The sequence below is a fragment of the Lutzomyia longipalpis genome, chromosome 3, assembly GCF_024334085.1.
Source record: "Lutzomyia longipalpis isolate SR_M1_2022 chromosome 3, ASM2433408v1".
Lineage (NCBI taxonomy): Eukaryota > Metazoa > Arthropoda > Insecta > Diptera > Psychodidae > Lutzomyia > Lutzomyia longipalpis.
In genome coordinates, this window is record NC_074709.1 from 11,129,776 (window position 1) to 11,252,058 (window position 122,283).

The 122,283-nt window shown below is 38.0% G+C and overlaps 12 protein-coding genes and 1 long non-coding RNA gene across 23 annotated transcripts; 3 read left to right on the forward strand and 10 right to left on the reverse strand.

Annotated features, from left to right (window-relative positions):
• Positions 1 to 5,408: 5,408 nt before the first annotated feature.
• Positions 5,409 to 24,181, forward strand: LOC129792088 (echinoderm microtubule-associated protein-like CG42247). 2 transcript variants are annotated; one of them, XM_055830824.1, is made up of 13 exons: positions 5,409 to 5,549; positions 7,257 to 8,024; positions 17,504 to 17,704; positions 18,601 to 18,961; positions 19,039 to 19,177; positions 20,056 to 20,377; positions 20,441 to 20,536; positions 21,257 to 21,394; positions 21,470 to 21,730; positions 21,802 to 22,619; positions 23,094 to 23,247; positions 23,323 to 23,499; positions 23,568 to 24,181. In XM_055830824.1, exons 2-11 carry the CDS (start codon positions 7,392 to 7,394, stop codon positions 23,245 to 23,247), a joined length of 3,123 nt encoding a protein of 1,040 aa, XP_055686799.1. In that variant the 5' UTR covers positions 5,409 to 5,549; positions 7,257 to 7,391; the 3' UTR covers positions 23,323 to 23,499; positions 23,568 to 24,181. The 2 variants fall into 2 exon arrangements, with proteins under 2 accessions (XP_055686799.1, XP_055686800.1); XM_055830825.1 differs by having other exon boundaries at positions 23,578 to 24,181.
• A 1,162-nt stretch (positions 24,182 to 25,343) lies between these two features.
• Positions 25,344 to 34,377, reverse strand: LOC129792085 (uncharacterized). 4 transcript variants are annotated; one of them, XM_055830814.1, is made up of 9 exons: positions 34,194 to 34,377; positions 33,687 to 33,800; positions 30,630 to 31,444; positions 30,228 to 30,554; positions 29,580 to 30,155; positions 29,298 to 29,517; positions 26,946 to 27,800; positions 26,198 to 26,884; positions 25,344 to 25,849 (listed from the first exon to the last, which is right to left on the reverse strand). In XM_055830814.1, the coding sequence occupies exons 2-9, from the start codon at positions 33,724 to 33,726 to the stop codon at positions 25,587 to 25,589; spliced, it is 3,783 nt and encodes a 1,260-aa protein (XP_055686789.1). In that variant the 5' UTR covers positions 33,727 to 33,800; positions 34,194 to 34,377; the 3' UTR covers positions 25,344 to 25,586. The 4 variants fall into 4 exon arrangements, with proteins under 4 accessions (XP_055686789.1, XP_055686791.1, XP_055686790.1 ...); XM_055830816.1 differs by having other exon boundaries at positions 26,946 to 27,794; positions 34,194 to 34,342; XM_055830815.1 differs by having other exon boundaries at positions 26,946 to 27,797; positions 34,194 to 34,342.
• Positions 34,378 to 35,030: 653 nt separating this feature from the next.
• LOC129792130 (proteasome subunit beta type-4) lies at positions 35,031 to 36,241 on the reverse strand. Its single transcript, XM_055830912.1, has 3 exons — positions 35,972 to 36,241; positions 35,621 to 35,827; positions 35,031 to 35,557 (listed from the first exon to the last, which is right to left on the reverse strand). Exons 1-3 carry the CDS (start codon positions 36,124 to 36,126, stop codon positions 35,110 to 35,112), a joined length of 810 nt encoding a protein of 269 aa, XP_055686887.1. The 5' UTR covers positions 36,127 to 36,241; the 3' UTR covers positions 35,031 to 35,109.
• A 183-nt stretch (positions 36,242 to 36,424) lies between these two features.
• LOC129792116 (retinoid-inducible serine carboxypeptidase-like) lies at positions 36,425 to 37,784 on the reverse strand. The gene has a single exon (XM_055830894.1). The coding sequence runs from the start codon at positions 37,748 to 37,750 to the stop codon at positions 36,470 to 36,472; it is 1,281 nt and encodes a 426-aa protein (XP_055686869.1). The 5' UTR covers positions 37,751 to 37,784; the 3' UTR covers positions 36,425 to 36,469.
• An 89-nt stretch (positions 37,785 to 37,873) lies between these two features.
• LOC129792113 (retinoid-inducible serine carboxypeptidase-like) lies at positions 37,874 to 40,010 on the reverse strand. Its single transcript, XM_055830891.1, has 3 exons — positions 39,914 to 40,010; positions 38,479 to 39,273; positions 37,874 to 38,414 (listed from the first exon to the last, which is right to left on the reverse strand). Exons 1-3 carry the CDS (start codon positions 39,960 to 39,962, stop codon positions 37,927 to 37,929), a joined length of 1,332 nt encoding a protein of 443 aa, XP_055686866.1. The 5' UTR covers positions 39,963 to 40,010; the 3' UTR covers positions 37,874 to 37,926.
• A 142-nt stretch (positions 40,011 to 40,152) lies between these two features.
• LOC129794336 (dynein axonemal heavy chain 7) lies at positions 40,153 to 52,580 on the reverse strand. Its single transcript, XM_055835137.1, has 6 exons — positions 52,428 to 52,580; positions 47,688 to 52,364; positions 47,310 to 47,621; positions 42,139 to 47,242; positions 40,555 to 41,900; positions 40,153 to 40,440 (listed from the first exon to the last, which is right to left on the reverse strand). The coding sequence occupies exons 1-6, from the start codon at positions 52,578 to 52,580 to the stop codon at positions 40,246 to 40,248; spliced, it is 11,787 nt and encodes a 3,928-aa protein (XP_055691112.1). The 3' UTR covers positions 40,153 to 40,245.
• Positions 52,581 to 52,673: 93 nt separating this feature from the next.
• Positions 52,674 to 56,583, reverse strand: LOC129792096 (DDB1- and CUL4-associated factor 8). The gene is made up of 5 exons (XM_055830843.1): positions 56,364 to 56,583; positions 55,000 to 56,208; positions 54,613 to 54,930; positions 53,293 to 53,530; positions 52,674 to 53,215 (listed from the first exon to the last, which is right to left on the reverse strand). The coding sequence occupies exons 1-5, from the start codon at positions 56,483 to 56,485 to the stop codon at positions 52,955 to 52,957; spliced, it is 2,148 nt and encodes a 715-aa protein (XP_055686818.1). The 5' UTR covers positions 56,486 to 56,583; the 3' UTR covers positions 52,674 to 52,954.
• A 647-nt stretch (positions 56,584 to 57,230) lies between these two features.
• On the forward strand, positions 57,231 to 63,067 carry LOC129792107 (probable chitinase 2). The gene is made up of 5 exons (XM_055830883.1): positions 57,231 to 58,093; positions 58,970 to 59,005; positions 59,074 to 59,202; positions 61,793 to 62,292; positions 62,359 to 63,067. The coding sequence occupies exons 1-5, from the start codon at positions 57,970 to 57,972 to the stop codon at positions 63,031 to 63,033; spliced, it is 1,464 nt and encodes a 487-aa protein (XP_055686858.1). The 5' UTR covers positions 57,231 to 57,969; the 3' UTR covers positions 63,034 to 63,067.
• Positions 60,421 to 60,890, reverse strand: LOC129792152 (uncharacterized). The gene is made up of 4 exons (XR_008750781.1): positions 60,822 to 60,890; positions 60,695 to 60,762; positions 60,566 to 60,632; positions 60,421 to 60,508 (listed from the first exon to the last, which is right to left on the reverse strand). It is a non-coding gene; the product is annotated as an uncharacterized LOC129792152 (long non-coding RNA).
• Positions 63,068 to 64,889: 1,822 nt separating the features above from the next.
• Positions 64,890 to 104,912, reverse strand: LOC129792087 (uncharacterized). 5 transcript variants are annotated; one of them, XM_055830818.1, is made up of 8 exons: positions 104,452 to 104,912; positions 90,753 to 91,268; positions 88,339 to 88,592; positions 79,549 to 79,715; positions 69,159 to 69,221; positions 68,907 to 69,090; positions 67,703 to 68,824; positions 64,890 to 67,414 (listed from the first exon to the last, which is right to left on the reverse strand). In XM_055830818.1, exons 2-8 carry the CDS (start codon positions 91,169 to 91,171, stop codon positions 66,411 to 66,413), a joined length of 3,213 nt encoding a protein of 1,070 aa, XP_055686793.1. In that variant the 5' UTR covers positions 91,172 to 91,268; positions 104,452 to 104,912; the 3' UTR covers positions 64,890 to 66,410. The 5 variants fall into 5 exon arrangements, with proteins under 5 accessions (XP_055686793.1, XP_055686794.1, XP_055686797.1 ...); XM_055830819.1 differs by lacking the exon at positions 104,452 to 104,912 and adding an exon at positions 96,963 to 98,265; XM_055830822.1 differs by lacking the exons at positions 88,339 to 88,592; positions 90,753 to 91,268; positions 104,452 to 104,912 and adding exons at positions 81,167 to 81,434; positions 82,716 to 82,969.
• A 1,776-nt stretch (positions 104,913 to 106,688) lies between these two features.
• Positions 106,689 to 108,981, reverse strand: LOC129792103 (uncharacterized). Its single transcript, XM_055830875.1, has 3 exons — positions 108,311 to 108,981; positions 107,057 to 108,012; positions 106,689 to 106,954 (listed from the first exon to the last, which is right to left on the reverse strand). Exons 1-3 carry the CDS (start codon positions 108,724 to 108,726, stop codon positions 106,737 to 106,739), a joined length of 1,590 nt encoding a protein of 529 aa, XP_055686850.1. The 5' UTR covers positions 108,727 to 108,981; the 3' UTR covers positions 106,689 to 106,736.
• Positions 108,982 to 110,051: 1,070 nt separating this feature from the next.
• On the reverse strand, positions 110,052 to 111,755 carry LOC129792142 (lipopolysaccharide-induced tumor necrosis factor-alpha factor homolog). 2 transcript variants are annotated; one of them, XM_055830928.1, is made up of 4 exons: positions 111,620 to 111,755; positions 110,555 to 110,743; positions 110,351 to 110,489; positions 110,052 to 110,281 (listed from the first exon to the last, which is right to left on the reverse strand). In XM_055830928.1, exons 2-4 carry the CDS (start codon positions 110,739 to 110,741, stop codon positions 110,179 to 110,181), a joined length of 429 nt encoding a protein of 142 aa, XP_055686903.1. In that variant the 5' UTR covers positions 110,742 to 110,743; positions 111,620 to 111,755; the 3' UTR covers positions 110,052 to 110,178. The 2 variants fall into 2 exon arrangements, with proteins under 2 accessions (XP_055686903.1, XP_055686904.1); XM_055830929.1 differs by having other exon boundaries at positions 111,624 to 111,753.
• A 1,005-nt stretch (positions 111,756 to 112,760) lies between these two features.
• LOC129792140 (lipopolysaccharide-induced tumor necrosis factor-alpha factor homolog) lies at positions 112,761 to 114,622 on the forward strand. Of its 2 annotated transcripts, none has more exons than XM_055830925.1 (4): positions 112,761 to 113,229; positions 113,946 to 114,045; positions 114,124 to 114,159; positions 114,246 to 114,622. In XM_055830925.1, exons 1-4 carry the CDS (start codon positions 113,013 to 113,015, stop codon positions 114,346 to 114,348), a joined length of 456 nt encoding a protein of 151 aa, XP_055686900.1. In that variant the 5' UTR covers positions 112,761 to 113,012; the 3' UTR covers positions 114,349 to 114,622. The 2 variants fall into 2 exon arrangements, with proteins under 2 accessions (XP_055686900.1, XP_055686899.1); XM_055830924.1 differs by having other exon boundaries at positions 112,880 to 113,229; positions 113,943 to 114,045.
• Positions 114,623 to 122,283: the final 7,661 nt, after the last annotated feature.

Here is a 122,283-nt window from a genome sequence, read left to right on the forward strand (position 1 = left end):
GTCAAAAAGAATTTCTTTTTAAGTCCCTTTAAAACCTGATGAAAGTCTTTTAGAAATCGAATGTTTAAAAGAAAATCATGCAGCTTGTAGTTTTTTAAAACTTTTTTTTTTTTAAAATTTTCTTTACCTTTTAAAAAATTTAATCCTTTTTGAATGTGAATGGGTTAACTTTTAGTACATTTTTGCTCTTTCTTTTTACTTTTGATATTGAGTAGCAAAGTAGAGATTGCCACTCAAGTCTTATTTGAATAAGAAAAACATCTTGAGTATACTTTCCATTTTTATTTTCTCAAAAACATTTCCATATAAATATATGCAGAAGAATAAACAAAAAAAAAAACAATAAGTAAAAGAATTTCCTGCACATTTTTCTCCATTTGCCAACTTTAACTGAATTTCCCATTTGAAGGTAATACAATTAAAAATTCTGTGCCACGATAGCCAATCATGTGTTGCGATTTATTGAAGGAATTTCCTTTCTTTCAACCACCTCTGAAGGTAAAAAAGAAATCATCAGATTCCTTTTTGCTAAACAAAGTATATAAAAAAGGAAAAAAAAACCACGTGGCTGATGGAGAGATTTGCAGAGCGCGGTTTACCTCGAAGGTGTCGCCGTACTAAGGAAACGAATAAAGGGCGGAAATCATAAAAATATGTTTCATTACGAACATGAAAAGAGTCCATTTGAGACGCCCCACTGGATGGTGTGGGATGGAAAATTCGCAGTACCTCTCATTTCCACCAACTAAACACCGAATTTTCCTTCTTTTCTCATTTTATTGGGAATTTATTGAAATTTCCTTTGTGATTTTTTTTATTTTTGTTGTTTTCTTACTTCAATTCTTAGCTTCTCTCGGTGGGTATGTGTGGTGGGAGGCCTTGCTCTAAAAATCACCCCCTTTTGGGGCTATTTATATTTATTCATACGCGTCGCGAGTGTCCCAAATAGGGGCGCCACAAATTTGTTAATTTCTCACCAAAACGTGCGCGAAAGGTGAAGGGAGAAAAAATTTTGAGGACCAACTTTGGGCATAAATATTCCTTCCACGCGGTATTCCACCCTTCGCGTCTTTGTTTTGGCTTCAGCCAGACGCCAGTCGAAGATTTGCATTTGATTGTGGGGGCTTTATACGATTGAGGGCGAAGGGGACGGAACTACATGAGGGTGGTCAGCACGCAATGACTTCTTGACCAAGTTGTGGATTTTTTTAGGGTGATTTAGCTGTGTTTCTTTCAGTTTTCTCTCTCTTTTCCTTAAAGTGGGAAAAAGTGGGTGAAAACTTGAAGATTTTTAGAAGAAAAAAAATTGTTTAAGATTTCATTTTATTTCAAGGCAGCAACAAAGAAAAGAACAAAGATTTTGTGAGATTATTTTTTTTTTTTACTAATTTTTGTTATTAAGTTGTATACTTCACGCAGAAATCATTGTTTCTCACAGTTTTAAAAGATCTATAAATGAATATTGGTACCATAAAGGAAACTAATTATAATCCTGGTCGAAGGACTGATCGACCTTATATTTCCTTCTACCATTTTAAGGTTCCGCTGAGGGACTTTGAAATTTTTGGCCGTTGTGGAACGTTTGTTCCACATTTTAAAATTAATTTATTAATTAAATTTTTAATTTCGAAGACTGAATTTTTAATGGTTTAGCACCCTGTATCCCCGCCAAAATAAAAATAAAATAAAATCATAATTTTATCTTAACATATAATAATCTGTTTAACAAAAAGAAATTCCGGATAAATGAAAGGAGTTCCTTCGTTTCTCTATGGGATATCCTTGCCCAGAAAGGATCATCCCATTTTCCACTACAGATGAACTGCGAATTGACTGAGAAAATTCTGCTAAAATTTTTTCCAAAAAAAAATTGAGAAATAACGTCATTTTTTAAGGATTTTAAAGGAAAATTAACCTCCAATTGTGGAAAATTACAAAATCCTGCAAATCTTTGCTGGGGCATCCTTTGCAACATAAAATGCATCCCATGAACCAGACGAGACATTCCTGGAACACTGCTAAATAACGGAAATTGAGTGTAACGGATAGAATTTTTTTCATTTTTTAGTGTAACGGATAGAATTTTTTTTTCATTTTTCAGCGTAATTCTGTGGAAAATTGCAAAATCCTACAAATCTCTGCTGGGGCATCCTTTGCAACATAAAATGCATCCCATGAACCGGACTAGACATTCCTGGAACACTGCTAAATAACGGAAATTGAGTGTAACGGATAGAATTTTTTTCATTTTTTAGTGTAACGGATAGAATTTTTTTTTCATTTTTCAGCGTAATTCTGTGGAAAATTGCAAAATCCTACAAATCTCTGCTGGGGCATCCTTTGCAACATAAAATGCATCCCATGAACCAGACGAGACATTCCTGGAACACTGCTAAATAACGGAAATTGAGTGTAACGGATAGAAATTTTTTATTTTTTAGTGTAACGGATAGAATTTTTTTTTCATTTTTCAGCGTAATTCTGTGGAAAATTGCAAAATCCTGCAAATCTTTGCTGGGGCATCCTTTGCAACATAAAATGCATCCCATGAACCGGACTAGACATTCCTGGAACACTGCTAAATAACGGAAATTGAGTGTAACGGATAGAATTTTTTTCATTTTTTAGTGTAACGGATAGAATTTTTTTTTCATTTTTCAGCGTAATTCTGTGGAAAATTGCAAAATCCTACAAATCTCTGCTGGGGCATCCTTTGCAACATAAAATGCATCCCATGAACCAGACGAGACATTCCTGGAACACTGCTAAATAACGGAAATTGAGTGTAACGGATAGAAATTTTTTATTTTTTAGTGTAACGGATAGAATTTTTTTTTCATTTTTTTCAGCGTAATTCTGTGGAAAATTGCAAAATCCTGCAAATCTTTGCTGGGGCATCCTTTGCAACATAAAATGCATCCCATGAACCAGACGAGACATTCCTGGAACACTGCTAATTAACGGAAATTGAGTGTAACGGATAGAAATTTTTTATTTTTTAGTGTAACGGATAGAATTTTTTTTTCATTTTTCAGCGTAATTCTGTGGAAAATTGCAAAATCCTACAAATCTCTGCTGGGGCATCCTTTGCCACATAAAATGCATCCCATGAACCAGACTAGACATTCCTGGAACACTGCTAAATAACGGAAATTGAGTGTAACGGATAGAAATTTTTTATTTTTTAGTGTAACGGATAGAATTTTTTTTTCATTTTTCAGCGTAATTCTGTGGAAAATTGCAAAATCCCACAAATCTCTGCTGGGGCATCCTTTGCCACATAAAATGCATCCCATGAACCAGACGAGACATTCCTGAAACACTGCTAATTAACGGAAATTGAGTGTAACGGATAGAAATTTTTTATTTTTTAGTGTAACGGATAGAATTTTTTTTTCATTTTTCAGCGTAATTCTGTGGAAAATTGCAAAATCCTGCAAATCTCTGCTGGGGCATCCTTTGCAACATAAAATGCATCCCATGAACCAGACTAGACATTCCTGGAACCCTGTTAAATATCTAAATTCCTAAGATTTTGCATAATACTGATTGCTTCCTCGAGTGAAGAGTTTTCCCATAGAGAAACGAATAAACATCTTTCCTCACAATCTCTGTAGTACGAAAACTTCTCAAGCCCTTGAGTTATTTATTACATTTGATTTCACTACAAAGTTGAGTAATTTAAATAAATTTATTTAATTTAAACTTATTATCCATTAAATATTGCCATAAATCACCCTGTTTAATGCTTTAAGCTCAAAATTGCCCTTATTTTACCGCTCAGGTGAATCAGCTAAAATAATTTAGAGAAAATCCCCACAGGAAAATAAATAAATAAAGGGCAAAATGTGCAGGAAGTTCCGCATTGGAGGAAGCCAAAAGAAGGCACAATGAGGAAAAGCAGCAGCCAAATTGATAAAATGATTTATGAGGGCGTCGTCGTGGAAAATCCACTGAATTTTCCCATGACGAAAGGGATCATTAGGCGGTTGTCGATTTGTTGATTTTCACCGCGCGGATGGGTGTTCGCAATTGGAGCCGGAAGACGCGCGGCTTTTTTTTTTTCGTGAAGCTTGTGGGGGACCACAATTGCAAAAAACATGGAAATCATCAATTTGGGACACCGGGAGGCGGAGTCGCGACCGCCATTGGACGACACAGTGCGCAGGAAAGCAAACACAAGTGCCGGGGGGAGATGTACTATAGCGGGTGGGCCATACAACCACCCACGTTACGGGGTGAAAATCCTTTCTGTGGGTGGGGGGAGGTGTGCGTTTTGTGACAAATCACCCGGCTTTCCCGGAGAACTTATTTTTCCCTGCACACTGCATAGCCTCCGTGTCATTTGCACATGAAACGTGCAGAGCTGAAGAAACCAGCAAAGACCTCCTGTCCAGGTGTTGTGTATTTGAAGCTTTTCCGCGCGAAAACTTTCAGTGAGCTTTTTTTTGTACATAGCATCAAGTCTGAAAAATTCACATGGTGAGTGCAAAGTAATTTTGTGTGAAAGTTTTGTTGCATTTTGCTGCAAGGTGCGTGAAGTGCTTCAGGTGAGAAAATAAATGAAAGAAAGCAGCATTGAGGTAGAAAAAAGGTTCTCGCGGTAAAATTTAATACACAATTATGCAAATAATAAATATTCAAATGGCTTTTTCTGTATTATTTTGTCCCTCAATCGAAAGGCCATTCAATGTGCGCAGCGGTATAGACTTATTCGCCCCCTTGAGATTGTTCAGGTGAGATTAGGTGGGCAAAAATTATTTTAATAGAAATATTACAAGAATGGGGGGGGGGAAAAGCTTCGCGGCACAAGTCAATAAATTTCAGTGAATTTTGTCCCATGTGTGGCGCACAATCTCAGGGTGGTGGGATTGTTATTTTTTTCTTCACCCAAGTCGTGAGCATTTAATAAAAATGCCGAACAAAGAGGGAGTTGGGGCGGCACGACTTGGCTAATTACGCGAGGAGGCTCGTGGAGGGAGCGCGCAGCAATAAAAAAAAATTGAACAAGGGAAGGTGGCAGGAAAAAAAGTCAAAGTGGAGCGTTGACCACCACCGAGAGAGAGTCCACCAAAGCAAAAAGGAAGGAAAAAGAAGTCGTCGACAGGGCGTATTTAAATGTAACACGAGAGGTGCAAGAAGTTTAGTTGGTTTCAAGTTCGCCACCGAGGAAGAAGAATCTCTCTCTGCGGTAAATGTCCCCAGGAATGTGCAAGTCCTTGGATTAAGACAGTCATCCCTCTCCCCGCAACATATCCCTCATTATTGCAATCAATAGTGCATGACATTGCAAAGTGTGTAGCAAAAAATAATTGTGTGGAAAATCTTCCATTTTTTTTTTCAAAAGTGCTTTTCTTGATATAAAAAAAAAGTTTTTCTTGAGTGAGAAAAAATAACGCAAAAGTTTTCCCAACAAAAGAGCTTTTTGTGCTTCCAATAAAAAAGGCCATCGCGAGTGAAATCGTAAAAAAACGGGCTGTTATTCCAAATCCACGACGAGACATAAAAAAGAGAAAAGAAAGTAAAAGAAAAACAACCAAGAGGCAAATGTAAGGAAAAATTCCCTCAAAGACGCAATAATTTCTCATATAAAACGACCCATAAGTAAAGTGGAACAGTGCAACGACCATGCCACATCATTTGCATACCATTTTCCTATATTTATATGTATATACATAATAGGGTGGTCACCCACCTTTCTTTGTTTCCCCATATCGCATACACCCCCACCCCCGAATACTTCGTGATGATGACCTATTTTTTGCAGCAGAAAATTTTAATTCCCACGGGGAATTCCCACCTCAGAGAAATTATATAATTTTAATAATTTCAAGTGGAAAAAGTACAACGCAGAAGGATTTTCATTTCATTTGTGTTTTTCTTTATAATTTCCTCCAAAAGGAGCTTGACGAGAAAATTAGTGACTAGTCTTTTATAGAAGTTATATATTGCAATTAACAGCACGAAAGGTGTGCAATTGATATCAAGTGCAAATTGGTGGATTAAATCCTTTTTAAAACTTTGGATGGTTTTGTAATTGAAAATTTCAAAATTATATGGTGATTTAGTGAATTGAATTTTTGGAAAAACTATTTTCAAAGGATTTTTTTTAATAATTCATATTGATCGTAAATTCGTTGAATTCCATAAAAGATAGAGCAGAAAAGACAAAATGTGGAATTTAGTTATAAATAAGGGGCAACAAAGTAACCGAATACAAAACAGTTTAAAAAAATTATTGATATAATTCAAAGCGCATAAAAAGAAGTCAAATTACTTAAAAAATATTAATCTTAAAATTATCACTTTGCGGGGGATAAAAATCGCATAAAACTCTTTATTTATACAAAACATCGAATATATTCGCTTAGAGCAAGAGTTTAGAGTAGTAGGAAATTTGTAAAAAACAAATCTTTAGAATTGATTCTCTCACATATATTCTTTTTTCCTTTTTATAACTTGTTTTTTTTTAAGAAAACAAAAGATTTATTGAACTTATTGCTCCAGAAAATATTCCGAAAATTTTTCAAAAAGCTCTGTTAAATTAATTTTTTTAAAGATAAAAATAAATAAAAATTCCTGTTCTAAATTTTAATATACAGTCGTACCCCGCATAATCAAGTCGAGGTTATACTCTTCTCACCCATTAATTTTAATGCGTAAGAAGAGTATAACCTCGACTTGATTATGCGGGGTATGACTGTATTAATAAAGATACATTTAATGCCTTATATTCGGGAACTTACAAGCCCCTCTGTAAAATCATTATGAACTCATTTTATTATTTTATAACATCAGAATATAATATTTTTCTTTCTAATTAAATTTTCATTAAATATCGTATAATTTTGAATTTATATTTTGAGCTTTATTTCAAGCTTTTTTGTTTGAATTTTAGTTCAATGCAAGTCATATGTGCAAGTAATGTAATCAATATATAATTTTTATTGCTTCAATAAACCTAATTCTAATATCAATTAGACGATTTTATTGTAATTTTATTGCCTCTTAAACTATGAAATTTCCCACAAAATATGTTTCAAATCCATTTTTCCTTTATGGAAGCGTTCATTCAAGCGTACAGACTTTCACGACCTCCTATTTATGCAAAGTTCTCTTTACGACCATCCTGAGTGAAGTGGCTACACCAACTACCCGGCGTCCCCTTTTCGGCAAAAAGAAATAATAATACTTTCGTCCTGTGAGAGCTTTTCTTTCGGACTTTTCTTTTAGTGCGCATTTTCCTTTTTTCACAGAGCGAGAGCATCGTGAGCGCCCCTGCCCAGGTGGATGCTCCAAGTGAAGTGGAACCTAGAGGAGGCGAAAGGTGCCAGAGGACGTCCGCGGAATTGCGCAGTGGGGACGTAAACGTGAATCAGGTGCGCGGCACCATGTCGAATGAGGATGCCCTCGATGACGGAGCACGTGCCAGTGGTGTGTCGAGCCTTGGCATGAACGGAGCCCACAATCCGCCAGTGCCACAGCCAGCCAGCATAAACAACAACGCCTCCGGCGCCGTGGACATAAATGGGTCAAAAGCCATCGACGTGAGTGACGACGAAGAGTTTATCGGTGGTGGTGACAGTGCAATTGCCACCAGTGCCCCAGCTACGAGCTACTGGGGTTCCCGCGCCATCTCCAGCCGTGCCGCATCACCAGCCATGGATAATATGAGTGAAGTGTCCAGTCAGCTACCGGGAGCACCACTTCCACGCTCCAAATCCCGCACTGATTTCGGCGGCGGTGGTAGTAGCAGCAGTCGCTATGCCAATGCATCCTTCTGGAAGGCCCGTAGGGTCTTGTTCTATCGCAATGGGGATCCCTTCTTCCCCGGTGTTGAGTATCGCTTCAAGCCGGGTCGCGATGTGGCCACCATGGAGGCACTCCTGGACAAAATCTCCCCACGATTGGATTTGCCACGCGGCGCCAGGTTCGTCTTCTCCATGGATGGGGATCGGAAGTATTCTCTGGAGGAACTTGAAGATGGTGCCTCGTACGTGGTGTCCAGCTTCAAGACATTCAAGGTAGGTGCGAAGCCCCTCGGCCGAAATGAGCGCCAATTAACCCCGTTTTGGACGCATGCGTCCAAACAAACCCCCAAGTCCACCCACTTTTGTTTACTTGCCCCAAAGCAAATTTTCTTCAGAGGGACAAATATTTGATTTTGCAATCAATACAACTCGATTTTGCACCTCACGGAAGTTATATATGCATGTATGTTAGTACCTTAAACAAGGTAAATGAGGTGCATGGATCTAAAATCCATCTAGGGGGCTATGGTTTCAAAGATTTCGAACTGTTTTTTTTTTGTTGCTTTTTACTCATTTAAAAAGAATTTAAGGTAGAATTTACTTTAGTTTCAGTACAAGCTTAAAAAATCTTTGAAAAAAATTAACTCATTAAATTCTTTTCTGTTTTAGGATGTCTCAGTATTCAAAATTGCGCTAAAACTTGGCTTAAACTTGATTGGAAATGAAGATAAATCTTTAAGGATGCTCCTTATAAGGATCAATTAATTCAGAAACTAATAAAAAAAAGCTTTTTGTATTGAATCTTTGGTTCTAGAGAGCTTTAGAAATTAAATAGAATTCTAATGAACTTTTAAGCTTAGAAAAACCAGAAGAAATTGAAGTAAAGGGCCTTATTCAGCGACCAAGAAACCCTTGAAATTCGCTTGAAATCTTGAAATTTCAGTACAAAATTCAAAGATTTCAAGGGTTTCTTGGCCCAGAATAAAGCCCAATATTTGATCAGTTTTAATAAAACCAGGGAAGAGTTTGATCAGAGGTCAAAATATTGTATTTTCCAACGAGATAGAACCATGCGAGTTGAACGAGTTGATAACTTTGCGGTCTTTACTTTCATTTAATTAAGTAATTAATTTCAAAGAAAATTAATGATTTTTCCTCCGAGATTTATCTATAAATGTCTTTTCTAATCTCAAAGCTTTATTGATTAAATTCTTTTCGATTCTCAAGCTAAAATATTTAGTTAATTATAACAAAAATATTTATCTTTGCTTCTCTTTAAGATTTTGTTCAGTTTCCGTGAAAATCCTTCTAAAAAGTCACGACAGTTCCCTTTAACTTTACATGAAATCCTTGTGAAATGGAATACTTTAAATGAGTTTCCAAGAAGATTGATTATATTGCTTTCATAAGCTCACTAATGCACTTCCTAATCCACTCAGTCTTCCTGCGAAAAGGGTGTGTGGACAGAAATCCGGCCCATTACCCTACTCTGATGGGGTCCAGAGAAATAAGCAAAAGAAGCTTTTATTTGTAGAAAAAAAAAGGGAAATTTGGGGTAAATGATGGGAAATTGAAGTGCAAGAATGTGGGTTAAGGCTTGCGCTCCAGTTCTTCTGCCTTCCGCGCGGTGAAAGTGTTGATTGCGGGAAGAATCTAATGGCGCATTAATTCCCTCCCATCTATCGAGGGCAAATATGATTGCTCACGGAGGGATATGCAGAAAAATGGGTGAAGCCGGAAAGGTGCATTTAGGTAATACATATAGCAGAGAAAAGATGGTCATTTTGTGCAAATGGGCACGGCAAGAATGGGGTGGCCGGATACTGATAAATTGACCTAGAACGTGACGTCAATTGGCGTGCAAATTTCTTATTTATTCGACAAAAAAAATGGAGCTTTCTTTATAAAAAAAAACATATAAAGAGGTTTGTTCGGACGGTTCGGTCATTGTGAGAAGGGGTTGCGGGGAACGTCCTCTCTAATTGCACACAGCAAACATTAATTAAGACAGAAAAGAACTGCAGTGAATGGGATTTCTTCCGTGCCGGGGGTTAAAGGGGCAAAGAAAAAAATATATAGGAGGTATTGCGAGCATATTTCTCAAGGAAGTCACAAAAATGTTTTATTCTCTCCGCGTTTTAACTTTTTTTTCTTCGCTCTTTTTAAATCCTTCAGCACGTCAATACAAGTCAAATGGGGTGGAAAATTGTGTGTAATTTTTTCGAACCCTCCCACCCTGTTTTAGTTTTCTTAATTCATGGAATTTGGGGGATGATTTAAAAAAGAAAAGAAAAGGGTAAAACACCGAGAATTTAGGTGGAAAAACAGCAAGAAGTGCTGTCTTGGGGTGTTTCTCGCCCACCCCATGCTTGGAAAATCTTTTCCCATTGATTTTCACACGCGATTCTTTGACCAGTGGCCAAGTTTTCTTCGCACAAGCTAACCCCTCGGCAGTTTGGCCTCAAATCGCGCCACAAAACCTTTTTCTCACCCAAAACATTTCTACAAGTTTTTGTGTCGCAATTCAGCACCCCTCCCCTTCGCATTGCAACCCCCCACAACGCCCAAAATATCGACATGAAAATTCCATCTTGAAGGCACATTAATATATAGAGAAAAATTTCGATTGCATGATAAAACTCAAACGCGAAGAAAGCTACTCCTAATTCATTTTTAATTCATCTCATTTGCCTTATCGCTAAAAAGCCACTTTAAAAGTTATTATTTCCCCAAACCTCAAACACATGCCCACCACACCTTTTTCACCCCCGCAATCCATCAGAGAGCTTTATCGAAACTTCCCAGGGAATATTGCAATAAATCCCTAAATTAATTACATCCCATTTTTACCTTAAATTAATACCAAAGCATTAAAAATTCAATGACCTCTCCACCCCCAAGGGTAGCTTTTGCCATCCAATTTGTCAAGATCCTAAACTGATTTGATTGTTTACGATGAAAGTCAAGAAACTTACGCGGGGTAAATGGCTTGAAATTGGTTTTGTTGGAGGGTAGACGTAATCAATTTTCACCGTAAATTACTTAACTTTAATGGCAAAAAAGTCTCTGGTTAAAAATGTATGTTGAGAGTTTCAGTTAAAAAATTAAAAATTTTAGTTTAATTTTATAAGATTTTTGGATTATTTTTCTGTTATGAAAGAAATGCAAGAAGCATAAAATTTAAATTAAAGGAAATTCACTCAATATTTGGTCAAATATTTTGTGAAATATGATTGAAAATTCAGTAAAATAATTGAGGAAATTTATTAAAAACTTGTTCAATTTTCAGGAGTTTCATTCAATTCGATATTTAATAAAACTTTAGAGGGAAAATTGAATGAATATTGGAATAAAATAAGATGTTTTCTTAGAATTTAATTTTTTCTTTGGAAGTTTGTGCTTCTTCCACGTCATAGGTCTTGGCTAAGACTTTTTCAGATTTCTTAATAATTAGGAAACTTCTAACTTAAACATCAAGCATAAAATAAATACTTCAATAAAGAATTAAATTAAATCAAAATCCCAATTTATTACAAAGCTTAAAGCTCTGGCAAAATCAAATCAAATAATGAAATCAATGCCCATCAATCTTGACTACAATGAGCTTTACCACAATTTGGGGGTTCTTTTTCAAAGTCACCGAGAGAGCATTGAACTCTCTCAATGCCTCCAATTATCCCCCTAAAATTTCCATTGACTTGAGGAGAAAACAATCACCCCTCCAAATCTCTGCGTTCTGCAGTTACTCAAAGAAGAAATAAAAATGAAATTTCTGCACGATAGTTTCGGTCACACCGAAAAGTGATTGTGTCATATTTTTTGGGGGGTTGCCTCTTTGATTTATGACTCCAATGTTGGGGTTTGAGACGAAACCTTGGAAGTTCCCGCAATCTTGATGGTGTGGACAATGGAGAAAAAAGGTCGTTTGACCTGTGAAAATGCCTCTTAAAGTGTCTGCGACGCTTTTTCCACACACACAACACAAAAAAATTTATTTAATCACATAATAAGGGGGTAAATATTTTTTCTGCCATCCTGTTGTACCTCCTTGTAAATGAAATAGACGGCAAAAAATCTTTGCAAAGCGATAAGGTGTTGGTGGTCAATTAAGTGATATACTCTTACGTTATGTTTTTTTTTTTTGTGTGTGTAGTTGGCGGAAAATATGGGTTCGGTGTTGGGAAAAAAGGGGTCACATGAGGGATGAAAATTGCTCCCATTTTTTTTTACCTTTCTAGGGCATATTAAACGGCCAACAAACAGTCGGAGAAAGATTGTTTTATGGTCAAATTAAGAAATCGTGATACTTTTACGAGGACTCGCGCTCTCCTTGCTTGATAATAAATTTCTCGTTCATGCTCTTAAACATTTTTTTTCGTTCATATTACGTCTCAAGGAGAAATATTTCCAACAATCGAAATTCAAGCCACTGTGCCAGAAAAAATTTCTTGGCTGTATTTTTTTTGATTTTGATTAGATTAGGTGTTAGAATAAGTTAGCAATAAAGCAAAATATACCTAAAAGTTGTTTAATTTGACTTTGTGAACAAGAAAATTTACAAATTTTTATTTTATTTTTTATTCCGGGAGCTTTTTTCGAGTCCGGGAGCTATATTAAGGAGAATTTTGAATGAATTTAAGTATTTAATTTAGTTCCTAAGTGAAATCTTTTTTTTAACTAATGGAATATACAAAATAGTTAGTCAGATTTCTTTCTAGAATCATCCCTTCAAGGGAAAAATATTCTTTTTCAAAAAAATCTCACCAGAGCGAATAAAAAATCTCATTTTCTTCCATTTTTTTTAAGATAAATCTTTGCAGGGTTTTTTAGGCGAATTCTTATTCTTTAATCTTTATTTTATCCTTTACGATATTACGTATGCCTAGAATTTTTTTTTGTTCAAATGGCTTTTAAAAACGAATAAACTTCTTTAATGTAAAAAACATGCAAAAATAATGGATTAAGACGCTGCGTGTGCCTTTGAAAATCTCACCGGCACAGTGGCCTAATGGAGGAAATTCTCATTTCTCCATCAAGACTACACTCTTGCGGGATTGGTCAGGGAAAGAATGTCTGAGACTCATTGCGTGAGATTTATTTTTTGTGTGAGTCGTCACGTTGAATTCTTGTAGTTTTTTCCCGTATTTGGAAAATTTTTTGGCACTAATACACGTGTGTGCCCCACTCAAGATCTCTCATGTTGTATGTGGAATTGAGGGCGAACGTTAAGGGTGAAAGGAGGAAAAGAAAAGAAAAAAAAATATATAATATTAAAACACCTCACAAATGTGTATAATTTGGCCAACAAATTAATTTCTGTGTCAGTCAGAAGGGAAAGATTGAACTGTGAACAGTGCTCTGTGTGTGAATGGGTTAAGGAAAAAGGGGTTAAAAGTTTTCATAGTATAAAAGAGAAGGGGGCAAAGATAGGCGCATATTTTATACTCCCCCATCTACACACACAAGTGGCCCTAAAAGTTAATGAAATTAATCACTTTTTTGAGAAAACGCCGTACAAATTGCGGAGTCATTCGCATAAATTAAAGTCAATTGCAGAAAGGAAAAAAAACGAAAAGTCGTTAAACGTGCGAATTGCTGTTTCTCAGTTTACAAATTCATAAAATAATATTACAAACTCTTGTCCTTCGGCACAGTGTGTTTTGTGGGTGCAATTTTGCCATGGGGCGCACTTGAATTTTATATTGCTTATTTGGTGTGGTGCTGCACCGCGCAAGGAGTCAAATAGGGGTGTGTTCCTTGTTGCTGCTCACTGAGTGCACAACCCCTCTGTACATGGGTTGCGACACGCATTAAATTAAAGCTCACGCGGTGTGCAATTGAATTGCAGCCAATTTATTGCGCTAACATTGTTAAAGTGAGACGTGCACTGAGTACACGTGAAAATTTTCCACAAGCAATTTTCTCCTAAAACAGGGAGGAAATTTTTCCATCAAGTTGAAGAAATTTTTCCAGTGAGATGTGAGTGAAATTTCTTTTTTATTTAATGAATATTTCATGAGAAATTTATCGCAATATTTAACCTTTTGCACCTCGAATGTGATTTTTTATCGTGATTTGTTTTATCTTTTTCGCATCAATCGAAGAAAAATCTTTTGTGGTATTTTAGAGTGTAAATTCTTAAAGGCATTTTTGTATATTTTATTAGGAATTTTTTTTTGGTGTATTTTGAGTTTCTTGGCAAATGTTCAAAATATTTTTCTACCTTGAGTATACACCTATCTTTATTGAAATTTATACTTTGTGTTTTCCCGATTTTATTAAAATTATTCAAGTGCAAAGTTCAAGTGAAAAGTTTAAAAATTAATAGTAAAATAATAATTTTGAAAATTAAGAAACAAAAAATTCATATCAATGGGCCTTATTCAGCTACCAAGAAACCCTTGAAATTCGCTTGAAATCTTGAAATTTCAGTACAAAATTCAAAGATTTCAAGGGATTCTTGGTCGCTGAATAAGGCCCAATATCATTGTCTTTTAATGGAGAATAAGCATATGCGAATAAAGCATAAGCATATAATAAGCGTGTAAGAAGCTTTCCAGTTAGCCTAACAAAATAATACTTAATTAGGGACAAAAATGGAAAGCTGTCCTAATTAAACTATTAGGTGCTACTAAACATTAATCCTATCAAATTTATCATTTTATTCACTAAATCTCGGCCTTAACAACATATCGATCTTTGTAAGTTTTCGAGCTTCTTTTTATATTATTTCGTATCTTTCGGAAAAGAGATGCAAAATGAAGTACCTAATTTTTTGATTTTATTGTTCCTAACGTCTAACACGTACCGTTTTGTAATTAGAAAATTTTATGAATTTTAGGCATCGTTACACTCAGAAAAAAAGAGTTAAAAAGTGCATAAAGTTAGGTTAGTTTTGCGAGTGTGTCTGTTTGTATGAAGCTTATGCTTCCTATAAAAATTCCAAGCAAAACTATTTTGAAAGTTTTCTTAAAAATGATTATTTTTTCAATAATATTTAGGTTATATCTTAATTCGTATGTCTTTAAAGGGTTAACAAATTTTATTATTTGACGATTTTTTTGTACCTTAACATCTCTATTGATTTTTTCCTCCTAAAGTTCATTTATTTTTGAAAAAAAAATTGTAGCAAAACCATCCCCATAAGTTTTTAATAATTTATATTTTTAAATTTTAATTTATTTGTTGAAAATGTTAACCTTTGAAATTTCAACACCTGTGGTGTATTTTCCAAGAAAAAAATGAGAACTTCTTAAATTTCCATGAGGATTATTTTATACATAAATTACAAGGCAATTTTCATGTTGCTACCAATCTCTATGTTACAATTTTTTCACCTAATTAAGAGTTTCTGATGTTTCCAGCACGCAAAAAACACACCATTTCCGTTCTGTATATGGAAATCAGTCATTCACGTTTGGTGGTAGCTAGAAAAAAGAGTCCTTTCCTCTGCAAAATGGCTAACATCGTGGAAAAATTTCACTGATAAGCTTATATGGGTGGGGGGGAGGGATCATATCAAATATTGCCGTCAATTAAGGAATGCGGGTGAAATTGAGATGCAAACGGGTGTGTGAAGGTAAAAAAGTCGATGCACGTGAAAATGAAATATAAAATTCTCACGTGATTTGCATAAGAAAGGATTTTTTTATTCTTCTTCTTTACTCAAGCGCGCCAATTGAGTCGTCAACGCGGGGTGGGTGATTCCTAGCAAGGCTGTCGAGGTTATTCAGTAAGACGTGCATTTGGTCATTTTATGTTGCTCTCCCAGGAAGGGTGGTCGCGTTCAAAAGACGTCGTACCCCCGAAGAGGACTTTTCACGCGACAATCTCACCACGAAGAGAGGAATATCCTTGAGAAGTTTAATCTCTCTTCGCCACATGGGGAGATTGGTTCGAGTGAAAGGAGTTCTCTCATATCGCACTTTCTCTTTCCCACCAACACTTTCCCTGCGCATTTTCGCATAATATTTTCCACATGGTCGGGGGGGTGGGGTTGGTTGAAACAGCAGGTGGATGAATTGCCTGGGAAGGTATTACCATACAAATTTACATGGTGTCGTTGGTGAAACCGCAAAAGAAATCCGAGGAGCGACGACGCGAAAAGTGGGCGAAAACACCAATTGCCACGACGCGGAGGGTGGGTTTTTTCTTCCACCTTTGCTATCACATTTACCCATACAGGGGGGGGGAGACGTCCACCCCATACCGCGGGTTGATGTGTAAATAAGATAGTGGCGAGCGTGGTTGGATGGGCTCCCCAATGAAGGGGAGGAATTTGAATTTTCCACTCAGTGTCCGCTTCGCAGTTTCACCTGAGCCACAACACAAGTCACAACCGCTCCTCCATTGACTGTGTCAACGTCTTGGCGTGCCATTTTAGCCCATTTTTCCCCACACAATCCTTCCGCAGTGTACCAGTGCGCCATTTTTTTCCAACAATTTTTGCAGAGATTTTCAAAATTCAAAAACTGCCTTTTTCTGCGAATTTCGTGATCATCTCTGTGACTTCTTGTTGTACCACCACCCCGTGGAATTGAGTGTGCAAATTTTTCAATAATTGTGATTAAAAAAAATACAATTTGATACAAACTATAAAAAAGTATTTTCTCATAACAAATTATTAGAACACATAATTTCTTAAGAGTTTTGTGGTAATTTTATGTGTGGTTAGTTGTGTAAAAAATGTACGACAGTGACAACGAAGTTACTTTTGTGGTGCTGACATCACCAATTAATTCTCAGGTTCATCTAAAAGCTTCTCATTCCATCCTTTCAAACTACCCTCTATAAAGTTTTGCTCACTATATAAAGTTTGTTGAGGAGAAAGCTTTAGTTTTCATTGAGCTTTTACGAGTTTTTTTTAAAGCTTCAAACTCTTTAATGAGTATAATTTAAAGATTTTTTTTGTGTTTAATAAACATTAAAAATTATTTTATTTAGCCTTTAAATGTTAAAAGAGGAAAGAAACTTTAATGATTTAGTTGCCTAATAAGACTTTTCTTGAATAAATGAATTAATTAGTGAATAAAAAATACGTTAATTGAGCAATAATTTGTAGAAAACAATCATTAATTTTTTTCAATATCGAATTTTTTTTTAAAAAGTGTTTTCCTTTCAATTCTGTTTTATAACCGTTGAAATAAATTACATATGTATAGAGTTATGGAAATTGAGATGGAGATGCCGGGTTAAAGTTTAGCTTTCCTTCTTACTAATTTTTTGTGAATATGTGTATTGCAAATTCAGCACAAAACTAAGGGGAAAATCATATAAAAAAGTTCTATGACAGTTCTATTTATGAAAGAGATTAAAAGCTTTTATTTAACAGAAAAAAAACAATAATTTTAGAGTTTCTTCAAACATTTTATTTCTTCTGAAAAATAAAATATCGAACATTGGCTGTGTAAAGCACGAAAAAAGTCCTTTTTAATCATTCTAATCTCTCACTAACGAAAGACCTCATAGAAAGATTACGAGTTTAATTTCTTTCTAAGAGAGTTTTCAATGAGTTCGAGCACCTCGCCATAACTTGTGCCCTTGTACTTTGTTTTCGATTTTAAGACCACGTAAAAGCCTCCCCGTATACAGAAGATTCCAATCTCAACCGGAAGCACTTCCATTGATTTTTATTTCTTCTCCCCTCACATAACGTCTTAAGTCACTTTTTGTTCCTCCAACTTTTCATATACATACTATATATGGGTATGACTGTGTTTGCGTAACAGTGAGTCCTTTCTTTTCCGGTGCAGCCAGCAAGCTACGGCAAGAAGAACGGCATGTGGTACGCATCGCCCAGCAATCAGGGCTGGGGTGCTGCAGCAAAAGCCGAACGGAGAAAATCCTCAATTATTGAGGCTGATGTGAGTCCATCGGGAGCTGCAGGAGCTGGTCTGAAAGCCAGTGCAGGTCGTGTGATTCGCATCATTAACAATCTCGATCACACAGTCCAGGTAAGTGAGGACTGTGAGGCGCAGAGTGGGGTGAAGGAGGTTCTGAATGAGGGGGAATTGGGCGTGCAGAAGAGAGAAATCATATCTCGGACGCTATTATGTTAATAACATTATAAATTACCCTTTGCCGGCCTTGAAGTGGTCAGATAGGCGGGTTGTGGGACACGGCGGGGTATGTGGCCGAAATGTGCCTCTTCAGGGGGAGGGTGGCAGGAGGGATGAATTTCACTCCAAAAAATCGATCGCGCGCACGCTAAACATGTGGAAAGTTTTCTTATGCTAATTTCTCCTCAGTGGCGTTTCCGGTGCTTTAATACGCCACCCTCCGTGGGCAAAACAAACCAACCCCTTCCCGTATAGTTGGTATGCTAGTGAGGGGTGCCTCAATGGGACAGTGTGTCTACCAAATGGTCTCAATGGGAGAAAAGAGGAAGAGATTCTTGAAAAGCTTGAAAGTCTTTCCCTTTGAATGAATTAACGGACACTTTTCAATTTATTTGATTTTTTTATTGTAAAGATTTCATCTTTCTCCATTTTGAATTTATTGAAAAATTTATTTAAATTTAATTTCTAAAATCCTCTCAAGAGTTTGAAAATATTTCTTTAATTTTTTTCATCCAAAAAAAATCATTCCTGTCCTAAAAAAAATTAAGTAATAATTTACAAAAATTAGGGACAAAGCATAGAATTGCATAAAATGCACCCACATGTAAAACATACAAATGTACATGTAGGGTAATTAATTTAACACATAATTTATCACCGTACATTCTTCCTCACGTGAGACAGACGATGAAATCCCCGTGCGGAAGAAACAAGCATGGAATTTCCCATTTGAGTCCCCCCTCAAGCAGCCCCCTTAATAGGGTAGAGCCACTCACGGAATGTCTTTTCAGTGTCGCGTGCTCCTCAATCTTCGCACGTCGCAGCCATTTGAGGAGGTGGTTGAGGATCTGGGGCAGGTTCTCAAGATGACTGGGGCAAAGAAGATGTACACGGGTAGTGGGCAGGAGGTGCGATCGTTCTCGCAGCTGCGAAATGAATTTGCCGACATGGATACATTCTATTTGTCCCCCGGTGGGAATCCAGGGACAACACCAGCATCGCCCGAACGAAGATCACGTTCCCGGGCGGGTATGGTGGCGCCCGTTGTGGCAGATGAGCCACCAAAGGGGACAATTCGTCAACGGGCACGGAGCAAAAGCCGCCCCAGGGTCCTCTATGCGCCCGAGAATGAGATTGTCCGCTCCAATCAAGGTGAGGTGGTTAGAAGAGAAAAATCGATGGCATGGCGTGTGAATGAGATTCCTTTTTATTGCTTTTTTTGTTGTTAGAGTACACAATCGTCGATGCTCTCAAAGAGGAACCAACGAAAGTGGTCATAAAGGGACTGAGAAGGACCTTCTATCCACCAATTCATCACCCATCGATCGACAACAGCCCACCGGATAAGAAGCTTCAGATCCACTGGGTGTATCCTTTTCAAAGAATTTCTTTTTATTCAATTTTCTATCTGTTTTCAGGCGTTATTAAGATTAGAAGAAAGTCCGTTAATTCAAACTTAGTTAATCGATTGACAGAACCAATATTTGACAGAAGTTGCTTGACATATGCAATTTTTAAATTTCAAATTTATCAACACAGGATGACCTGAAAAAAATCAACTTCCCCAAAGAAAAAAAAATCAATTTTCTCGTCACTTTTGCAAATCCGCCCCATTTGTTTGTGAGTAAATAATAATTTTAATTGCACAACGCGGAAAATTTATGCAAAACTTATGCCGGATTAATAGCCCCTTTTCGTGCCTCAGGGACAAAACGCTGTGTGTGAATGAAAGTGTGTGTTCTCCTTTTATTTTTTTTCTTGCGCGCAATGAGTCTACTGGTCAGATTTTCCAGCCGCGTCGATTTAACGGCCGCCTCCCCACACCCCCCGCGTGGCCACAAATTTTTCCCAATACAGGTTTTTAGGACTCTTTTACACTTTTTCTTCATCTACACCACTTTGCTTTCTCCGTGCTAATGGGAAGCGGAAGTTGCGGAGCTTTGGGGCGCGGGGTGGTTGTAAAAAGGAAAAGAAAATTGAGAGAAAAAAATCCTACTCATGCTTTTCGGCAGTCAAAATTCATTCACAAGTTGTTTCACTCGCTTGGCGAATATTTTCTCTTTTATTTGCCTTAATTGCAAAATTTTTCTCATTCCGGAAGAGAAACTTAAGGGAAGATTGAGCGTCTGATGGAGTAGAGATTAATTTTCAAAGAAATTTAGGCTAATGGCGTAAAATGATTTTTGGGCTTCTTATTTTTTTATATTAATTTTCCTTGACAAAATTCTTGTTGAAAAATAAAACAGTCACGGGTACAGAGGAATAGATGCTCGTAGGAATTTGTGGGTACTCCCATCAGGGGAGCTGCTGTACTACGTAGCTGCTGTTGCTGTACTCCTTGATAGAGAAGAGGAAGCCCAGCGTCACTACACAGGCCACACAGAGGATATAATGTGCATGGATATTCATCCATCGCGTGAACTCGTGGCTTCAGGGCAGAGAGGTGGGCGTGATAGAAAATCCCAGGCACATGTGCGTATCTGGAGCACTGAATCCCTACAGACGCTCTATGTTTTCGGGATGGGGGAACTCGATCGTGGCGTTACATCTGTGGCTTTCTCACAACTGGTATGATCTGTGGTCATTCTCTTTTTTTTGGATTATTTTGCTAAAGAGTTTTCTTTTATCCAGAATGGAGGAAGCTACGTCCTTGCTGTGGATGCTGGTCGGGAGAGTATTTTGTCTGTATGGCAGTGGCAATGGGGTCATTTATTAGGAAAAGTTGCGGTAAGTTTTTGTTAATGTTTATTTGGGAATAAAGGAAATAAAGGTTTGGTAATGAAGGATTCGACTTAATTGAGAAAAGTTAAAGAAGAAGTTGAAAAAATTTTAAGATTAAGTTAGGAGAACTTCTCCTCAGAAGTCCATTTAAAGCAGGTTTAGTTTTACAAGCTAAACACTAGACTTTTTATAAAACATTTTGATACAACAGTTTATGCAGACTTATTACCAAGTTTTATCGAAACAAACATTGAAGCGAGCTTAGTACTTCTACCATACTTACTGAAGATAGCCGCAATCAATGAAATTGTTGAAGCAAGCTTGCTGCTCCAACAATTCCAGGATCAATTCTTACTACAAAGATCCTCAGACAATGAAACAGTGGAAACAAGTTTATTGCTCCAACAATTCCAGGATCAATTCTTACTGCAAAGATCCTCAAACAATGAAACAGTTGAAGCAAGCTTCCTGCTTCAACAATTCCAGGATCAATTCTTATTTCAAAGATCCTCAGATAATGAAACAGTTGAAGGAAGCTTATGGCTCCAACAATTCTAAATGAAAAACGGTTTCCAGACTATTTTGGGACGAAACAGGCTTAAAAACTACAAATGTAAGCTTCTGTGGAGGCAAACAAGCAAATCTGATACTTGTTCTCTGTTCCCTGATGTTCAGGACAGCTTTCGTAGACTTAAATTAATTGCAATCAATGAACAATCCTTGCAGACTCTTCAAGAAGGCCTATCTGGAGCATGCTTCCATCCTTTAGATGATAATTTAATCATCACACATGGCCGAGGACACTTGGCGTTCTGGCATAGACGCAAGGATGGATTCTTCGAAAGAACAGACATCATCAAGAATGTTAGTTTAATTAACTTTCTTTTTATCTTTCTATGTCTAACTTGTCTAACTCTATTTTCCTTTGCAACCTGATAGCCTTCACGTACGCACATTACAAGTATACAGTTCGAACCAGATGGTGATGTTGTTACAGCAGATAGCGATGGCTTCATCACCATCTATAGCGTTGATGCGGATGGAGCTTATTTTGTTAGGATGGAATTTGAAGCACATACCAAAGGCATCAGCTGCTTGGTAATGCTATCCGAGGGAACTCTTCTATCTGGCGGTGAGAAGGATCGTAAGATCATTGCATGGGATTCACTGCAAAACTACAAGAGGATCACAGAAACTAAGGTTGGGTTTAAAGTCTTTTTATTTGTTAAGAAGATTGTTTGAGTTTTCTTCGTTGTCTTGTTTTCCGGTAGCTTCAAGAATCCGCTGGAGGTGTTCGAACGATTTATCCACAGCGCCCAGGACGCAATGATGGAAACATCTACGTTGGAACAACACGAAATAATATCCTCGAAGGTTCCCTTCAGCGTCGTTTCAATCAAGTTGTCTTTGGGCATGGCAGACAATTGTGGGGCCTAGCAGCACATCCGGATGATGATATTTTCGCCACAGCAGGACATGATAAGAACATCTGCTTGTGGCGCAAACAGAAGCTCCTGTGGACCTCACAAGTAGCCTACGAATGCATCTCCCTTGCCTTCCATCCATTTGGTTCGGCTCTTGCAGCTGGTAGCAGTGAAGGGCATCTTCTTATAATGAATTCCGACAATGGAGCCTCAATGCTGACTCTCCGTGTCTGCGGTTCACCACTAAATTGCATTGGGTATAACCTTGCGGGTGATATGATTGCCATTGGATCGCAAAATGGTAGTATCTACCTATTCCGCGTGTCACGCGATGGATATTCCTACAAGAAGGTCAACAAGATCCGCGGAGCTCAGCCACTGACGCACCTTGATTGGAGTATTGATGGGGTTTACCTGCAAACCGTTACAACGGACTTTGATTTACTCTTCTGGGACGTTAAATCCCTGTCACCGGAGAAGAGTCCAATGGCCATGAAGGATGTCAAGTGGGCTACATTTAATTGCACTGTGGGCTACGTTGTGGCAGGTGTATGGAATAATCGTTACTACTCCTCCAATTCTACCATCATTTCAACAGGAAGTCGTGCCACAGGGCAGGATATGTTGATTTCCGGAGATGCAGACGGGTACCTCAGGCTGTTTAGGTAAGGCTTGGCTTAAATCTAACTCCATTTTGTCCTTTAAATTGGTTTTAAGGGCTGCTTTTGGGTTTGAAATGAAAAGAATTAAAAATCTGAGCAGATTATCCTAAATTCCTGCGCAAAATTAGATCAATATGGACTCCAGGGAATGAATTATCTAAGAGTGAAAAACTCCCGTGACAAACTCCTGAACGGGAGTTTATCACAAATGCATTATTTTTCTTAGAAGATCATGCTCACGTGAAGTGTTCCTCACTTTTTCCCTGCTAAAAGCCTTCGGGAGTTTATCACGGGAGTTTTTCACCCTCAGAGAATTCATGTCAGGTCTTAGGGCAAGTTCTTAGACCTCATTATTATCTCCAGATGTCTTCTGATCTTAATACAAAGGTTCCGAATAGACTAATTTTTCATTTTTATAAGTTTTAACGGACAAATCAACAGAAAATGATTAAAAAAATATGATTTTTCCACCTTCAGATATCCCTGCATTACCCCTAAGGCAGAGTACTCGGAAGCTAAGGTCTACTCTGGAACACTGGCTTGTGCTCGCTTCCTCTGTGGCGATCGTATGGTGGTAACTGTTGGTGGGACTGACGCATCCCTCATTATATGGGATCTTATTGAAGAATAAGTAAGTACCAAGCAAACATTCGTTTGTTCAGCCCCAAAAACCTTTAAAATCTTATCCTGGCAATTTTTTTTGCAGCCTCTGTGGCCCCCGGCGTGGTTCCACACCGCTGCCTCGGATCACTCACCATCACCACCATATAAGAATTTAGAGCACCGTCGAAGCACCGTTTCCTCCACCTTTGAGAGTGACACCTCGTGCCTCAATGGCTTCACCGGCGTCACCCCATCTTCACGTGGCGCCATACCGCGATGGGTAAGATCGCAAAATACGAAAAAGCCACCGGCAAACCTCGCAAATCCATAAACATACATGAAATGAAGTCCTTTGCAGGCGCACGATGATTCACCGGATGAACAAACTGTGGCTGCTGGCGGCAATCCGGACTCAGAGGAGGACGGAGTTGAATATGCCGTCATGCTTCCGGATGCCTTTGCCGTTCTCGATGTTACATAGCGTCGGCTGTTGCCTCATGGCGCCGCGCACGCCCTCCCCCCGACACACTAATCCACAAAATGGACAGCATCACCCAAGGGAACAACATTCAGGGAACACACGGGGATCCACTAAAGGAAATTTCTAAGGTCAGGGCTTATTTTGTAATTTGGAAGGATTTTCTTCGTGAGGAGAGAATCTCTTTGTTAATGAAATTTGTGAGAAAATTCACAAAAAGGTCCTTAAATTGAAAGAAAGAAAAAAATGTATGGCCTTAGATTTTCCTTCTTCAGATCTCTATCTGGCCCCAAAACCTCCACAAAAAAGTTAGCCTAATACCATCAGGCTATATAGTACAGAACCACAAACATTTCCAACAACAACCAAACCATATATAGGAAAGAAATAGCAAATGGAAGAGCAAAGAAAATTCAAAGAGTTTTCTTTGAGGATTTTTCTTTGAAAAAAAAAAGCTATTTTCCTACACATAGAACCTCAAAAACCAAGAAGAAAAGAATCTCAAAAGGCGCAAGAGAGAAAACCTAATTAAGGAGACATAAATCTGCCACTGATGGGTACATTTTGCACGTCATCACTCAGAAAGCAAAAAAATTGCAAAAAAAGAGAATTCTTGGAAGAAGAAAAATTATTAATATTTATAAAAGTTAATTCTATTTATTCAAATTTATTCATTGTTATCCAATAGTTATTATTAAAGTGTTTATATAATGAAAAGAACGCGCGCGTGGTGTTGGTAAAGTCGTGAATACCTTGTAGGGATTTAAAAAAATCTGTTTTGATATTTTTCTCGTCGACAGAAGAAATCATTAAACCACCCCCTCCACCCATTCAATAGCATAAAAAGTAAAAAAATAAATAAATAAAAATAGGTAAATTAATAAGCCGAGTGGATGTTTCTTTGGGGATTTTCTCGTGAAAAAATAAATAAATCTTAGACTTAAAAATGATTTTTAGATTGATTTGGATTTTTTTTGGAATTAATTTGAAGGGAATATTTAACAAAATAAAATAAATAAAATATTTAACTGATAAATAATTGAAAAATTCTTTCCTTCAGTTCCTATTAATTTCAATTTTTCTTAATAAAATTTCAAAGAATTTCAAAAGAGAAAATCTCTTCAGAAAATCCCCTAAAAGAAAACTTTGCTAAATCCCCTAAAATAAAGTCAAAAGCCCCGAAAATATTTCCTTAATTTCCCCCTCTGTTTTGTCTCCGATGAAACTCAAGAAAACAGTGCGCTGGTCGCGACTTTCTCCTAAAGAAAAGAATTTCTTATTTCTCTGTTGATTTTTTTTAAATAGGTACTTAAATATTAAGAAAAAAAGAATATTGAGGAAAAAATATAGAAAATGTTAGTTTATAGAAATATTTTAAAAAGAAATTTAAAAATCGTTTTTGTGCAGAATTCTCCATTAAAAAATAAATGAAATCTATATGAAAAAAAAGAGAAGAAATATTCCAGTTAAATAGTAAAATCACTTTAAAAAGAAAACTGCCAATAGTTTTAGAAACGTGTAACGATCCTAAATAACTTTTCCCCAAAAAAATGAACAGAGAAAAAAAGGAAGAATAACCATAAAACATGAGAAAAATTCCTATAAATAGAAGAGAAGATGTTAGAGTTAGATGAAAACAAAAAGTGTGTGTCTTTCGTACTTTTTATTGTCGAAAAGGTAATTTTATTTATTGAAAAAAAAAAGAAACCAGAAAGAGAAACTTATAAAAAAAAATCTTAGATGTATTTAAAAAATAAATTTGTGCAAGAAATTCACCTCTCTAAGCATAATCGATGAAAAAAAAACTCATTAGAGAAAGAAATAAAAGTATTTTCTTGGAATAATATGGCTCTCTAGGCTGTGCTGTCTCGCTCTAGGCGCTCTCTAGTCTAGAGTGTAAACTGTTCGACGGAATTTCCAGCAAGAAGGAGGATATCCTCGGATGTTGTGGGTGCTCCCATGGTGTAGTAGCTTCCATCTGCAGCACCGGCATCCTTCCTCACGGCATCTAGGGCATTCCGCAGGGCAAAAAGGACGACAATTGACATGCAAAGAGCTGGTTCTCCCGTTGCTTTGGATCTCAAAACTCCCACAGGGTTGGATGCGTTCTTCAGGAATGTTACTCTAAAGTCCACAGGAATATCCTTGGCGCCTAAACGTTAAAAAAAATTAAATCAATTTCTTCCCTTTTATTTAATTTAACCCTTTCAGGTCCGCGACTAATCTAGCGAGCAGATTGAACTAAAAATAATTTTTATAGTTTGCTTTTAGCTCAAATAAAACATTTTTAGCAAAAAAATCTAGCTCAAAAATTTTCAATTTTTCCTTCTTCCTGATCCTGTGAGTCCTTGGGGATGTTTTTTTGTGGTCATAAAATGATCAGGGATTGTAAAGACAATATTAAAAAAAAAACTATGTAAAACGAAACATTTTAAAAATCGAGCTTTTGGGTCAGCGTATGACCCAATGGACCTGAAAGGGTTAATCGATAAATCCTCACCTGGCGGTTTGTACGTCCACGTTCGATCGGTTAGAAGTTCAGCATTTTGTCGATTGAAAACCAACTTCTCATGCAACCAATACCCAATGCCCATCACAAAAGCCCCTTCCACCTGCCCCACATCCACATTGGGGCTCAAACTCTCCCCTGTATCCTCGAGAATATCCACACGGCGCAGTTGGAACATCCCCGTGAGGGTATCAACCTCAATTTCAGCACAGCTCACACCCCAAATGTCGTAATTCGTGAGATCGTCCTTCTTGTACAGATACGACGCTGTGAGATCAATGCTATCCCCAAAGCACTTGCCAAGCACCTCCTGCCACGATGCATCCTTCATCTTCTCCCGCACAGGACGAATACGCTCCAAGAGAGTCTCACAGGCTCTCTTAACTGCATAACCGACAGCTTCGGACGTTTGACTACCACCGGTGACCAAGGAATTGGCTCCAGTGACATTATTTGTTGCCTTAACTCTCACAGACTCAAGGGGCACCCCAAGGATATGGGCAGCAATTTGAGCTACTTTTGTATTCAATCCCTGTCCCATCTCAATGCCTCCGTGGGTAATGGCTACTGTCCCGTCACCATGATAGATGGCCACGAAGGCTGGATAAGCTCCAAAATAGTGCAGAATATACTTCATGGGGACAACAGCAATGCCACGCTTCTTCCAGCGATTTTCAGCTGAGGAGAAAAGGGAATTTGATGCATTTTCTTTCATCAAAGAAGTCAAATAAGTACTCACCATTGAAAGCCTCAATCTCCTTCTTCCTCTCGTAGTACTCAACAGACTTGACAAAGTCCTTCATAATCCCTCGGAGGGGGCTGTCGTCTGGCATATTGGTGAGTCTCACCTCCACCGGATCAAGGGCAAGATCCTTTGAGATGTGCTCCATTATATTCTCAATCATTGCAATACCCTCTGTTGTTCCGGGAGAACGGCACCACGTATGACTCGGGGCTTCCGTCTGCACAGCATGATACTTCACATCCCAATGCTCATCCACGTAGGCATTCTTGAAGAATTCCGCAGCCTGACCACCAACTTCCTCATTGAGGCTGCATCCGTAGTCATGCCAGAACTCATTGAAGAGCTTCTGCACCTTCCCATGCCCATTCACCTCCACTTCGTAGTCATTGACGCAGGCATAGCGCTTCCCGATGGCCTTCATGTTTGACTCAATGCTCAGCACAAAGCGCACGGGACGATTGAGAAGGTAGCACGCCAGGGCGGCTGCACAAGCAATTTGGGATGCACGAGAAATCTTTGAGCCATACGCTCCGCCCAGGCGACGAACTTCCATATTAATTGCACTCTCAGGGATCTTTAGCATTTCCGCAATGGCAATCTGTACGAGATCAATCCACTGTGTGGAACTGTACACATCCAGACCATCTTCATTGGGCACCGCAACAGTTGTCTGAGTTTCCATTGAGAAATGATATTGGGAGCCAATCTCAAAGTGTCCCGTAATCTTCTTTGCTTCATCCGTTCCCCTTGATTCGGCCTTCTGGAAGACCTTACTCATGTGGACACGAGATAAATCCTTGGCAGCAAGAACGTCCCGGATTGTGGGGTAAATTGGGCCACCAGCTGCTGCTAAATCAGTAAAAAAATCTTTAAATTTTATCTTTTTTTTGAAATTTGAAAATGATTGAAAATAAAAGGCAAAGCAGGAATGAATTTAATGCAAAAAGCATGTTTGCGGGGGAGTTTTAGAGATCAAGAGATGATTGGGAAATTAATTAAAAATTTACAGAACTTTAGCACATTTCTACAGACAATAATTTAATCTTCTAACAAGGGGTGTTTATCTGGCGAATATTTTGGCCTTTCAAGCGAATCATCCGAATATTTATGAAGATCTGAATATTTTACTTCACATGAACATATTTTGCGTATTTTGCTTAAAACCAAACAACTTAAAACCGAAAAAAAATCCAAAAATGTATTTAGGACATTCTGGTTTGAATTTAGTATTTTTTGAGTTAAATTTACTACTTTATAGCATTAATTTACTATTTTTCTATTGGAATTTAGTCCTTTTTTAGCTGTGATTCTTTCTTGAAAGAAGCACAGCTTCTTTTTAGGATTTAATAATTTTTTTTAAAAGTTTTGTTCCTCAATCAATGCTGTTTTGGGATTGAAAAATGAATATTTATTGGCTTGAATTTACTCTTTGTTTCGGGTTGAATTTACTACTTTCTGGCTTGAATTTAGAACTCTTTGGCTTAAGTTAATTACTTTTCATGCTTCAATTTTAGCCTTTTTCAAGATTATTTTTTAAACTTTTTTTTATTTCTTAGGGTTGAAAATCAAATACTTTTCAGCTTGAATTAAGCAAGTTTTGGTTTGAATTTACTACTTTTTGTTCTTTCTTTCTACGCCTAAATTAAATATATTTAAAGTTTTTGTTCCTTAATCTCTGCCTTTTTAGGACTAAAAAATATTTTTATGCTTCAATTTAATCTCTTTTAGGCTTGAATTTAGCATGGTTAGGGGTAAAATTACTATTCGGTTTAAATTTAGTCCTTATGAGGCTTGAAATAAATATTTTTTATGTTTCTGCTACTCAATTTGAGCCATTTAAAGGCTAAAAATCAATATTTTGATTTCTTTGGCTTTAGTGAATATTAGTGAATAATCCGAATATTTCCGAAGATCCGAATAATTTCGTCCAGATAAACCCTCCTTGGCTTCTAATTATGCTTTTGCTTTCAATTATTTAATTTAATTTTCTTTATGATCTTCTTCATGCAATGATGCGTGCAAATGAATAAAAATTGCGCACATAAAATGAGAAACATTAAGTATAGGAATTCCGAGCAATTATTAATGAATTATAATTAGTTATCATTGCGCGATCTTCAGTACAAAGATCGTGATCTTTTACAAAGAAAAATCTCATTCAAGAACATCTAAAACAAACAAATGACTCCACCACCGGAAAATTTCTTTTTTTTTCATCTGCTGAAAGAAAAGAACTTTGACAGGGATAAAAAAAGGTGATCCACATGCATCCCGAGACAAACATAGAAAGGACAATACCATGAGTGCTGTCGCCAACAAGGAAGCGATACAATGATGATATCGTACTTGAACCCTGTGCTTTCTCATAGGTAATCTTGACGAGTTTTGCTGCCTCGTAGGCAAGATCAAATCGCTCTGCAACGATCATTCCTGCTGGTTGTCCATTAAAGAGAACCTTTCCGCTGCAGAAGATCTCCTCTGTGCCACCCATTAGTCCCACTGGGGAGAAATTATTATTCCCCGGAATGTCCTTTGGACCGAAGAATGCCACAACTCCGGGAATTTTCTATACGAGAGCAAAAGAAAAAATTAAGATCTTGAAATAAAAGCTTTCTTGAAGAAACTCACCAGAGCATCCTGAGGATCAACATCCTTAATGACGGATTGCACTTCAGTGGCATGAACAAAGGCAGCCCACAGTTCATTGGGCATCTTGGGGAAGTCATTTGTATACTTAATCTCCCCTGAGCACTGAATTGTAGCTTCGAGTTTCTCAACAGGTTGCGTGAGTGGCCAATTACCCTTGTAGGTATCAAAAGTTTGCTTCCCACTCGACAATGGACGATCAATGACACTCCCACCACTCTTAAATTCCTTCCTCACTTTCCCCTCGGGTGCCATTCCCAGGATAGCTTTGTAGAACAGCCCAATTGCGAGTTTTTGTCTGAATTCCGGAGCTGCATCCGGCATCACTGCATCACACTTCAGCTCATCCTTCAGTGAATCAATTACCTTCTTCAGGGTATCATTGGTAAAGGGATCAGAGCCCACGAGAAGCTTCTCAGCAGCAGAGGCTCTCACGAATTTCGGATTAATCCCACCATAGCAAATTCGAGCAGATTGAATCTTATCTCTGGCTGAGGAGAACTCAAAGAGAAATCCAGCATTGACATACGCATGGGCATTCTGTGCTCGTGGTGTGATCTATGAAATTGAAGATAAGATTTCCATTTGAGTACTTCCCTGATATAGCATCACAATGAGTTTGTACTTTACCTTGAAACTTCGCATTTCAAATTTATCAGCCGGTAGGGCGGGAAGAGATATTTTCGTGAGAATTTTCTTCTTCATGTCAATGCCGAGGAAATCCTCAGCTGCCACCACAAGATCACTCCCTTTTGTATCGCGAATTGTGAATTTAGCCCCAACAGTCACGAGTAGGAGGAAGATATCTGATGGGAATTCATTGTGCTGGTGCTTAATGCTCAAATTCCCAGCAACAGACCCAACATTCCTCACGGGAACATTTGCAACCAAATCAATGTGCTTCACCATTTCTTCTGCATACTTGAATTCATTCTTTGCAGATGCTTCTGTTAGAACCTGGTCAGGAGAACAACGCACCCATCAAGCTTCAATTTCCCCCAAAGAAAAGCACATAAAAAGGAGATAATTTACCTGCATAAATTCAGTTAGAGGAATATTAGCACCAACATCGAGAGTTTCCCCAATAGCATGAGTCCTCAGCTCTTCCACGGCATTAACATCCAGGAAGACTTCAATCTCTCGTGATCTTCGGTAAACACCATGAGCTGTATTTCCCGCAACAAGCATATACGGACGATCTCCAACAGTTTCCAGAACCTTCAAAATATCACCTACAGTGTATACTCTGTGCCACTCCTTTCCATCAGCCAATGGCATGTGCAGAGCTTCAGATTTGTGACACCTGCCCACGCAATTTTCCCCAGTTTTCGGGCACACCTTCGGCAAATCCTCAATATCGCCACAAGCAGCTTTCAGAGCGGGATCAGCATCCACAGCTAGGGATTTGTAGGCATCCAAGATGGGACGGTAGCCTGTGCATCGGCAAATATTCCCACCAAAGGAATTCTCCACCTGTTCCATCGTCACCTTCCCACCATTGCTCTCCAGTAAGCTGTACATGTTCATCACCATTCCCGGAGAGCAGTACCCACATTGCGTCCCATGCATCTTGGCCAGGCGTGATTGCAGCACGTGGTAGCCATTCTTACGATCACCCAACCCCTCAACGGTGATCACATCGAGGCCGTGGCAGGAGAAAACGGGGAAGAGGCACGAATTAACTGCCCACGTTGCGTGATCCTTTGTAACCGGATGTATTCCCTTGAGGGCCACAATGCATGCCCCACAGCCACCCTCGAGGCACATAAACTTCGTCCCAGTGAGATTGGCATGACTCCGGATGAAGGCATTCAGCGAAGTATTCGGCGATAGTTTGCCAGACTCCACTAAATTTATTTTTATATAATAAAAAAATTTTTTTTAATATAAAAAAATGAAGATTTTTAATTTTGAATAAAAAAAGTCTAAAAATGTCGAAAATTAGTTCTTTATTAGTTCTTTTTTCTCCACTTTTAAAGATCAATTAAATTAATCAAAAAAAACACACAGAATTTCCACTCATGCGTATATAATAAAATTTTAATTTTCTAATCTTTTTGTGAATGTGAAAAAAACGTTCACAGTATCCATGATTTTTTTTTCAAAGCAAAATTATTCAAATTATAGAGCTGAATGCAGATCAGCAGGAAGTTTTTGCGGAGTAATGATGAACTGGCAGTGATAAAAAGTAACTACGTGCCACTCCTGTATTTATTTTTATTCTTAATTTACATTTTACAGTGAGATTTCGCTGTGAGAACGAGATTTTCTATTAAGTATTGAAGTGAATTAAACTGAAATGAAACTTGGAAGTGAATCAAAGTTAAAGAGAAAGATAATTCACAAAAGAAAAGATATTTTCTTAGAATTCCGGCAGAAAAAAATCAGATATTTCTCAAGTTCATTCACTTTCTTATTGCTCCAGTCTCCCCTAAATATTTCAATGGCATTTTAAGAATTTCTAGAATAAATTCAAGGAATTAATGAGATCGGAAGGAGGATACATCCTCCAGGGTCGGGGGTTCCACCTAGAACCGAGAATGCCCAAGAAGCTACTGAACCTAAACCTGATGGGGCCAGGTGTGAGAGGCAGGCCTAGAAAGGAATGGGAAGACGTAGTGGCTGAGGATCTTGAAAAATTGGGCGTTGCTGATCTGGGCCGGAGGTTGGCGAGGGATCGCCAAGGATGGAGAGCGCTGTTGAAGAACGTCGAGTCCCTTAATGGGACGTGAGACTGGATCAAATCCCGTAGGGAGCCAGTCTCAATCCATTTAAAGAAGAAGAAAGGAGGATACAAAACAGAAAATTGCGATTAAAGTAGTGCTTTGCATAACGTCTTTTATATTTTCTTCATTTTAAGTCAATTATTACAACATTTCTGAATCTCAGAAAATCTCAATATTGACTGAAAATGGAAATTAAAAAATACTTTAAGCGGAGCATAGCTCTATTCGCCATATTTTTAGAATGAAGTTGTTGAAATAATTGCAAATTGTCTTATTAAATTCAAATTTGGCGCCATTTGAAGGCTTGAAGAATTCCAGAGGTGGTCACTGGAAAGTTCCAAAATGTCAAAGGAAAAATAGACTGGAAATTATGACATTGTGTCAATGATAAAACAGATCAGATCGTTCTCAGATTTCAGAGCAGACGGACACGCGGAGGTCCGCGCTGCTCAGTGTAAAGTGGATTTAATTTTAACAGAAGTGATTTATGAAGGATTTCTTTTGTCATGGGCTGATCGAGGCCATAGTAAATTGGTTGTTTCCAATTACGAGCCCACGGGCCATGACAACCTGTGCATAGCCTTTGGGGGAGATTATTTGGTCGTTTGAGACGTCGTAGCATCCTTGCGACTCTATCTTCATCTCGTCGAAGGACAAGACAAGAAGTCTTTCGATATCTTTTGTATATCCAAAATTGTAAATATCTTCATTCGTTTTTATCCCTTTCAGTGCCCTAATCTCCCTAATCGTTATTTAGGGAATATTTTTAACCCTTGGTATTCTTTGGGTCATACGTACACCTAAACGTTAAACGTTCTGGAATTTTAATGAATTTAGTTGTTTTTTTTTCAAGCTGGAAATGCGTTTAGATGGCATACATTAGCTGTGTCTTCATTCCAAGAAAGAAATGTCTCTACACCGGGTCATCACTGTACATTGTTAATCAATTAATAAAGTATGAGAAAAAAAAACAGATTAATTTTATCACACACTTCTCACGGGGAATTGATTCTCATTGCTTTATCAATCATAAAAATCTTTTTAATCTTTTTATGAAGTAGTTAAAATAAAAATGATAATAATTCAATTTAAAAAATAAACTAATAATACTCAACGATTGAGTCATAATTCACAATCTTACAACGACACCGTATTCATGCTAATTTGACTGCTTTCTTCATTTAAGAAATTTCAGTTATTACGAAATAATTATATACTCAAAAGAGCTGTGTGAAAGAGAGGATTTTCTGCAGAAGAATGCGTATATGATCAGTTTAATGACTTTGGAAATATTTCTAAAATGATCTTTCGCATAACTCCTCAAAGGTATTAATTTTCTTTGCATTTCCCCATCAATTCTTACCTCGAAAGGGTTTTCCATTGATGGTGAAAGTCACCTCCATGGTGCTAAAATTGCGCGATCAAGGGGAACAAGGTGATGTTGAGAATGGAAAATTCAATCCAACGCCTTTAATCACTGAAGAAAAAACAATTTTTGTTTATTTAATCTCAAAGCGTGACTAAAATTTTCAAGTTTAGATTTTTTTTTGTCGCAAGAAAACCAGTTGTGGTTCTCCTTTTTTTTTGCAAAGTTCTCAATACAAAAGTATATAAAATCACTTTTTCAACAGAAGATCACTTTGAACGATCACTCCTCGAGCCCCAGAGACTTATATATTATTTTGTATGTAAAACTCGTTTCTTGAGGTCACTTAGCGATCGCATAAATCTTCATCATAAGACGCAGAAGATGATCAATTGAGACGATCTTCACTTTTGCTTTTAAAAAATACCTCAAAAAACCTTTGAAAAAATTCAAAAAATTCGAAAAATTTCCTCAAAAAGTATTTTAAAATATTATGAGACACACCTTATTCTTCAAAATCACTTTTCCTTCACCACAATTGGCAAAAACTCTCACTTCTTCTGCTGCTACAGCACAAACCGATCACCCATTCACTACGACTGATCGTGAGCGAATGAATCGAAACGGACAGGAGTGTTTTGCAATAATCTCAAGAGCCGAAGAAAATGATTTTCATAACACTTCTTCCACCACAATGGAGAATTTTTGGTTCGTCACGCTGCCGCGGCAAAATTCTCTCGCCTCTTGTGTGATAAAAATTTAGAAAAGTAAATTCTATTCCACTACAATCACTGCTATTTATCTTCAAATTGATAAGCTGCGCGATAAGCGAGAGAAATTAGCTTGAGACCTTGGCCGTTGTATCTCTGTTTACTTTCCTCTTGGCTCTTTCGCATAAACTCTTCCCGGCTTTTGCGGAAAAATTACATAAATGCAAAATTAATGCAAGATAAAGCATTGAGCAAGAGTTAATAAATGGAAGTTTTTAATTAAATTAATGCATTCAGTGTGTTTTTATGGGAATTTTATCTTGCAAAAAATGAGGAAAATTGCTGGATTTTTTGTTGCCCTGTAAACAATTTGATTGAGCCAACAAGAATCAATAATTGATCAATCAATTGGGACAGTCAATAGATTGATCAGTTATTGTCCTACAATTAATCAATCTCAAGTCAAATCTGATTGCTCAACAAATGACCAATCTATTCAGATCGACATTGACTCAATATTGAGCGAATTTTGTCTATTGCGTTTCTTGTAAACATTTTTCAGGAATAAAAATGTTTTTGATTTTCAGGAAAATTTTCTTTTTTAACATTTTTAATTATTTTCTTTTCAATGAATATACTGTCAGATTTTTTTTTGGTTTTCTTTATTTCTTTTATCAAATCGAGAGGAAAAAAATGCGTGTCACCTGCCTTTAGAAGCCTTTGACCATGTGGGCAACATTCCAGTTCTGATCCACAGAGATTGGACCTTCCACCTTCACTCCTTCCGCCGTGGCGATGGCCTGCGTGTACTTATTGAAGCCCCTGCAGTCACGATAGTAGAGAACCTCCATGACTTTCTTTGTCAGTCCAAGTGCTTGATCGCGATTGAGAACAATCTGCGGATTCTCACTGTATTCCCGGAACAACGGGATGGCGAGATGTTGCCCAAAGCCCGTGGCAATGGCGTTATTCTCATAAGCCCTGCCACGGAGATTGATGTGCCCCAAGAAAGGCTCCCCATCTTGCATACCACCGACAACAATGTCCAACCAGAGAGGATCAAAACGACTTCTCTTGTTGTACAGCACCCTCATGAGCCAGTTGTAGAGAGATTTGGGCTTCATATGGTAGTTATCCCCGAAGGCAATATCATCAACACTGAAATGACAATTTAAGAGATTAGAAAAACCTCTGAAATCTATAATAAATCATCTTTCTTACATTTTCTGATCAATATGTTGCTTGAGGAATTGGAAGTCTGCAAAATCTCCTCCTGCTCCGATGATTGTGTAGTCGTTCACCTTAAAAACTCGATCAATTGAGGTGTATCTGGCCAGGGAGCCGTAAGAAACAAGAGTATCAGCCGCAATGACAACTCCATCGTGAAATTTGAGCCCCACAACGGAAGTTCCAGTTGTTATTGGTTGCCTGAAAGCATCATCCGGGAATGATTAAGCACTTTTAGGTTATGTTCAGCTACACTTCCCAAAAACCCTTTCCGGCAATTCTTTTCATCCGGATTTAAGAAAATAAGAGAAATAAAGGGTATTTGAGTAGAAATTGACTACTTACGATGTCCTCTGAGACCCAAAACTGCCCTTAAAACCAAATTGCATGTCACGATTCTGCAAAGAACTTCCTCCAGGGAAATTGTAGAATTGCCCAGGAGCTGGACCATTGCTCCATATTGGCATACTCATGTCACTAAAGGCAGACATTCCAGACATTATTGCGCACACCTAATTTACTGCAAAATCACGAAAATCAGAAATTTTTCACAAAATTCCTTGAGAAATAAACAAACTGCGGTGATGAATTGAAACAATAGCGCTGCTGTTCCTTGACGAATTATTTTTCACCGCTAGAGGCACGCAATTCGCATAATTACTCAAGAAAGTTCGCCAAAAAACGTTCCCGCCAAATTATTCTAACCTCATTTTGTTATTTTTGTCGTTTTTGTCCAAAAAAGAGATTTTTTTTATCTTTGTTCTCATTTTTTTTGTGCAAATAAAGGAAATAAATAAATTGGTAAGTAAAAGAAAATATTTTTATTGCATTCATACATAATTTCTATGGAATTTGGGTAACACTCCGGAGAATATGAGTCATTGCTCCGGGATTATCTCTGGGCACCATATGTCCTGCCCTTAGGATCCAGTAGAGGGATAGATTGTCGTATTTCTTTGCATACCCTTCGTGGATACTATTCACAACAATTGCCTTCCTGTCGGAGTTCTGAAAACTCTGCTTTCCTGACCAATTGAGTCGTTCAACCCACCTAAGTGTTCCGGGAGTGGCAACAATTAAATCCAATTGCCCCGTAACAACGGCCACCATCACGTCAGTCTCATTGAGAAGTCTCTCAACGGTATCTACAGCTGGTTTGAGGAAATCCCCCGAGAGAGCAGCAAAAACAGACTGCCTCTGACTTCCCCAGACATATTTCTTGGGAACATTGAGGGCTTTCCTTACTTGGGTGTTCATTAGATTGTGGATGCGGGCTTCATCCTCTTCATACTGCACACCGAATCGGTTGTTGCGAATTGATTTGAACGGGATGGGCTTGAGGATGTTGTAGAAATCCACGCCGTAGGTGTACTTCTGGATTGTTTTCTCTGTTTCACCCCAAAGTTTCGTTGCTCTGCGGTAGTCTCGTCGTTTCATGGCTTCCTGCGTTCTCATTGTGGCCGCGACAATTGCACCAAACCCCTTCCGGTCAACCACACCGGTGTTGAAGAGGAATGGCGCCCAGGAGAGCATTGAGTCAAGTGGAGAGATCCACGGATCAATGAGAACAACGGATTCCGGGATGACCTTTCGTGTCTTCCGCATTGGTTGACGCACAAGACTTAGGGTCAGCTCAACAGCTGCTTTCCCTCCGTAACTTTCTCCAAAAATATGAAGTGGGGCTGTCATTAGGCGTGGATGTTTGTCGTAGAACATCCCGAGGAATGTTACAAGATCCGCAGTAATTTGGGCATTGTCCGTGGGTAGGAGATCTGTATGATCTACGTGGCTGTATCCCGCACCAACGGGACTATCGATGAACAGTACATTGAAGTCTTTGACCCAGGTGAAATTTCTCGGCATGAGATCCACGTCTAATGGCCCGATTTCCTCAAAGTTTCCATGACCTGTCGATGAGGCGCCAGGTCCACCTTGAAGCCACACAATCAGTGGACGTTCCTGCGTGTGTCTCACTTCAGCGCGTGTGTTGAAGAACCAATAAAACATATGAGCACCCGGACGAACCTCCATGAAGCCCCAGTCGCTATCACGGAGGCTGGGAAGAGCCGCGGAAGCCCACAAGGGGAGTCCCAGGAAGAGAATCGCGTGAAAGGTGCGAAACATTGCAAAGACAGAAGTAAACTGATATGTGGCCAATAAATTGGGAGCTACTCGTGAGAGGTGACTGCCGCTGTGTGGATAACCTGTTGGACTCGTTCACCTTCTGGGCATTAAAAACACGAACAGTACATGTGTCGCATCGTCTTTTATTTGTGCGCAATGATGGACAAGAGAGTGGGTTAAGAGGCTGGAACACCGGTGGCTCGCTGGAGGATGAAGTCCATTGCAGCAGGATTGTCAGCTGGTACCATATGCCCCGCCCTATTGACCCAGTACATGAAGAATCTCCCGGCTGTCTTGTAGTAACCCTCGAGGATGCCATCGACACCGAGACCCTCCCTCTTGGATGTCACATATTGTTCCTTCTGTGGATACTTTAGGCGATCCACCCACATCACCGTACCCGGAGTGGCTACAATGAGATCCAACTGCCCACTGAAGACAATCACCTCAACTTGCGTAGTGTTTAGGAGGAGTTCAACCACATCCGTGACGGGCTTCATGAAATCCTCACGGAGAACATTGAATGTTGGCCAACTCTGTGATCCCCAACGTACTTCCTCGGGAATTTCGAGTGTTTGCTTAACTGGTCCATTCATCAGGTCATCCAGCATGTCATCTCTAGCGTCTCTGGCATCAAACTTCACCAATGTGCGGTACATTGCTCCTTTAGAGGAAAGAAAATGTAAAAATTCTTTGAATAGATTTCTTGAAACAAAAAAATCTCTTACTTGGTCTATCCATCCGGAGATCCTGAATCTTAGCCATTGCATCTCGGTAGGTTTTCTTGAAGAGAACATTGTAGAAATCAATGCCGTATGTTACTTCTGAGATAACTTGCTCTGTGTAACCCCAGAGATTAGTTGAGTCGACAAATCTTCCCTCATCGAGAGCAATTCTCGTGAGTTCCGTGGCTGCTGCCACACGACGTTCACCCTCCCTGTCCACGGCACCAATATCCCACAAGTACGGTGCCCAGGAGATCATTGAATCAATTGGAGAGATCCACGCATCACCCAATCCGGCAGATTTGAGCTGACAAACAATATTTCCCAGTTTAATCTCTTTGTCCAGCACATAGGCAAATTCTGCCGCCATCTTCCCGCCGTAGCTCTCGGAGAAGATGTGCAGGTCAATGAGCTGAAATTCCGGGTGCCTCCTGTAGAATTCCTTCATGAACGTCACGAGATCATTGGCAATTTCTTCATTGGTCTTTGTGAGGAGGCTCTGATCGTCGACGTAGCTGAAGCCCGAGCCAACGGGATTGTCAATGAAGAGGACATTGTAGTTTCGCACCCAGGTGAAATTTCTCTCCTCCCCCTCGAGCGTCAATGGGCCCAATTCCTCAAAATTCCCATAGCCCGTCGATGAGGCTCCTGGGCCACCCTGTAGCCAAATCACCAGAGGACGATCTGTGTACTGCACCACGTCGGCTGTTGTGTAGTACAGCCAGTAGAACATATGTGCACCTGGTCGTACATCCACATACCCCCAATCCTGCTCCCCTGGTCCATAGCCCACTCGAGCTGATAGCGAAAAGTCATGATTGGGTTTATTGTTAAAGCGAAGAGAATAAAATGAAAAAAAAAAAAAATTGCGGATCAGTTGATGAGTCGAATTTCTTATCAAATTGACACCTCAATAAAACAACTCAAGTGCTATCATTTATCGCAACAGGGGACACGTAAATTGCAAAAGGAGAGGAACTTATATTTTTTTTGTAAATTCATTCTGTGTGGCATCATTCTGGTCACGATTTTGGACTAGTTTCACCGCAAAAAAAATCAGGTTGATGTGCTCAAAAATTTCTTTCTGGGAACTATTTGGCATAACCCGGTTGTTTGGTCATTACACAACATCCACAACATCATAAGATTCCCAAAAGGTATTCATCGAACTTTACATTAAATTATCACCAATTCTGTCCGGAGGCGGAATTTTTTAAGCTCCTCAACGATCAATGCTCGAATTTCCGTTAAAATGATCTTTCTTTGACTTTTTTTTGCTTTAACACTACACTGCAAATATTTTTCACAAACTTTTCTCTTTGTTTTCTTCTTCCCTTTTATTGGTTGCCAATTTGTCGTTGATTAGCACTCTCAAAAAAAATTTTAATCACACTGCAAAAGAAAAGAATTTAATTAAGAAAAAAAAACGAATTCTTACCAAGTGCGAGTGATGCAAGAAAAAGAATTCCAATTGTTCCCCTCAACATTTCTTTGTACAAACTGACCAAAAGAGCTCAACAGGCCCGTGCTTTATATACGATTCTGAGTGGGTGGGAAAAGTGAGATAATCCATGCGACAATTTGGAAGAAGAAGACATCAAGTGGCCATCGAGATTCTTTAATGTTTTTATCTTATCGCCGTGTACAGTATACGCGTCCCAATTCACACAAAACGCGGGTTTTACGTTATTTATTACGCAATTTTCATATAAATATAAAATAAACGAAAAAAAAGACAGAATTCTCGTGAGTGCATCCACGTGGGGGTGCTTAGTCGTTTGTCTGGCATACAAGAGCAACGCTTCGTTTAATCCAGTGCGATGACTTCCTATCGGTGGGTAGGAGGATTGGAAGAATAAAATTTGATGAATGTCCAGCAGTTGAGAGTTCCCCTCGCCTATCCATTGTCCTGTACGTTGGACACTTGTAGCGAGTCCCCAATTTTAGATTTTCACGCAAAATTGGCTGCAAAAAGAGGAAAAATTCATAATATTAGCAAAGGACGCCATGAGAGCGTCCCCTCATGTGCTTGAAGCGCCTCTAGTGGCAGATTTCAACGTAATTTCCACCATATTTCACCTGAAGATTAATCCTTGGCATTGGATCAATGAGAATTTTAGCTTCTTGCTCATCAAGAAGCTTCTTCTCTGCATTCCATTTAGCTCCTTCCAGTAAAAGTCCCGAAATCTTCACTCCCATCATGGAAGATTCCTCTTCGGCATCCTCCAGAATTGTGTGATCGAAAGTCAGCTCATCAATGGGAATTCCGCACCTCCTTGCGTGATTCTGTAGTATTCCCGTGAGGAAGGTTTGTGTGAAGAAAAAGCCCGGAAGCCAGAATGTTTCCGGAGTACCGGATGTAGCCCATTCCCCAAACCACGTCAATCTCTCCAGCAAATCTTCAATGTACGAACCAACGGGTTTAAGGCTTGGGAATGATTTTTTTTGCCAACTTCGGGGAATTTCTCCATTTTTTAGACTCTTAGAGATTTTTTCAAGTCTCGGTGTGAACACGCCAAAACCACCAACTGCATCATCAATCTCACGGCATGTTGTGCGAATTTCCTCAAGAAGAGCATTGAATTTCTCCAGCTCCTGCATTAACACCGTATTCAGGGATTCATGGTAGTCTGTTTGGAATTTCACGGCAAGGACTTCCAAATCAAATAATTCCGGAAGACGCTTCTCTATTCCCCTGACAATTTCAACTAAACTCTCTTGAGCCCTTTCAGGGGTTTCATCATCTGCCGTTCCTAGAGTCATTGTTAGGCATTTTAGGAGGATTTTCGACATTGTTAAATCCTTGAAGATCCCCGCATTCATGTGCAAACCATAGACTTCCGTTGATGGGTCATTTGGGATATTCTTCTCAATGTGCTTAACAATGTCACGATGCTCAAATTTGGTGGGAATTGCAAAGGCAGCACTTGTGTCGGAAAATTTGTACGTTACATCCTTCACTACGTTTTCATTGAAGTAATCCTCAAGGAGTGTCCCAATGACTCTTCTATCCCACTCATCTGTTACCCTTCCACCGTAGTTGCATTCAGCCGTGAGATAGGCCACCGTCTCAAAGGGAATCTCTGCAAATTCATTAATAAACATCTGCAGTTGCTTCACAGAAATCTGAAAATCTGTCTCATTGAACCCATAAGGGATATTCCATCCCATTGGACCGAACTTCCGACGCTCCTGCACGACAGCATGGAAGAAACATAGCCCATAGAGGAGCTTTGTGAAGGCTTTGTACTTATCGGGGCATCCCGTGTAGAATTGTTCATTATTCATTGGTTCGGAATTGTAGGATCTCAAGAGATTTTGCTTTAATCCTGTTGGGGGTTCATTCGTCATCTTCACGCCGTACTGCAGAAGAGTCGGTGGAAAGTTCTCAACTGGGTAGCTTGTCAACCAGAGGCGGAAAGTCACTGAAAGTAGGTACCGCAAAAATGTCTCTTTGTTAAAAATCTTTTTGTAATTTAATTCTCAAACAGAAGCTGAGAAGATGAAAAAGAAATTTGAGAGACTTCATTATGTCGATTAAAGAATTATTCTAAATTCTATTCTTTACAAGAAAATTCTCACGATCTCGAGAAAAAGGTCTCAATCTTTTAAAAGAAAAAACTTATTTAGCATTAAAAATTCCAATAAATGCGCATAACTTACATGCAGTATTGTGAACATCCATATCCTCCCATATTTGCTCAAGTGTCGGCAACCAAGATGTGGCTAAATGGCAATTCTGCAGACAAACCCACGTCCCGGCTTTTTGGGCATTTCTTATGAGTTTTTCCGCTATGGGTCCCTGACCTTTTCCCATTGACACCGTCTCGAACGCCTTAATAAATCCCATTTTCTCCGCATGCAACGTCAGGGCGCCAATTGGATCAGCTCCGGGGGAAAGGATAAAAATCAGTGGCATAAGACAATTGGCTTCCTCGAAGGATTTCGTAATGTCAAAAGCTGGTGGTCTCACGTAGAGTGGTCCCATTTCACAGGCTATAAACTCCTGAATAGCCACAGCAGTTTTATCGGGGCGTATGGTATTGAGAACGAGGAGTTTCTCAAAACGATTAATCTTCCCATCCCAGGAGCGTGGGAAAGGAGCCGTTTGGGGATCTGTCGTATCATAGTACTCCTTCCATTCATCCATGTTCACTTTGAAGTCCTCAATGAAGCCCCTGAACTCCTCCATTTGCTCAAGTTGCTGAAGGTGCAACCACAGTTTGTCCCCGATCCAACTTGGAGCAGGATTCTCCAGTGAATCCTTAATGGGTTTCCCACCTTTCAGGAGAAAATTGTACTGCTCCTGATTTATTTGATTGCACATAATCATAATTTTCGTTGTGAGGATGAATGAAAAGAGAAGTTTATCCTTTTCAAAGATTGACCGACAAACATTCGTGTAGAGATTGTGCGTGATTGTGTCCATAAGGAATTTCAATCGTCTAAAGATATCCTTTGACTTGTTGGCATTTTCAATGGAGAAAATGTAGAGATTTATGTACCATCCCAGGGAGAACTGGTACATTGGATCAATATTCGGGAGATCCGTAATGCAGTAGTAGAGTACGGAGGAGTGTGAAGCTACAGCACGATAGCTAAAGCGAAAAGCTTCAATTTCTCGTTCAGTCTTCTTCGATGTCAATTGTTTGGCTTTAATCTTCACCGAGAGAACTTTGGAGTCATCGAGAATCTTTATAGCACGTTCATCTTCAAGAATATCCCCTTTGCTCGTTGAAAGAGTCTTCAGGATACTATCTTCAACTTCCTTTAGAACCTTTTGATTCTCTGCACCCTCCAAAATCATCTTCTGTCGAAGTTCCTGCAAATCCGGACGTTCTTTTGCCACAACAATCCCCAGCAATTGATCCTCCAGTCCCTGAAGGGTTAAGGAAAAATTGATAATTGTCACCTTATTGACAACTTCCGGGAGGTAGTGGGGATTGCGGGAATTTGAAGTTAAGTAGAGACGAAAATTTGAATTAAATTCAATAACATCCGATCCCAGATCAATGAATTCCTGCTCATCGCGGAAGAAGGTGTGTTTGAAGAGAATGGGATTCAATTGGACTTCCAGGTGATTTTTTATACTCTCAATGAGACAGGGTGTTCCCAATTGAATGCAATCTGCCAAAAGTGTCATGTAGTTCGATTGAGAGAATTTAACAACGCGCAATCCATTGGGCTTCTCGAGGGTTTTTATCCAACTATTTGCCTGACTCTGAGGGTCAATGAATAAGCTGTATCGACTTGAATTATCCATTATTGTTGCATTCTCAGCTGAAAAGGAATCCTTCGGCAATCCGGCAATACTCCAATTTTGCAATTTAATATCCGATCCCAAAACTTCGGTGAATTTGAATGGTACTGAGCAGGGAATACTGAGAGTTAGGCACAGTGCATGCCATTCACATAGTGCTCGCTTCCTGTAGGCAATACTAAATGGAGCTAGGTATGCGATAAATCCGCAGGACATCAGGATATCTCCTGCAAGATTATTGTAGAGCTTCTGAAGATTTTCCGAAGCGAGCGTCCAACGATTTTTCTCACCGCCCAAACTTGCGATTAAGCTCTCAGCTCGTTGAAGTTTATTCTTACAAACATCCACTTCCATCTCAACCCGCTGCATCTCGCGATTTGCTTCTGTTAGTTGCTCATTGAGCAGCTGAACCTTCCGCTCCAATTCATCAGCCATCTGCCGCTTCTCATTGAGAATCTTCAGCGTGTCTGCGTACTCCTTTTCAGCCACCTCCAGGCGCGTTTTCTTCGGAGCCACAATTTTTGCCACTGAGTCATACAAATCCATTGCAATGATCCACTTGCAGAGCCCCTCAGCTGCACTTGAAGCTTTCAGCACAATGTGTGGCTGAAAGTCTTTGTGCGGGATAAAATCCTTTCGGATCTTCTTCATAATATCCACACCAATGTTATCCTTATCGAAATCCTTGAGCGACTGCAGGAAACCCATATCTCCAAGGATTCTCTTGCTAGGTCCCCAGTAGTCAATGATCTTCTTCCCTGTTGCGGGATCATTTATTCTATCCGGCGGAACACCTTTGATGACACATACCGCCGCCATTACGAGCTTTACAACCTCAGGGGGATTCTTCATGGACTTCACGAGGGTAATATCAGCAGGTTTGAGGGTATTCAGAGCCTGAATAGCTTCCTCGAGAATCGGTATAGCCTGTGCTAGATCCTTCTCGCACTCATCCTTCAATTCCTGCGCAACAGCAGCTTGTGCATTGGCACTAACTTCCTCCTTCTTCACATGTTCACTCGCTTCACTCGCCTCAATTGTCTTCTTCTCAATTTGCTTCATCATTTCACGTGAATTTTCAGCCATAATTATCAATTTTGGTTGCAATTCATTGAGATCACACTGCATGATCGCCACTGTATTGGATGCCTGTACCAATGTTTCCAATCCTGCCTCATAACGCTTTGTTGATTCGAGAATTTCCTTTTGCTTCTTCTCCATTAAATCCCTAAAGGATCTAATGAGTTCAATGTAGCATGCTGATGTAATGTGAATTATTCGACTTGTTTCACGGAAAAATTCACCGGAAAATTTGGTTGCTGTCAAGTGGAAATGCTTACAAGCAACTACAGCGGATTCTTTGATTGCCGCCGGAATATCAATAGCCTGCATGTAGCGTACGGCAACCATTTCCAATGCTTCCGGTGGCCAATCCTCGTACCAATCGATAGTGCAGCAATTCACAAGGGACGGATAGAGTCGCACTCGTGTTCTCAGGGAGTCCCCAATGGGGCTGAAACAGAGAACAATGTGCAAACGCTGCCGGCAGCGATTGACGAAGAAGCTGAACACCTGTAGGGGGCTAATGTCGATATTCCTATTCCCACCTTGAGCATCAAGGCGTACCATTTCAAGGATCTCCTGACGCTCATCAATCCCATAAATGTTGGGCACCTCTCCGAGATTCAAAAGGCAATCAATGTCCTGGAGAAAGACCTCAAGATTCACCTGACTGTCCGTAAAGAGGAAGATTGTGTCTTTACCCAAGCCACCGGCTTCTCTCAAAACAATCTTGAGATCCCTACGCCAATCTTCTAACCCGTATTCTCGTGTTATATGTGGCTGGAAGACATTTTGCTGACAAATTCCCGCTGCAACTTTCGTCAAGCTCTGCCTTCCGGATCCACCAATTCCCACAAGAAGACAACTCCCTGCGGGAACTGTTAAAACGCGACAAATCTTATTGAGATGCTCAAGAGCATACCCAAATAGGACAATATCCAATTTAGCTGTATGCTTGGAATTGTACTGCTCCAAGCTAGCCAGAGCGAGATCTTTTAGTGAATTTAAATCCGGAATCTCTTCGTATTTTCTCTCCTCAAGTGGCGTGTTCAAATCCAAATAGGAGGCAAACATGAAATTCCTCAGATCATTAAGTACTAAATCCTCACTTCCCTCCTGTCGGTATTCCTCGAAGATTGTTGAGAGTTTCTCCGAGAAATGTTCTTCAGCTGTAGTTGAAATTTTCCCAAAGAACCAATATCGATCTCTGCTATCCGTGAGACGATCACAGAAAGTTCTCATTGTTTCATGAAGCCAAATTTTTGGGAACATTTTCTTATTGTCAACGGATTCCTTGCGGAGTAGGGAACAACCTGAGATGACTCTCGAAATATCACGAAGATTGAAAATATAGTGAGATTTCTGTGGTGTTGGTCGTAGGATTGTTGAGGCAATCCTGTAGATGTGAAGTGTTGCAGCTACCATGCTGTTAACGGATGCCACAACATCTGATGCATGACCACGCGTCTTGAGTCCATTGAGGAGGATTGCGGAAAAGATCCTACTGAGGGATTCTTCGGAGAAATTATTTATGGAGAAGATGTTAAAGTGCCGAAGAACACGTTGGTAGACAACTTGACGAGATCCCCCCGGAGGGCCACAGGCACAAATTAGCAGAATATCTCTCAAGGTTATTCTATCTGGACCTGTGTGCCAGAAGGAATGATCAAAATACTGACGAAGAAGCTCCAGAGGTGGTTGAGCTTCGTATTCATCTTTTGCCGGCATATTCATGTCGTCCACAAAGATAATGGCTGTCTTTCCCCTTGCAGCTCCATACTGCCACCGTCTCTTCTTCACCAATTTCGAAAGGATCAACTCCTGCGTATGTCCTGCAGAAATCATCACTGTAAACGTTACAAAGGACGGCGTAAATGTTTCCGGTGCAACTTTGCTCATTAAAAAATTCTGTATGAAGAAACTCTTCCCAGTTCCCGTTGGGCCAGTTAGCAAGAAGGGCTTCTTGTTCTTAATTAGCAGCTCAAAGAGGTATGAGTACCTTGCTGTGTCAATTGTTGGCACCTGCATACCTAAAGGGGTTGTTTCCGGTTCCATCCTCCGCACAATATCCGGCCAATACTTCCACATTCCTTTCTGCTTAAAATGGTAGCAGTACTCAACAAGGAGACCTTCTGTCGGCAATGTCACCTCTATCCGTCCCACACTCTCAGGCAATGGGCTATCTTCGTCATTTCGCCATATTTCGCGGAAGAAAGCATCAAATTTAGAACGTGATGTTGCATCCAAAATTCCTGCTAAGCCCCAAAAAATTGCCATAACTGTTGCAGCTTGAAACCACGTTGAGAGATTCTTTGTAAATTCCTCCGAACTATCTTCACATGCTTCATTCATGAACATCTCAAAGAGATTCAGCGTACTCATGATGAGATTCATTTCCCCAGGCTGAAGGAATTGCTTGCAGTGCCGCTCGAGAAATTTTAAGCACTGCAACAAAGCAATTATTAATGAATCTTTAATTACCCAAATGGGAGATTGAATTGAGAGGGCTTACAAGAGGAAAAATCCACGTGAAAAGATCAAGGATGAAATCTTTATTCCCTTCCATCCAGGCAGGATTGCATCGATTAGTCCAGGAGCGTGCAAGAACTTTCCATCCTAGTGCTTTAGGGTCCATAAAGACCATTCCACAGCGAGAGATCGTAGCTGGGGAAACATGCTCAACTGTCATCACTTCAAAGATCATAATCATATTCTTTGGCATCTCGATCACTTCGCCGGAAGTTAAGCATAACTTACGGTTGTCATCAAGAACAGTGTTTATATTCTCAATCCAAATTGCATCAACAGGTCCATCATAGATTACCTTAAAAAAATCCAATTTATGCTCAATTTCTAAAAGACAAAGTGACAAGATTCCTTAAAGACTTACCCATTTCCAAGAATTACTTTTCTCATGACAAAATTGCCGGAAAATCTTTGAAATAATCCCATCTGTCCACTCATTTGTAGCTCCAACAAATTTCCCATAAAGTTCATTTATCGTCACACACTTTGGATTTAAAATCTCAATCAAGACATTCTGATACTTTGCTGTATTTTGTGCGGAAAGAATCTTTAGTGTATCAGATAGAACACGAAGGCAGGAAGTTTTCCCTGAGAATGGTTCCCCCAGAATCATCATCCCGTGCCGAATAGTCATCATTTCATAAATTTGTTGTGTTTTCTTCAAGAAAACCTCCTCTGGTTGAAGATTTCTTTCCTGACAAACTACCCTGAAGGCCTCCTCGAAGGCTGTTCGATTTTCTTCCGGAATTACTTTACCGGGAAATAAGTCCTTCATTATATTTTCAAAAAGAGGAATATCATAGGAGACAAATTTCGGAAGATTTACATGCAAAAGAGCTCGATAGAGAAGAAGTTCTTCATCTTCCTTCTTATGGAGTTTTTTGAGCTTCCCACAGGCTACGATGACACTCTTAATAGCCCTCATTCCGTAGTCGTAGTGATGCTGAGCTGACAGCTGCTCAGAGCATAGCCGGTAGATTGTAGCAATTTTCCTAGCTAGCTTCTTAGCTTCGTGAAATCCGTAGGAAAAGAGAGAAACTTCTCCGATAATTTTGTAGTCTGGAATCATCATGGCAACTGTCCGGAAGAGTGTTCTGATGTTATCTGGCAGTTCAGATCTACCAATGTAGCCTGGATTCATTGTAACACAAACGTAGCATGATGGTTTTAGTGGGAGTTCCAAGCCATCGAATGAAAATTTGCACAATCTCGCCCGAATAGCTTGTATAATTGTATATATCTGCTGTGCAATGACGGACAGAACTTCCAATTTAACCCTGTTAAACTCATCGAAGCATATCCAAGCACCTCCGGATGCGACTCCTTTGAGGAATCTCCCAACAATTGTAAAGTCCAGAGAATCGGAACAATTGAAAACTTTGCAGTGAATTGCAATTGCCTTAGCGAGATCCTTGCACGTTTCCGTTTTCCCACTACCAGCTGGACCCTCAGGGGCTCCGAATAGGTGCAACTGATGCCCGGCAATCATTGTTCTGTGGCAACGATCTGTCAACGGAGTCACCACCAATCGGTCGTGATTCCCCAAATATTCATATCCAAATGCTATTTTTGCATTTATAATATTTAAAGAGACTTCTCCGTGGAGGAGGTAGTATCGTAGCTGTGCTAGCCAGAGAAATTCATCAGCAGATACCAGAGATTTCTCCTGGAGCTCCCTGTAGACATCTCGGGAGTGAACATCCAAAACAATCAAGGATTTCAGGACAATCCACTGCAGTGGTGTTAAATCTGAAGATCTTATCAAATCAACATTCTTCGTGAGGACCTCTTCATGCTCCTTTAATTTATTCCTGATCATCTGCACGGGATTGTCTGCCCTAAAGCAACCTTCAATGTCAAAAGTCCAAAAGATTTTTTGGCAACACAGCACAACCATCTGTGGCCACTTGAAAATCCATTCTGAGCGATTTGTTTGGGAAATATCTTTAAATGCTTCCTGAATTTGATCTTTAACTGCCTTTATCATTTCTCTCTCAACCTCCCAAAGCCATTTTTCAACACTCCCGCGGGCATTTTGCGTTGAAATCTGTCGCAGTAGTTCAATCCTCTCTCCAAGATCGCTACGAATTTCTCTTATATTCAATTCATCGTCAAAGGAAAGTCTATCGATGCCTTCGAAGCATTTTTTCAGGAGGTGCGATTCAACTTTTACGGGATCTTTGGTCTCTGACAAGATCTCCAACATTTCATCATTTGAGAGGAAGAAGAAACGTGAGAAGAACAGACGTTTCCTATCGAGATATCCATTAACTCCCCACGTGATGGTATCCAGCTTCTTATTGGCATCTTGTAGATCCTCAAGAAAACCTCCAATTGGTGCTGTTTTCATTACTTCTGCTTCATCAAGGATAATCTTCATGTATTTGTGAAAGATTCCATCAACTTCTCTGAATAAATCTCCTTCACTTTCAATTTGAGCAACAATATCAGGAGCTGAGAAGATTGGCAGGAAGTAGAGCCAAAGCATCTGTACCCTTAGCCACTGTTCAATTGTTGAATTAACACGTACGAGTTTAGAGTACCAAGCTTTCACCTCAACTTCGCACGGCTTTACAAAGGCTGATCCTCTCATGGCGAGAGTTTTGTTAATGTGATCTCCCAGCAATCCCTGAATGTCCTCCACACCGGTAAGGATTGTCAGAGATGTATTTTTGAATGAGCCAATTTTGAAGCAAACACCTGACCATTCTTCAATCATTCCCGTGAGATTTTGTTGCAGCTGCAGCTCCTTGTTTGCCCCAATGCTGATAATCTCAAAATCACCCAATTTATCCTCAAGTTTGTAGTCTATAAATTTTCTCAGTGTTGTCCCAGCATCGGGTGTTAAATCAAAGCCAACCATCTGCGACATTTCATTCCAATGCCTCTCCCGTAGAGCAGGATTGCAGATTATCTTAACAATCTGCACTCCCAGGCCGAATTCTTGAATCCAACTAATCATTTTATGACAGAGTTTCAGTGGAACTGGATGCTTCTCAACCGATGGATCCTCCGTTTGCCCGCGAAATTTGCAAATTGGATTCCCAATAAGGTCAGCCTTAATGCGATTATGATAGTACTTCTGAGTCTCTTGGAATTCCTTGAGGTACTCCTCAACAGTCCTTGCGACAAAGTCTGGTTCGAGGTACTCAAATGGTCCATCCATCCATACGTAGAAGTGACGCAACCACTCAATACAGAGCTTCATGAGTTTCGTGAAAGGAATCACAAAATTCTTGATTGCATCGAGGACGGGATAGGTTGATTTAGGGAACTTGAACAGCTTCTCCTCCTTATTGAGCCAATCAACGTAGTTCTCGAATATTTTGAGATTATCAATGATATTCTGCAGTAATCCGTAGTATTCTCTGAACTTCTCCGTTTCACACATATCGTCAATTATTGACAGGCTTGGTAGCATCTCGGCAATGTCTTCATTTAGCTTCTTTGCAACATTCTGCAGATGTTCTTCGAATTGGAATTTGTAGAACTCCTGCAGTTGGGCGTTCTGTTCGAAGACATCGTCAATGTTGTTGTACCAGTTAATTGTGGCGATCTGTGCTGCTAAGTGATCCTTGGAGAGTTCCTTGAATTCAAGGAGAGTCCCTCCGATCTTCAAGCACTCCTCAATGCGATCCTGCAACTCCTTCATTTGCTGCGTCTTCACGTACACCATGTACTCGGCCGACTCCAACAGACTCTCCGTTGATTTTGGAATCTCAAGAGCCTTCCGTTTAATCTCAACGAATGTTGCACAAATATCATCACACATTTTCCTGTGTGACGTCACAATGTGATCAGTGATCTTATCCACGAGATTATCAGCAATCTCCCGAAGACTCTGGATCGCCTCGAATTGATTGAGAGTCATAAAGTCAAAGAATTCCCGGAGTATGCATCGTCTGAGCTTATCAATGAAGATTTGAATTGTTTCAATTTTGCTCAAATATTCATCAAATGTGTGAATAACTTCCAAAAAACTCTCAATGGAAATTCTAGTTTCGGGATTTGAGAGAAACTTATATTCATCCTGAAAGCTCGACAAGTACAGGATAACTGGAGAGTAGGCCTTCTCCAGGACCTTGTTCAATTTCTCATGAGCTTCCTTCATGTAAATCTCCCCAACGCTGATCTTCAAGTATTCATCGTGATTCTTAAATAATTCTGAATCAACTAAAATCTCCAATGAGGTCAAATTTGTTCCTATTTCCGCAACATCATCCAACATATCGTGATAGACTTTGAAGATCTTCTCCAGCGTTGGGTACAAATCGATTGATTTCTCGCAGATTAGGCTCACCTTTAAATAGGGAATTTTCTCACGATCTCCAATAACTTCGCAAATGTGGTTTAAGGTGCGAATTTTAAGTTCAGTTATTTGACGATTAATCAATGTTGTGGCGCACTGAAGGATTCTCGGAAGTTCCACACGGCTAATGACTTTCTTCTTGTAGTACTTCAGCATAACTTTTACAATCTTCGGGTACCAGAACTTCTTGAGAAATTCCGCATTTGTGTACAAATCCTTTCGAGCCTTATTCTCTAATTCATCCAGAATAATCTCCCCCAATTTCCGGTAGCGCGATAAATCATTCAAAACATCCGGAAAGTCCAAATTGGCAAAGTGCACAATGCAACGAATGTAGGGTGCGGTGATGAGGAGATTCTTGGAGATTTGCTTGCGATTGTGAAGGAATTGCCGATAGTTCCTCGTGCGTCCTTTAGCTTTCAACCGGAATTCCTCTCGTGGCGGCACAAATTCCCCCTCCTTCGGCACTAGGATCTTCTGAATGCTAAAAGCACGAATTATCTTATCATAATCCTCCCGAACTTCCTTCATGTAGTCCTCAACGGCATTTGGGTAGCGTTTTCTCAGCCTCTCAGGGACATACTCAATGATTTTCTTCTCAGTTCTGTGAAGAATTTTCGGGATTGGAGCACTATTGGCATACATATAGAGCTGCTGTCTTATCTTATCCTGCCTCTGGGGCAGGACATCCGATAGATCTTCCGGAATTGTTCGACAAACGCGAATTTTTCCCTTAATAATTTAATTTGAAATTAAGATTAAAATTAAAGACTTCACTACAGTCAGTAAACTCACCAGAGCTGCCCTGTGCTTGAGCATACTGAAATGCCTCCTTTCCCGGATATTTGAGAGCCGGAACTTCATCAATGGATGCTGAGAAAATGCATCATTCTCGTACTTTTCATAATCCCGTGGTGGCTTTATGAGTTTCGACAGATACTTGCTCATTTTTCTTCCTTTTGATTTTTCTTTGAAAAGGAAATTCTCTCACACAGCACCAAAAGTCGGTTCGAAAATTAATTGAATAAACAAAGAAATAAATTTCGTTGCTACCCCGTGAATAAATCGATTTATTAGCCCACAGTTGACTACATATGTATATATAAACATCTGTGTAGGAATTTGAGTTATATGCATGTACTCATATGGATTATATCAATAATTTTTTTCAACTCTCTTTCGAGATTAGCAAAGAGGAGGACAAGAAGGGGGAGGGAGGGAGATAAAACAAGGAGATTAATAGACACAGGACGATTCATCTATAAGAAACTGCGTGCGTTGTGATCACTGCAACGGGTGCTGGAAGGATGCTGTCACATCTCCTAGGATGGAGCACATGGGAGTGAGCGCAAATTGTCCGGATCCAGATCACTGCCCAAATTTTGAATGTCATCATCGCTATCCGATGACGAGGCCAACTCACTGACATTTGGACAGTAGTTTGGATCACGTTCACGACGATTCCTCAGGCATTGCCTCACGAAGAATGTTATCATGCGATCATCGAAGATATCCTCACCAACAACATTGCGACATGTTAGATTGCGGTGGACACATTTCTTCAGCCCCTCGAGCTTTGGCTCCTGCAAATAAAAATGAAAACAAAATTGCCATTAAATCCATCTTTAGAGCAACCAGAAATCTCCTTTTGAATCCTTACATTCTCATTAGATGGCATCCAAACTTTGATATCATGATCAAGGCCCGAGGTGGCAAGAATTGGGAAGGTTGGATGGGGTTCGAGCACATTGACAACCCCAGTCTCATCACCCGGCATCCACTGCACAATAGTCTCAGTATTCTTATCCCAGAAGAAGCAATTCCCACAGTCACTTCCGCTCATAACAAACTCCGAACGTGACCCAAAGAAATTAACACCCTTAATTGTGGAGCTATTACTGCAAAAGAAAACATCAAAAATCCCATTTTAGACGTTTTCCAGAGATCATATTGTTACCATTTCTAGGGGTTTCACCCGAAGACTTCGGGTTTTGGGGTATGATCTCCGAGCAAATTGAAGTTTCTACACTTATTTGTTTCAAGAACAATTGGATGAGCTTCCAGGAAAGTGCTATAAGTGAGTTGAAGTTGTGAAGGCAACCTGTCCATTGAATCAGAAAGTTTCTAAGGTATCTTAGGAACTTCCTTTTCAACACCCGGCTGATCTTTGATGCCATCTTTGGGCCAAAGTCTGAGTTTATAAAAATGCTTCACTTCTTTTGACCCAAAGATGACATCAAGGATCAGCCGTGTGTAGACAAGGAGGTTCCTAAGATTCTTTAGAAACATTCTGGTGCAATGGGCAGGATGACTACACAATTTCCAGCCACTTATAGAATATAAACTATATAATTTAGAAAGTTTCGGTTTTTTCTAGCTAATGGAAAATCGTCTGAAGTCAGATCTGAGTTTTTCTAAACCAAAATAAACTTCTTTAAGTTAGACCAAAGTTTTCTTCAAACAAGGTTTAAGTTTTTAAAGTCAGTCCTAAGATTTTTAAGCAAGACCTTTGTTGTAGACTAGAATTAAGTTTTTTTAAGGTCAGGCTTTTAAGGTTTAAGGTTAGATCAGGCTGAACTGAGTCTAAAAGAATCTTAAAAGTCTGACCTAAAGGAACTAAGGTTCGGCTTAAAAAAAAGGCCTGGCTTAATAAACGGCTTAACTATGTTTCTCAAGTCAGGCTTCAGTTTTTAAGTCAAACTTACATTTTTTTTCTAGGCTAGACCTTATTAAAAAAAAAAACTTTAAATTAAAACTGAAGCCTGTTTTAAGTAAACTTAACCCTAGCTTAAAAAACTTAGACCGATCCTTTATACTAAAAAAGTTAGCGAAAAAAACGAAACCTACAATCAAAAATCGACTTAATTTTTTTTTAATTTTACGGACATTTAAAAATTTAGGGGGTAGGTAAATTTCTCCGGTTCAGAAAGTAAAGTGAGGTGGTAACCCTAAGAGATCAGGATGAAATCTTTATACGTACTCATGTCCCTGGTATTTGTGCAGATATGATCCAGGTGTTTGGTATTTGTTGTCAAACAAGTAGACATCTTCATCGCTATAGGACGCAAGGATTTCCGTGCCAATCCAATTGTAGACGGCGCACGTTATGTAAATTGTGAAGGGCTTCTTATTGGCCAGATGTTCAGGACTTAGAATTTTTACAGCATTCTTTGCATTGCGGCGATCGTATACACGGACAAACTGATCGCGTCCACACACGCAGAATTCTTGATTAATCGGATGGGAAGAAATGCTGTAAAGCTGAACGCGACGATTGTGGGCTTTAATTGTCACGAGCCTGTTAAAGATCGGGCACAGTCAATTTAGTAAAGAATTCCGTAAAAACAAAACAGATCAAAACACTCACTTTTCTCGCTTATTTCCATCCCGCAGGTCGCATCTGATCACATTTCCATCCTCTCCAGCTGATAGAATTTCAAATGGTGACGTAGCCGGCAAGGCGACCTTATGAACGGGTCCCAAGTGTTTGATGAGCAACGTACTGATGGGTTTGTCACTCCCCGGAGGCACTTCGTGGTGTCGCACCGTGCCATCCCTGGCACTGGAGATAATGTGCAAATTCCCCAGCTCCATGAACTTGGTCTGGAACACATTTGATGTGTGACCACTGTCGAAGCTGAAGGTTTTCTCATCTGGGGATGACCATTTCCACAGGATGATCTTGAGATCATCAGAGCCGGAAACAAGGAGATTGCCGGAGCGATTGAAGTTGAGGCAATTGACACAGCCCTCGTGCTCAGTGAGCTTTTTCATGAGTTCCAGACGCTCAACGGCATGACGGGAGCCCCCGAAGCGCCGTTCAAACATCTGCGTGGAGCGTCCAGCGAGGGTTTGTCTACCGCGCCCTGTTAGCCCTTGCTGGCGGTAGATAAGCTCGGGGATTGAGCACCATGTGTGTGGGGGCTTAGGCCACGTCAGGAATTCCGCCTTGTCGTCTGAGATGGCGTATTCGTGTGACTGTACCGACGACTGGGAACTGTAGACGTCGTTGTTGGCGTCATTATTGTCCGTGTAGTCCGATTGCTGGAAGAGGCTCCGCCCAAAGAGCGATGGGGACGATGATGAGCTTCTCGAGGCACTAGTTCTCACAGATCTCTGCTCCTGATCACTACTCAGGGCATCCACATCCATCCGAGCCTCACGCACGGGGCTGGATTCACGCTCTCGGCGTTCTTTGCGCTCTACAAAACGCTGCCGGAACGTTGTGGTGCCCTCGTCGTCGTCCGACGATGAGGGTGTTGGGGAGCAGAAGGAGCCGACAAATGAACGAAACCTCGGAGAGCGATAATTTCTGTTTGCGTGCTTTGTCTTCGCCACGGTGGGCGACTTTGCGGGCCTCGCTTCGGCCTCAGCTGCAGCTGTACTCGTTCCGGAACCACTGGCGCATCGTCCGCTATCCTCACTCGTGCCAACGGCTGCAAATTTCGAGGATGAACTCACGGATGACACAGCTGTGGAGGTCGAGGCTTCACCTGCGTCATTGGCCTCACTCCCACTATCCACCTGACTGCTCCTGGCCCCTCCAGATGCCTCCAACGCAGCACACGCACCTCCACTGCAAACAAACAAGGTACATCCATTAATTACCCATGAAATCCTTTGAGAAATTTTGCAGCAATTAACGACGCAAATTATTTGACGTAATTGATGGGAACGATGTAAAAAAAGAGCCTCCTTTTCGGGGACTCCTCATCACAATATAGTTCTCACCTGTGCCCCTCTGTGCTCTGCTCAGCCCTGTCGACGTCTGTGTCACTGAAGCGTGTCCTCTTGGGATTCTGGAGATCCTGCATTTCATCTCCAGAGAGACTTTCTCCAGCTTTTTCGTCCATTTTTCACTTTGTGGGAATTTTTTTATTAGTCGATTTTCTGTCAAAGTTCTTTGCTCTGCGCGAATCAAAACATCTGTCTATCAAAACAATAGTATGCCGATTCTCTGCGGATACAAGTCGGCACTTTTACACTTTGATGAAGGCGGTAAATTCGAATTTTCACAAAATTGCAGATGAAGATTGCAAAAAATATTATTTGTTAATTAATTTCTAATTTATTCAGAATCTTTAAGCAATTCTTTTTAAGTCTTGTTTTAAGCATTTCTTTTAAATTTCTTTGTTGGATATTCTTTATTCTTAGAGATTTTAATTAATTTATTATTTAAAAAATTTCTAAAATTAAATAAATAATTCCAAAATTTCTTGAAATAACTTTTTTTATTCAAAATGTTAGTTCAAATAAATTTTTTTATTGTATTTGTTTAATAAATAGAAATAGTTTTACTGCTCAAATATTTTACTTTAAACATAAATAAATATTATTTAAACAATTCTTTTTCAATGATGCCGCGTTCTAGTTTCTATTGAGCAATACTGTAGCCGCTCTTTGGTATTTTTCCTTCCTCCCTTTCTCCGCTTTTTTTATTTATTCATTGCTTTTTGCATAACGTTAAGCCGAATTTTGCACAAATCCACACAAATTCACTCATTTGTATTTACCTGATATTTACTCACAATCTCCCCACTTCTTCCTATTCTTTCAGGTGGTCAGAGAGCACACACTCGCATGTGAACGACTCACCATTCTCCTCAGTCTACCTGGCTATGTTGAAGCATAAGGTACGTGATCAGAGTCTTTTTCCACACTCGCGCGCGAGATATTCTCAACCCAAGGATTCCTAAGAACACGACAATAGTTTAAAAAAAAAGTAAATTAATTAATTACAAATCCTTGATCAATTTATATGATTCATGTGGCATTCTGTAGCATAAAAATTGTGTGAGAACTTTAAAAGTGAAAGAGAACATTTTCTTATGCTCCATTGAGCTGATCGCGGCCTGATCGTAAAGGCGTGCTTCTTGAGAAAACTAAAAAGAAGAAAAAAATAACAAAGATCTGTCTCACTCTCACTTCTTTGCCATTTGCCCAGCTCTTGAGGAGTGGTGTAGGTAAACCGGTTTAAGGTGCCCTGAGCAACAGAGTAAAAGATCTTAGAAACACGTTGAAGTCACTACAAGAAAAGGAAGCCCAAGAAGTTGGTCAGAATAGTATTATAGGTACTCCTCTTCCAACTCCCGCATTATTGTTTCCCGCGCAATGAATATGCTCAAGACAGCATAGAGTGGCTGTGAGAGCAACCTTGTAATTCTTATCGTGGGATTTGTGTGGGAAAAAATCCTCCAGCACCCCAAGCAGAGACAATTGGATAAAAAGTCTGCATTTTCTTAACTTTTATTGAAAAAGAAGAAAAAAAACTTTCCGTGTGTGTGAATGAAAGTTGTGCGCGATTTTTTATTATTATATTCATTTTCGTGTGCGTTGGATGAAGAAAAGTGAAGGAAAGATGAAGGAAATCTCTGTGTTACTCAATCAACATTTCTCTGTGATCATCTTGGTGGTTTTTTTGCTGGCTAGCAGCGTGCAAAATGTCATCGCCAATGGAACAGGTAAGATTTTGTGTAACATAAGAAGAAATAAAGATCATCTCACGTGCACACAATGAAGACTTATATGGGAGTTTCTTGTGCTGCTGTGTAACGGAATTTTGGGTTGTTTTACTTTAGTAGTGTTGGAGGTTCTTCTTTTGAGAGGGGCTAATCAATTAGGATTGACGCACATTCCGAAAATAATTTTTTTCTTACAATCGGCAGGAATGATTTTTTCATTAATTTAAATAATCTAAAAACAACTTAAAAACCTTTAAAATAATATAAAGATTTTCTTTTTTTTTATAAAAATCATTGGGTCTTATTCAGAGACCAGGAAACTCTTGAAATCTTTGAATCTTGCACTGAAATTTCAAGTGAATTTCAAGGGTTTCTTGGTCGCTGAATAAGGCTCATTATGTCCATCATTTTTTGTTATGCACAACCCCATAAGAATGAACCAAACTCTAAAACCAATATATCTGATTTATGTGCATTGATACGTTACCTTTTGTAAAGGAAAAACAGCAAATGTAGGAAGTCTTCAATTGAGACGTATTGACAACATATTAGCGTACTATTGACGATCAAAAATGGGATAGATTCCTATCTTTGAGGAAATACGTGGGAGTATAACGAGTCTAAATTCTCCTCAATTAAACTCTTAATCATTTTGAATTTATAATTCACGGCATGGCGATTTATTATGACTCACCTTCAACTTTCATATAATTCCCCTCATGAGTTTTATTGTGTGTAGGTACAATATTTTTTTCATACAAATACTTCACGCATTGATTGGTCTGCGGTGGGGCTATTTTGTGAAATTTTTGGTTGTTTTTCTTTATTAAATAATTTTTGATAATTTTCTTGTTCTTTTTTTTAATTCTTCCGCAGGACCATCGCACGACAAAGTTGTGGTTTGCTATATAGGTGAGGCATGACATACATGGTTAATAAATTGCATAAAAGGTTTAATTGATGGAATTTTATGCTAAAAGGCACATGGGCAACATATCGACCGGGTTTTGGATCTTTTACATTGGATCATGTTGATCCGAACCTCTGCACCCACCTGATCTATGCTTTTGCCGGCTTGGACACTGACTCGGATGGAATTAAGGCTCTCGGTAAGGCTTCTGAAATTCTTTTTTTACCATTAACAAACATCTGTGCATTTACAAGAGGAAGTATTGGATTCCTCATAAAAAAAGAAAAAGAAAGAAGGGTTGTGGATGAAATTTTAGTACGCACACCGTCATGCTTCTGTGGTTTACCTCTATATAGTTAAATATTCCTCGAATTCTGATACATTTTGATAGTATTTGACTCACTTTGCAATAATTTTTCCAGAACACGCGGCAAAGAACTTCCTCTTTGTTCTTTTATTTTTTGTTCTTCCTCCTCCTTTGCACTGAATGCGGAAACTTAACATGAATACTTTACGATTTCGCGGAAAGTTTCTTTTAGTTTATCAGAAGAATTTGCAATACATAGTTTTCTCGAGAAATTCTTTCAAAATAAATTCGGAAGAAACATTTTATTCAAAGTTAAGGCCATAAAGAGTTATCTTTTAAATATTTCTTCGCGTATACTTTTGCTAAATGCCTTTGAAATTATTATTTTGAGAATCTCTTAGAAATCTTCCCACGCGCCCATTCAGAGAAATGATTAGCAAATAAGAGGAAATTGATATTTCTCAAAGGCTCTTTTGGCTAATTTTTCTCTGTAAATTTAATATTAAATATTTACACCTGAGTCAATAAAAAAGGATAAGCAATGCAAATTCTTTTGCATGTAATTTTATCACTTGAGATTGTGCTAAATACATCCAATAAAAAATGCATTTTTACAATTTATTTAACAAGCAGTTAAATGGCTTCATCAACAATTCACACGTAATTGAATTTGAATTTATAAACATCGAGAGGTTAGTGAACTCCTTGAAAACTCTTCATTGACGTGGTGTTTGGCTCTTGATTTGGCTTTATGATTGAATTAAATTGAATTAATCGCAAATTTATCGTCTCTCTACCGTCTGCCAGGTGAAGAAAAGCATTTATGTTTGCACATTTAAATAAAAATATAGCGCATTGTATCATTTTTATTTGACGATGGAATTTTTTTATGATCGTTCTTTTACTCATTTGCGCAGATTTATTTTTATTAATATTTCTTTATGAATTTAATTTATCATATATTGAGGTTGAATTTGTCTGAGAAGCGACTTTTGTGCTCTACTTTTAGAGAAATTCTAAAATTTTGATAAAGGACGCGTTAGATGAATTCCAAAATGGCGGAAAAGCAAGATGGCCGTTTGTTTAAAAGTTCGTTTAAATAAACAAGTGTTCGGAATTGAACAAGAACTCTTTATTCATATATTTTTCAGCAAATCGCAAACTTCAGGCAGACCAAGCCGTAGCGTGTAATTTTGGTCTGAAACGAAAACACATTCTAAATCTCACAAATTTAAATCTCCTATCCTAAACTTACTCGAGATAATATCCCTCCTAAATTGGGCTTGCCTGCCTTTCTCTTCACAATAAATCTTCTAATTCCCCTGAAAACAAATTATAAATTAATATTCTAACATTTCTTCATTCCATTTCTTTTGATTCTAACCTCACTGTTGTCCGTGTCTCTCTTCATCAACTTTTCTGGGCGTTTAATTCTTCTTCGCCTAATTTTCCCTGCAATACAGAATCATCTTACTCTACTGATCATTTTCCTAATAGTTTTCTCTACTTACATTCAATATTAATTGGTAAATTTCACAAATAAATGGAGAGCACGCGACAACTTCTACTTTCTTCACTAAAGTTCTTCTATCATAGATCTAACCTGCCTGAAGTATGCGCTACTTAATACAAATTCAAATATTTAAACTCAAACGACTAAAACTAATTTTCAACAACAAGCTATTAATATTTATGAGAAAGCAGTCCAGTCAGCAAAAGCTGCCTGATAAACGCATTATTTTTGATGAATTACTAAAGAGTTTTTGTTTTAAAAATGTCAAATAGAACATTTCTATGTTCTTTAGACAAAAAAAATTGCTCAGAAAAGCGGAAAGATTTTCATTTGCCTCATTAAAAAAAATTAATCTCCATACTTGTTTAAACTTTTTCTTTTAGAGTATAAAATCACAATAAAAGATTCAAATTGACAGTTGAATCACCATATTCTGAATTGCAAACGCCCCATTTCAAGTTGCTGCAATTTGATGCAATTCAACACGATGACTAATGCATTGCACGTTTTTCAATTATGAAATTGATCAAATTATTGGAATTTAATGTTATGTTGCGAAAGAGTAATGATTTTGTCGGTAATAAAATACATCAACACCGTCCAGACGCATTCTATGCGTCAATTATTCTGTATGCGAGATATTCATGTCAAGTTCGCCAACAAATTGCTTCTGAAAAGAAGGATGGTCTCTGCGGAATTCTTGCATTTCAATCGATCAGGTGTCAATTGATGATTTTGCAAAAGAAAACCTTTTGCTTTGGAATTTTTATCTTATTTTTTGTGTAATTGAGGTTAGCTTGTATGTTCGTAAGTCACGCCATTTTGATTTTTTAAATCATAATTAATTTATTCTCTCCATCGAATAATTTTGATCTTTTTTATGTGTCCTTTATTATTATTTAATTTGAATTCCAACTTTACGTTAATTTTCAAACAAATTTGAATTTCAAAACGAAACTTCTCTTGCAGATCCATGGCAGGATTTGAAGGATAATTACGGAAAGGGTGGCTTTGAGAAGCTGACGGCAATGCGCAAGACACATCCCCATTTGAAAGTCACCCTAGCCATTGGGGGTTGGAACGAGGGTTCATTAAAATACTCACAAATGGCTGCAAATCCAGCACGGAGGGCAAAATTCGTTAAGAACGCCGTTGAATTCGTAAAACGTTTCAATTTTGATGGACTCGATCTTGATTGGGAGTACCCAACACAGAGGGATGGTAAGCCCGAGGATAAGGAGAACTTTGTGAGCCTTGTTATGGAGTTGAAGAGTGAATTCCGTAAGCATGATCTTCTTCTTACATCCGCCATTGGGGCGTCTAAGAAGATGATCGATGAGGCGTATGATGTGAAGACTCTGTCCAACTATCTGGACTTTATGCACATCATGTGCTACGATTACTCTGGCAGCTGGGACAAGAAAGTCGGACCAAATGCTCCATTGGATAACAATGGAATCTTGGATATTGTAAGATCTCTTTGCGAGGATTTTTGTCTTTTAAAAAATTTAATTAATCTGAAATTTATTCTATAGAGCACAACAATTTCTCACTTGCTGGCCAGAGGAGCATCCCCGTCAAAGCTAGTCCTGGGACTTCCATTCTACGGCCGTACGTTCATAGCTCAGGGTGAGGGGTACTTTGGTGATCCAACAGACGACAAAGGCTTCCCAGGGCCGTATACGAAGGAAAGTGGATTTATGGGCTACAATGAGATTTGTGCAGCAATTCAAGATCCCTCAGCTGCCTGGACTGTTTCCTGGGACGCAGCTACAGATCAAGCGGTGGCGAGGCAGAAGGGCGCCGAAACGGGTGAAACAAAGGTCGTCACCTTCGACAGTAGCCGATCGATTGCCAATAAAATTCGCTACGCCATTAAGCATAAACTTGCGGGGGCTATGGTGTGGTCAATTGACACTGATGACTTCCTCGGGAACTGCAAGCCGGATAATGAGACATTTGTGGACTTCGTATCGCGACCAGGAGTTAAGTTGACCTTCCCACGACGACCAAAGGGCAACTATCCCCTTCTCAGGACAATCAATGAGGCTCTCGTTGTGGCACAGAGCGAAGCAGATCAACTCCGTGACATCAAGGAGCATGAGAAGGAAAATGAAATACCTCATGGGGCATCAGCTAAAATTACCCAAATATACTTTCTGCCAATTTTTGTGATTATTCCTGTATTCCGCAGCTTATTCTCTTCCTAGGAGGGTGTATATTCAATAAAATTGAAAATTGGAATTTTTTTGTATTTTCTATTAGAAGATGCTTCAACATTATAAAGGATTGAACGGCAATTTGTGGTTGCATTGCGGGGGAAATTGGCAAAATGTCTTATGGTAGACCGAATGTCGCACAGAAGCCACAAGATTGGTGACTTCCTTCACTTTCACCATCCGATTCGCATTTCCTTGGCAAATTACCTCCCATTTTGTGCCAACAGACTGCAATTTGTGGTGACAAAATCATCTTTCTCTCTTCTGTCTTTGAAATCATTCCAAAAAGAAGTAAAAAAAAAACAAAGAAAAGACAAAAAAAAGGAAGAGAAAATTTAGAGAAAATGTTGAAAAGAAAGAAAATTCTCACTTTCAGAAACAGCTGAAATAAAATGCATTTTGTAAATTTAACTAAGAAGACTCTCAAATGGTAATTGAATTTCTTCTTAACATAAAATGGTTACACTGGGCGACAATTTTTTTTTGTGAAAGCTATTAAATATTCTTGTTAAAGGCATCCGGTGTTCGTCAGAGGAAATTCCCGCTCACCCAAGGAAAAGCACAATTTAAGCCAAACAAGCCAAAGCTGTCGAGGCTAAAGTGGCTCTTCTTCAGTGGTTTTGCTTGTCGTTACTTGGGGATTGTCCTCCACTCTCGATGTTCCACACACTCAATAGGATTTTCCGTAGAATTTTCCTTTCCAATTTTTGATTTTTCTTTTTCACTCTTTGTGCATTTGTGTTTGGCCGATATTCTTTGTGAAGCTATTAAATATTTTTCTATTGCTAATTTGGGTGTGTTATTCGAAAGAAAACATTATATTTTTAAGACAGATTTGCTCTTTATGTTTTATTTTGTATGCACGGTAAAACTTTCTTGACATTGAGTCCATAAAAGTTGCTTAAAAGGTTTTCATTTTTCATAAAAGTCGAATGGATCTGGTTAAATGAAGAGAGTTTTTCATTTAAATGTATGAAACAGTTTCGCTAATGTTTTATCGTTTAATAAATCTTCAAACGGAAACTTAAATTCTTTATCGAGTTTCCAAAACATTATCTTCAATTTCCTTTTAACATTCTCAAATTATTCCAACAAAATTATATTGAACAACCCTCAAGTTTCACTGAAGATGTTAAGTTGTTTGCGTAGACTCTTCAAAAGATATATTGCTGCCCGGTGTATTTTTGTGGAAAGCGCATTTTAGGATGTGCCAAGTTGAACATCTTGCATGGAGAGGAGAGGGGTGAGTGAGAAAATTTCAAAGGCAAAGTTAATATTTGCAATTAATAGTCTGTGAAGTGGAATAGGGGTCGTGATGACTCTGTGCAATTTAATGCGATTTTATGCATCTGCAGTCACAAGTGCCCCCTTCTCACTTTGCTCTCTGTGTGCACACGACGAAGAAGACTCAAATTGGAAGACTCCTTCTCGTGTGACTTCTTCTGGCCACCATCCCATTCCCCCCACCCCTTCCCTCCGTGGATGATGGGTTGCGAGGGAAAGCGGGAAAAGCCAGGAAAGTCTCACCCGCATGACGAAGTGCAAGTGACTTTTCTCCTCAACTCCACGAGCATAGAAGAACATCTATCGCACATACAAGTCGCCTCACTTTACCAATTTCCTTGCCAATTTTCACGCGAACGGGGTGAGAAGGACATCTCACTTTTTTTTCGCTTATGCAGTAGATGTGGGAGAATAAAAAGAGGAAAACCACATTTGAGGAAATTTAATTTCCACGGAATGTCTCACAACACGAGCGGGGCTGTAGTTTTCAACCCCTTCTCCACACCCTCGCATTTCCCCATTTAAATGAATGAATTGTGAATTTATGATTAAAAATCCAATTATTTTTGCATCTTTCTTTCTTTATTTTCTGCTTTTATATCTCTTTCAGTACATTCAATTATTATTTTCTACTATTTTTTTTTCTCTGTTTGTGTGTGTTTGTGTGTTTTATGTACAAGAACATAACAGGAGAAAATGGAGAAAATATTTTTCGGGCAGAAGGGATTAAAAATTCGACACCTCTTATGCAAAAAAGAAGAGTTGGACTTGATTCTCTACTTAAAATCGATTTTCTTCTGGGATGTCTAATTAATTTTCTTTAGCCTTCAATTCTCTGAAATGAAGAGGAAAATTCTTTGAAGACTTTTCTTTATTTTAAGCATTTTATTGGTTCTTTCTTCTCCATTAAAGATTAACAAGAAATAAGCTCTTTCAAATCTTAACAACTTAATCATTTTCTAAAGATTTTCAGGCATTTAAAATTTTAATTTAAACATAATATGAAAGAAAAATAATTTGTGAAAAGTTTGTAAAAGTTTGTCAAAAATAAATTCTAATAGAAATCTATCTTCGATGTTAAAAGTCCAACTCTCTTCATTTAGTACCCTACGTATATATGTATATTATGTAGTTCACAAGCAAACAAAACGACCAATTTGAGGTGAAAAACAAAATTTTCATTTCATATTCCCTTATTCTCTCGCTTCCACCTTTTCTCCTTTTTGCAGCTCTACAAAAATACACTAATGGATTTTTTGTCCACGTAAAACTTCACCTATTTCAATGGTTAATTTATTATTGTCCCTCTGGGGTATTTTTCTGACCTGTCTGTGTAGATTTTTTCCCATTGATACGTGCACAATGAAATGCGCGAGGGGGAAACCACAATGGACACTCGGTGGTGGCATTTTTTTTTCTCCATTAAATGGGTAAAATTATCGCTCAATTTTGAACCATTGAATAACAAGTTAATACAATAGGATGCAAGGAGGAATTTTTATATTTTAACGAATCTCTTAAAATATTCCCACCGTGGGACATACATTTGGGCCATATTTGGGCAAAAATTGAGCTACAAAAATAACAAATTTCTCTTTCAGCATTCAGCTTATCTTTCAATTCTTTTGATTTCTTTCAAATTTTAAATCTTAAAAAAAGTTTAACTTTAAATTAAGTGATCAAATATGGATAAAATATGGAGCAAATCTGGCTCAAATATTCTGTTTAATTTTAACACAACTTAATTCAAATAATTATTAATTTTTCCTCACAATTTTCCCCTTCCTCTCAATCTATTTTATACACAATCCCATCTCAAATATTACTCAATTTTTTACTCAACCCATTAATGCTTAATTTCTGCCCAAATAGCACCCCAAATTGTATTTTTCTGTACAGATTTTCTGAGGTTTTTTCTTCATAATGAGGATGGGTGGTAAAGGATGGATTCTGGGCTTGGAGGTTTCGTGACAAAATTCACATTTACTACCTACATCAGTAAAATTTCTTCATTAACTACCTGTCTTCTATATAATGTTTTATATATAGCCTAAAAGGATTTCATCTCACACGAAGATCTCCTTTCACAATCGTCGATCGCTATGATCGGAATTCCACTCATCGGATTTCCCAATACTCTGCTGCATCTCCTGCCCAGCACTCACTTCCATGAGGTCAGGTTCACGCCTGCTGTCTGGATAGAGGAGCCCGACGTCACTTCCGCCCAAATTCTGGATGATGGCACTGATATTTGTGCCAATATTTTGTCGCTTAATTGGAGTTATGTTGAGATTTTTGGGTGATTTTGGTTTGTGGAAGTGTGCCTGTTTGGAGTAGTTACCCATATCTGGGTGATGGTGCTCATAGCCGAGGGTAAGGGGGGTATTCTCGAATTGATTTGTCTCCTTGATAACCTCGTACTGTGCATCAGGTGCGAGGAAAACATCCTGCTGGAGATTCTTCGTGGAACGCCGATGCGCTTCCTGGCTCTGCTCATTCGATGAGTACGGGAAGGATGCGACGAAGTTTGTCGTGGAAGACTCATTAAAGTCCCTGTAGGCCCCAGTACTCGTGCCCGGGAGAACACCAAAGGCGGCACTCGGTGTTGCCGGGGAGAGATCAGTGAAATCAGTCTTTTCCCCCGAATCTGCTGAGCACATGCTCTGCCGCGATATATCCTTGTGCATCAATGATGGCCTTGGGGGTGCCACCACCATGCGCTTCTCCACATAATCCTCGGGGATCATTTGCGGGAATGGCAAACGACTCCGGATACTTGTTTCGCGTTTCCCAAATCTCTGTGCCAGATAATCCTCAGCCTCCTCCTTGGCTTCCTTCAGCTCCTTTCGCCGTTGATTGGCATCCTCGTAGTAATTGTCATTCTTCACGGAGATGTTGCAGCAACTACTCACATCGGCAAAGTAAACTTCAGATTCCGTTGGTTCCATTGCCTTCATACCATTCCCACTGCCTTCGTGGGTCTCAGCTATGTTGGGATCAACTTGATTCTGAAAACCCGAATTCTCCACTCCAGTCTTAATGCGTCGCGTCTTTGCGTGACTTGTGTTGGGCATTTGAGTGCCGTCTCCTGGAAGAAACATTTTTTTCTCTTAATAACTCAAACTATCGAGGCAACTGTGGCTCAATCAAGGTTGACTCAAATTGATCAGTGATTGAGTCAATCTGAAGATCATTTTGTTGGCTATGAATTGACAAGTTTAAAATAAAATTGCGTCAATATTGCTTCAATTTAATTTCAATCAAACTTTGATCAAATATTGAACAAATATTGACACAATTTAATTTTTCAAATTCCTCCATAAATCTTTTGATCAATTTACACTCAATCTTCTTTTGAAACAAAAAAAATCCTTACCAGCTGAAGTGGAAGCTCCTGGTTCGTGATATTCATTCTCAGCCGGATGCATCAATTCCTGTTGTGGTCCACTAAAGACATTCTGCACATTGATCCTCGTTACAGGTTGATTGGATCCAATACTCTTGGCGCCCATTTCCACGCGTTTTTTCGTCTTCCTCACGGGTAGTGTGTTGGAGAATCTGTCGCGTGGTCCATCACTATCCGATGGGGTGTTCTCGTAGTTATCCTTTGTCTTGAATGCCGTTGCTTGAGCTTGGCGCTTCAGGAGATTCCGATGGGCTTGCTGCTGCGGACAGTAGGGTTCCATTGAGTGGCTATCAGTCGAAGAGCTGTGCTGATGACACTCAAGAATAGCTAAATTGGGCTGCTGCTGCTGCTCTATGATCTGCTGGCAGGCATTGGGATGAATGTATTGGTACCTTCCGCGTCGTGCTGGGCTATTTGGGTCACTGTATGGTGGTGGTGGACCCCATACGCCATACGGAGGCCCCCCGATGACACTGTACCCCCCATTGGCGGCAGGATTGTTCTGATTTATCTCCACAGCTGGGGTGTTGCTGAAACCATACTGCGAATCGGGACTTGAGGGGGTTTGCCGGAAGCGCTGTGGTTCATTTCTCTGCCACGGCATTCGGGGCCAACTCCATCCGCCTGGAGCACGATTTCGCGGTCCTGGTACTTGACCTAAATTCCTCACACCACCCACGAGTTCATCACCCCCCGGATTGGGGGAATAGAAGTTTCCCGCCTGCCCAGGTGTCCAGAAGCGCCCATCTCCATCCCAGGGATAGGCTGATGGCATAGCACTTCGGTGGGAGTGACATTGCTCGCAGCAACGACACGGACCACCACGTGGGGTACCTATGATGGAAGGTCCCGCCCCCGGAGGAACTCCCGGTGGTGGTGGTTGACCCGTGTAGAGGGATCTACAGCGAAGTTCCAGCTGTTCCCAGTACATATTCTTGCGCTCGTGGCAGAGAAGCTGATAGCCCAGCATGCACGTAAACACGGAGACAAGGACTCCAGCTACGGAGAGGCCAAAAACAGCCCTGAGGCAAGAATAGAGGGATCCGTGCACGATGCCACAGTCTGATGCGGCCTCAAAGACAAAACGAACTCCTGGAGGAAAGAAACAAGAAACGTTATTAAAGCATTAAGAGGAAGTCCTTGAGGTTGCTATAATATCTCCTTATTGACGCACCTTCATCAACTTCCTCAACCTGGGAGTCCATCACAACCGAATAGCAGGTGCACGTGCGCGTTTTTGCTTGATACTCGCACTCCCGTAGCGCCTGGAGGCGACTCATGTGGAGTACAGTTGTCGTCACCGTGACAAGGGCACACGTGAGTGCCGATGCCAGGGCACAAGCTCCAGTCAGTTTAATCTGCACAGAAAACTCCCTCATCAAAAGAACTTTCATGACCATTTAATTTTCCTCAAAGAAAAACTCACCAAATAACTATATCGATTGCGTCTCTTTGCTAAACTTATAACACACAGTCCGGTCAGCATGAGCTGCAAAAGAGAATGGATGAAAACATTAAATGCGTCCCAAAATTCCCAAAAGAAAATCTCTGTTGGATCCCATTATGGGTGCTGATAATCTGCCATTTAGTGATGATTTATTCATTCAAATCATATCGAGGGGGTGGGAGGAGAGAAGTACTCAATGCTCAACCCTGGAGGAGCTTTTGGTGGTTGTACTCCCTTAGGAAGATTGTGAAGCTTTCCCCGGAAAACATCGTAAATCACATACAAAATGTATAATAATAGGGAGGATGCCGTCGCTGTGATTCCCCTTTTTCTGGAGACATTGCTGTGAGAAAGTGGGTCGTTTCCCTCCTTCTCTGCACATCCCTCCTCCCCCAAGAAAAAAAAGAATCTGAAAATTGTGAGAATGTTGAGATTTTGGATAGTCAGGAAGTTAAAAGTTTTGTGCGAAATAGGGCCTCGTTAGTGCGGAGCTTCTGTACCAAAAACTTTCTGCCCAAAAGCTCGCAAGACTAATTGCTGCGGCGACAATGTTTAAAATTTAGGGTGCAATTTACAAGGGGTTTTAGGGATGTTTCGTAGAAAGTTTAAATTTTATATTTATTTTATTTCTCACGATTTCACTTATTTCTCACATAGAATAAACGTTGAGAGAACAGAGACGTTGCCAAAGATGATTAAACATTCCAAGAGTCTTTTAGGCAGTTGTGGTTTTAGCAGCTAAATATTGTTGATGAATATAAACGTTTTTTTCTCAAAAATATTACGAGTAATATATTTTTGGAAAATTGAAAGATTAAAAAAAAAGTTTCTTTTAATGATTCTTCAATAAATATATTTATTTCTCATCTTCTATTTGTGAATTTTCCATTTTATCTTCCCATCCTATTATCCGTTGAGGTCCACACATCGCCACTCTCAGAATAGATCCGTTAGGAAGGTAGCACCATCGTGGGATTGTAAATCCTAAAATATTGTTAAGTTAAGCTGTGTTGTGCTTTAAATCACCAAAGATTAGTTAAAAATTTAACCTTTTCCTGTTCCTAATAAATTCAACAAGATGAAAATTAGGAAAAATATCCCGGAAAATAGCTTCATTACAAAGAAACTTTTCACGTAATTCACAAAAATATTCACTTTCAGAAATTTCTTTAGGTTTTGTCGTGTCGTACTCTTTAAGTACTGCACAAAATTCTTCTCAACGCATATCTAGAACGTTTAGAACTAATTCTATCAAATTTTATGTAAATTGGTGTGTCTGTAAGAAATCGTATAAAACATGGTAATTATTTCCTCTTAAGAATCATTAAAAATTTTATTTCTCTTTATTAAATTGTTCGAATAAATCTCCCAAAGAGTGTTGAAATTCTAAACCATAAGTATTTTCCACGTTGAATATATTTTTTTGTTAAATTTCCCTTCTGTGCAGATTTCTCCCTTTTTAACTGAGATTTTTATTTTGCGTGTATTAAAATCTCTTTCTATGGAGAAAAATATACTCTAGGGATGTTTTTCCGTGTTTTTCCCTCTCCATCCACGGGTGGCAACAAAAAAGAGCGATGAACGCACATTTTCCTGCAAGAGCGAGCTACATACTCTCTCTCTTGAGACATCTACTACGTGCGGGGGGTGGATGAAGGAGAGCAAGAAAAAAAGCGACAAAACAGAAGCAGAGCGTGGCAAAATGATGAGGAAATTTGCAGAGTTTTTTTTTGTGTTATCGCCCTTCAAAGTGCACTAAATACGAATAAAATGTTCTAGCGCGTGGGGTTGGGGTGTCAGTGGGGTTGGGAGGTGGAAAAGTGTCTGGAAGTGTCTCTGTACGACAACATGTGTTGGTGGTGTGTTTTGGGGGGCTCTGTTGGTGGTGGGGAAAACCTGCTGGGGTAATTTTCGTTGAGGCTATAAAACATCCCCTTTTGCGCTATCCCTGGCGTTGTAGACTTTTCGGTTATTAACGCACCGAGAGAAAAGTCAGGGGGTTTTCCCACCATAGATCATGAAAATTGCCGCCATTCTCCCAGCAGTGTCGAGACACCACCAAAGCGGCCTTTTCGAGGAGCTACCCACCCAACCATTGGGGGTGTGAGTGACTGAAGGAAAAATCAGTATACGAAGATGATAAAATTTCTTCCTTCGAACTTTTAGGGAGGAGGGGAGTTTTGTCCGGAATTTTTTTCTTATTCTTCCACCCCCCAAGTTTTCTCAAAGAAGGGGAGATTTTTCCCTTGTACCAATTTTGATGGAAATGGAATTTAAACTGTTGCACAGAAGTCGAGAGATAAAATACCACACCCCCCGAAAACCTCCCTATCTTCATTATCTCGAGCTATATTGAGAGAGTTTTTCCTTTAGGGGTTACCGCCCTTCAGATAACAACGCCATTTCGCGGAATTTGTCCGATTTTTTCAACCCCTCCAGCTATGTTTTATGGCTAAAATCAACATTGTAGGATTTATCTGGGGTGTGTGTGTGTGGGATTTGCGAAAAAGGGAATTGATGCAGAAATTTGATTTTAGTTGTTTGAACACAGAAGAATTGGGAGAAAAGTAAAAAAACAGGGAAAAGATTGCTGGCAAAAGTTTTCTTTTCTCTCGAGAAAAATATTTTTGGGGTTGATAGGGCAAGTGATTTATGGCATGAAAAAGAAATTTGTAGAGAGGGCTTCAATTTAATTTTCTCACAGTTTTGAGAACTTTATTTTTGGCCAATTACGAAGGGGAAGGTTCAATTAATTCTCTCCAAATTGTTTGAGTTTAAAATAGAGACAGAATGGGACGAAGGGGGATGAAAAACTATTCTAAATTTTACCGAATAGTAATTAACAATGAAATATATATGCTATAAAAAGAATTAACGATGAAAAATTCCAACAATGACGTCACTAATCTATTTTTTATAGAATAATGAAGCAACCATGAAAAATTTGAGCGAATTTTTCTTGAATTTAAATAAACTTTCTTTTGGAAAATTTCATAAATCATGCTCAGTAAAAGTTTAAGAAAATGAGAGCAATTTTCTTAATAGGCAATAATCTTTAAGAAGAGTTCTTTTCTAAATATGAACTAGTTTGAAATAATCTCAGAACAAAATTAAACAAAAAGAATAATAATAAAAGTTGAGCACTTAAAATATTTTGAGAGAGAATATAGAGAATTTTTCTTTCTTAGCGAAACACTACTAATACTTTAAAAAAAACAGAAGATTTAAAAAAATACATTTTTGCATAAATCTGCATAAAACTTTAAACATTTCTGCAGATGAAAAAAATCCCTAAATCCTTGTAAATCCGCGAAACATTTTTGCATCTCTGTGTGAAAAGTTTTTAATCTATTTTATAGTTTTATACTTTTTCCACTTTTTCCCATTTTCTTGAAATCCCCCGTAAGGTTTTCCTGGAAGTTCTTTTTTTTTTGAGGATTTGTGAGTGCTTTAGCAGCCCTTCCCAACACACGTGTTCTCTGTGAATCCCCTCAAGGAGTCACCTGAGTGAAATCCCTACCCCTTCTTCATGCATAATCCAATAAATCTCCCTCAAATAATCACAGCTTAGTCACTTTTGAGACTTCCCAATTCATCCGCATGACTTTTCCACCCCCACCCGTCCTCAAAGAGAGCAAACCGAGAACCCCATAATTCTATTTCATCGTGTAAATGAAACAATAAGTGTCACGAATTAACCCCTTTGCGCCGTGGAATCACCGCGGATTATGCTTTGAGTTTCAAATTGGAAAGTTGTTGATCCATTTTCACCTCTTTCACCCTTCTCCCATGAGTCGATTATCACGAAAAGTTTCCTTGCGGGCGGTATGTGTGGATATATCTGTGCGGGAGTGTGGAGTTTTCAAAATGTTAAACTTTAATCTATACGATATCTTATGCCAAGAAAGGATATATGGGAAAGTTTCTTGTTTTCCACACAATTTTCCCCCTTTCCACACTTCCTCAACCCCCCGTTGCGTTCTCAAGAGGGATTCTCTCTCTATATGAACATTAATGTGTGAAAGTGGAAAATTATTCAGACGTGCAGACGAAGTCCTCCTCTATATATGAAGCAATAACCATCGCTCCTGCTTGCTATGTAGCCTCCATAGAAGAAGGATTTTGAGGGAGAATGGTTTAGGAACAAAATGTGGTGTGGGATCTATTGAAACTTTGGCCACAATTCATGGAAAATCATCGGGGGGAACTTTAATAGATTTCCAAGAAATTTCTCAATTTTCCACAACAAAACTCTCAATGAGTTTTCAGGGAACTTGAGAAGCATCCTTTTGGTCATCGAAGTTGTTTGTTTGTTGGGCCAAAAGAGAAGCCCAATCACTGGTATATAGGATACCTCAACTAATTAATTGGTGCGAAGAATTTCCACAGAGTAGCATAAATCACAAAGCTCTCTCCCTCGTTTTGTAAGAATCCTCCTCTCATCGAGATCTCCATGTGGGATGTGTTAAAGTACAACCCATGAGGATGGTGGAGTTGATGAAGAATCCAATTAGGAAGCCACCTTTTATCCACCTAAATTGGTACCTTTGCCACACAGGGAGCACGTTTTGAGGAAAAATGAGAAACTCCACTGAGAGAGAAGTTGCACGTTAATAGGGATTTTCCTCAATAAATCTTCCTCCTCCCCTCCGAAGAGCATACAAATTCAACACAGCTAGTAGAGCGCGCATTTTTTCACCCTCAAGAAAAACCACCCCTTGGCGAGACTTTTAAAGAGGAAACCCCCCATTGTCTCCTTTTCCGGAAGACGAGACCCGTACAGAGAAAAAAAATACGCGCAGAGTTCAGGGTGAGAAATGGTCGTAAAATTGGCGTCAGTCTGTACTCCCTCAATTTACACACACCCACACATTCGTGAAGATTCCGCTTAGTGATTTCCACACCCCCTAAAATAAAGGAGGGGGAGGGTGCTTGCCATTGTGTAATATCAAAAGAGAATCACAGAGATGATTGCATTTTGCACAAGGCTTCCCTTTTTCTTTTCAAAAAATAAAGTGTTTTAATGGAGAAAATTCTTTTTTTCTTTTACCGAGTTTTTCTCCCTCAACTTTAACAACAAAAATATCTTTAAGCTTTCAAGTAGAGCTTTCACCTTCTTTTTAGCTGTGATTCTTTCGAAGAAAAGAATAGCACAGCTTCTGTGTACCACCTAAAATGCAATTTTTCAATAAAAAGTTTAGTGGAAAATCAAATTAATTTTATTTGATTTGTTGGCAAAAGTAGAATTAGTTTGATTCGATAATCACGATATATTTTAATTGAATTTATACATTAATTAATCAAATTACTAATTAAACAAAATATACCTATCCTTGAATAACAAACCGCAGTAATTTAACATAAAGTTTTAAATTGCAGTCTCAACATTAAATCGTTTATTGAGTATTTTAATTAAGCTATAGGGATGTTTGTGTTGAGGAAATTGAGAAAATAGAAGGGAATGAAAATTACCACCCTAATGCATTAATTTCCTACCACATCAATGTCTTTTCCTCACGGGGAGGAGAAAAAAATGTTGCTGTGACACTAATGAGGGAGGAAATTGTCCTTCAAAGGAGGAAGAAAAAAATTCAATTAGACTAAAATACATCGTTTGAGTTAAAAATTATTTTCCATCAACTTTCGAGTTTATTTAACTCTCAATTACGCGGGAGGGTAGGTAAATTAATAATCTCATTTAATGACCTTTTAATGACATTTTATACACCAAACGATATGTGCTAAATAGCATGAATTTTGCACTACGCGATGGGGAGGACTGGAAAAACACTTTTAACTCAATTGATGGTGAAAGGATTGAAAATAATCCTGCATGAAAGTTTTTGCGCAAAATTCACAGAGAAAACTTTTCTGGAAAATATTTTGCAAATATCGAAGGTTTCGGGGAATTTTTAATTAAATCTCAAACCCTTCATCCCATAAATAATTAATTGCGATTGAATGCAATTTTAACGGAGATAAGGGAGCTTTCGGGGGAATTTATTTTTCACAAAATGCATTTCTCCACATCTAAGTTTAAAAAAATAATAATAAAAGCTCCATATAAGTAGGAAAATCCCTCCCGCGTGGAAAACACAATGAGAGATTTATTAACTTTTTCAGAACCAAAATTACAAAAAGAAAAAAGTCGGAAGAGCATGGAAAGTTTTCCATAAAAGAGATTCATCTCATGGCACACGGAGAAAATGGAAAATAAAGGTGAGCTTATTTGTGGAAATGTTGGAAAATGCAAATGCGGTGTTGGGCGAGTGAGACAGAAATATTTAATAGAGATAGCTCTGTGGGGAAATAGGATTTTCATTGTGAAAATAATATTAAATAATTGTGTTCTGGTTTTGACTGAATAATATAATTATTAAACAAGAAATCGTGTCCCAAAGAGTTTTCCACAACAAAACTCCAAATGAATAGGCTGCCGCATCCTCAACCTGCCGAGGAGACTCTTTTATCTGTTTGCTATATGTACATACTTTCTTTCTTTACAACCCCAAAAGCTCTCAAAGTTCCTCATCTTTTGCAAAAGTTGTGCACTCACACAATAAATTACTAAAAGTTCCCTCTTCGTCTCTCGTCGTTATTTAAAGTTCCATTTCCTTCCGCAGAGCCCATTGCACAGTGTATTTACCGAATGGTTTCAAACTCAAGAGTATTTTGTATGAGGGGGATTTTCAAACGCTCCTGACGGGTTGTGGAATGCGGCAGAAAAGTAAATGGGTTTACTGTGGAAAGGACTTTTTTCATTCCCCCACACTATACTATCCCACCTGCTACCCTCCCAATTTGGTATGGGGGTGAATTGAGAATGTCTGTGGAGGGAATTATTCAATCTTCAGCAGCTTGTTCGCATTTTCCGAAACCCCTTCATGGGAGAGGAGGAAATTCATTCTCATTGATATGATAGAGGGTGAAATAGAGTGAAAAATAGAGACAAGACGTGGATGAGGAAGAAAAATTCCGAATGAAACACACCGTGAATGAATGCAGATGAATTTCTTCTTCGATACTCCAATGGTTTGGGATTTCCTCGCGACGGATGTCGCATTTTCCAATTGGATTTATCCGTAGGAAGATTTTTTCTCTTTAAATTTTATATTCAAAGATTCAAAAGTTATATGTTAAAAAGAAAATAAGTGAAACACGCTGATTAATTTAACCCTAATTGATTTATAAAAAAAAATATTTATGCGATAGTTACACTAATTTTAATGCATTGATATAATTTATTGTTCTCTCTTAATCAATTTTAGAAGTGTTGTGAATTAGGTGCAGTACTTAAGAGCACGACTCTACAAAGAATCTTCAAAAAGTGAATATTCTTGATGTGAGTTTTGTTAAACTTTTCTTCGTGATGAAGCTACTTTGGAGTCTGTTTTTGTTAACAACCATCATGCTGGTTTTAGCAGGTGAATAAACTTTTGCCTAATAGTTTCTCTGTGACTTGAAAATGAAAATTTTTTAAATATTTTTAGGTGAATTGGTTCATGGTAATCAACTTCGGTCATTGGAAGAGCAATTTGCAAATATTTTTGCAAAACTAAAAGGCTCCAACTCAACGAAAAGTTCTACAATTTAGAAATAAAAGAAATGGAAGAAAATTATATGTTACCTCACATGGTGTTTTAGCACTAACTTATTATTAAATAAACATTTTGAAGAACTTAAAAAATATGTTTAAAATATTCAAAATTCATATTTTACTCTGTATTAAGTGATTTTGAATTTTAAACTTTATTTTTATTAGTTTCAATTGTATCGAATACCCTTTACTAGAGCATTTTCCCCATTTGTGATTGAGATAAATTCTTGTTCCCTTAAAATAAATCGTCCCTGCACAGCCACCACCAACATGGAATTGTATCTCTCAATGTAATTCAATTGAATGGCGTATTTTAGCAAAAGGAATTTCCACTATCTGTGCTGTCGTCCTGCTTCACTTCCTTCTCGGATGGGAAATGAATACCCCGAGATGGCGGAAAACAAGAGAAGGAAACACTTGCTTCGTAGCAATATATTGACGGTTCTGTTATATAGAAAAATCAGTCAAGGATGGGAAAGACAAGAAGAGCATAGGCGGAAATACCATGAAGAAGCATCCTCGTGTATTCATCGATTTACTAAAACATCATATTTTCCTTGTCAACCGTGAAAAAAAGGATGATGCGAGGAATCAATATCGCATAACTCTTCTCTCTCTCCTGACAGGATGAGGGAAAACGGGAAAATGATAAAAAAAAAAGAATTCCACAGGCAGAGAAATTTTTGCACATGATTTCGTGGAAAATGAAGATTCCACGCTGCAGCACATTTCCTGGCGCACCCACACCCCTGCCCATGTCCATATATCATCCCGCAACCCCCTCCGCAAAAAAGGGGCAGACACACAGACATTTTCCATCATGCACAAATTGACAAATGAAATTTCCCTTCATCACACTTCGCATCATATGAGAAAATATGTGACTGGATTTGTAAATCAATTTCCCACGGCGTGGAAAAGCGGGATTATTGGAAAATTGCGTGTGATATTTAATATACAGGATGTGTTGTTGGGGAGGAATAAACTAACACACCCGGCTAAAGAGACAGAGAGAGAGCATTTGGGAAAACAGGTCATCAGGATTATCGTAATTTCCCGCCCAGCCCCGATATCTGTCTTCGATGGTTCATGATTAATTGACGTTCGGTTAATTGTTTCACAATCACAAAAACCCACCCCTTATACCAGCTAAATACTCCCCTGTGGGTGGGTGGAAACAACACACAGTTGAGTGGGCAAATATAGTGGGGGGAATAATCGAAACATTCATTTTTGATGCATCGATTTCGATGGTAAAGAAAACTCAATTGGATGCCCATGGAGAGGGAAAAGCTTTCATATATATGTATGTATATAGCAACGCCTGTGGCACTACAAAATCCATCATAATTCCATGAAATATTGACAAAACTTTTGAGGATTTCATTGGGAGGAATTTATATCAATATAACGATGAAAAATTGCTTTTAACGTACTGCATAGCATGAGTCATGAAATAGGAAATAAAGATTCATATTTAGGATGAATTTAAGGGACAAGAAAATCAACATTCTAAAATAAATTTCAAGATAGATAATAATTAATTATTAATGATTTAATTAGCAAAAATTCAGAGAGATTCCAAATTATTTCATAAATTTTATTTTAAATTCTCTCACAAGTAGAGATTTTGGAAATTTGAGAGTATAACGCTGTGCCGGAACAAGGAGAAAATTCAAATTAAAAGGAAGGAAGTTAAAATTTCACAATTAAGCACCACTCTGAGCATTTAGGTCACATCCAAAATATTTTAATTATCATTTTAATTTACATTTTACAGGATAATTTTGCATTTTAGTTAACTTGGCAAACAACACTCAATTGTTGAAATATTATGTTTCATTTATTTTACAGGGAAAATTAGATGAAAATTTTGCAATTTCCGCCAATTTTCTCGAATGTATTTTTTCTGTTTGGCGTTTGCTTCCCTCTGGATTGTAAATTGAAACACAATGCGTAGCGTAGGGAGTATTTACCAAAAAAAAATTCCACATACATTTTCGCGGAAGAAAACATGAAAAATTGAGAGTTGGCAGGATGAAAAAAAAACTGATGGAGCTGGGACAGAAAAAAAGTGAACGAAAAATAACCCACTTTTCCTTCATTCTATCGCATTTTGTGTTCATTTCGAGATTTCCCATGCGGGCGAAAAAGGGAAAGTATCGAGGATGAGGGGGGTGGAAGGTATAAAAAGTATATAGCGAGAAAAACATTCTTGCTATATGTGAGGAAAATCCCCCAATTTCTGTCGGTGAAGGATATATCATGTGAGAAATCATGAGCAACAAGAAAAGATTTTTCCCACACCTTTTCACATGTTCAAATTTTCATTCCATTTTTTTTTGAATATGATTCCTTCCCAGTGTGAATGGAATGATATTTTCCTTAGAAATTGAAGGTGAAAAATATCTTTTTCACAGAGGAAATGGCAAATATTTGTGACACAGGAAATGGGAATGGCGCCATCCAAGTACAAAAAAAATATAAATTCTATTCAAAAGATAAACTTTGAGAACTAGAAATAATTTTTTAGAAGCACAATAAACAAAGTAAAATTGAGAAAAGAAATTTTCCAAACAAAAATTAACAATTCTCAATTCATTGAATGTAAAACTCACTAAATGGCAGATAATCAATAGCACACCCACAGAGGGATTTACAAAGTAGCCTCAAGCTGCCCGGAAATTGTCACTGTGGTAGTCATACTACTCACAGCTCTTCCGGTAGAGTCTACAAATTATTGGGCAAAATGAATGATGAATTTGCACTCACCAGTGTGGCAGGAACAAACGTTGGGATGGTCTCGAAGTATGACATTGTACTAGTATGTGTCCTCAAGGTGAAGTGCACTGGGAGGAAGAGCATGCCCACGAGGGAGGATGAAATGCCACAAATAGCGCACCAAGCGATGTATTTCCGGTTCCCAGCTGAATGTGGAGCTGCAATAGAGATCAAACATTTTGTGTTATTTCTATGTTTGAAAGTTTAACTCATTTAGAGGGCGGAACGGGGTGGTTTGTTACCAATTTTCATCATGAATAATACGCTTGAAATTTTCATTTAAATGGGGGGTAAATAAAATTTCCCAAAGCTTTGTATTCCGTGCAAATACACCCTCCGGATGACCTTTCCACGGACTTTCTACACACATACCACCCACAATTTATCCATCCGGAAACTTCAGGAGGACACGACGACAAAAAATTGTCCATCTGGAAATTTGATTTCCAACATGCAAAAAAAAAAGAATTTAACGCAACATCGTCACCTTTTTCGGCTGTGAGCACAAAAAAAGGAATAGCCGGAAAATTCGCAGTTGGGAGGAAATTGGGCCTGAAGGACATTTTTTTTTCAACACGAAGGAAAGACGAAAATGTTTAGGCAAACATAGAAGGAAAATAAAGCGACTCATCTAATTCTCGTACCAATTCCTCCCGAGGCCGACATCTCTAGCACCTCTCTGGCACCCGAAAAAAAAGGTCGATGAGGGTGGAAAAATGGCGCGAAATAATTTTCACCACACAATTAAGTTGTACGGTTGGTGCGTGAAATTAAATTGTTCTTTGTCCTTTGTACCACGGAGATGGATGGGCTGTAACATTTATCTCATACCCCATGTGTCGATTAATTTAAATGCGTACTAGCATGTTCCTATATCAGCAACATCCAATGTATATTAATTTCAAAATATAACGAAATCCCTGTGATATCGATGACCCACATTTGAGTACATTAAATGCACACTTTTGTGGTCATAATCGAGATATTAATCATTCCATAGCACATGTGGCTGAAATAACTACTGCATTTGATCAATGTATCTATATAGAGAAAGATTTATCTATGCTTTTGTGACATATAAATTAAAATATGCAATATTTATGTGACCAGTTGGTAATTAAGCTTTTTGATTGATCAAATGATATTTTTTGCACAGGGTTTAGTTAAATTGGACAAACCCTCATCCCTCTGCTAATAGTTTTTGCAACATATATTTAATTATTAATAAAGTTTTAAATAGAAATGAGAATATATTTTGCAAATTTTTTAATGCAAAAATTTTAATCATTTAAATTGAAATACAAAAAAAAATTTCCGAAACTTTCCTCGATTAAGAAGCACAAAATTCTGAATTTAACACATACACTGTTAATTGGGATAAAATTGGAATTGGGGGTGTGTGACGATAGACGTGTGTAGTGTAAATTGAGAGTATATATTGAAAGCAAACCCCAATGGATATTACCCAAAAAAAACTTTATTCATGACCAAATGTATGCAGATGTGGGAGCTTTTGCAATGGATGCGGAAAAGTGCGATAATTTCATTTGAAGGGGATGGGGAGAGTATGTATTATTTCACGATATTTTTTTGGCGTTATGCTACTAACCAATCGATTGTGGACGATGCGGATCCGTTGGTGGGCCCCACGAGCACGGGGGGACACTGTATTGAACCACTTGCATTACCGGATATCCGTGCATTTTTATTCCACTTGCATTGTGTTGCATGCGACTTTTGCACCACCAAAAAGGGGGTTTGGCTGCGGGGACGGGTGGTGGTTAGAGCACTCAAAATTCACCACATAGATCACTCATTCGGGAAATTTTCACATTTTTCTCCGCCATTCACATGAAAATTTTTCGATAACTCCAACACTAAAAATTTTGTGGGAAACCATAAGAGAAGGGGTGACTTTTTTTCATCATCATCATCAACCGAAAAAAAGGGAATGCAGGTGCGGGTGTACAAAAAAGTTGATAACTTTGTGCTTTCTACAGGATGAAACTGCACTCTAAAATTGATTTTTCACCACACTGAGATTCAAATCTATGTTTTGTTCGTGAAATGTGCTGTGAATACTCATGGAAATTAACCCTTTCGCGGACAAAGGACATTATGTTTAAACGAAGAGAAAATTATCATGTGAATTTATACAGCAAATGTACAATTTTTGGAACAAAAAAATTCAATAAATTAGGCAGAATATTTTTTTAATACGAAAATTGTTAGATTTTCTTTGAAGAAAATGTTAAAAAGATATTTTATAGAGCATTTTAAAAGCTCAAAAGTTGAATAAGAATGAAAATTCATTAGAAGAATGTTCCTAGCAACATAATTTTGATTTTTTCCTAGATTTCCGAGATTTTAATTCTAAAATATTTCACATTGTTTAAACAGAACAAAAATGGGTTAACTGTAGCTGGATGATGTGAATATGCTTTGCAATCAAAATTTATACACGTGAGTGGAAAAGAATATCCTTTCGAAGCTTTTTATGCGACTGTTGCCATAGTTGCGGAGCTTTTGATGCAATTTTTTTTCCATCAAACTTTTGGTCTTTTCGTTGTTGTGGAGATGGGCAAAAAATAATTGAAATATCTATCTTTCAGTGCTTTCTGCTGTGATGTGAATGTCCTTTTTTTATTAGGCAAAAAAAAAAGATATGAAGAAGATGATTTAATATGTAGTGAGATATATGGAATTCCCTCCATGTTGAAGATAAGGGCGGGAAAATCGTTCAAGGAAAATCTATTGAGAAAACATTTAATCAAAACCATGTCGCGTGCATTAGTGCGCGACACAAACCGCACTGAGAACAATTTATAAGAGATTTTCTCCCTCCCGCGGGAATTTTGTGTGGGGGATGAAAATGGATTTGCGTCGCTTTGCTTTTTAATTGCTCCCACGCGCGCTTTGCCAAATATTTACACATGAAATTTATATATAGCACTGGATACCGCCAATCAATAACTCAGCGCTGCGTGCCAAGATGCCTCATCGGAGAGGGATGCTTGGAATTGCTCTCACTCTCTCTCCGCACACTAAATCAACCCCCACGCAAAGTGAAAGCTCACAAGTTCCCTCACACACTCTGTGCGAGGTCCATATGGGCCATTTAATGGGGGTAAAAACCAAAACAAGGTGACTTTTCCCACCTCCACAGCACCCCGTTACTTTGCCGGTTTTTAGTACACCCACACACGCGGGTACTTCAGACGGGGGCGCTATTCACGCGGAAAATTTCAACCATGATGTTAAAATTCACACACAAAAGCACTCTAGGGTGGATTTTGATATGCGGACTCAAAATGTTCATTAAACTCCCACACACTTTGGGAGACGGATACCCTCACGAGACTGTGTGCCACACAACAGTCCAACCACCTCTGATGGAATCTCAACTTTGACTGATTTTACAACCATTGACAGCCCCTTTCGATAGAATGGCGCGAAAAGAGGGAAGATTTCCCCGCCAAGGAAAATTCACAAGGTGGGGAATGTTTTTAGGGGTGATTCTCCATCGTTTTCTGAGTGATTTTTCCTTTAAATTACACGTAAAATACTCTTTAATTGAGAAATCGTTCGATAGTGAGGATTGATGCAAAAACTGTGTTAATTTTAAAGGATTTGAAGGATTTATTATGAAACAAAGTAGGATTTACTTTGTGAAATAAATTTTGAGTTTAAAGATTTTTGTACCTGATGAAGGTGTTGAATAGAACCAAAACGTCTTACAGGTCTTACAGAGATAATTTGGTTTCTTAAAAATGTTGTTTTTTACTTAATATTTTGTATTTATTTCTAAACATTATTAAAAAAAAAACAATTTTTAGTAATATAATTTCACTGTTAAGGAGACAAAGTAATTTTAGATGAAAATTCCCCCCACTACTATTGCAATGGTGGAAAGGAAATTGAGAAGTGGCGCATGCCCCGAATGCAATCGATAAATTCTCATCATCAGAAAGTCAGTGTGCGAGGAGCATGGAGAAGAAGAAAAAGGATGCACGGCATGGAATTTCTCTGTATGTCCAGATGTTCTCGATGGATGGGAATTTTGTCTGCACTGGCAGAAAAAAGGCTCAGGGAAAGGTCTAAGCAATTTTCATCTCTCTCTATATATTTGGCATTTTTCTACCGTGTGGGGGACATTCTCCCCCCATCCATACAGGACAGTCCAGAGAAATGAATGGTTGTCTCTGGCCTAGTTAAATTGTCCTGCCAAAGGGGATGAGAGATAAGATTCTTTGGGGTAGGGTGGAAAATTCTCGCTCTCACCCTATATGTATGTATTTGCTCTTTCGCCATGGCAGATGTATAAACATGCCAAAAAAAAAATAAGGGGGAATGTCCGTGTGGGTGAGTGGTGGTGAGATAAACAAGTTGATTGGGCTTTGAGGGGATTTATCGTTGATGGAAATTTTGCGAAGTGAGTGGATGATGTTTACAGCAATCAAAATCCGCCTTTTCCGGATTACATTATTTCCGCACAAGTGTCCTCATTTTCTGCTCTCGCGCTCCTTTCCATCAAGGACCTTTTTCTATTTTGCAATTTGGGCATATTTGACATTAGCAGAAATGACAGTAGTTCCAACATGACAGCCCATTTACATTTGACAACCGCAAATGTCAAAAAATAAATGCAATTGTCAAGAAAATTCTCAAAAGTACAAAAGAACAGACAGATACCTATCTGTTACAATTTTCATCCACCCCCCCCACCCACACCAACTCCAATGTAGGTAGACAACTTCCTGTGACTTGCAAAGAATTTATATACACAGGTGCAGTTGGTTAAATTCCACCCCTCACTTGTCCAATTGCAATGTCATTTCAATTTTATCTCTTGCACTCTTCGTTGAGACTCTCCGAAGGCTATGAAATACTTCTGGCATTCTGCCCCGAGACATTTTCTCCCATAGCTGCAGTGGTGTGGGGGAGGATGTGAAAATGAGACACATGTCCTATTTAGGGGTAGTCGCTTTTCTCTTCTTACATAACCCTGACAAACGGGGACAGGAAAAGAGCAAAAGTAAAAGAAAAAAGAAACCACATAGATGAAATGCTTTTGAAATAGAGGACAGAGAATAAGGCGCGGAAGCTTAAGGAAAATGTGACTAATTTTCTTAAGACATTATTATTTGATTGAGAAAAAATGTGATGATGAATAATTTCTATTGATTTATTTAAAAATCAATTTATTTAATGTTTTTAAATTATTTTTAAAAAACAGTTCTTATTTTTTAACATTTTGGTTTTTATCTTAAATCAGAATTTTATATAAAATCCTGCGTTCTTAAAAAGAAATTTGTCTGTAGGTATTATATTCTTCTTAGAATCCTTCTTCTTATAAGGAAGAATTCATTATAGCTGCTCTCAAGTTTGCAAACTTTTAGACGTTTCTGACTTTTCACTTTGAAAGTCTTAAGTATTCTAAATAACTCAGTACTGATTACTCTGAACCTTTTGCTTTTATTTTTCTTTAGCTTCGTTTAAATCATTAAATTTAAAAAAAATGAAGAAAAGTCAATTAGATAAAATTCTGATTCAACCCTGTTTAACACGCATTAACTAACAAGAGCAGCGACTTTTCTTCCCAAAGTACTACATACTTATATGTATGTTACAAAATGCCAGCCTTGATGGTAGCCAATGAGCACTTTCCCGCTGCGACGAGTGCAATAAATATAAATATTTTGTTGTCTGCGGGGAAAGTGTGGTATGGAATTTTCCGCCAAAAAAAATCTATATCACCATCCCCATAAGTCTTCCCCAAACACTTTTGGCAACCATCAAGGCGTGCTTGAAAGCAGGAAAAAAGACCCAAAAAGCTCCCGAATGCTTTTCCCGGAACACTGGAAAAGTGCAACAATGCTGCACATTTTCATGGATATACCCCATTTTCCTGCCAATATTTCTAGACTTCATTTCCAGATCCATCGCGTAAACAAGATGGAATAGCATTTGAGAGATGTGGTACAATGATAAAATGATGGATGAGTTGAGAAGGATATAAAGTGGAGAGATATGTGGGTGGATATTGATACATATGGACAGACGAGAATTCCAATTCAAAGTCCGTTACCGTATACAGAGGAGGGAAGATGATCGATATATTGGAGTTGAATGTTTTGCAGTTTGTGAGGTCAATTTTGCATTTATTATTCCCATATCTTGGGCTCTATTTGTCATTTTCTTCAACCATTGAGTTTGGGCTTTTCCCTTGAAATTCTTTTGCGATCCTTTTTTCCATCCATTTCAATCAAAAGGATTTTTTTTCAGTCTTTTGGCGATAAATTCTTTTAAAAAAGAAACCATGAAAGCTCCTATTTTTGATTCAAATATATTTTACAGAACATTTTTATCCTACAAAACTACTACTAAAAATATTACTCAATTTCTCAGAAAGGACACTCCACAATACCTCATAAATCAATTCCGGTGTTCCACAATTGTGATATGTTCCCCTTAGAATTTTATCCGACAATGAAATAAAGAAAATAAGAAAAAGCTTTATGCTCTGAAAATCCATTTCTTCCATCATTGATGTTGGTTTTTATTTGAAATTAATTAAGTTCTCAATATGTCTCTATCAATTTCTCTTCAATGCTCGAGTACATTCTCATTCCAATTAAATTTTCTTTTTGATTTTCAAGGAAATTCATTCTGTTATTTTGCAGGAAAATTAAGAAAACCCCCATTTAATTACACATCTCGTCTCGTGGGGGGAAAAGAAAAAAAAACTAAAATATCAATGATGAAAACCTAACAGAAGGGAAATGGAAAATGCTGAGAGTGGATTAAATTCGAAATAGAATTGACACTGCAACTTGCAACTACCACCCACCATCCACCAGTTTCCGCCACAGATACATCCGAGAATTGAATTCAATTGTGCGGCGCGAGAAAAGCTCGTATAGATAGTATGGGGAAAATAGTTGGGAAATATTGTTTTATTTCTCAACATCTTGTTTTCCCAATAAATTCATGAGATTTTCCTAACGCCATCGATTTTCCCGCAGAACGGGAATCGACAATTCAAGACGAATTGGATGGGGAGTGGGTGCTGGGAGTGTTGGGAGTTAAGTCTCCGTAACGGCGTCCGGGGGACAAATTCAATCAAGACAAATGAGGCACGCGAACTTGTGAGAGCTCCAAATTGGTTAAATGGAAAAGCATTGAGAGAATTTAGAGGGAAAATGATATAAATTCAATAGGGCGTGTGGAAATGTGGTGAGAAAAATAACCATTTTATGGGCTTTCAATGTAATTGCTATTGCTATGGACAGAAAATCGAAGGATTGAGAGAAATGGGGATAAGGGTTTTCCAAAAGGATAGATCATGACTTGAAATTGATTAAAAAATATTTTTTTTATAAATTAAAAAACTATTAATAAATTTTGAAAACTTCAGTACAGAAGGAAAATAAAAAGAAAAAGCTTTAAAATTTTCCTCTCACCGGCATTTCCTTCTTTTTAACGCAGAAAAATTTTATTTTCATCTCCCTAAATGGGCTTTGATGGATTTTTCCACTAGACCCGTGAAAATTCTCTCCCAGGAAGTAATTCAACGTGGCTTGAAGTGGATGGGTCGAGAAAAGCAAATAGACGGTCTGCAAGGTGACTAAAGACTTTTCTTGTGAATTTTTTATCGTCACAATGATTAAATGAGAAGCTGAAGTAGCTCCATCGCCTCTTTTCCATTTCATGGTATTTGTTTTTGGGGGTTTTCTCTACCTTCTCGTCCCCATCACTCAAAGTTCTCGAGAGTCGCGTGAAAATGAATTTTTAATTAGAATTTTCTTCCAGCTACTGAAATTTTCTTTGTGAAAAATTCACATAAAAAAAATTGATGATGATTCTTTTTGAGCAAAACATTCGGTGGCGTTTAGAAGAAAAATTTGGGGGAGGAACAAGGGGATGAAATTGGTGCTAAAAATAAAATAACAGACAGAAAAGTAAATTCTATACTTGAGTAAATCCCCAAAGGAAACCACCCTGAAATCCTGGAACATGGGGGTAGTTGGACAATTGCCAGGGAATCGTAAGTTTATGATCATTTTGGTGGCTCAAGGAGTCGCAACTTTATTGGCTTCCTCTTGAGCTCTTCCTTGTTTTCGAGGATACTCGCAGTCAAGACAATTCCCACCATCCCCCCCCCCCGCTGTGTGTCCATCGACCACAAGTGATTTGATAAGGAGAGATTTTCTCAGCAAGTCAACTATCGACAATAGGCGACACTTTGACCAGAATATTGATGACCTACGATACTTTTCTTCTTTTATTTTCCTCTTCTCTTCTTTTTGTTTATCATCCCTCCAAATTGAGGGTGAAATGTAAAGGGAGGGGGGAGGGCGGAATGCTGTTCAACCATCTAATTTCCGTTGCCAGATAACGAAAAAAACCATAGAGGGATTACAAAGATTAAACTCATGCATTTTCAACCAGAAAATTATCAATTTAAATGCTAACGCTGAAGTGGGATTAAAAGTCAACCACACAGGGTTGGTTACTTTGGGAAATTAAGGGGTAGCTTTGGCCTATATATTGGGCTGATTTAGTATGTAGTGGGGTACTGTGACTGCTCTTGCCAGTTGAGACGATCGAATTAATTAAATGTCCCTAATTTTTGAAAGCTTTGCAATTTTATTTTAAGGGATGGCTCAACAATTATGAAAACTTTTGGATCTCTAGAGATTTTTAAGAACTTTAAAACATTTAATTTCTTCATCAATGAAAAATATAAGCATGAGGAAACAGATTTATAGATAAACTCACCCGAATTATTAATCCTGGGGGCTATTGTTGTGCGTGGGCGGGGTGGTCTAGGCGGCAATGGGGGTCTCTGATCATCCTCTGACGTTGTCCCATCTATCTTAACCCCCGAATCCGTTCCATCGCTGTACACCTCAATTCTGCTTGCGTACTTTCGCTCCTCCGGAGTCTGAGGGCGCACATTTCCCGCCACCTGGCTACATTCTTTCCTCACATGTGAACACATCCGATTATCATCCAAGAGAGCTCCGCTCATGCTGCAATCACACAAAATTTCCCAATTTAATAACACACTGCAAGCAAGAAAGTAATTTTGGTGGAATTCACTCTCGAGATCGTCCGATCGATGGGGAATGCGGAGAATTTATCGGTTCCACGGTGGACAAGAATGGCTCATTATCCACATACTTTCATCGCCCAGAAATTACCTTTTTTCCCAATGGGGAAGGGAAAAATTATTTTAATGATCACCACAGATTCCCAATGAGATGAACAAGATGAACAAATTTATGGACATTTTTTTGGGAATTTTCTTGAATGTCTTTTCTCTCCGTGAGAGAAGCTTTTATAAATAATTTCATGCAGGGAAATGTCTCGTGATTTTAGCTGTGTTTCTTTCAGACACAGCTTTTGTGTACCGAGCAAAATTGAAAGTCGTCAGATCGGGCTCAAACTTGGTATGAGCACGAATTAGGGTCCCCACATTCCAAAAAACGTATGCGCCAAAAATAAGTTTTTTTCCGGCCGGCCGTCCGGCCGTCCGGCCGTCCGTAGTATAACGCTAAATTGCGAGAGAACGGTGATAGATAGAGACTTGCGGTAAACGGCAAAGTTTAAATATCGACTGGAAGACATCCGATTATGAGGTCAAATTCACCCCCCCACCCCTCCGTCCGCCATTTTGAATAACCTCAAAATTTTGTTTTCGCTATATCTCAGCCGCTATTATAGCTAGAGGGCTGAAATTTTGATATGTTGTAGGGGCCATCAAGAGCTTTCCAACGATACCTCATTTTCGAAAATCGGTCAAGCCGTTTAGTCAATATGGCCGCCACAATTTTTCATCGAAAATCGACCATAACTCGAAAACGGCTTGACCGATTTTGATCAACCCGGGCTCAAATGAAAGCTCTCAACAAACCCTACAACTCTCTAGAACATACGAAGTTTCAAAAGTGACCGCTAGGGGGCCAAAAATCAAAAACAAAGTTTTCGATGAGTTTTCGATGAATATCTCGAAAACGCCATTATCGATTTGCTTCATTTTTTGATATGTTATAGCTGACCATATTATCTAGCTCCATGCCAAAAATTAAGAAAATCTATGTCGCCGTTCTCAAGATATAGCCTTCCAAAGTTGGCATGTCATATCTCGGGTTCTACAAGTCCGATTTTGATCAACTCAAGTGCAAATGAAAGGTTTCGTGAAGCCCTACAAATGTCTAGAACATTTCAAGTTCGAGAAATGACCGCGAGAGGCGCTAAAGTCAAAATCAATATTTTCGAAAATTTCGAACTCGAATATTTCGAAAATGCCATTATCGATTTACTTCATATTTTAATATATTATAGTTGAGGTTAAGACCTTTCCAACGATAGCTCAAACTCGAAAATCTATGGATCCGTTCTCGAGATATGGCCTTCTAAAGATTTCTTAGGGTATGACTTTTCAACTTTTCCCGACTTTGCATGTATTTAAACAAATTCGCGGTCTAGTTTGCTCTCACAAAATTGGTACACTGAAAGAAACACAGCTCTCGTAAGCTTGGTCAGCTTACCCGTACATTTTTTTCTTCTTCATCTTTCTCTGTTAATTTTCCCAGCAGAAGCGCGTCCAAAATCCATCCAGAAATTAACAATTTTCGTTTAAATTGAATATAAACCCGTCGACCGAAAATTAATTAATCTCAAGCGGCAAATTGAGATGTTTATTGAGTTTGTGGGGAGATGCTGGCGTGCCTAATCGAATTTTTCACTCACTCAACGATTTTGCGGCCAGCAACGTTTTTGGAAATACTCATAGCTTGGTCGTTAGATTGTAGCAATATGGAATTTACGGTTGGAAGGAAATCCTTTTGAAATAAAAACTCATTTCAAATGAAAATTAAAAGGAAACTCTGAAAATTTCTTAATTTAAATTTAATTAGAAATTAATTAGAAATATTGCTTTAGAAATAAATTAAAATTTCAAGGATTTTTCCCTTTCAAAAAAAAAAGCAAAATAAATTTCAAGTTAACGATAAATGATTGAAATTTTCTCAAGAATAAATGCAAAATTCCGAAAGCTTCAGCAGGCATTAGCACAGGATGAGTCTATCTAAATGAAACCTAACATAGGTATCCGTGATGTATGATTAATGGAAGCAATAATGTAATTCCCCCAGCTTGGTTAAATGGAACAATTTGCGGTTACTCACGTTGCACGGGTTGAGCACTTTCGCCCTGAATCATCAGAGCCGCTGGGATTATTCTCATCTGCCGACATTATCCGCGAACTCCGTCCACTATTTGGCTCCTGATGCATACAAGCGGTTTGCATGTCTCCGGGGCAGTCGCAATTCCCCCCAGCCGTGGCAGAAATGAGACTTGGTGCTCCGGAGCACCCATAGGGATGGATAATGGCATCCTGCAGCCCACTTGCACTGTCACAGCGATGGGGTGGATGGTGATGATGGTGCGAGGCAGCATGGAAGTGTGCTTGTTGATGATGATGGTGGTGGGAGCACGTGCAGGGATGCTGTTCCTGAGGCGCAGTCAACTGCTGTGCCCCATACACAGCTGCATCCCCAACGGATGGTGTTGAGAGTTCACTGTGATGGTCCTGAGATGAAGCCATTTTTTATTCTTCTTGCAGCAATCACTGTAGCCACCACACCTTAATCGTTTTCAGGAACATTTCTGCGCATCTTTAGCACCTTGCAAAATAGCTGTTGCTGCAAAAAAGAGAAGAAGAGCAAATTGTGAGGATATTGGCCATCAAAATGCGGCTCAATTGGTACTAAAAGACACATTTGCGGGTCATTGAGTTGCGGAAAACATCACTTGAAACTCCTCCTCAAAAACATTTTTCTTTCGCCACCAACGTTCTTTTTTTCGATCTTCCTTCTCCCCCGGACCCTGCCCTCTCATCAATTAGAGGCCACGACGAAAGAAGGCTGGAAAAAACGCTCCAAAGGAATTTTGACCAATAAATTTTATTGTTCATTTTGGGGGGAAATCTCAGAGTTGAGATTGCTATCGTGCACAGATAAATGGGCTCTATAAGGTGGCACACACCATTCTCGCATTAATTTGCCACGACAATTTTAAGCACAAATTTTCAGTTATTGAGTGGTTCTTAAAGTCTGATGGCAAATTATGTGTTGATGGTGTATAAATTTGAGAATTTACTACATACCAGCAACATAACCCAGATTGTGGGCTTTATTGCAAGATTTTGATAATGAAATAATGGCTAAAGAGGCATAGAGAGTAGCATGAGCCACACCTGATAAAATTCTAATTAAAATGCAGCAGATGCCCAAAATATTCGTGTTTTTGGAGATAAGGGGAAATGTTTAATTTATAAAACAATGGGTGCCCCAAGGGAAACGTTGAATTTTAATTAGAATTCTTTTTCCCATTGGAGTTTTTAGGAATCAATGTAAATATTTTGGATGAACATCATGTCAACATTTTAATTATTTAACATTTTGCGATAATTATTTAATTATATGTTTAAAAGAAAATCTTGTATCTATCACGAAACGTGCGAGAGGTGCGTGGCACCCAAGACACGTCAACAAGAACATAAAAAAGTTCTTAAACTTCAAGAAAGTTTAAATAAATATTATTTTGCAAGCTGCAAACTATTTCCCAAATGGAAATGAAATATCGAATTGAAAGATCTTGCAATGGACATTGCAAGATGTGGGCACAAAGTAAATGCAGCATAGGAAGCAAAAGGAGGATTTAAGGGGGACCTTTTGCAAACAAAACCCTGTTCCATGCTACATATTATCTCTTCAAAATCTCAAATTGGATCTAGATCTTCTCACGGGCAGCTCTGTTGACCAGACATTTCAACTGGATGAGAGCCAAGAGCATAAATTTTGCAGAATGGGGCGCAACTATGCAATTATAAATTCAAATTGCGTGCAAATAATACCCCGAAGAATTAATGTTCACTATGTATAGTTTGAGGAATTGGCAGAGGAGTTGTTTATGAGGGGAGAGCGGCATAATCTATGTGGAAAGAATAGAGACCAAAGGAATGCCTCAAAAGTCAGTGGAAGCAATGCCAAAAGGGATTCTTTTGTGCAAACAAGAAGGTCACACGGAATTCCATGGAAGGAAGGGCATGGTGTGGACAAAAGAAACGCACACACCTGAGAAAGGTCCGGGACCCATTACAAATTTCTTGTGCACCTTGAATGTTTCAACAAACAATAAAGTATTTGGATATGGGGGTAAAATGTCTTGGGCTTTGTAACGGCGACTTGATCGTACACATTCAATTTAAATTTCTCCCAAAATAACCAACTAGTACAGGAACCAAAAATCAATTTTTAAGAGGATGTTGGATTTATTTCTTTCAATTTAAGAACTCTAAACTAAATATTTTGATGATTTAGGATAAATCCTTCCGAATTGCGTCAGCCAAGGGACGGTAGGTCAACCCAAACACATCCTTTCAATTTTAGGGGCCAGAGCTTTCGACGCTACTGTGCGTCTTCCTCAGTGGCTGGAATTTTTATTAAACATTTCAATAAATTACAATTTTTCTTTCAATATTTCATCTCTTTCAATTTTTCCAATTTTTCAAAATTTCCTAACTTACTCAATTGTGTCTTTGTTTGGGAATCGTCAAACGTCTGAAATGAGTGATCTTGCTGATTTTCATGTAGGGGGATTCTATTTTTGAAGAGAATACGATTAACTGACTAACTTGTGAACTTTGGGACCTAAATTTTCTTAAATTTTACCTCTTTTTTCTTTGATTTTCTTTCACTGTACTGTAACTGACTTTTCTTGGCAATTGTCTGAGGCATAACTGACAATTTTCGAAATTATAGGGGAAGGGGTTATCCTACAAACATTGAGATAAGCATAAGTGGCATAATGGCATGGCGGTTTCCTTCATGTTTCATGCAGCAATGCTGCATAAGCAATGTTTATATCCGCGCATTCCTCACGTCGATTGACGATCCGGGAGAGATTCTTCTTGATGTGAGCTGCCTCCAGAATCAATCGTTTCCTGTGATTTCTGTAATTAATAAAAATTCCAGCCACTGAGGAAGACGCACAGTAGCGTCGAAAGCTCTGGCCCCTAAAATTGAAAGGATGTGTTTGGGTTGACCTACCGTCCCTTGGCTGACGCAATTCGGAAGGATTTATCCTAAATCATCAAAACATTAAAATTTCCGTCAGTATCAACCCGAGTATCTAAACTAAATATTTTATTTAAAGTTTGATGTTTCTTTTTAAAGTTTTTTTTTCTTCAATAGTAAAGAAATAATTTCTTTTGACCTCTAAAATTATATATAAACTTATTGGAAGCTTTTAATTTATTAGAAAAGCTGAAAGCTTACAATTTTCCAACTTTTTTTCCAATGAGAGTTATTTAACAAAAATTTTATATTTTTCGCGAATTTCACTTTCAAATTGGTTATTTCGGTTGAAAAATAATTTTACAGTGTAGAAAAATGATTTCTCACAAAAAGCAGGCACACAGTGTGATGGACACACAGTTGGTGGGCAGCCACACTCAACAAAATCAATCCGTCGTCCATGCCGGGGGTTTCAATGGACAAAAAATCGATTAGCTCAAAAAATTGTCAGGGCATGAATTGTACATTCTCGTGAACCTCTCCCTGATCCTGCGGAGAATTTTAATTCCCGAGAAAGGTCTCGATCTCTCGGGTGATCTCCACAGACCGTGATCTTTTGTATGTGTGCGCGCCATTAGTATGAGATTTAGCCATTTATTATTTCTGGAGTAAAAGATGACTTCGGGTGAAACCAGTTTGGGATGAGAGGGAAAAAGATCGTTGAATCTATGCGTGGTTTCCTCATGGCGGCGTCTCACCGCACAGACGATCGCGCGATGGTGATCTCCTCACGTTGAATGTCTCACTATTAATTTGGTGTCAAGTGATTGAATCATAGCGATTGCTTCTCTTATAGCCCCCAAACTCCCGCTTAATGCCTCAAAAGCCGCGAACATTTAAAAGTATATATAGCGTGTAATCTGATCCAGAACCGATCATCGAGCACTCAATACCGGAGCTTAGAGACTTCGTTTTTTTTCTTAACTCTGCATAAATTTACACATATAAAATTTTCCTATTTAAATTATCACATCATTTCGCAGTGTTGCGATTTTTTTAAATTTTATTCTTCATTTAAAATGAGAAGAAAAAAATAAAAAGTTGGCTACAAAAAATGCGATTAATTTACGATGGAAGAATAAGAAGTTTCTCTTTCATCGGCACACAGATGGGTTGGCAAAATATATATTGCAAAACCAATTCGTGAACGCCTAATGAATCAACAAAGAGAGGAAATTGTTCATGTTGCGAGTGTGTTCCAAAAAGGTTGACTTTTGGCTCATGAAGATCATTTTTGTGGGTGGCACAAAAAGTGCGCCAACATTTCAATGAACTCCCAAAGTGAAATTCCATTGCACAAGGTGGTCAAGTCAGGAAGTTCTCTTGATTTTTTTCTGTTTAAAATAATTCTTAATATTTTTTTTGCTGATGAATCATGAAACAGATATACGAACTGTCAAGTCAATCCCCAATTTATTATGAGTTTTATGTATTTTTCTTTTAGAATCAAGAACTATATTATAGTAATGTGAACTGATTGTGAATGTAAAATATTTGCCCATGAAAGTTCTAAAATTAATTTTAATCCCCCAAAAATCGTTCACCTTTTCCCAACATCTTCCTTTGGGCCACCATGTAGCCGTTCTAATTCTTTTTTATTTACTTGTAATTCTCAACAATGTGTTAATTGGTAGCTGTAGAATATAATTAAATTAGATTTTTTTCTTTCCTTCATGTTCACATTTTATTAAAGAAAAGATGTGTCTCCTTTTGTATATAGTTTCTCACGCAATTCCACGAATTCTTCCATTCTATATTTTTTGTCGTTACTTTTTGAAGCTTGTACACCAAAAGGAATTTCTTTTGCAGATCCGCAACAATTTCACGGAGCTTTTGCTGCAATTTTTAGCGGAAGTGCGCTCATAAAAATTCCTTATGGCATCCGGTTGTGAGAATTTCCAAGCAAAAGACATTCACCAAATGGTCACACATAGGAAATCAATACCGCCCAAGAGATACAAAATCACCGGTAAGTCGCTCTTTTTTATTGAGCTCATTAAGAAAGAGAAAAAAAATAACAAACATGCACACCCTTTATGCTTTCACCTCCATTCATTTTGGGTAACAAAGCCCAAAAGATAATCATCCCGAGAAAACACGAAAATCAACCATCTGCAAATATCTTCGCAAACTGTCGCAAAACTGCCGTGAGAAAATTCCTTTTGAGATTTTCACTTTAACTTTACGTACGTTAATTGTGCTCACGTGAATTTAATTGAATTTCGTGGTATTTCAATGAAATTCAGGTCACTGTCCGGAATTTTCAACAAAATGAGCATATTAGAAGACTTTCGCATAATTCAATTTGCCCAGGGGAGCTGACGACGAAATTCTGTGAAAAATATTTTTGGCATTTTTTCTGCGTAATATGCGATGGGGTGGCTTTTACGTGGGAGTGCTTTTAGAATAGGGAGATTAGAAGGAATTTTTCCGGGGGATCAAATTATATAATTAACTTCTCATGTGTTTTTCAAAATATTATTTTCATTCCGTTAAACATGTTTCTTATAACGTATGTGGCTAAATGTAGTGACTACGTTAAGTAGAACACAATTTGAGAACCCCCGGCTATAGATGAGAAAATCACTTTTTAATGCTTTTTTCTTCATTCAGAAAATGTCTGAAAGCTCATTTAGAGCTTTTCTCCACACCCTTAATCTCCCAAAGAACGACATACTAGCACACATCCCTCGTGTACGGTTAAATGGTCAAGAAGAAATAAAAGGCGCCAAAAGCGCGAATAATTTGAAGATGTAATTGGGGTATCAAGAGACACAAATAGCTGCGGGGGGGAGGGTGTCCTCATTTGGGTGCGTGCTGAATTGACGCGTGTTAATTTTATTTCTCAATCGAGAAATTTGCCATAAAAACGTTTGCCACTCTTCAAATAGCCCAACGAAAATTTATGTAAGTGCGGAGAAAATTCAGAATGAGGCTGTTTTTGTGCACCAACTGCGGGTAACTTCTCTTGAGTGGGGTTTTGTTGACAAAGGCGTGAGATGGACGGAAAATCAATTTCACTGAGTGTGTGCACACAAGCGCGGAAGAAGGGGGCGCGAAGTCGCCTAAGAAAAATTTTCCCTGCTGGCGAAGAAATTGCTCTCAAGGCAATGTGAAGATCATTGAATTCTCGTTCATTCACACTCATGCGGAGAATTCTTCTTTTCCCCGCACACACAGATGGGTATATCGTTGATGAGATTTAATAAAGCAATCACCAAAGAGATCAACAAAGCGGAAATTGTCACACTTTTTCACCTGCTTATTCTTTCGTTTTTTTTCTGCGGGAGCACAGACAAATCTACTTCTGTTCAAATGCTCTTGTGATCACTAAATAATCGTCTTGCGAGGGGAATTCTTCAAAAAATATTCACTCAATGATTTTCCATACAAAACACAACGATGACCGCACAAGAAATGTTTGCTTGGCGCGACGTTCTTGTTGCAACTGAAGATTCAGTGCTCAAGATGATCTCGAGGTTTGGAATTTTGTCTTGGAGGTTGTTGTGTTGTGTGGAGTCTCACACACTTGGAAGGCACTTCAAACGTGTTTTCAGTTTCTTACCTGAACCGCACTCAAATTCAATAGCATGAGTGCGAAAGAGCTGGGAGAACTTGCAGATGACGCCGACCAAGGGGGGTTGATAATTCATTTAAAATTCTGTTTACAAATAAATAAGGCTGCAGAGGATGCTGAGAGATGCAAAGGAGATCAAACTAAACGCATTTGAAAAAGAAATTTGAAGGAAAGCTCTGGAAAAGCTTTGACTATATATTATTTTTTCCTACAAAGCTTAACGAAGTATGTTTATTTTATTGACGAATTTCTTTAATTTCAATTATCTTTCAGCGTATTGACACTCTTTCTGCATTCTGAATGTTAAGGAAATGCTTTAAAAAATTGTTTATTCGCACCCAATATTTAATTATTGATTGAAAGTTATAAAAAAATTATAAAGGAATTTTAATTCGTTTAGGAAATCACATCTTTCAGAGAATTTATCAACCCCTCCAGATGGTAACGAAGAAGATGAAATTGAACTGATGATGATTCGCCCGAGAGCGACACACAGACTCCAGCAGTGTGCTTCCCATTTTCAAGTGGGTTGTTGTGTATGATGAAGAAAATTTAGCAAGTCGTTTGTGAGTTTCATTTGCATTCTCTCTTTTTTCGTTTTTTTTTGGGACCTTTTCTCCATAACTCTGTGTACCCATCTGAATCACTCTCAGTCAGCTATTTTTTTCGCCAAACAGCAAAAAATCACGTCATTTCCCTCTTTTTTTCACAGAGAATTTTTTACCTGATTTTTTGTGTGAACTTTGAAGGTATTTATGGGTGAATTTTTAATACCCTCCCAGAGGGTCATCTCATACATAACAGAAAAGTTCTTTTGAGGCTTTTCTTCTCAAAAAAAAAAAGTTTCTTTCTCAAAGTCACAAACAAGGGCACAAAAAGTCCTGCGGAGGAGTTTCAAAAGAAAAATTCCCATGCGGGTGGAAAGAGAACGAATCGGTGTGGAATATAATTGAACAATGTGGAGATTTTTATTCCATTGATGAGTTCTTCTCCGCAGCTATTGAATATCATTTTCAATGGGAGTGCGCACCATCAGACTCCACACAGTGAAAATTCAATAGAGAAAAATGTATCAATCATCTCATTTTGTGCACATGCAATCACATTCAAAAAACTATTTCCATCCCACTGACTTTTTACATAAAATTCCTTCACATTTTTTTTTGTCGTTATTGTGCAGTCCAAATATAAAATATATTTATATATTGGCAATATGGATGCAAAAAAAAATCCAACATTGTCATACAATGTTGCAAAAATGTATATGGGCAGAAAAAATGATACAAAAACACTTTCGGTGTTTCTTGTCTCGTTTATTCAGTCTCCGCGCATGTAATGATTTAAGTTTATCTGCAGTTGAACGTGAAAACACCTCACATAATTTACAATTAAGTTACACCAACTAATTAAGGACGTTTGAAGTGAATTTTAATGATTTTTAATGAGGTCCATCAATAAAATTCGTCGTGGTTAGACTACCCGAAAGCTCTGTGCAAGAGTTCATTGTCCCATATTCTTTCGTCTTAAATGTTTTTTTAAAACTTTTTTCGAGTAGCGATTTATCAGCTTCTTGTCGTCAAGTGTTCCGAAAAGGGTTTTTACATTGCATGGGAAAAACTACACTGTCCTTTAGGGATATCCCCAGAGGGATTTCTTCGCACATAAATCCTCACAGAGAGGACTCTTTTTTTCCTTCTTTTTCCTCCACATGCAAGATTTTCCTCGTAGCAAGCAAGAACACAAGAGAGAGATAAATCATAGGATTATGCAATGGCGTATGTGAAAATAAATCACAAATTAGTGGAGATGAAGAATGCACTCATAACAAGATGTAATAAGAGTCTTAATTAGTACTTTTCACCATCTCACTATTTGTGCGAGCAACTATGTAAAAATTATGAATTGCTATACCCTGCCGGGAAAACATTGTTGGGTATTTTCTTTCCCTCTTAAGTTTTTTTCTTGATGTTCTTGTAAAATGCACATAAATTTGCAAATACTTGCATACGAAATTATGCATAGTAATGACTAACGAGAAGATCAAGGTGTTCAAAGCAGCATAATCTCCCTAATAATCATTATATTTCTTTATCTTTTTCCTTAAAATGTTTCCAACATACATTTTTTTTAAATTATAAAAAGAAAATTGTGTTAAGCTCCTCCTGTTGCAGTGTGAAGACACATCAAAAGCTTTCAAAACTGCCAACATAATAAAGGTGTAGAGGTGAGAAAATGTTTTGGGCTTTTCACCAATATGTAGAGTAAACTTTTTCCCTTTGTCCAGAAAATTTGCATCACAATGAATTAGTTTTGAGGGCGTTGACATTTTGAAAAACTTTCCAATGCACAAAGTTTTCGTGGGTGTGTGTGCCCCTTTTGACGTGCAAAGTACTACGACCACAGCCTGACCCATCATCATCATAGAGAAGAAGAACAAAGTCTAATGGCCTTTACCCACCCTCGCACAACATAGAATGATACTCTCAATCAACTTCACGGGCTGACTTTATTGTTTTGTCGTCCATAAAACCCAATGAGAGGATGCAATGTGAATTTGTTATACAACCTCTTCTTGTTTGCACCAAATGCTAGAAGAAAATCTGTATATAAGTCTATGCGAGTACAAAAAAAGTCTCTCGTTTCACTAAAGGTTTCACTTGAAGTGGCAACGAGTAATTTTTCCAATTTAATTTATATCTTCCCACCAGAAAATGAAAAATTGCCGAGTTAATAGTATGTGGAATTGGAGGAATCTCACTCTGTCTTTGCCAGAGTACTTTGGCAAAATGGGAAAACAAATAGGAGGTGAATGAATGAATGTAAAAAAAAAGCCAACCTCACGCGCGTCAGTCAAATGGTAATCATATATAGAGAGGAAACTCAAAGAATGGTAACAAGGCGGTAAAACATCAAAAGGAATCTTCTCAGCACGTCATCATTATCGTTTACTCTCTTTCGCCCATTCAATTGAATTCTCATATCAAAAAGTTTAATTGCATTTGGAAGCAATTTATGCTCCTTTCGCCCCCCTCGCCGTATAAACATTAAAATGCTCAGATGCACCGTCTTTTTTTCCTCGTGAAACCATTGCATTCTTTCACGAGCGGAAATATTTGGTAATTTGCTCAAAAGAGAGCACTTTCGGGACACACGGCAAATTCCTGAGACACCTGAAAAACGCAACTCGAGAGTTTTTTTTTCAGTGGATTTTCAGTCACTCCTGCTTCACCGATTGCTGGTGCAAACGCCCCCTTTGCCGTCTTTGGGGTTCATATAATTATGGTCATTTGGACGGAGGTCTTTCGAAGTTTAATAATAATAATTTATTTAGTTCCTTATACAGACTAGTGTATCGGACCTTTCGAAGTTTATATATGAACATCAAACATGGATGGAAGAATCCATCTGATGAACTACACACACACAGACACTTCATAATTCCATGCAATTATTCATTCTGATGAAAAGGGATTTGGAAATCACAGATAGACAAGCTTCAGCTATAAATTATCCCTCCAATTCTCAAGGTGATTTACATTTGGGTAGGTAACTTAATGAGCAAAGGAACATATATAGAAGCGATGGAAGATGGACTAAGCTTAAATTTTATCACTTAGCGCTGTAATAAAGAAAAATTAAATTTTATGATTTTTAAATTTTGAATTTTCGGTTAAACAACACCTTTCGCTTTGCCATTTCCCAGAATATTTTTCTTTAAAAATATTAAAATTGGATAAAATGCAAGCTTTCAATTTCTACTGCATAAATTCTGCATGAAAACTTTTATGAAAAATGAATGAAAAACTTTTTTATTAATTTAATTTCTTTGAAGTTTTTCCAATCTTGTCCACCACAGTACCCAAAATATCGCTACTTGAAACACAATCTGAATCAATAATTTAGTTAATTTAACCATAAAAACTTAAACCAAGAAAATGAAATTTAAATCTTATTCTTTTTGGCAAAGTACGGCCATCTCTTAACTATAAAGATTTCGCAATAATCTACATCAAATTCCTCGCTTATATTCCTTCGTTTAACAGTTCAACTTTCACAAAACACCTGAACCACATAGTTTGATAATTTCATTCACGTCTCCGTAAGTTTTAAGCGTGGTTTTCCTTCCATTTTCACACACACACACACACACCCGGGGTATCTTCCATGCAATTGGATCACGGCGAAAATCATGAAAATTCACCCAGACGTGAGGCACAAAATGAATTTTTAACACAAACTACCACCAAAGTGCAGTGATTTGTGGCAAATTTCATTTCCCTGTGGTACAGTTGGAAAATTTTTAATGCAACAGAACTTTTTTTTTTGTTTTTTGTTGCTATCACGGGATATCTTTCGGCAGATGGGAAAGCTCTCATGCGAGAAGAATATTTGTCCCATGGCAATGATTGGAAAATACATTGGATTTTTCCATCCAAGAGAAAATTGAAGCTTAATTTACCAATGAATTTCATTAATAAAACACTCAAATAGTTAATTAATGGGAAATTGAAAGAAAAGATAATTAATATGGTAATTGTTCAGAGCTTTCAGAGAGCTTTATTTTTAAATACAAATAGTCTTTAGCCTTTCAACTCTATTGGCGCAATTTTGGGTGACAAAAAAATTACATTGCTGGATAGACAAAGGGAATAAATTGGGACATCCATGGAGCATTTATGTGACCAATTATTGGAGCTATTGATGGAGCAGCAAATATTTGCATTGATCAGCAAAATTGAAGCCAAATTTTAAACTTCTCGCTCACGCTGAGTTTTTTTTTAATTCATTTTGGCGCATAAAATTGCCACAAATCGATTTATCTCCATCCACATGAATTTTTCTGCGCCATTCCTAACCCATTCTCACATAGCTCCTTGTCTACGCCCCACCAAGTGATTTATTTTTCCATGAAATTGTTCAGTACAGCGCAATTGTTTTGTGTTGTCCAAGAAAGGTCATGGGAGAACGCAACAAATTGCTTGCTCTCAATTCTGCTCCTCAAATTGCGATACTGTGTGTATGCCACGAAGAATAAGGCGAACGGCCATTTAATTTTACGACCCTCAATATGGGGACAAAAGTTTAAATTTAGTGTGAATTCTCCCAAACAAAGAAAATTGGAGCTCTCTCTCTATGCCCGAAAATTGTGAATGAATATTTGGGCCAATGTTTTCAGGAAGAAATTCCCTAAAATGCTAAACATCCACAACAATAAAGGACGATCCTCACGCGGGATAATTTATTCAAAATTAATCAAATTAATTGATAAAGAATTTTAGAAGCTTCCCATCTGTGTTAATTTGTGCCCCACACAGAATTGTGCAAATTTATTCATATCCCCATTCGAACCGATGAAATTTATGCGAATTCCCCGACTGAAAAATTAATTTGCCTCACAAGTTTTGCTAACTCTTGTGGCGAAATTTTCTCACAGAGACTTGCAAATGGGAATGGGGCGGCATGTTTGAACAATTCAAATTGAATTTAAAGACCGTCTCATTGCATTTTGAATAAAAAAGAAAAACTGCGAAAGAAATATGTTAAAAATTGATGAAGAAATTTAATTCGAACCCTCATCATCCAGTAAAAGACAACCACCCACCCACCCTCAAGAAAACAATCAATTTTGTAAGAATACTTTTGTGTAAACCCCCTTGTGAGATATGACGCCAATATTTTCATTACTTGACAATCAAAACCACCTACACACACAAAAGGACTTATAAAATTCTCTCCCAATTTTGTAGAAGGATACCGTGGGGGCGATTTATCAATTTATAATGACAGTCAACAAAGCCAAAAATACCGTGTAATTGCAATATCAAAATTGATAGGATTTTTTTCTTTACAAAATACTCGCGAGAGTTTGCGCGGAAATTGCTCCAATAAATTGGAAATGGAACGAACATTGAATTGATTTTTCAATATAAACCCCCTTAATTGGTGTTTTGATTAAAAAACCGCTGTTGATATTTTATTTTGGTCATAAAAATTTAATTTACTCGTGAAAAAACAAATAAACATTTCCGCTGGAAACTGCAGAAATATTTGTTAAATTTTATAGCTCGCACTGAAAGAAAAATTTTCAGAAATTTTAGTACTTTTGAAATTTTTAAAATTAAGCCAAAATTGAAAATATTCTTTTTGGTTTTTTGTGGCTAGAAGTAATTTTAACAATCATACCATTCAAATAAAGGCTACAAAATTAAAGTTTTTTTTTAATTCTTTTGGTGATTTAGTACAAGAATAATTCTTTGTGCTAAATTGAAATAAGATGTAAAACTGAACTGAACTGATCATATATACACCAAAATTCGGTTAAATTCGGATATTTTAGAAAAAAAATCAATATAAAAATATTTTTAGTACAGCCTTAAGAATATTCAAGAACTTTTTTGATCTTTTTTAAAAGTCTCAAAGAAAATTGTTATGTAGGTAAGATTCAGAGCTATCCAAGATTTAGGATAGATGGTAAAAATAACACCTTTGCTAAAAACTAATATTTGTACTAAAATTACAAAAGATACGTATGTTTAGTACAGCACGTGGTTATCTATATCATTAAAATAACTGCCTGTAAATAGGTTATTACTACAACCTGTACCAAAAACTTTTAGTACTAAAGACAACAACTATAAAACTATCTTTGCAATAAGACTGCAAAGATTTCTCTCAGTGTATCCTCATCCCTCTATTTGTGATAACTTTTAATCAAGACTTTTCAGTTTCTTTTAATTCCTTTTTCCCACATAAATTCAATCAATTAGTCGTTGTAATTAATTGAGCATATTCAACCAATTCTTCACGGGATTAACTTCGTTGTAAATTCTTCACCCAACAATTCGAGGGAAGAATTCGAATAAAGTTTGAGAATTAATTGTGTTGATCGCGTCGAAGGCAAATTATTTATTTTCCCATGGAGTGTGTAAGTCATTAAATTCATCTCGCACAGCCAGCAGTGGATGAGCACCGCGCAGTGATGACATGAATTTGGGTGAAATGTGTCAATAAATAAATCGATAAATGGCATTTTTATGGGAGATTTTTGCAAATTGGCCAGGAGATGGTACAACACGGAGATGATGGAGTACACGGCGAAGAATGCAAATTTATCTCGCTGTGGACAAAAATGCCAAATCAATTAAATTAAAATTAAATTTTATCACTCACCTGGAATATTTTTTGTTGTCAATGCAATGTCCAATTTAAAAAATCCAAAGAATGGTGAAGTACAAAATCCCAGCACGGATGGATTAATCTTCTCTCTGGTGCGCTGGGTGAGCAATCCGTGATGTATGCTGGAGCATAAATTTTATCCTTTTCCACTCGTTTTATTGTTCACACAGCACTTCAATGCACCACACACAAAAGTGATTTCACCGAGAACTTTTTTTCTTGCTGCTCTTTGCCTTCTTCCACCACTGAAACTTACTTGAAGAATTCACCTTTTCTCTCGCAGAAGCAATCCAATCTCATTTGAGAGCCCTCTGCTTTGGAGATGTGTGTAGGTATATAAATTTTTAGGACCAAAAGGGCATAAAATTCTCCTGAAATTCACTCTTCTTTCTTTCACGGTGCCACAACACTATGCAATGTAAAGGCACACAGAGGGGTGAAGGAGGAGTGTATGAGAGAAGGAGCTGATTGTTGTGAAGAAAAATGGTGCAAAAGAGAGATCACGGCGAGGAAATTTCTTATGACCAGCTGAACCGGTTGCGAACAACAAACTGATCTCTTGGAGATTTTGCTGCTCGGCAATCCAAGAGGAGTGTTGAAAATACACGAAGAATATGCCACAAAAGAATTCCACAAATACACAGGAAGCCCAATGTGAACACTGTGGAGTTTCTTTGCCTGGTAGACCTCCACCAGTTAAGCCACCGAAGATCTGAGAAAGAAAATATCTTAAGGAGATGAGAGTCGGAAAGATCACTAAAGGCGCAATTGTTAAATTCTAACCGCCGCGGTGAAAATTTTAAATATTTTTAAGGAAAATTTGAAACATATAAGAATCCAGAAATGATCAATCTTTGATCAATATGATTGATTCAATTAATTACTGGAAAAGAAAGATCAGTCATGTCCGCCGCTCTGACTCCCTCACCTTGTTCTTCGTGGAACATATGGTAGATTTTTTCGCATGACCAAAGAAACGACACACAGCAGAGCAAAATGTGCTCAAACAATTTCCTACAATATTTTGACTTCAACAAAAATCTATTCTTTTTGCAGAAATTAACCTTTCCAGCTTCGTGTGGTGTTTGACCTCAAAACTCTGTGGTGAGAGCGAAAGGATTTTCTGCACAAAACTTAAATGAAGGGATTTTAACATTTTAGCAAAATATTTCCTCAAGCAGTTTACATCTTGAATACATCCTTGAATTCGCATCAAAAGAAGCCGAAGAATGAGAGATGTTGAAAAGGAATATATCAAGGAGAGTGCCTTGAAATATGTGGAAGGATCTTGGGGTAAAATTCCTACCAAAAGGAATCAATAAATTGTTCAAATAAATTTCTCTGCAGGAGACAATACAAGACAATGGGAAAATATCTTTAAGGGTTGGCCAAGGAGGCGAGATGCAAGGCACTTAGCACATTAAGAACATTCTTGGCCTCCAAACTTGATTAAGCGCCAATTTCTGCGATTTTCCCATTAAGGATTTATATTTTTTTGATGGAATTTATAGGACTTTGTGCGACAATTGGAAAATGCACTCCCCGCTCTATTGTTTCCCTCAATGCAGATTTTTCACAGAAAAAAATATTTTCTAGGTCATATTTAATGATCTCCCCATCATTTGGAAAGTCCTGAAGGATTTTCCAGAGAACAAAAAAAACATTTGAACTTTGCATTCACGGTGAGAAAGTTTTCTTGGACTACGTGACGACTTCCGCATGGCTGAAAGCGCATCCCGCGATTAAAAGTACACGTTGCCAAGGAAAAAAATCACTTAGAGGATTTTCCATCTTTCCCAGTCCAATTAAATTAACTTCCGTCGAATAAGAAAAACCATCCGGGGTGCTTTCGCACAATCAACTTTGTAATCATTCTGCTGGATTGTTTTCGTGCTTGTGCGGAAAAGAAATCTATTAGAGGAAAAGTGAATCCATCTGCTATCTCTCCTGATATATATGTATATAATGGAGTCCTTCGTACAGCAAAATGACCTACATTTCGCTACACGAAGCTCAAAAGTCCGAGGATTATGTCAACTCAGAGAACTCAGCAAGACTCCTCCATCTCACAGAGATAATGCACCGAAATAGTCGAAATTCTTATAAGGATGAAATGCACAGTGAAAGATGTGAAGGATACTCAAGTCTCGAGGATTTATTTTAAAGAACCAAGAAGGAATGGAATTTAAAAAAAAAAACATGAAATTTTATAAGAGAAAGTTTGTGAGGAATTTATGAAAATTGGAAAAATTCTTTATTTGATATCATGCAAGAAAAATTCAGTGGACATAGTCCACGCGATTATCAGGCGGTGGAGATCTGCACCAACGGGATGAAATTGCTCCCAAGCTGATAAGAAGGAGGGTGAGAGATGAAAGCCCAAGAACGACGCCAGTTGTGATGTCGTGGATTGGTGTACCTGGAATGGGATGCAGTGCAAGGAGTACGAGAAGTCCACAGCAATTCAGCAAGGAGAACACCGTGACCAGGATGTAGCCTACAAAAGGATACGAATTAATTTTTAATCCTGAATATTTTTCTTTTCCTTTCGGAATTTCCTCAACAACAAGCATATAAAATTCTTATGCTCATGACCCACCTGAAGTATAATTCCTATTGGGTAGCCATTCACACTGCCTGGAGCGGAAGCCAAGGAATCCAAGAGCAACAGCAGAGAAGCCCGAAATAATTCCAGTATCCAGATAATGGGATCTCCCCACGCGTGCAACCAAGTAAATACTCAGCCCGGAATTCATGAGCCCACAGAGGATTAGCATGAGGGAGACTGCTCCAATTGTCGCAGTGGCATTGGCGACTTTCTGCAAGCTGAGATTGGACCAGGATTTCGTGGGGGTTGCATCGTCGTAGTGAGATGGTGCCTGGAGGCGCGGTGAAATGACTGCAGTTGTGCGAATATCCGTCGGTACGTGTCCATGCTGCTGCTCTTCGTAGCGAAGACGACGCTGCGGTGCGAGCTGTTTTACCGGAGTACTCGTTGTGGCGGGAATTTGTCTGGGAGTCGTGGCGGCTGAAATATTCTTCTGTGGTGTCTTTTGCGGGGGTGTCGACAGGAGTTCATGGAGTTTCTGCGTGGCCAGATTCTTCTGTGGCGTCAGGGTGGACATCTGAACTGGAACTGGTGGTGCTGGACGCTGTGGTGTTGATGCTGCTGCTGTTGGTGTCTTAAGTACCTTCGGTGGTGATTTGGTATCTCTAATTGACGCATAACTGTGATGAAGCCTTCTCCTGGATGGACTCCGTGCAATAGTCTGAAAATTCCTATTCATCGATGTTTCCTCCTGCTCCTGAATATCATCGGGATCCTCTTCTGTCGGTAGAACAGCATATCTGTGAACCTTTCCATTGTGAATTTCAATTATTTCGTGATTTTCATCCACAATCTCCTCATCCTTATCCGTGGGGATGAGGGTGTAGCGCGAATCGTTGAGGAAGAAACTTTTGGAGTCAAAATTCGTTGAAAAGGCATTCTTCAGCTTAGGTTGTTCATCAGGGGAAAAATTAATTGGTAGACTGCAGAATGGAGCATCATCGGAACTGTGGGGAAAATTTATTTATATATGAAGAAATTAATGCATATCATATGTATGAGAGTTGAAGGAGTTGAAAAACAAGATCGCATTAATTTGAAAAATTCAAGCTGTTCAAACTAAAGGATTATGCAATTGAAACGTTTAAAAATAACTCACAAAGATCGAAATAAAAATGAATGAATGAATCATAAATAATTTTAAAATTAATTAAAGAAAATCTCTCATCTATTTTCCAGAAAAAAACATCTCTGCACTAAAGAAAAGCAAGAAGAGAAGAAAAGGGAGAAGGAAGCATAACTCACGTGTTGAGAGCTTCTCGGCTAGCTAAGAATTTAGCTCGTTGCGCCGGAACTACGGTGTAGCGATGCTTATCATTCCTGGAAAGTTCCTCAACGGGCACCAGAGCGAATTTCCCACTAGAGCTACCCCCTTGATTCCTCCCACGCATGGGGCTTGAGGAAGTTACAACTGTTGGCGTTGGGCGTGTTGTGTTAATCAACTCAATGGATCCAAAAGACTTGGAGGTGGTGAGCGAGAGGGGTTTAGGACCGGGTTTTGGTGGCAAAAATTGCCCCGTGTGCTGCGGCAGCGTCCTCCCAGGTGAACCGACACCCCGAATATCCGTTGCGCACTTCACAGCATCACTTTTCTGCACTTTAGTCGGCGGTGTGTACAACTCACTTTGGAGGCAGAACGCCGGATTGGTGTAGTGAGACATCCCCAGTAATTTGGGGAATGTTCTTTGTGGATCACACTATTTGAGTCTTTTTCCCTGCAGGAGCACCTTTGCTTGCGATTGCTAAAGTACATCTGCTGTGGCACTTTAAATTGCCGACTCCGACGACCGTTGGAGTGCGTCGAAAATATTGGGGAGGGTGACAGAGATAGAGAGCTAAAAGTATATAAAGAAATTCACGGTTCGTGCCTCTTTTGGTGGAATGAGGAGGAAATTCAACCAACTGCCACTTCCACACAACTACATATATTTTTGCCAGAGGGTCTCTCTGCTGTGACTCAATAGGTGAGTCTCATTTACTATTTTTAGGGGAGGGTGAGGGTCGTCAAGCACCCCAAAGAGATTTGGAATTTAAATGCCCTCAAAGATTTGGCGCCAAATTCTTATCTTTTGGTAAAAATTTTACTAAAATTTCCTAAATAAAAAGATGAGAAGAAAAACTTCCAAATATCTTTGAATATTCCTCACGAGCGATTTCTTTCCATAAAAGTGATCTGAAAATTGGTGGCACGAGACCCTCGCATTTTAGTGCCACACCGGCAGACGCTCGAACAGCTGCTCGCAGTCAACATAAAATTCTTTTTGACTCTCTTTCACTCCAGCAATGTTTCCCCCTTTCTCTTATGCAATTTGAGCCAGCATAAACAACATCAATATATGTTCTCATAAATAGGTAAACTCAAATAGGCGCCGCTTTGTTCCAAAATTCTGAGAACTTTTCTTTTTTCTAGACTAAATCATAATTTCGTTGGTTATCTTCCCCCCTTACTCCTGTCAGGATCAGTCCATTTCACCCACATATAATGATTCCTTAATTCATAGTGATTTAACATTGATTTGTGACAAATTTTTGTATGACCTTTTGCATGGTAAAGTTCATAAGAAAGAGAATAATTAGATAAGACATGAAAGGGTTAACTCATAATCTGCAAGAATTCCCGAAAATTCTTTTTACGATTAGATTAATTTTTTTTTCAAAGCATTTATCTCATTTTCTTTGTTTTAATGATTAACCCCTTCGTTTTATTAAAAACTTTCATACAATTCTAAATATTTTAATTAAAAGCAATATATTTAAAAGCATGATGTACGCACCACCCTGTATTTATTACCTTAAAATAGTAAATCCTTCAAAGAATATTTCGTAATGAAGATAATTCCGATCTTATCGATCAAGTTTCATTAATCATCCAAAAATGACTAATTAATCAAACAACGCATCAGAGAAAATATCGAAATTTCCTCTTTTTCTTTTCAAGGAAAACCAATAAAATATGTTTACTCAATTGTTTTAAATAATCCTCGTGTGGTTTTTAAAAAAAATATTTATTTTAAATAAAATATATTTCAAATTAATTTAAATATAAAATGGCGCATTTTGCGCTCGTCCCTGTTCTGTAGGTTTTAAAATTCACATGTGGGGGCATTTTTTTCTTAGGATTTGTAGGTTCCAATAAAGGCTCCACAGCTTGGGCAGTAGTGATTGGCATTCTTGCATGAATCCATTACGTAGGGAATCCATGCGCAGGGCCAGCATCTGCAAGAATAAAATTGAAATTATTTTAGTCAAAAAATTCCTCAAAACTTTCTAAGTTCTAAAACTTACACAAAAGCACAAAGAATTGCAGCCATAATGTGAGTTTTTGTGGTTGTCTCGTAGTCAAGCCTCGTGATGACTTGTTGCCTGCACGATGGGCAAACTATGGTACTGGGATCTGGTCCTACAGGTGGATTATTCACAATAGCTGAAAAAAAAAGGAATTTTTATTGAGAAAAGAAATTCAAGAAAATCTAAAAGTTTAGAACTCACTGTGAATGACTTGGGGTTGTGTTGTTTGGGGATGTGGCATGCTTGTAGCGTTTGGGGCTCCTGTGGGTGGATACGGTGCTCCGTACTGTGTCTGATCGTAAGCCGGTGGTGGCTGTGGGTGTGGATAGTTGCCCGTATACTCCTGCCCAGACCCCTGATGGGGATATGCAGACTTCTGTGGCTCCATTTCTATTTGAAAGTTAAAAGGTAAAAAATGCGCAGTTGTTACCTCAGTTAATTGGAGACATGTACAAGTGGGTACTTTAGGATTTTGCAATATATTCCCCCTTATCTACACTACCCAACAAATGATAAGATAAAGCTAAACAACCCACTCGCTCTAGGGAATGGCGAAAAGAAATCTTTGCAAATTGAACTACAAATAAGCGAAGAGTATCCAATTTCTGATAAAACTTTTTTTGCAAAAAGGAAGAATTTAATTCCATAAAAAGCTAAGAACTGCAGTATTTCTATTTGCTCTTTTGCGCGAAGTCTGTGAGAGATAATAAAGCGCGTTATTTACAAATTAAATTGTGATCATAAAATAACAAGGCTTTCACAGTCTCTTCATTTGAGAGCTCTTAATACGATTTGTATGATTAAATTAATTCAGTTTTTTTAACGTTATAAGTTTAGCAAAGAAAATTCAAAATTATTTTCTTATGTTTCATTGCATAAATTTATACACAGAACCTTTCTACAAAACAGACTGTGGGCTAGATATTTTATGTTCACTTTAATGATGATTTAACTTTTTCACTCATTTTATTAATATTTTATGTAATAATCACTACAACGAATAACCCCTAATTTAATACCAAAAATGTTTTTATGCTTTCATGGAAAAAGTAAAACGCCTGAAGAGGAATTTCCACCCGAATATAAAAAAAAAACTAATTCAGCAATTTACGTATTTCTTGTGAAATAGCATCCTTCTTTCGGTTAATTACAAATTAACTCAAGCACAGAAAAAATCATTGAAATTTTTGAAATTCTTCACACAAATTGCGAAAATCTCTTGATAGATTTTCACGAAAAAAAAATTATATATACACGAAAACTCACCTACTTTGTTGATGAATCGACTTGTTGAATGTTAAAAGAGAATCGTGGCACTTTTACCTTTCAATTGAATGATGTGTATAAACACTTGATTGCAAACTAACAAGTGAACTGTTCCACTCTTCCAACACGAATGACTTCCATTCTCGTACGAATGGTTGATTTTGATGTTGAGTGAATGAATGAAAAAGTTTCGGGCAACAACTTCGGCTTCCCACCCCGGCTACATCATTCACATGATAACACCGCACCGAATGAGCTTTTCCACACCGAAGTGAGAGAATTTCCATCAATTCGATTTTATGATGAAAAGCTTTCATTTTTCCTCCCCCGCGCAACTTGCTGCAGTAATTCTTTTTTGAATAATAGTTGACAGCTAATCAATTGGAAATCTCTCTTTTTTGTCCAACTAATAGATCCCTCGTTCTCTTACCTGCCTTGGTGGTGGTCACCTGAGCGCCAAACAAGCCACAAAAGCACTTGCTCTCGATTTAGATCGGAAAACCACCGAACGCTATGACTCATTCGCATATTATCATCGCGTTAGTCTATTGTTTATGCCCAACTTCTCGGACGATCATGATCCATTGACGTCACTGTAGAGACGTAAGTAAAAAATAAATTACCTATTGGGTACTCTAAAGATACTTTAAAACGATCGAATTTCATCATAAAAAACTGATAGAAAAGCTCTCAAAATTTTCTTTATAAGATGTCTGGAATTTCCATGAAAATGATAAAGTTAAAATAGACAGATGATTCATTTAAAAATTGATAAGATAATGAGGAAATTAAAATTCCATAATCAGGGAAGTTCATACCCTTTTTTGATGATAAGAGATGATCTGAGTGTTTTCAAAAGTTATCAGTTTATTGTTATTTCTTTGCCAAAAAATATACAAAACTTGGAAAGTAAAAACATCATTTAGTCAAGAACATAGACAGGGAGGGTGCAATCCCTAAAAGTTCAGACAATTTTAATTTTTCTTTCTTAAGAAAGTTTAGAAATCAAAAAAAAAGTTCCAGGCTAAAAATCATTAATCAAACAATTTTCTTAAATAAAGAATTTCTTTTGGGTAATTTTTTGACAAAAAAGTCTTTCATATTCTTTTCGTCAAATAAAAAAATCCATCACTGCATTAAAAATATTCCTTTCGTGTGTTCGACCGCGAGTGAATATTATTTTTTTGATAAAAACTAAATCGTGAAGGTGATAACACAACTCATTATCTGCTCTTCGGCTATGCGAAAGTGTGATATAAAACTTTGACTGTTCTATGACAAACAGTTCAGTCGTTCATTGCTTTTCTTCCATTGAAGAGCACCTATTTAGTTGTTCTGTGTTTGAGTGATTGTTGGATTAATTTTGTGTGTGACGAAAAAAATATAATTCAAAATGGAGCCACAGAAATCCATGTACCCCCATCCGGATCCCAATAGCTATGGAGGTGAAAATACCGGTGGGTATCCTCATCAAACAGCCGGCTATCCCCATGAATCGGGCTATCCGCATGAGTCAGGCTACCCCCAGCAGCCACCCCCGCAGTACGCTATGCCACAGCCTGAAATGCAGTACATGCCACCCCCAATTGTCACTCAACCCACAGCTACAAGTAAGTTCCACCGAAAAAAAATCCCCGCGCGCGATATGCTATCAGTTGCCCTGATAAGGATGAATGGTTTCGCGTGAATTTGTCGTGTTATCCACACAATCTGACGTACGAGAAATCCACCCCTAAATTTGGGATTTTTCCCAAAAATACCAAAAAGGTGCGAGGAGACAGAAATGATCAATATTTGATCAGTATTTTGTGATTAGAAATATTTTATCACTACTCAGAGACACAATTCAATAAGACGACAGAGAGTGATAGAGATGTGGCAGTTTTGAGGTGTTTTTTTCACACATTTACAATTTTTTATTCCACATTAATTGTGATCTTTGATATTTTTAATAATTGACTACCTTCAGGAAAAACTTAAATTTTTTCTAAGAAAATAATTATGCCTAATTATTTTATCTAATTAGGTTTTATTATATTTTTTGGTTTTAAAGAAAAATCTTTTTATATACATTTTTGATTAAATATTTAATAAAAATAAATTAGGATTTTTTAAGCAAAAAGTTTCTTGAATCCAAATTGTTTTTCTTGATAATTTCTTTAAAATAGAAAACCGTTTAATCAAATGTATGACTTTTAAATAACTTTCTATTCATTCATCAAGTTTTTTTTGTTAAATTAAATTGTCTCCTATGAATAATTATGCGTATTGAAAGTTGATTAATTTAATTGAATATAGATAGCTAATTCTATTAATTTACCAGCAGTTATAATGCCACCCCAGGTTGGTCCTGATCCAACCATGATTACGTGCCCCTCGTGCCACAGCACCGTAGTCACGAGGATGGAGTACGAGCCAAACACAAGGTGAGTTGCAAATGATAATTTGTTAACTAATCATAAAAATTATCACTAATTGAATGCTTTTTCTCTCCCCATTCTAAGGACCCACATTTGTGCCCTTCTACTTTGTGTCTTCTGGTGAGTAATGCGATGAAATTTAAATTATTAATCGTTGCTTTCAACGAAATTCATAACTAATACTTAATTTGTTTTTTTCTATGCAGTTGCTGGCCATGTGTATGTGTGCCCTACTGTGTGGACTCCTGCCAGAGTGGCAATCACTACTGCCCCAGCTGTGGTGCCTATGTTGGAACATATGAAAATTAATGAGAATAAGGCGGATTTTCAAGGACGTATATTTAAAAATTTAAGGGATCAATGAAAAACAATCCCCCGCAAGGTCCGAATCTTCAAGAAAATCATGAATTTCCACTGCAAAAAAAGCTGTGAAGTCAATGTTTTTATCAACTGATTCGTGATTCATCTTATACACTTGAAGATTTCCTGAGAACTACTGCACATACGGCTTCTCTGTTTGCATTCAAAATGTATCATTTCAGCAAAATCTTATCGCAATAAATTTATTTCTTCATTTACTAAACAGGCATTTTTATCACTGTATGTGGATGAAAAGATTTATTTTCCCCCAAGAACCCCCCTTCCTAGCGCCCCCAAATAATTTTCATGCATTTTTGACTGCTTTTTGAATGTGGCGCCCTAAATGTAGTTCCAAAAGCTACCACTGCTATTTTTTGGTACATTTTGTTGAAGAAAAAATGAGACGGTGCACGTCACTGATACTGTCTCCCTCACACTTTTAGTTTTTCGCAATTTTCTCGCGTTTTCCGCCGAATTTCTCAGCGAAATTACTTTTTTGCGACCAGGAAGTGACGCCGCTTCGATTGGCATCGCCAGTTCAAAACACAAAATTTTCGCTCCAGTCGATAAAGCAGAGCTTTTTTGCTTTCAAAGCTTTTAAAGCTTTTGTTATATAGTTTCTTAGCTAAATATATCATATTCTCCGGAAATTAATACAAGCGCCCCCTATGTTGAATTTTTATTAAATTGGTTTTATTTTAAGCATCAAAATTTTGTCTAAAAAAAATGAAAATTATAAAAAAAATACATATTTGACATATTTAAAATTTATTAAAAATTGACGATAAAACTACCTGAATTTTCATTGATTTAATTCCTCTTTAGTCAGTTATTTTCAGCAAATTCTTTATTCATTTAATTGATTCTCTAATTGCTTTCCAAACCGAAACATTTAATTTTAAACTATACAACATAAACAGAATCTTTATTTCCCATTTTAAGCTAATTTATTTCCTTTTTTGAGACACATTTTAGTTGTTTTTATTTAAAATGTATCCATACATAGAATCTAAAATGATTTTCTCCTTATCAAGCAATTTTTCTTCAATTCCAATTCTCTTGTAAACATTCTAATTACCCACTTGAATTATTGATGGGGGGGAGAAAAATGAAGTAAATATTTATCCATCGATTGCAGTTGGATATATTATGTTTTTCCTTTCTCTCGGAAAATAATCCACCAACTCCACCCCAAATTGACCCACTTTTCTCCCAACAACAGTCGGGGCGACTCCTTTCTGCACAACTCTATGGGATGCGCACATTAAATGGTGCTCTACTGACACGGAATCCTTTCGCCATCCTGGCGACGAAAATGTGCCATACTCATTTTGTTTGTTCTCATTTGAATTTAGCTCCATTTAGCATTGAAATGTTGAGCCATATCCTGGATTTTCCAGCTAATACTAGGAAGGAAATCAATCTCCACTCCTCCATAAATTATTCACTGAATCTCTCGAGTTTTCCAGGAGCGTGATTATTGAATTACATATACATCCTTCATACCGCATATCCTATGTATTCCCCTCCGAAAAGTGACCCAATTCCATTGTATGAAAGAATTTCGTGGTCTTCTTTGTTCTTCTTCTCGACTATATGAAAATTTCCTCAGCACAAAGCGTGGAAATTCTTTGGTATTAGAATCTCCGAAAGAGATTAACGCCTCATATGTTTATTGCGCTATATTATGTTGCCTCTCTTGAGCTCTAAATTACGACGCAGCGAGTCATTATGCTGTATAAGATGGGGTCCATGAGAGCATAATTTTGCTTCGCATATAAACATAAAAATATTCGACGCACATTTTTCCTATGTCGCAATATTCTTTGTTTGGAAATCGATCCCTCTCCTTCGGATTCACTCAAAAGACGCGCGGCTTATGAGGGTTCGCACCCATCTTACGCAGCGTTCGAAATTCAATGAATTTTATACATTTAATTGAGTTCCTCCCGTGTTGTATCGCACTACCTTTATTACAAGTGCGTGATAATGCTGGGAAAATCAATCAACTTGGGGATTTTCCACAAACAAATCGCATATAGAATTGGAATATGAAAGTTTAATTGGAGGCATTCGTTGAATAAGAATTATTATCTGATGGGAAAATGTATCGAAGGGAAATGATTAAGGAAACTGGGATGAATTTGAATGAGGAAATCTCCCACTTGGACTGTTTGTATATTTATTCAATTAAGGTGTTTAGATGAGTTGAATTGAATTGGGTGGTCAAATAAGGATAAAAGAGTTCTTCAAGCACAAAAAGCAAAAAAAAAAAAAACAAATAATTTTCTTGATGACAAAACATTTTTTTAAAAGGTGAAAAAAAATTCAAAATTCGAAAGCAAATTTTCATTTTTCTGCTTGAAAATTTAATCGAAAATCGTTCATAAAATTTTTCAAATTTCCAAGGAAAACTCATCATTAGGGGATTCTCGAAATCTTTAGAATATTTTGATATTTTATTCTTAAAACAGGATATTGGTGTACGAACTCTCCATGCAAGCTCGTTAAGTTTGACCTAAATCGATCTTAAAAGACGCGCATTTAGAACATATTCCCTGGTATGGGTATCATATTACGTTTTATGTCTTTTGTGGGGCATTCTTGGTACCATTTCCGCACAAATTTCGCCATATTCGAGGAAGTCTGAGAAATGTATTCCCATTTTTCCCAACTTCCTGGAGAAACTGACTCCCTGACCCAGATTTTCCGTCATTCTCTTTTTTGGGGAAGAGGATTTCCCATCGATGAGTCACGTTGTCCTCCCATATTGGGGAAGAAAGGAAAGTGGGTCAAAATCGGGGACGCGACGAATTGAGGTCGAGACTTTTTGTATGTTGGGGAGGGAGGGAGAGGGTGCCAGGAAGACGCCCCAAAAACTCCAATAAAATAGAAACTTCAAGGCAAAATATTGCGGGAAAAATTGGGTCAATTGGGGCTCTTCTGCCATCGACCCAAATGCAGGAAAAATTTAACAGAGAGTGGCAAAATCACGTGAGGGTGGAAGGAGTGTGAGCATAAGGCTAAATTAATGGATGACCTCATTCCGTGACTTTTCGATTCTATATCATATCACATTTTGGACACCTTCCTCGTCCTTTTTTTTCTACTTTTTGCCATGAAAAACTCATCGTCATGCCCATAAAATTTTCCCATTTCCTCCCATGGAAAAAGCTCTTTAGGAGGGCAGTGAAGGAAAAAGGAAAAAAAAGCTCGTTTATCGATAGTTTTCTTCATGCATATAAAATATTTTTACGACGAATCGAGGGAAATCTTTATTAGTCTCCCTCTTATGGGGATTTTCTCACAGTAAAAATGGAATATAATAATTCCATTCAAATCACTCTATTTTATGCGATTTCATATAATTTTCCTTTAGCATAGAAATCGTTTCATCTTAGCTTCGTAATTTTCGGTAGATTAAATATGTTTAAAAAAAATCCCTCAATGATCTACAAAAATTTTCCCGCTAATTTGCTCGAAAATTCCTCCGGAGAGTCATTCAAAGTAATTCCACTACTAATTAAGGGAACGCTTCAGCGGATCTTCTCAGCAGTCAGGTCAACCCTAATTTGCTACTTTTGCCCAATATAGAAAGCTCTTTTGGTATTTTTCCACACACTGCAATTGAAAATTCAAGAAGCGTTTTTTTTGTATTTTGAAATTCATCTAAAATTGCGATATTTGCTGGTGCGAGGGCCAAAAAAAGAGGTGGCAGACAAAGAAAAATTGTACATTCGAAATATCTTCCCATAGCAATTTAGAGAAATTTCTCTGTTTCAGTGAGCTGTTGGACAATGAGAAGCAGAAATGTAGAATAATTTTTTACCACCTCTACTCCGGTGTTGGCACAATTTTTATTGATCAAACACGTGGGGTCATCTGAGGGAAAGTTCTTTTGTAATTGATCGATTTATATTTTAGAGAGAAAATATTGTTTCTTGGACATTTTTTAAAAACAAATTTTGGAGGGAATTCACTTTTTGTTCGTTTGCAATTAAAATTTATCAAAATCGGGTAGCTTGGATAGGAAATGGAGGGATTTTTTTTAACCCTTTCGCATTCATTGGGTCGTATAATGAGGCAAACGTGAAATATTGCATATTGTTTTCTTGAATTTAAATTAATCTCTAAATTGAATTAAATTCATTAAAATTCTGGAAATTAAAATTTTTTAAAAATCATTTTAAAGTCATAAAAGCTACAAAATATTTTTTTTTATTCCCGAGTATACCGCAAAGTATCTTGGCATCATTTGCAATGCCTTTTTCTGTGAGGTATATACACACAATAAAGCACCAAAAAAAGAAGTATATTTGAAAAGCATAGAAAGGGAGTGGGACAGAGAGAGAATCATCTAACCTAAATTTTCTCTTGGGCCTCAATGCTATGTACAGAATGGTAATTTTATGTACAACTGATGGGTACATGTTGAACAAAAAAAAAACATTATGTACCTCATGAGAGAATTGAGAGAAACTCCATGCCGGGTGCTCCGAAAACTTTTCAATTATGTACAACATTTTCTCCGTATGTCCGCTTTGTGGAAAATCGATATTTTCCACCCGCCACGGGGAGCTTTTCCACACATTTTCCCAAATAGACACTATATATGAAAAGGAAAATGCCGAGGAAGAAAGAAATTCCCCCCCACCCCTCGGCGTTGAAAGAGAAGAGAAAATGGAAAAAGGTGCGGCACAATCCACCCTGGAACTTTTATATACCCGCCCTTTGGAAACCCCCGAAAATACTTTGGCCACGGGCGGAGAGGGGGGTTCGAGGTTTGGTATACCTTTCGCTTTTGGGGAGCTTTCTGTGCGCACACTTTTGTAGGACAAAATTGCCTTTTGTACGAAGAAGGCTTTCCCATGAAAATATCTCTGACAAAGCTGAATTTCGAAAGTTTCCATGCAAAAGTATATAATATGGCCCTTGAAGCATTTTAAATGATTATAAATGTACATGAAATATGAATTGTGAGGAGGTTTCTTTTTGTGTAGAAGGGCCCTCTCGAATATTGTGCAAAAAGAAGTACACACAGAAGAGCTTTCATGTCTCTCAAAATGAAGGGACTTTGACAAATGATGAAATACTCATCGTGAAGAAGCCAAAAATGAAATCTATTTGAGAAGATTAGAATTTATGAGTCTCTTTGGCTAAAAAGACTCCCCCTTTCTAATTTATTGGATTGATGTTGCTTAACAGAATTGAAAGGCCGTAAAATTTCTCGGTCGATTCTGCATGGCATATAAAACTTAATTAGGCCACATTTCCTATGGTCTGGCACAAAAGGAAGCTTTTAGCATATAAATATATAAGGTTGAGAGCTTTGAAATGGCTGTAAAATAGGAAAAATTATATTAAAATGTATTAAATTGTGCGATTAATACCTTGAGAAGAAGAAAATTCGATTGGAGAGGAGATTAATCAAAGGAGTTTACTCGTTTCTGTATGGAAAAATCATATTAAAACGAATAAACTTCTTCGGAAAACTTTTCCTTCCAAAGGTTCCTCCATGCTTTTACAGGAATTACAGAGATATTTCACACAAGCTGACCGTATTGATTTCTCTTCGCAAAGTGGGTCTAACTCTTCACATCCAATAGAGTAGAAGAAAATATAAAACCATCTCCCTGTTTTTTCCTGGGAAATAATAAAACACGAGCACAAACCTTATCTGATGCATTCTGAAAAGAAATCTCAACACAACTCAATTAAAAGACTCCTTCCATCATCTTAATTTCGTATGCAAGAAGCAAAAGTGCTTGACTAAAAAGCTCCGAACCTCTTCTACAAAGTGCGGGTATGTAATTGTAAATATGACAAGAACCTCTAATTAAACTAATTCCATGCCTTAATTAATTTCAATTGGCTCCTACCGCATTTTGTCTCCCATATTTTGTGATTCCACATCATCAATTTATGCGTTGGAAATTCATCCGAAAACCAACATCATTTTCAAAACTATTTATTTCCATTTGTGGTTTAAGAAAGGATGCATGAAATGCCTTTACTGTCAGCTCATTACAAGTATGACACTAATTACAAAAGCATTTACAGCTTCATATATCCGTTGTTGTGAAAATGTGTGTGATGAAAATTTGCAGTGAAACTGTAATTTTTGCGGAATGCCTTAATGAAAATTTTTGAGGGCACAGTATGTGGCTTTTTTAGAGCTTTTCCCGCGCTTTTGTGGCCCGCCGGGGGCGCCACTTGGGTTGTAGGAGAGTGCGAATTTATGCTATTTTTGGCCCTCACGGCTCTTCTCGCACGGGGGAGTACAGGAGAGGGGGGGGGACCACCATATAGGCATGATAATGTGTGACCTACATTCGGTCCTGACTGCGTGCGCATCTAATCAATACGCAGCAAAAGCCACACTAAACCCTCTGTCCCTTTCACACCCATTAAAGCTTTGCTTTGAAAGCTTTCGCATGAGGAGAGCTTCCACATTGTACATAATACATACAACCTATTCCCTCTCTTACTGGAACATCTCGCATGATTAAGCTCTACGCGTGGGAAAGAGACAATAATGTAAAAAATACTCCCAAAAGCTCCCAATGAGTAAGACGAAGATGAACAAATTTTCATTCTTTGAGCTTTTTTTCCAAACTCCCAGAGAGCTTGAAACTTATTCCGTGATGACTTCTCATCGAGTGAACTGTGTCACACTTTGTTCCTAAACTCTCACAGAAATAGTTTCAAGAATTTCAATGATCAAAAAAGTTTTTATTTTTCTATTAAATTACAGAAGTGCCTCCACAATCCTGTAAACTTCTCACGGGTTTTTCGGTAAGTTTTCTTCATTTGTAACTTTGTGAAAAATCTCACTAAATATCTCTCTCTAAATATTCTCATTTTATCAGTTTTGTTTGCATTAAATCACAAATTCTTTCAATTATTGAAAGATAAATTTAAAAAAAAAAAATGGGCAGAGATGAAAATTTCCCAGAGAGCTTTCAATAAATCCTAAAGCTTTTCATAACAAAGAACATGAAAAAAGCTCTGAGAAATTGAGAGAGAAAAAAATTGATGAACAAGGTCGAGAAAATACTCGCAATTGTGAGTTTTTTTTTAATTATTCATTTGTGTTTGTCATTCATGAAAAATGTATAGAATGAGAATTTCAATGAGAATGCAAATTTTTTAATATCTGCAATTTTATGGATGTTTTTTTTATTGCCAATAATGGTGGTTTGTGTTTCATTAAGGAGCAAACAGAAGCTTGTTGAGAGAGATATTTGTGGAGATAAGAAAGTTGAAATTTTATTCAATCACAGGGATAATCATTTTACAAGAAAAATGATTATGTAATGAAAATTCTATATTCTACAAAAAGAATCTTTATAGAAGATAAAAATAAATTATTTATAATGATTATTATTTCATGGAAAATTTTAATTGTGAGTAATGTAGTCCAACTAATAAATTCTTAAGATGATTTTCTTTAATGGAATTCAATTAAAAATGTAGTTTTAAAGCAATTCTATAGAAAAACTTTTTTTTTCTTAAAACAGAAAAGATTTTTTTCTTGAACTCGCATGCATGTCTTGTAGGTAGATTAGTGGTGTAATTAAAAGATTTCAAGAAGCATTGACTATTGGAGAAATATTTAAAAGAATTAATTAATAGTTTCTTGAACTCTGTTAAAGGAAAAAAATGCATTTTTAGTCTTTCGGAAAATTGCTGGATTTTTATTAAAATCGTTCCATGTTATATTTTTATGTTCTTTTTTTTTCCTATAATTTATGTATTAAGTAAATATTGATTTTACACGCGAAAAAATAGGTCACAACCATCGAAATTCCTGTGAATTGTTGCCAAAATTGCAACCTCTAAAACTTTTATTAGTATTCAATGCTTATATGGTTCAATATCTCT

What these genes read in the sequence shown, in the direction of transcription:
- LOC129792088 (XM_055830824.1), top strand. Translation starts at nt 7,392, where the DNA reads ATGTCGAATGAGGATGCCCTCGATGACGGAGCACGTGCCAGTGGTGTG. An exon ending in AAGCTTCAGATCCACTGGGT is followed by an intron (nt 19,178 to 20,055) that starts GTATCCTTTTCA and finishes AAAATAAAACAG; the next exon opens with TCACGGGTACAGAGGAATAG. An exon ending in GGGTACCTCAGGCTGTTTAG is followed by an intron (nt 22,620 to 23,093) that starts GTAAGGCTTGGC and finishes TTCCACCTTCAG; the next exon opens with ATATCCCTGCATTACCCCTA.
- LOC129792085 (XM_055830812.1), bottom strand. Translation starts at nt 33,726, where the DNA reads ATGGAGGTGACTTTCACCATCAATGGAAAACCCTTTCGAG. An exon ending in CTCTAACTGAATTTATGCAG is followed by an intron (nt 30,555 to 30,629) that starts GTAAATTATCTC and finishes TCTCCTGACCAG; the next exon opens with GTTCTAACAGAAGCATCTGC. An exon ending in TTGAAATGCGAAGTTTCAAG is followed by an intron (nt 30,156 to 30,227) that starts GTAAAGTACAAA and finishes TCAATTTCATAG; the next exon opens with ATCACACCACGAGCACAGAA.
- LOC129792130 (XM_055830912.1), bottom strand. Translation starts at nt 36,126, where the DNA reads ATGTCTGGAATGTCTGCCTTTAGTGACATGAGTATGCCAATATGGAGC. An exon ending in TTTGGGTCTCAGAGGACATC is followed by an intron (nt 35,828 to 35,971) that starts GTAAGTAGTCAA and finishes TGATGCTTTCAG; the next exon opens with GCAACCAATAACAACTGGAA. An exon ending in CAACATATTGATCAGAAAAT is followed by an intron (nt 35,558 to 35,620) that starts GTAAGAAAGATG and finishes TTGTCATTTCAG; the next exon opens with TGTTGATGATATTGCCTTCG.
- LOC129792116 (XM_055830894.1), bottom strand. Translation starts at nt 37,750, where the DNA reads ATGTTTCGCACCTTTCACGCGATTCTCTTCCTGGGACTCCCCTTGTGG.
- LOC129792113 (XM_055830891.1), bottom strand. Translation starts at nt 39,962, where the DNA reads ATGTTGAGGGGAACAATTGGAATTCTTTTTCTTGCATCACTCGCACTT. An exon ending in TCTTGCATCACTCGCACTTG is followed by an intron (nt 39,274 to 39,913) that starts GTAAGAATTCGT and finishes TTTCGCTATCAG; the next exon opens with CTCGAGTGGGCTATGGACCA. An exon ending in TCTCCGGATGGATAGACCAA is followed by an intron (nt 38,415 to 38,478) that starts GTAAGAGATTTT and finishes TTTCCTCTAAAG; the next exon opens with GAGCAATGTACCGCACATTG.
- LOC129794336 (XM_055835137.1), bottom strand. Translation starts at nt 52,580, where the DNA reads ATGAGCAAGTATCTGTCGAAACTCATAAAGCCACCACGGGATTATGAA. An exon ending in TCACGTGGATTTTTCCTCTT is followed by an intron (nt 47,243 to 47,309) that starts GTAAGCCCTCTC and finishes GCTTTGTTGCAG; the next exon opens with TGCTTAAAATTTCTCGAGCG. An exon ending in GGATGTTCACAATACTGCAT is followed by an intron (nt 41,901 to 42,138) that starts GTAAGTTATGCG and finishes ACCTACTTTCAG; the next exon opens with TGACTTTCCGCCTCTGGTTG.
- LOC129792096 (XM_055830843.1), bottom strand. Translation starts at nt 56,485, where the DNA reads ATGGACGAAAAAGCTGGAGAAAGTCTCTCTGGAGATGAAATGCAGGAT. An exon ending in CAGAGCACAGAGGGGCACAG is followed by an intron (nt 56,209 to 56,363) that starts GTGAGAACTATA and finishes GTTTGTTTGCAG; the next exon opens with TGGAGGTGCGTGTGCTGCGT. An exon ending in CACAAATACCAGGGACATGA is followed by an intron (nt 53,531 to 54,612) that starts GTACGTATAAAG and finishes TTTCTTTTGCAG; the next exon opens with TAATAGCTCCACAATTAAGG.
- LOC129792107 (XM_055830883.1), top strand. Translation starts at nt 57,970, where the DNA reads ATGAAGAAAAGTGAAGGAAAGATGAAGGAAATCTCTGTGTTACTCAAT. An exon ending in TGTCATCGCCAATGGAACAG is followed by an intron (nt 58,094 to 58,969) that starts GTAAGATTTTGT and finishes ATTCTTCCGCAG; the next exon opens with GACCATCGCACGACAAAGTT. An exon ending in GGATGGAATTAAGGCTCTCG is followed by an intron (nt 59,203 to 61,792) that starts GTAAGGCTTCTG and finishes CTTCTCTTGCAG; the next exon opens with ATCCATGGCAGGATTTGAAG.
- LOC129792087 (XM_055830818.1), bottom strand. Translation starts at nt 91,171, where the DNA reads ATGGCTTCATCTCAGGACCATCACAGTGAACTCTCAACACCATCCGTT. An exon ending in AAGTGCTCAACCCGTGCAAC is followed by an intron (nt 88,593 to 90,752) that starts GTGAGTAACCGC and finishes GTGTGATTGCAG; the next exon opens with CATGAGCGGAGCTCTCTTGG. An exon ending in GGTTGAGGAAGTTGATGAAG is followed by an intron (nt 68,825 to 68,906) that starts GTGCGTCAATAA and finishes TCTTTCCTCCAG; the next exon opens with GAGTTCGTTTTGTCTTTGAG.
- LOC129792103 (XM_055830875.1), bottom strand. Translation starts at nt 108,726, where the DNA reads ATGTCTCACTACACCAATCCGGCGTTCTGCCTCCAAAGTGAGTTGTAC. An exon ending in AGCCGAGAAGCTCTCAACAC is followed by an intron (nt 108,013 to 108,310) that starts GTGAGTTATGCT and finishes TTTTCCCCACAG; the next exon opens with TTCCGATGATGCTCCATTCT. An exon ending in CAATAGGAATTATACTTCAG is followed by an intron (nt 106,955 to 107,056) that starts GTGGGTCATGAG and finishes ATCCTTTTGTAG; the next exon opens with GCTACATCCTGGTCACGGTG.
- LOC129792142 (XM_055830928.1), bottom strand. Translation starts at nt 110,741, where the DNA reads ATGGAGCCACAGAAGTCTGCATATCCCCATCAGGGGTCTGGGCAGGAG. An exon ending in ACAACCCCAAGTCATTCACA is followed by an intron (nt 110,490 to 110,554) that starts GTGAGTTCTAAA and finishes TTTTTTTTTCAG; the next exon opens with CTATTGTGAATAATCCACCT. An exon ending in GCAATTCTTTGTGCTTTTGT is followed by an intron (nt 110,282 to 110,350) that starts GTAAGTTTTAGA and finishes TTATTCTTGCAG; the next exon opens with ATGCTGGCCCTGCGCATGGA.
- LOC129792140 (XM_055830924.1), top strand. Translation starts at nt 113,013, where the DNA reads ATGGAGCCACAGAAATCCATGTACCCCCATCCGGATCCCAATAGCTAT. An exon ending in CACTCAACCCACAGCTACAA is followed by an intron (nt 113,230 to 113,942) that starts GTAAGTTCCACC and finishes TTAATTTACCAG; the next exon opens with CAGTTATAATGCCACCCCAG. An exon ending in GAGTACGAGCCAAACACAAG is followed by an intron (nt 114,046 to 114,123) that starts GTGAGTTGCAAA and finishes CCCCATTCTAAG; the next exon opens with GACCCACATTTGTGCCCTTC.